The sequence below is a fragment of the Colossoma macropomum genome, unplaced genomic scaffold (genome assembly GCF_904425465.1).
Source record: "Colossoma macropomum unplaced genomic scaffold, Colossoma_macropomum, whole genome shotgun sequence".
Classification (NCBI taxonomy): domain Eukaryota; kingdom Metazoa; phylum Chordata; class Actinopteri; order Characiformes; family Serrasalmidae; genus Colossoma; species Colossoma macropomum.
The window spans coordinates 1,689,517-1,811,588 of record NW_023494802.1 but is presented as its reverse complement, the minus strand read 5'-3'; the positions used below and the strand labels follow the sequence as shown (position 1 = coordinate 1,811,588).

Genomic DNA, 122,072 nt, shown 5'->3' with positions numbered 1-122,072 from the left:
TATTGTTCATATATTATATGTTATATAATATTGTGTGTTGTAGTCACTTATCGCTGGAAATTTCAGTGAACTCAAAAAAGATGCATAATATTGCATACCATACTATAGTTCCTTATAGTATCTATATTTATAGGACATTTAACTATGTTTCTGCTATGGTATCTTATGATAAGTGTGGCTGTTATACTTTGAACATCCCATGACTTCACTGTCATACTATTCTTACACTCCTAATGACACTCCCATAGTTTGCTGAATTGAAAATGATTCAGCCTTTTTGTTTTATTGCTTTTCCTCTCACTTGGAGTTCTTCATTGAAGTAGTTAAGATCCTATCATACAATTGGTTTGTGTTGGAATCATTTATTATTGCTAATCTGATATACTTATATACTTATTTGTGTGTGTGTGTGTGTGTGTGTGGATATTCACCCATACGAAAATTCACTACAGTTTTACTATGCTAGTTCATTTTAACTATGGCTGTTTTATCATTAACAATGATTCTACCATGAACTACTTACAGTGCATAATGTTAGCTATGTTTACAGCACATTTATGATTCTGCTATGGCGTTACTGTGCTATTTTATGGTATCTGTGGTTGTTGTACTTTTAACCTACCATGATTTTACTATTGTGCTTTTATTATGTTGACTTCTTGGTACCAACCACTCTCATAGTTTACTAGCTGTGAGCCATAGGTGAACATCATCAGACTCCATACACTGAAAATGATTCAGCTTTTCCCTCCTTTGCTTTTCCCCTAACTTCATTATTCCGATCACGTCATAACACAAGTTTGTGTTGGAGTCAATTATTATTGGAATTTTGACAAACTCAAAAAAGGCAACAAACCATGTGCACAGTATTACATCTCACCTCATGTACTGATATCCTGCCTCTCTTACTTTGAGTATGAATATTCACCCATGTGAAAACTGACTGTGGTCAGATTTGACTGTAGTGGTTCATGGTAACTAAGGCTACTGTAGTCAACAATGATTCTACTATGAGCTACTATAGAGCGCATTTATCTGTGATTCTGCTATGGCTTTACTGTGATATGGGTAACAACTGTGGTTGTTATACTCTTAACCTACTATGATTTTACTGTCATACTTTTATTGTAGTAATATATCACTCTTATCAATGCCACTCCCATTGATTGTTAGCAGTGGACCCTAGGTGAACGTCATCAGACATGGTAGACTTTTTTGTGTATTATAACTAAAAGCCCATTTATATTCGCCAGCGTTGTTCAGATCAACTGTTTGAGTTGGAGTCACTCATTATTATCATTTCAGAGAAGTTAAAATATTAAGGCGAGTAAAAAGCTGGTTAAGTCACGCAATGTCAGCTAATCTCTTTTGTGAATGGATGTCAAAAGCACTAGGCCATAGGTCAATCTCATCAAACAGTGTGAAAATTATTTAAGTTAAAGTTCATTTAGAACCGCTAGTGAGATTCAGATGATATCATAAACTGTTTTTGCCTCTGATAGTGATAGCAAATGAACAATATGCCAGTTTATTTGCACAGTATAGTATACTATGCCATAGTACCTTATGGCACATATGTTTATAATATATTTAACAATGATTCTGCCATTGCTTTTTCTGTCTTATATAGTATCTATGGTTGTTAGACCCTTATACCATGATTTTACTGTTGTCCTTTTATTGTGGTAACTGTTAACAATGGCACTTCTATAGGTTGCCAGCAGTGGGTCATAGATGAACATCATCTGACCCTTTAAAATGATTTAGACTTTTTGTTTGAACTCGTCTGTTTAGATTCACCAGTGTTGGTAGATAACACCATAACTTGGTATTGTGTCCAATAGCAATAGCAAACAGGTTACCTCCAGGTTACTGCCAGTTCATTTGCACAGTATTACAGTTACTGCTCACTTCTTACACCGAGTCTGTCCTTTTATGCATGGACAATTCCATCACTTTTTCAAAATTTCTGCATAATTTAGTGGTTGAGATGTAGGCAAAGTAATTCAGAGTGGTTTGATGTGAAATGGTAAAATGTAGGGACTCAGATTTCTTTACAGTGGTGGTAATAGGAACCAGGGGTCACCATGAGTACAGCACAAATATATACATTTAATTGTTATCCAAAATGTCCAGTAAACATGGTTTTATGTGTAATGTTGATGATGGCAAAATAGTGATAAATCTAAAAATAGGTTTTCTTTGGGGACTATTTTTCCTTACAACAGCCTGCATGTACCTCTCTGCATTGAACAATTAAATAATCTGCAATCTTCTATCTTAAAACTATCATAAAACAAACTTTCAGGCATCAAGTGAAGCATGTATAACCATTTCTTTTAATAACTTTCTGTGAAGGAGCTTTTAGAGGTGGATGTCTGGTTCCTATCACCACCACTGTGAACAATTCTGACTCAGTAAGATTTTCTATAATAAACCTCTCTGAATGACTCTGTTTACATCCTAACCATTTAACTATGCCAAGAAAAACCCTTTAACAACACCAGGCCATAGGTGAACCTCACTGGACACTGCAAAAATTATTTAGATCATTTTTGTTTACATTTACAAGCGTTGTTTAGAAACTGTCATAATCTTGGGCTGTGTTGGAGTTACTTTCTGCTGGGTTTCTATTGGAATTTCAGTGATCTTAAAATGTTAAAATGAGTTATTTACTCATACATGAAAAAACAACAATTTGAAGGTTATTTTACACATTATTAAAGATCATTTCATATACTTGGTCTTTTCTTTTGTAAATGCTTGTTAACAGTGCTAGGCAATAGCTGAATATCATTAGACCATGTAAAAGATACAGTTGTATGCAAAAATTTAATTCTAAGTACAAAAACGTTCAGAGAACACATTTAACACATTGCTGAAACAAACGGAATGTAAAATGTGGCCTGTGCATAAGTTATGGCACACTGTGTATGTTTTCTTTTTTTCAATATGTTAGACTCAATATGTTAACATTTTCAAATTTGATACCTTTTGTATATGACTGTATATAGTATATACATTTTAAGTAATAACTTTTGTTAAATCCAGATTGTAACATAATCTATTCTAGACTTGTGTTACTTCATTTTTAAATGCTCCAGCTTATTGATTCAGGTTTATTGTAGTTGACCCCTGATAACTGAATTAAGTAATAAATCTACAGGCATTATTGTTCAGCATTTGGCTAAATCTAAAGCCCAAATAGATAAAGCACACTTTAAAAATCACAGCACTGGGCCATTGCTGAGTATTCGTGTATCATCTTTCTTTGTAAAGTTTGAATTTCTCTCCAAAGCAGGAGACAAAGGGGGAAGACGTGGAGAAGACGTGACATGCCGAGGCCATCAACACCTCTGACGGAGTTAGTGGACTGTGGATTGTGTTGCAAATGGGGATGAAACGTTAGGCCCAAATGCCTATCACTTTACAGAGAAAGCAGAGGAATGTCACACCTTAAAGCTTTCAGAGAGCTCTCCACACCCTGCAGATGACAAACATGAAGCTTTTTATAAAGTCTCTTAACCTTGGTAGAGTTATAATGTGACAACTGAGTTATATTATAGCTGTATTAGCTGTGATACACATGCAGATACTGAATTATTAAACCAAGCACTGAAAACAAAAGTATATACATGCTTCACTTTACTTAAAAAAGTAAAAAAAAACATTAGTGCTTAAGTACTTAAACATTCTTAACTTTTAATAGAAGTAAATGGAGAAATATTATTTTGGAAGTAATTTTGGACCATTTCTGTTGGTCCGTTCATCATGAAATTTTGACACAACATAAAAGGCAACTGCCTTTTTCAAATTAGGTCAAAAAGTAAAAAACAACAAAAATGGCGAATGCAGGTTTTGTCCTGACAGCAACGATATACTTCTAATCTTGTTGCTGATTTTAATATTTTTGAATGCTGTGTGGCTGAACTTGCTAATTAACAGAGAATAAATAGAAAATAATTACATTTTATATACAATTTCTGAGTTAATTGCCATTTCTGGGGTCTAACTCCGCCCAGTAAAGAAAATGTGGGATTTTTCCCCCTTTTTAAATCAACAGGACAGAAATTAAAGCTTTCAAAATTATGTAAATTGCAATGAAGACTCTTACTCCTTTTGTTATCCACTGGGAAGGACCACACCGTTGGTGGTGGAGGGGGGCTTCAGCAAATTGCTGCAAACTATGTGACAAAGTGCCACCCCACCGCAACACCCCGCCCCCCCTTTATTTTAACACTTTTAAGCCTGGCATAAAAATTCCACTGTAAAATTGCAAATAAGTAAGTCATTTTCTTTGTTTATTTTCTGTTGTTCTGCTGTGGTTGACCGCTCTCACTGGATTGAAGTGAAGCGCTGCGGTTAGACAGAAGATCTGTTTTGAATTCTTTTGTAAACTCGGTTCTTGCTGCATTGTGGTATACCTGATACGCTCACTAGAGTCAAACAAGCCTGAATTTGAGAAGGAGAGACACAAAGACAGAAGGAGAGAGAGAGACACAGAGACAGAGAGCGAGAGAGAGAGATATGTAGAATGCCTGTACAATTATTTTCTCAATGAACCCAGTGTTTGCTGAGTGTGTACTTTGCGGCTCTACACACACACACACACTCACCCTCAGTCACATGCCAGAAACATTCCGCACTTCAAAATTTAATATTGTACCAAATTAGTTCCACCAGCATGCACATACTTATGACAGAGGACTACAATGATACAAAAACAACAGCAGAGCCTCATGCATTATGGGAGAATCTTACCTCTACACAATATTTAATCATGTAAACAAACAAACAAATAAATAATAAATAAGCACATGAAAATACCAGCTTTATGAGTCCTCTTCATTGAGTGAACATAACTCGTAATATCCTAAATTGTTAAAAATTGATAAACAGCATTCGGAATGAAATTATTTTGAAGATACAAAATTTTGTTCCAGCAGTGCTGAAATATACAGTCGTATGCAAAAATGTACGTTAGATAACTTGTAATGAAAATTAATGGATTTCTTAAGTCATTTTGGAGCATTTCTTTTATTCTATTTTGTTTTGTTAATGCAGTTTAAACTGCAGCTGTTTTTTTAATTCCTCAAAAAAATAACGAAATAAAAAATGACAAATATGGAGATACAAGGTTTTGTTTTCAATCGTGATGGTGTAGAGTTACTTACATGTTTTTTTAAAGTAAAAAAAGTAAAAATAACACATTCTCCATGGAGATCACACTTTTTCAGTGCATAATGTCAATTTATTTGAGTTTAACATATTGAAAAAAAAATCAAACATAAAAAATATAATGTGCCATAACTTTTGCACAGGCCACATTATATGGTTTAATATGCAAAAATTCCGTAAATAAACAGTAATTGTGCATTACAGTGTACAGAAGTATGTTCTCTGCAACTTATAACTCACATTTTTTTCACTTTGTCTGACTAAATGTAAATGTCTGTATCTCTGAGTACCCCCCTGCCCCCCCCATCTATTCTGCTCACTGTTACACAAAGAGCGTTAAAAGCCCTCCGTCAATTGGTCTAAACACAGAGAAACATTCACAGAACACCCAAAAGCCATTAAAAACCTGTTTTTACCTCATAATAACAAGAAACATTGGCTTTATCTGTGCTGCAGGATTACTGTTTGAGCTGGTGGGAATCTACCTCGGCTTTGGGTGGTCTTTTAGCTTCTTTCGCCATGTGGATTCTCCTACCATCCCCCACTCGCCCTATATGGTTCTCCTATGCTCTCTCTCTGTCTCTCACCCTGCTCACACAGTCGAGCATGTATTCCTGTCTTTGTAGGGTCTTTTCATGGCCTTCTGTATGAGACAATGTAAATGCTGCTGTTCTCTGCCTGACCCAACCCTAACATTAAAGGGTACATGGCAGGAAGAACTTAATTCTCCTCACTTTTTTAAATAAACAAGTTTAATATAGTATGAAAAACATTGTTTCCAAATGTCCTAATGTCTCAAAATTGCCATATATGTAAACGAAACAGTGCGTTTTTAATTCTTTGTTTTTGTGATGTCACAAAAAGCACCAGGTAAAACTGTCTATTTGTCCTGCTGCAGTTTAGCCCCACCCTTACACGCTACAGTTATAAGGAGTATTTCGACAGCCAGTCAGAACAGAGTCCATTTACATATATCAGTCATAATTCACATCTAATTTACATGTATTAGTGACAAATATTTGATTCTATTTGATAACAAGAGGTGACGTAAACATAAATTATGACTGTTTTCTTGGTACAAACACAAAAACGTTATGAGTGGACCTGCATGAAATGCAAGAAAAACATACCATATAGGCTCTTTAACCTCAGCAACCTTCAGCCTCTTTTATATTGTTCTAATAAAAGCTGCAGGTTTTTTGGGGAGAAAAAAGCAGCATTTTTCCTTGTGGAGGGCAGACTAACGTCCCCAAAACCACTAAATGTTTGTGTCCTCGTCATCCAGAGGGATTCTGGTCCCCGCAAAAGAGATAAATACACACAAGCTCAAGGAACATACTTTATTTTCCAGCTTTCTTTCTCTGTCCTTTTTTTAAGTTGAGCAAAAACCACAGAACTGTTCTGCGGCCAAAGGCATTTTTTGGACGTAGAAAAACATTCACTACAGCTCCGTCACATCTGGGTTTCCCCCGCATGCTCCTGTTACTGAGTACAATCTCCTTGTCGCTACAACTGCAAGTGACTCACACACACAGGCTATATATATATGTGTGTGTGTGAGTGTGTGGGTGTGTGTGTGTGTAAGTACTATACCTATACATATACATACATATGTGTGTATATATATATATATATATATATATGTATGTATATATATATATAAATACATTTGTGTGCATGTGTGTGTATATAAGTACTTATGTGGAATAATATATGTATCATATGTATTATATAACTCCTTTTGTCCTGAAAATGTAGGAAAACAAACAGTCACACACACAGACACTATAAAGCAGAAGGCGGGCTGAGTGGGCTGAGCGGGGATGGGAGGAAGGGAGGATGGGCCCTGTGCCCGGTAGAGGAACTCTTGTTTCCTTTATGTGTGTAAATGGGGGCAGACGAGTGGGGGAGGGGAAAGAGGGGGACGAACCCCCACCACTCTGACTCATTCACTACCAATGACTTTACTCTGACTCAGAGGAAGCAGTCAGGAAAAGGTGGACACGGGAAAGCGTGCACGGCACTCACTTCACACACAGCCACACAGCCAGATATAAAGCTCCATAAATAAAAACAGCTCTCTGTCATTTCTGCCCGATGCATCACCGGCAGAGGCCTTTCTGAACCAACACATGCAGCGCCCTGCACAAGATGACTGATACTGAATGAACTGTGTGCTCTGCTATTGCTTAAAAATAGTCGTTTTTAAAGAGCTCATATCCTGTGTTTTTCTTCTATTTAATTTTCTTTCTATTTTCTATTTTCGCCTGAGGTGCACTAATAATGCCGGTGCGGTTTAAATACCAAAAAAACAACCACCATTTTTTTACATGATCGTATCCACCCTCTCTTTACCCCTAAGAATTATTGTGTTACTGTTTAAGAAATATTGTTTAAGGCTAATATATACAGTCGTATGCAAAATTTTGGTCAAATGATGTTTTATTGATTTTCTAAGTGTAAATAAGTTACACATTTCTTTTCAGACTCATTTTAATACACCTTTACTGTTTACTTGCTGAATTTAACATATTGGAGAAAATAAAATATAAAATGTTGCATCTGAACATTTCACGTTTTATATTTTATTGTTCATTTATTTTCACTTAGAAAATCAACAGAAACATGTAATTTGACTGGGGTGTCTAAACTTAACTTTTGCATTTAAGCTCTGTTCTGATTGGCTGGCCTGCCAATTATTATTCAAAATACATTCAGAGCTGAAACACTCCTTATAACTTTAGTGTGAGTGGGCAGGGCTAAACTGTTGTAAGCCTTAATACACAGATAGATATATGTAAATGTGCTAGGATTTGTGACCTCAATGAAAATGAATTCAACACAGAATATTTCTGCAGACAGACAGACAGACAGACAGACAGACAGATAGATAGATAGATAGATAGATAGATAGACAGACAGACAGACAGACAGACAGACAGATAGATAGATAGATAGATAGATAGATAGATAGATAGATAGATAGATAGATAGACAGACACACAGACAGGCAGACAGACGGATAGATGGATATGCAAACTGCACATTTTATGTATTTTTTAAACACATTCTATTATTTAATATAAAATTAAATGTATGGAAGTAGTTTTGTACCAAAAGTACTAAACTTAGTATTAAACATTACAAGTTACAAGTTCCACAATAAAAATATGAGTTGAATTGTATGCCTGCTAAAATCTTTCCTTTGTTTCTGAGTTTTCGGCACGTCTGTAGCTGGGAGGGTCTCATAAGCAGGGCTAGTGTCCATTGGTCAACTGAAACTTGGAGTGACGTGTCCTTTGACCTTTACTTTAGGCACCAAATTTTCTCCACATGAATGGAGCTCCGCTACTCACCATGCAGTAATTTATAGCACACGCATTTTTAAGATTATTACTTTTGTTAGCGCAAAACACAACCTAGTACATCAGTGATCATCTCAGTTTCAGTTCTTCATTACGACTGACTCATCTAGGAAACAGCACAACAGAGGAGTTTGGAAAGTACCCACTTTTACCAGCTCTGCTATGAAGAGCTCTCCAGTGTTTCCGCTGGTGGAGGGGATTTTTTTTCCTGAGGACATTCTGATTTGGGTTTGTTTACAAGAGCATTTCAGATCTGTGAAATGTACTTAAAGTTTAATAGCTGCATTTATTTTCACCTAAGAAGTCTATTCATTGATTGCAAGCATTAAACCGACAGCTTTGAAGTACAGAAGGTGCTTTAAATTCTTAAAACTTCATATCACCTATTTATTTCCAGGCCTGAACTGAAGTTTTGCTACTGACACTACAAAAGTGCACAAAGCAAATCTGAAAATGGGTGAACATGCTCACTATGTTCTCAGACATGCTAGAACATACTCCAAATTCTCTCAGAATGAATGTTCTCTTCATTGTCACTCACAATACCACGCTGTGGAAGCCACACACTCGGCTGAGCGCAATCAGGTTCAGTTTGTAAGCCACTTTAAAAGTTTCTGCTGCCACCTTCTGGAGCAGAACCCACCTGCAGTTTGAGAAGCATGAATATTGAAAGTGAGCTCCACTGGTATTTCAAAAATTCTGCATAATTAAATGGTCAAAATGTAAACAAAGTCATTGAGAGATTGTTTTGGTGTGAAATGCTCTGTTCTAGAGAAACTTATAGAGTCAGAATTGTTCACAGTGGTGGTGATAGGAACCAGACGTCCACCTCTAAAAGCTCCCTCGCAGAAAGTTATTACAGGAGATGTTTACAATGTCTAGACATTCTTATGGTAGTTTTGAAACAAGGTTTGAGCCTCAAAACTTTTTTTTAAACTCCAATAACGGTGGAGGTGTACATGCAGGGTGACCCAAAAGTAGTCAAAAAACAAACAAAAAATATAATTCCCCCAAAAATCTATTTTTCAGATTTACCACTATTCTACCATCATCAACATCACATATTAAAACTCATATGTAGACATGTGTAAGTTCTCTGGTGGTTTTGGATAGTAAATAAAACACCTATATTTATGTTGTAGTCATGGCAACCACCACCACTGTAAAGATGTCTTTAGAATAATCTCTACAATCAACTATTTCACACCAAACTACTCTGAATGACTGATTAAATGAAGCAGATTAAAAAAAAACTGATGGAAAAATTTGGTCTTTGAACAATGCTGCATACTTAAAAACGATGGTTCTTCAAAGTTTCTTTAGTAAAGAAAATGGTTCTATATAGAACCATGAACACTTAAAAAACCCTTTGCATGATTAAAGCGTTCTTTGCATCATTAAATGGTTCTTCAGATTGAAGGAGAATGTGCTGTGTATGGATCTATATAGAACCATTTCTCTGTACACTTCTGTTATGATGTCAAGTTTGTAACAGTAGAAGAACCTTTTTGTGCTGCACAGAACTCTTCTCAAAAAGATCCATCTTCATGCACATTTTCTATCAGTCTGAAAAACCATTTCATGATGCAAAGAACCCTTTTCACCCTTTTCATTTCTTTTTCATTTAGGACTCTAACTATTTTTATCTGGCTACTTGATAAATACATTTACATACATTTACTTTTGTTAATGTGTAATATTTCTTCATATATTTTAAAATAAATGCATTTTATAACACATTTGGTTAATATGTTCTGAAATAGATTTAAGTGTTTGAAATGTATGTCAGCATGGACTGCAATGTATATCTTTTTAATATAGAATGTTTCCCTGAAAAATATAATTCTTACAACAAGGAATAATAGTTTTTTGGCTTTTATGTCTCTGTGAGGCCTGTGACTTGTTCCTTGAGAAAGAGGAGACATGAGATAAGGACTTTGTTTATCTCCAATCTGTCCTACCAGACATGGCGGCTGGACCTGGGTATCTCCATCTTCGTAGAAAACTGGGTGAAAGGTGACCATTCGGGGACCTTCAAGGCTTTGATCTGACTGAGAGCGACTCTTGCTGTCATCATTAAGATGAATCTTTACTGAGTCTCACTGAGTTCAGGTTTGTTTCTGAACCAAACCAAGTCAACAGCTTTGATTTGTGATGATGAATCAGCAGTTGTATATGTAGATTACCTAATTTACATATAATATGCATAACGGTAGAACTGCCTTAACAAAGCCTGTACTAAATGGGGAAGACACCTGTGGGTGCTATCTCTGTCTCTCTCTTTGTCTCTGTCTCTGTCCCTCTCTGTCTCTCTCTCTTTCTCTGTTGAGATTATTTTTCTCTATTTTTATCAACACTTTTAACTGTTTCATTTTTATGCTCCTGTAATCCTGAAAAACATTATCAATATATTTTATAATTTTATAACTATTTTGAAATTCAATGTGTGCTTGTCTCTTTTCAGTTGTGAATCACAGAAACTAAGAATGAGTGTTATCTTAGTCATGCTATAGTGAATTACCAAACACCTGTTTTTGGGTAATTGTGTCCCAAACGATATTAGCATTTCCAAATATGTATGTAAAGTGAAGGTAAAGGATGTTATAAACATAAATATAGTGTTTCAGATAAATAGCTCAAAATATTCAGAAAGTCAATACAGCACTTAGAAAACAGCATTTTTAGTTATCCCAGTTCACTGTAACTGCACTTTACCTTGACATATGTAAAAAAATGAAAAATGTATTTTTTTGCAGCAAGGTGCTGTATCCATTTGTTGTATCTCCAGCTTTAACACTGTTTGCGTGAATCGTCCAGTATAGGCTATAAAAATGTACATTTTAGTCCCTGAGCAATTTCACCACATAAAACGTGCAACAGGAATGTGCGTCATCTGGGTTATTGGAAGATCCCAGGAAGAAGAATGTTCTCAGGGTTCAGTGTTCCCAGAGTTTTATGTTCCCATGGATCTATGTTCTCAGGGTTAGATGTTCCCAGGATTCTATGTCCTCAGGGTTCTGTGTTCCCAGTTTTCAATGTTTACAGGGTTCTATGTTCTCAGTATCATTGCCTGCATCCGCACGGATTCTCAAACATCGAGAACACAAGATGGCGCAAGTGCCTTGATGAAGTTCATTCCATATATTCAGACTTTCATTCCATATTCTCAAGGTTCATTCCATATGTTCAGGGTTTTCAGTCATTATATATATACCTACACATATAGACCTATATATATACCTACACACACACACACACACACATATATATATATATATATATACATCAGTCTATATGTGTAGGTATAGATTTTTTGCTTAGAAGTTCCTGTAAGATCGGTTATATAAATACAAACGATATTTTAAATTAAGTTCAACTTTTTTTTTTAGAGTTACAAGGCCTAAACGCAGCCCCAACCACGGGATCACCCTCTTATTCCCCTCCGGTCCAGCAGCGCTGCTGTTTGGCTCCATTTTAACCTCCTCCCACCAACACGGTGACACCGCGCGCCCATACCTCACGCCCACTCGTCTCTCTCTCTCGTGAGGGACAAAATGGAAGCTCACGCGGTTTCGAATCGTCGTTGTGTGTTTTAGTTCGGCGGCGCGTGTAAGTGCTTCCATAGCAACCACACTTATTTACTCATTCACAATACGGATTTTTTTACGAAATATCGCATTCAGAAATTGAACAGTAGCGTGGATCCCGCTTTAGCTGTGCGTTGATAAACCTCACTGCGGCTCGGTGCAACACAGACGAACCAGCATTTCTCTTAAAAAGACACATAAACTAGAGCGTGACAGCATCACAGGTCTAATTCGGATTCTTATTTGAATTAAATGTGCGCTGCGTTCAGTTAAAACTCGCCCATTTAATGTTTTCAGGCGTAACATGCAGAAGTAGATGTTTAGGTATTCGCCAGCTTCTTATTCGAATTTTCCCGTTCCACCTTAAATGGTGCTACAGTTACTATTGCAACGCTTCAGGCGCCAGAATGTACTTGCTGCGCCATTTAAGGTGGAACGGGAAAATCTGAAGAAGAACCTGGCGAATAGGAAGACATCGTTTTGTTGTGCTAGTTAGCTAAAGATGCTGTAACTTGACGTTAGCTTCTGGAAATGGCGTCCAATACCGAAATAGACATGGTTTCTTCTTTTTAAACCACTATTTGTGGGTACATTTCATGAAATATTAACTTCAGATAGCTACTGTTTGAATAAATGTAACGTTAGCTAGCGCTAGCTAGTTAGCCAAGTTAGTTAGCTAGCTCTCCCTTAACCCGCTCCCTCCAGTGAGACATATTTACATGTACTAAGAGTAGCTAGATTTGCTGACGTTAGCTACACTCTTTTACAAGATGGTTCTTCAAAGGTCCTTTAGTAAAAGTAATGGTTCTGTTTAGAACCATGAGTTCTATAAAGAACCATTTCATGCTTAAATGGCTCTTTGCATGGTCAAATCGTTCCTCAGATTAATGAACATGTTCTAAAAAGTTCTACATAGAACCTTTTTGAATATGATTCTATATAGCACCAAAAAGGGTTTTGCTATTGTGACAATGTCAAGGTTGTAACAGTAGGAGATGCCTTTTTGGTGTTATATAGAACCGTATACAGCACATTCTCCATCAATCTGAAGAATCATTTCACCATTTAAGTGTATATAGAACTCATGGGTCTAAATAGAACCATTCCTTTTACTAAAGAAACCTTGTGGACCCATCTGTTTTAAATGTAGTCTTGTTTTTGCAGCTGTAGTGGACAACTCACATCTTCTGATGGTGTTTTCGATCCTGTATTTTGAGATATCTAGTACCTTCACGTTTGTTGGAGTTGTCACTGTTGTAATTCTGGGTTAAAGGGGAAGTCCACCAGTTTTTTAAACTTGCTGCATAATTACATGGTTCAGATGTAAACGAAGTCATTCTGAGTGGTTTGATGTGTAATGCTCTGTCCTAGAGGAGCTTGTTCACAGTGATGGTGATAGAAACCAGACATCCACCTCTAAAAGCTCCCTCACAGAAAGTTATTACATGAAAATGGTTATTAATACGCTGCTTTATAGCTAAGACATTGTTTACGAATTAACCACTCTGAATGACGTTATAAATCAACCACTTTGAGTGACATTGTTTACATGGGAATGTCTCAATTATGTAGAAATTTTGAAAAATCAGTGGCATTATCATTTAAAACCCATGACCTAGTCTCTTGATCTGGTGAATTATTTTGTCTGAGAGTGTCCAGCTATAGCAAATTGTATGTGAAAGACATGCTGAAGTTACTGTAAGATTGTCAGTATTTAAAAATGCATACATTGTGTAACATAGTGAAAAGTTGTGTTGTTGTTAAATATAGTTCTCAATAATAGGTTTGATTTCCTATATTTGGCTCAAACCCAGTACAGGTCTTTAAATATACAGATTTTTTTTTTTTTAACAGAAACAGTTAAACAGTGGTGTCCAGTCTGGACTCTATGGAATCTACATATTGGATTTGCTCAGTGAGGAATGGGGGCAGTTTGCAGCAATAAACATCTTCATACTGGCCACTTAAAATTTGTGTACAAACCACAACACGTGACATTTTTGTGAGCTACACAACTCTGATACCTGAGTGAATTTTCTCATTTTTTTTTCTTCCACAGATGATTGTGGTTATGTTCGCAACCTGTTCGTTGACAGTTAGTACAAGCAGGTCAAACTTTGCCCACAAAAAGACATTTGTCTTATTCCACACTTAAATTGTGTAACATTTGTGTCAGTAATAAGTTTAGTAATGCATACACGTTCCCTCCTTACTTATCAGTATTTAAAAGTCTCTTCAAACTCCCGGGTAATTTGTCAGTATGTGCATTGTAATCCCCCCACTGTTTATGGTTGCCTGTATCAGCATGTGCATCTTATTAAGTGTGGTATATGTTTAGTCTTGGTTTTAATTAGGTTTAGGTTTAAGAGACGTTTTCATTTTCTGGAAGGTTTTATATATATATATATATATATATATACTATATTATATATATACTGCACTACGAACCTTCAGTCTCTGATTGTCTTGGTTGTTTTTATTCTAGATTTCTAAATGGAGAAGCATTGAATGGTAAATGCTCAAGGGGACACTCTATAAGGACTTGGCTACGTAGCCAACTCTGAGGTACATTTTTAAAGCCGTTTAAAGTAGTTGAAAGCTCCGTCATACCTGTGCCTCAACTGCACTGTCACTGCTTTTTAATGTGTGTATATATATATATATATCTGTATATGTAATGTTGGTAATGGGAAAATAACTGAACATCAGAAACATAAGCTTTATTTCTAGACTGTTCTGCCTTTCGGTGCCCTGCATGTACCTCTCTGCCATGAATGGATTTTATAAAACACATTTCAAAACTATTGGGAAAAACAATATCTCAGACATTAGGCAACATATTCGTAATCATTTCATGTAATAACTTTCTGTGAGGGGGCTTTTAGATTAGCATTACACTCTTCAGATGTCTGGTTCCTAACACCACTAATGTGAACAATTCTGAGTTGGTAGGTTTCTATTTAGTGGTGAATTTCATACATCTCTGAATGACTTTGTTTGCATCTCAGTGTTTACATTTTACAGATATTTTTATTCTATCAGCTTTTTTACCTACTATAAAGTTAACCATAGAAATAACCCTAACCCAGGTTCTGTTAATCTCATGCAATTTGGCATGTCTGTAAATAGTCTATATCCTGTGTAAAGGGAGTTTCTATTTTTGTTTTTAAGTTGTCTGTTTACTTGTATTTTAGTCAACAAACAAACAGTAAGCATATTTTACAGATTAAAATATTTAAAGTTGGTACACTCAGACAGATGTAACAAAAAATAAAACATGTACAGTACAAACACAGTATGCAGTATAAATATCAACCAAGGTACAAAGCAGTTTCAGATGGTGGTTATTGATATCATACATTAGGTATTGCCCAGTTTTAGTTGCTAAGAATTGAGAGGATATTTATTGCTAGCCTTTACATGAACAGTGAAGGGTTGCCAGGTCTAGGGAGTTTCTTCTTAAGAATGGAGGCACATTAAGGCCCGATCCCATTTCTTATTTTTACTCCTACCCCTTGTTTTCGAGTGTCACCTTGCCCCTTGAAACCCTCAAATAAAAAGAACATTACTTCATTAACAGGCTGCTAGTGGTGATCTGTAGGCGACCCTGCCAGTCTGCAGTGATGGCAGAAGAGGGTAAAGTTCAGCAACCTCAGTGCTGGGCTTTAGTTACATTTAGAGAATCTTATGCCTTTAAAGAGGGATGGGGATGTGCCAATTATTTAGTATCGCCCACCCCTAATTCTTCATATAAAGCTGGAGTCACCTACAATGTGCAAAACCTAGGGGTAGGGGCAAGGGGTGAAATTGGGCCTAAGTGATTATTTTTATTCTCTGTCTAAATAGTATGTGTCTCTAATGCAGATGCATTTTACCAAATGTGCAATCATGATTCAAACTCCCTTTGATAAAGTAATTCTAGACCTTTTTCAAGAGAAATGTTCATTACAGAGTTACAGCATTGTGTATCTTTTAAGTAGAATCAAGCCTGAGGAGGAAAGATCAAAGATCACATACTCATTTTATAGCGATGAAAGGCAGTAAAGGCAGTTTATACTGTGGATTTTTTGTGACAAAGTCATGTTTGTAATAGTACAGTATTGTTTAAATGGCATGCATCACTGTTTTAATTCCTTAAAATGGAGTCTTAACCTTTTACTTGATCAGGACTTTATAGACAAAGGATAAAGGTTAAAGGTTAGTGCTGTCGCTATAAACTATATTGGTATTCAAACAGTCTAAGCATTATTTTGACTGGTATTCAAGTAATTAGAGTTAAAAAAAGGCCAAACCGTTCATATCCTTAGAAAAATTCTGAAATGTGTTCAAAATAATAGAAGCATTGTGGCTAATCATTCCTTTAAATTGGTGTATCTATTAGGCTCTTTTTTAATGATCATCTTACAACTGCTAATTCATCAAGAATGCAGCCCTAAATAAAGACACCAGTTGAGAAACTTAAAGGAAATATTCCACTTTTTCTCTTTTGTTTTTTTTTTAAGCAGTGACCTTGATAGCAGTATGGAGGAGAATGGAGAGAGTCAGCAAATGCTGGTGGAGGATTCCTCCCCTAAAGAGGTAACTAAACGATGGGGCTTCCGGAGAAGCACAATAGCCAGGAGGGAGTTTATGGAAGAAATTGGGAACTTGGACATCAGCTCTATCACAGCTCCTCGTCGAGGAGCACGGCAGGCTAGAGGGAGAGGGAGAGGCCGAGGTAGAGGTAAGGATGCTGGTGAGATGCCCTCAACTTCTCCAGCCCCAAAACGAGGACGGGGAGGCAAGAGAAGTGCCCCAGCAAACCTCGCTACTGTACCTTCACCAAAACCAACAGATGGACATACCATCCTGGAGCTTGGTGCTGGTGATTGTGCTGATTTAAACAGCACACAGCAAACATTAGACAATTCAGCTGCTAAAGCTCAGTCTTCTATGGTACCGGAGGCTGTATCAGACGTAGAAGCCGTCAGTGAGGCGGCTGCGTCTGACCAAGCTGAGGATAGTGATGACCTCACCCTCCGAGAGCTTCAGGAACGGGCGAGGAACCGGCGAAAGCTTGAGGAGGCCAGTGCTTTATCTGTACCTGATCTAAACTTGAACACTAACACTGTAAATAAGGATGTAGAGGAGGTACAAAAACCATGTTTACAAAATGAAAAGAATGCTGTCCAAGAAGATACAACTCCTCGAAAGGCTAGTAGAACCTCGAAGAAAGACCAAAAGAGAGGTGTCAGAAAGGATGATGATGAAGAGGCAGAGCAGAATGAAGATGCTGATAAGTCTTCACATGACAGTGAGGAAAATGACCCCAATGCACTTTACTGTATTTGTCGGCAGAAGCACAATAATAGGTAAGTGGAATACAACAATGATGTACCTGCCTGATAAGGTTATTCTTATTGCTAGGAACCAAGTAGTTCCTCTCTCTGTCTGTTCTGAGCAAACCAGTTTTGGGTGTCTTGGGTCACATGCAGTGTTTTGCAGTTAACATGTTTCTTCGATCATGCAAAATTTGTGCAAGTGGCATCTCAAAAAGATAGTAACTTCATCAAAGTGATGTGAAGAAAGAGCGCAGATTTAGAAGCCTTTAATGCTGTAATGATATTCATGAAACCTTTGTATGCTGAGGAAATGAGTGCAGATTTGAGTGCAAATGATGAATCAGCCTCAGTGCATGAAATCAAGCGCTGACCTACCAGCACCTCACTTACATCACTTATGTGAAACATGCCATAATTCATGCAGGTGTTTCATTTGGGAGCGAATGGCTGTGCCAGTAGGTGGAGTTTGAGGTCAAGCAGTAAATGCATCCAAACTGATCAAATTTTTTTGTGTTAAATTTCTGTCGGCTGGAAAGAATAAAATGTGAAATAAACAGTGTCTTTTTTAAGATGCCAGGATAATGTGATTTAGTGTAAAAGAACATTTATACGCTATTTATTCTGCACAAGCCATGTTTTACATTGTTTATTTTGTGCTCAGAATCAGTAGTATAAAACAAAATCTTTAAATAGAACAAATTGTTTATTTGCAGCATTTGTTTATATCAATGTGCATGTGAAATAAGCACATTGTAGTATTGGTATTATAGATATATTCTTATTATTGGTATTATGGATCGTATCGATAATAGTTTTATTTAGTTAACTGCAAATCAAGCGTTTTTCAAGTTGTTACGCTAAAATTTACACACTCCTACCAAACAAGATTGATGAATAATAAAACTGGGTGATATTTGCCTGTGCTCATTTTGAAATCAGATTTGAGTGTGCAACAGTATTAACAAGCATATAGCAGTGGTCATATTTTGATTATTTAAGGACCTCATCATTCAGAGGATCCACTGACATTCAGGTTTGGTGAATGAAAGTTCGGCGAATGTTGGTGTAATGAAAGTTATTTGAAAGTTATTTTGAAAGTTACATGTGCTGTTTTTATCATTACTTCCTGTGTTCCCTATGTATGTATGTATGTATGTTTGATAATTTATTTTCAACCAGAAATATTGCCTGGATAAAATAGTTAATACTTAGTACATTTCCTTTATTTTGGTTGTTGGTGAGTGCTTGGAAATCTGCATATAAATGAAAAACTAAGTTCTGGCCATATAACCATTTTAAGTCTGAGTGTTGTGTTGTATGTGAAAGGTTTATGAAGGATAGACTAGAGTTCTGCCTTACTCGTTAATTTGTTCTTCATTATTCATTAATACATTCAAAATATAAAATTATTTATTGCCTGGTACAACGTCCACTGAAGCATTTCTTCACGTCTTTTATAATGACCCATTATAGCCACTGAAACAGAGAATCTGTTCCGTTATAAATACACCGTTATCACAAAATCAGGAGTGAATATCCATTGATGTCTGTGCACTGATACTTGATATTAATGAAAGGTTAGTTAGCACATATATTTAACACAAGTTTCCTGAATCAGGGCTGCACTCAGTGGACAAAAATAGTCATATTATGACAGATCACTGCTTATACATATCTCCTACATGTTGCTATTGTTATATATCTTGCATAAAGTTTAGTCTAGTATTTGCTTTATTTCTTGACCGCATAACATGATTCGTCAGAACACTCACCAAGAAACATTTGTGACCGGTCAGCTGATTGGTTAGAGAACTCATTTGCATATCACAGCCTTTTGTGATTTCAGTGTTCTATTGTGATGAGGAGTTACAGATTGGGTGTGTGTGTGTGTGTAACACACACACATATATGTATATGTAATATATATATATATATATATATATATATATATATATATGTATATATATATATATATATATGTGTGTGTGTGTGTGTATGTATGTATATATATATTATATATATATAATGTTGTTTTTTTTTCTCTCCAGGTTCATGATCTGTTGCGACCGTTGTCAGGAGTGGTTCCATGGCGACTGTGTCGGCATCTCTGAGGCTCGCGGACGTCTTCTGGAAGAGAATGGAGAGGACTACATCTGCCCCACCTGCTCTCCCTGTCAGAGTCCTGTGGATTTCATGAAGCAGCCTGCACTCTCCACAGCAGCTCTGAGTTCCTCTTCTGAGAGCCTTTTTTCGGCCTCAGCTGGAGAAGAAAGACCCAGCGAGGACGAGGGCATCAGAGGAAAAATCCGGAAGGCTGCCACTCGCAGCACTAAGAGAAAATTCAAGATTTTCCAGCCGGTAAAATCACTTTGTCTAGATTTAGTTGGCCGCCACCTGTTTTTATTTTTTATTTTTTTTATTTAAATTTACTCGAGTGTTTGAGAGTATTTCACAAAATAAGTTCAAATGAATCTGGTGTCAAAATAACATTGACAACATTTTATTGCTTGTTAAACAGATTTATAATTTGCCCTATAGATTAAAATTAGGGATGCACCGATAATGAATTTTTCATTTTTTTATTAATTAACTCAAGCTGTGTGGGCTAAATGACCACAGCATATTTCTAGCACCTTCTCTTAGCCAAAGTCACAGTATAAATAACTAAATTAATGGGCCAAACCTTTGTTTTAAATTTGTAAATGAAAAATCAGTTGTCTATTTAAATAAATAACATGAAATCAAATGAGAAAACAAGAGGCAACAACATTTTGGTATCAATCTAGCAGCAGTGTTCAAATACAGTGTGAGCGCACTTACCTGCCTCACTTCATGTACTTCCTAAAACTGCAACACTGATCTGCCAAAATCAAAATAATAAATTGCTGATTGCCTGTTTAGAGCAAAAATCTGCTAAAAATTAAAACAACTTCACAACTACACAATATTTGAATAAGACAGTAAGACAAAATCTGTCCAGTAGCCTGTTTGCGGTTAAAACATATTGCTATATTCTTAATGGGCAAATGCCAGTACTTTCTCAGATGTTTGTGATGATTCTCAAAGTCAGAAATAAGTAAATGGTCCACTGAATGTGGTTTGTTGTCCATTCTGTAATCATTCATTGGAGGACTGGCTAAACAGATGAAACCTTTACAGAATTATTTTCTGTTTGTTCACCAGAGATGATGCTGCTGTATTATTGACAGCAGTTTATTAAGATGAAAATTCATTTGGTTTTACAATCAGGATGCAATATCTAAACCAGGGGTGCTCAAACCTATTTGTGTTTGGGGGACAAAGTACAGTTTTTGTTGTGGGCCAAAAAGACAAAACAATATACTAGTAAAAAGGTAGGTTGGTCTCAGGTGACATTTTTACTTCATTTTCTAACGTTTACAAAATTACTTTAAAATAAAAGGTGTAAAGGTGTGTAATATAAGTCATTGGTTGAGATATAAATGAAATGTCATTCAAAGTGGTTTCATGTAAAATGGTTGATTGTAGAGACTTAAATTTCTTTACAGTGGTGGTGATAGGAACTAGGGGTTGCCATCACTACAACACAAATATAGACACTTTATTCCCCCCCCCCGAAACCTCAAGAGTTCAGAGGTATTAAACTCTTCGGACGCCTGGTTCCTATCACCACCACTGTGAACAGTTCTGACAGTAATTCTCTAGAATGAAGCAGTTCACATCATGACCTTGTTCACGTTTTAGTGATTAAATCATGCAGTTCCCCTTTCAGTAGCTCTGAGGTAGACCTTTAAAACAGTGGTGTGCTGAGGTTATATACACTACTCTAATGTAGAGTCAAGATTAGGGATTTGTAGGACTTACAAACTAAATGTAATCTTTGTTTGGTTTCCGATCAGTAGCTAATATTCCAAATCATTTATGTGGACCTAAACTATGTTGTGTTTCCTTTTGAAAGGTTTTTGTTCTCTAAACTTTTCTCTTTATGTTTAACATGTTTTGTGTTGCTGAGAGCTGAGCTTTGAGTTCTGTCTCAGGTGGAGGTTGTAGCAGCTGTGTTGGGGCTTGAGAATGAGGAGAAGGTGGAACAGGAAGTGGTTGAGGAAAAGGCAGATGTTCCTAAGTGTATCGGGCCAGGCTGCGTTAACGATGCCTTGCCAGAGTCTGTCTACTGTGGCCACCAGTGCATCATACGGCACGCTGCTGTAGCAGTGCAGTCCATCTCTGAGCCCAAAACAGAGCCACAGATACAGACGATACAGACCAAACCTGCACCTAAATCTGTTCCTAAGGTAAAGCAACACTGGACTAACTTTTTTTTTTTATTATTTAACATTAATTTTACCTTCAGTAAAAGTTTAAACTTTGTTTTAAGTCAGTAAGTCAGAGTACAGAGTAGTAATATTTGAAGGTAAGAGACCATTCCTGTGACGTGTAATAAGCCAATAGGTTTCTCACCATGCCCTATCAAAATATATAATTTTTTTTTTCATTTTTCCAGTGTGCCTCTGGTGTTTGTTGTCAGACAAAAATGTGCCACAAGTCTATTTCCTTGTAAATGCATGGGCCATTACAGATATTTAGATTGCACGGATTGGGAACACCACTTATAAACAAACAGGAGGAAGCTTTTATCTTTACCGTGATGAGATGGTTGATAAGGCGATCATTTGTTCTCCTGGAACACATTGAGACGCAATGTTATATGGTCATATGCATTATTCTGAGACGCATTGTACCACATTCACACATGTATTTAGCACTGTCCTTTTATGATTGAATCACCTAGCATGCATGTTTATGCATGTTAGGGCCAAACATGGTTCAACTATTCAAAATTTAGTACTAAAACTATACATGTTACCACCTGACATTGGAGATTGCAAATGATTAGCTGCTCACTGTGGCATGTGTTGATTTCAGATCCAGAAGAAGACTTTTCTCGAAAAGCTTTTCAAGAGGAAATTGGTGGAGAAGCCAGTTAAAGAAGAGGATGGTAGCGGTAAGAAGCCTGCGGTGAGCTTGGAGACGGAGGAGCCTGTCTCAGCTCCCCTGTCCAGCGACCCCAAGCCCAAAGCAGCAGGGGCGCAGGAGTCTTCGGCAATCGCTCCATCAGTGTTTTACAAATCCAGTATGTATCACTCAGGGTTCGTAGTATACACAGGTTCACCACACTGTTCCCACACTGTTTTATACTTTAAACTGATGCCTATATCCAACAACCATGGTTGCTCAGAATTTGTCTGAGGTGGGTTGCTCAACACTTGGACAATAGCCTAGTCACTTCCAAAAAAAAAAAGCCAACAAAAATAGTCAAACTTCATATAAATTTCACCTGCACTCTTAACAGGTAAGTACATGAATATAAATTCCCAGGTGAGTATTGAAGTCATATGCTTGTATACTTCTGTCAAAATAAAGAGCAGTGGCACCACATGGACAAGAATATGTGTTCTGAACAACCCGAAATGCTCAGATAGATGATAGCTGGTTTAATCCTTTAAACTCATAAGGTTCCTTTGTGGGCACACACTCACTCTCATAGTTGCATAACTTACATATTCATTAATAACTAAATAGCAAGTATGCAGTTTTAGGGGTTAAATAATAACACGTGTATTTCTCACAATTACATAGGTCATTGGTTGCTAGTCTCGGCAACCCAGCATTCTCCATATTGTCGCTGTTTAAAAAAATCTCTCCCTTATTTTCCAGTATTTTCCACAGCAGCTACATTTTACATTGTGTGAAAATTTCATAGATCAATAGACATGCTCCAAAATTACTTGAAATGCAGTATATTTACATTAACTTACATTAACAGCTAAGAACACCCCCCCACCCCGTAAAGTTACTGTTTTGGAGAGATGCTTTTATTTCTTTGGATGGCAGTGATATGTTTGCTTTTTTATTTAATGAAAGTTTGATGAGTCAGGTGCATTAGATTGAGATAAACACACAAGAAAACTATTACCATAAAGAATCCCAACAGCAAAACAGCAATGCCTTTCCATTACATTATCAGTTTTTGCTGTCAAAAATCAAATTTAAGCAGGAAAGAGGACTGAACACCCTGTTTCCATGTGTACAAACAACAAAATAACCACCTCTGTCACCACACACAGATGCTCGTTCTTTCACAGATGAATACACTCTCACTTCCTCAGCTAGGTTCACTTCAACGGTTTGCATTACAGGCCTCTGAATTGATATCAACGTTTTTAGCCTCAGCTGTGCTTCAGCCATTTACATGGGTTTGGTGAAGCACTGGGCTGCATCAGTTACACAAACCAAAGCATCATATGACCAGTATTTAATGACTTAAGCGTCTACTGTTTTGATAGAACTGGAGGATTTTGGTGGTCCATTTTCCTGCACTTACTTCATCCATAAAGATCTTGGAAAAAACAAACAACCAAAGCATGCAGGAGCCAGTGCATGCATTTTGCCAACTAGATTTTGTTGGCCAAAAACAGATTCTGTCTTGCCAAAGTTACCATCTCTGGCCTTTGTTCAGACTTGCAGTTTCGACAAATTTCTGGGATAAACCACTAAAAGATGGTGCTGATCCTTTCCTGATACAGGGCCAGGCTGGCCTTGGGCAAAAGTTGACATCACCTCACCTGAAAATGTGCAAATGCAAACACTTTCTTAGCCCTCCAAACTAAAATTAAGTAACGTGTTTAGATCTAATTAAATGAAGCTTCGATATACTGACATATAATTTTAGCTTTGACTTTTTCCTGACCTGTTCTTCTCTGCTATTCTTTTGACTGACCAAATAAGTTGACACAAGACATGCAGAGGTTTCCACCTCACAATGTTAGCAGACGCATACACCGAGTGTACAAAACGTAGTTGCTACCATATACATTTGAGGTGCAGCCATTTCAGCAAATGATCACATAGATGTATCCAGCATAGGTCCAGGAGGGCTTTATTAGTGATTTTAATGCCTGATTGAGTTAGTTAAAGAACAATCCCCAAACTCTGCAGAACTCTGTAATTGAAAACTCCTGACTGTGTTTCTGTTTGAAAGAGACCATGCAGACTGACAAGACTTGTACAGAGTGCAAGATTGTGACTTATCAACTAGCAAAATGAGCATCAACATAAGCTGTTTTCAAGCAGATGTGATTATAAGAAGTTCCATACATAGCCATATCTTTGCACTGCTGCTTTGACGTTTCAAGAGGAAAAATCTTCCAGTGGGATATTCTAGGCTTCGGGCTGTTGGTGTCTACATGGCTGGAAATATCTACACACTATTTGATTAGGCCTCTTCCACTTTGCAAGTGATATAAAACATTTAGTCACTACAAGTCAGCAAACCTTATGTTAATATAAAACCTCACCACATAGCATCAGTTTTCAAATATATAGTTCAGTTAAAATGTGTACTGAACTGTAATAGATGAATCCTATCACATCTGCAATTTTTAAGCTTTTCATACACAGCTACTTAAACACCAGTTTGTAAGCACTTCCTACACATTTTGCTCTACTTTTATTTTCTCCAGAAAACACCCTCTCCAATACATGGTTTAAGGTATCTGTATTCGCAATGGTACACGAGTCACTCCAACTCCACACAAAATATTACCAGTGAGCTTGTGTTCCACTACTGGAGGACAAATGTACTCCCAGACTTCATCACACTTAGCCCTTGGGGGAATCCCTGCCTCCATCTTGAAGGGTATTCCTGTTCTCAGAAGGGTCAAAGAAGTTTCTACAAGCATGAAATCTGTAAAACTATAGACATAAAGCAGAGCATTATGCCAGATTACATTTTAAAGGTTTGCCTCGTCCAGTCCGCATCCAGTTTTTGCAAGTGTATGAGAGAGTTTGTCCATTTCATCTTGAAGGCCATAACACACTTGAACAGTGGCCTCTTTTCCACTATAGGGCTGAATGATTCTGAGGACGGTGAATAAGTACTCCAATGGAATTTCCATTTGGAATGCTTATAAACTTCTCAGGATTTCCTCAGCACAATTAGCCAGCTGTGCTCTGTTCAGCAAAACTGTTTCAGTGGGATGGCACAAGGGTGTAGGTATTTGCTGATTGGCTCTGTATTTTTTTTTGATGCTCATTTGGCGTCGTTTGCGAACTGAAAACGCTCGTGGTGTGTCTTAAAGCTGAGAACGCAAGCGAGGAAGGCTGTGTTTTTTGGCTGTTTCGTCAGTGAAGACTGAGCTGTTTTATAGAATCCTTTGAATGCAGCCAAGAAATGCACCCTTCATTTGTGAGAAATTGAAGAACTCAGCTGGTTCTTCGAGACCTTCAGTCACCCAGTCCTTCATGTGCAGCGCAAAACCATTTGAAAAATGGCATAAACAGCTTCAAGTGGTGAGATGCTGTTACCAGACTTTGAAATGAAATGTTACATTTAATTTAATGTTTATAAATGTAAGGTTTAAACGAGTCTCGTTGCTTGAGTAAGAACTGAAGAGGAGCCTTCGTATACCTGTGCCAGCAAGGTCTCTCCTACCTTGACTGCACGCTTATAACTTTCTACATACGATGTCTTTATTACATACATACATGGGGTGCCATCGCTGACCAACTGTAGTTTCTGTAGTTTCTCTTTGGTCATTAGTCCTCATTTAGCAGCACAATGGATAGAAGAAGAAACCATGACCGGTTTCACGAGTCTGCACCAGTTACGCGAGGCGGCCATGGTAACCATTTGGCCCCACAGTGAAAAAGAAGCTAACATTTCCAAACGAACACTAACATTCCAGTTTTGCCAGATGGATGCGTGAATGGGTGAGAATATTCTAGACACTCCCAACACTTGCATAAAGGCATGATCCATCAACCCTTTGCTTTAGTTTTGTTGTTTGTTGAAGAACTTTGGGTTGGTATGCTCTGGAGTGCCTTTAGCAAATGAGCACTCGTATATGCCACTCATATATGTTACATATATGGCACAGATACAGAGTTAAAGATGGTGGAGGCAAAACTAACAACAAACAGAAATGAAACTGGGGGCTTGTGTAACTAAAAGCTCTGGGCATTCATGCACCTGTTCTTATTAACCTTTAACTCAACACCTTACCACAGACATCTCCTTCGTAACCAGTGCATAGACTGAGTCTCCTTTAGTTTGCACTGAAACCTTTTGTGCATTATTTTAATGAAGCATCTTCACATTTTGAGCAGTTAAAGGTCATGTCTATTGCATTAGCATACAAAGTACAGCTGCAGGTTCTTATAAAACTCTTCTTGTGCACTGTGACTTCTGTCAGGTAGTTCATTTTTAACACAAGAAGCTTGTATGAAATAGGTTGCATGACCAAAACTATTCAAAACAGTTTCTTGGGCACCTGTAACCTCCATATTGCGATTGATTGACTTTGGCAGTGGGTAATGCTAAAAACACAGAAAGATGGAGGAAGTAGGAGAACGCTGATGTTGACATGCACACCAGTATTTTCATCCCCATGTATTGTTCTGAGTAGAAAGACCTACCACAGCATTGACCAGTGAAATTAAACAAATCAACTAGTGATGGAAGGGATTAGCCAATTTCCTTTGTAAAATATATACATGGAATGGCCAGTGCTTCATCCATCTGGCCAATGAATGAGAATTGATCTGATGCTAAATACTGAAAAAACAGATTGACACACGCTCATGAGTAAGAAGGTCATCAATCTGACAGTTTTTGAAAACTCTGATTTTCCCACTTACAGAAAACCATAAATCAGTTTGCCTTCACAATGCATTGGTCACTCAACCTTAAATGAACTTCTGGGGTTAGCAGTTGTAATATTTTCAGAAGTGCAATCTTTTGAATCTTATCCTCACACATTTGAAAGGATCCCTCATTGCTGTGCATCCCACACAAACCCCTTGAAGCTGATGCCTTCAAGCATTTGTGCAGCCTTAGAAGTCTCTGAGCTTTTTGGTTGGATGTTGACCATCTTTTATGCGTTGTGTACAGCATAAATTGAATTTGGCTGTGTGACAACTTATAGTTACCTAAAATATTCTGAGAGTGGAGAAACCTAGCAATGGCAAAATTAGCATGCTGTATGGAGTTACGACTGAACTTGAAAAACCAAGCCCTTTCAGGCCACCTCCTTTTTTATATACCATGCCATATCAGGCCACCTCTTTACCCTTAACTTACTTCACCTTCCTGACCTTTACCTTTATCTCTCCATCCTTTGTGTTGTCAGGCCTTTTAGTTTAAGGCAAAAGTTGCTAAAACTCTAGTCCATTTTTTCCCTTACAGACTCAAAATCACTTATCATATTACACCCACATATTAAAGGCAAGGTCTGTACTTGAGGATCCAAGTTAAGTCTGCAGTAATTGCCCTGTCATTGTCATTGGTTTAAACTGAATTGTAAATCATACAGAAGTAGGTCATTGTACTGATTTCTAACACACACATTTAAAAATGAATATCATGGCATACATAAATCCCTGCAAGTAAAAGAGTAGTAATAGTGCATGAGAAAACTGTTTTGAACCATAAACGGGAAGTTATTTTACTATAGTAATTTATTCAGAATTATTCGTTGTTGTATGTATGCATATGTAGTACCTAAAAACAACAAAAAAGTGCAGTTGTACTGCATATCTGTGTCTCCATGACACAAGAAGCAAAACATGCAGAAAATGTTTATGAATGGATTTGCCCTGGGAATCAAAACTTCACGCAGCAGCATGCTTCACGGACGCTGGCCTGCCAGTATTTTTGGCACCTGGACGACTTGCACTTACACACAAACCCACTACGTGGGTTACTTGATGGCGCTGCAAGAAAGTGGAGCAGAAAAATTGTCCATTAACAGAGTCCCCTTTGACCTGAAGCTTTCTGACTGATGGAAGGAGAAGAACATCAGGGATCTTCGAAGACCGGCAAGCCTATTTCACACTGACATTGAAGTTTGAGCCTGAACCTACACAAATCTGAGTTTTTAAAAAAAAGCTTTCTCTCTGAAAGCTCACACTCCACAAGCATTCTGCCTCTTTTACACCTGCACCTTTGTAAATGTGACAAAGGTCCTACACAGAAGTGTGTTGTCTGGTGCATGTTTGTGCATGTTTATTTAGCTCCTTGTGGAGACTAAATGTCCTTAGTATGATAGCTCCCACTGAAAATGCATTTTTGCTAAAAGATTTCTTTTTTGTTTCTGATATTAAACTAATGATTCACTGTAAGATCTAACTTTTACAATTTTCCCCTTGGTCACCCAAAAAATGTTTGGTGTCTGAAGGTTGCTTCTACAGTTTTGTACTGGAGCTATAAGATGTTTGTTACTTGATAGCGCCAGTGTACAAATTTGAACACCAAACATGACTGTGTTTGGAGTAAGGGGGGTTTGTGTAAATTTTAATTTTTGGTAAGCCATTGGGTTGGCTTAGTCCAGGGATGTCCAGTCTTATCAACAAAGTGCCACTCTGGTTGCAGGTTTTCTTCAAACAAAGTAGATGATCACAGATTAATCAGTTGTTGAAGGCTGAGACAACTGATAAAACAAGTAGAACCAGGTGAACTCCTGCTTGTTTGGAATGAAAACCTGTAGCCACAGCGGCCATTTATGGATAAGACCAGACACCCCTAGTTTAAGCAGTGTTTGTTAATAGTTATAGAAAAAAAAAAATTCAAAAAAACAAATTTTTTTGCCTGTTTTAGGGATGTGTACTCAAAGTTCAGAATTGAATTATGTTCTTGTAGTTGATTTCAGAATTTGCAACCTTTCAAAAATATTTAATAATTATCTCTTATCTAGAGACAGACTGTGGCGTGTGCGGTTTAATCACCCTGTGCTAAGAGTTGTGTATTACATTTTTTAGGATGGAGCACTGCCACCCTCTAGTGGCATTCATATGCATTTCACCCATTTCACTCGGAAAGAAAATGAATTGCGGCCTGATCGTTTTAGCAAAAAGGGTTTCAGTGGTTGACTGTGCAGAATTACCATTTTGCATAGTTTGCTCTTCCACAGCATTAGAATGCTATTAGATATTCAGTGATAACTTGTATACTTTATGCCACAACAAGGCTGTGTGATTGTTCTCTTTGAAGTTAAAAGTTTAACTGGTTATTAATTATATTCTGTAATCATTTACATGATATCAGGCTCACCCAGTTTTTCAACTTGCCCCAATTGTAGTCAGTCAGCAAAGACCTATTTGGTGTCTGAAGTTTGCTTCTTCAGTTTTAGCACTGCAACTGCGAGGCTAATGTAGCTAACAAGAAATGGAAGCTAATAGCCCCCCTGTTAGCATTGTGCAAAGAAAGTGTATAATGATTTAGGCTTTTGCTGCAGGCCCTCATAGCTTTGAATAGTTTTCGTTTGGAAAGTGGACATTTTAAAAAAGTGCTATTTCAGTTTTGGAACAAAAGTTGAATTTTGTCCATAGGTGTGTTTAGTTGAGTGACTCAAGCTGACCTCAGGATAAGGCAGCAGTTTTGTTGCGTAAGCTAATGCAGATGCGTTTCTGGTTTAGTGGAATATTTGCTCGCACAGGTGTTTGGAAAATGTAGGCCACATTCAAAGACTGTTTTAAAGCCATTCAGTAGAGGAAGAAAAGAGAGAAACTAGCTTAGTCTTTGTGACTTTAATTTAACTGTCTTTAACCATTTATCTGTGCTGTTTAGACTGCTTACTTGCTTGTGTATGTAACTTGTTGCTTGACCATGTGATGCTAACTTTAGCCAGTGAGCTTATCTCGCTAGTTAGCTAGCCATTAGATACCTCTACTATGGAAAGTTTTCACTTTCTCAAAATAAAGTTTGTTTCACAAAATTCTGGTTTGCTATGCAGGGTCATCACAGTATCAGCCCAAACCGGATGCATCAACGCATTTGGATTACACCGCCCAGCTTTCCTGGCAATACAGCCACCTCACATTGAACGCTGGAGTGCTGATTTCACACACTGACGTTTAAAAAGCCGACCAAAACGGATGCATGCAAAATCGGCCAACATCTAGATGGTGTACATGTGCAATAGAAAATGCAGAGTTTGATATGTCGTGAAGTCATATCTAGTAACAGTGTGCATTTTGTAAGCGCTGACATGCATGCTCATACAACACAGTGCAGAAGTCAGGGTAAATTCACACTCTTGCACAGATTTCTGGTTGTTTGAGAGTATGAGTGTTGTCACTGATCAACATTGTATCATCTGACTGAGCAAATAAAAATCTGCCATTTTTAAACAGTAACAGTTATAACTAGAAAAAAGTTAAAATCGTATTTGTAAAGGGCAAAAGTGAGGAGCTCAGGGTTTTTTCTAAAATTAAAATATTTTAATATTCTTAATTTTTTCCTCTTATTATTATTTATATGCCACACTGAGATAACCATGGCTAGCTAGTAATAAAATGAAAGCCAGTGGCACAAGTTTCATCTGAAATGTGACACAATCATGGCAGTCAATATGCTACAAACTGCTAGCAAAGTAAGTTAAGATCAGCATTTCTCACTGCCCACCTGCTCGGATATGTCCTCATCTTTCTTAAGTAGATTCTTCCTTCTTGTCTTATCTGTGCCACTGTAATTTTTTGCAATTCTTGCCATTGCTGTCCATCTTCACATTATTCACAGATGAAAATTGCTATCAGTAATTGTCTCTATGCACTGGGCGAGACTCAGTTACAGTCAGTAAACTGGGCGTGGACTACTTGAGGTGGTGGGTCACTAGTGTAACTTTTTTATAGTATGTCTGAGTGTTCCTGTGCTTTCTTACATTAGTTTTTACATTAGCTCACAGTAACTGGCCCAAAACAGTATCGCCCACCTGATGTTCTCCCGACTGTCCGATCTACCCACTCTGGCATTGCTCTGGGACAGGTGTCGGCAACATGCGGCTCAGGAGCCACATGCGGCTCTTCTACTGCCCTGTTGCGACTCCACAGCAGAATTACATTTTTAGGTAAAAATAAAATAATCCTGCTTTGCAGTAAAATAAAGCTCTGCTTATCGTTCTACCACAGTTTTAGCAATACATGGTCTTAAATGCTGGAGTTAATGTATAAATGCTAATTCACTCTTTAACCCTGAATATTGACAGCAAGTCACCATAGCAACACAGATAACAATCTCGCCCAGCTAGTAAAAAGGGAAAGATAAAGATTTAGGGTCAACATCGATAATTTAGAGACAATTGAACTTATTCGCATTCATGATCACTCCAGCTCGTTTCCTGATATGTTTAATCTGCAACGATGCAAAGCTAAAGTTCGTTCGCCAGCTTCTTGTTCAAATTTTCTTGTTCCACCTAAAGTGGTGCAGCAATTACGTTCTGGCGCCTCAGGCACCATTTAAGGTAGAACGGGAAAATTCAAACAAGAAGCTGGAGAATGAGAAGCTGAATTTAGCCTTGTAAAAAATTTAACGTTGAAAGACATTTTACAAGAAATTATTCTACTTTTGAGGGAAAGTTTCGTGCCAGAGATGCGAGAAAAGCGGCTATAGCTGAGCTAAAGCTTAAAACAGCAAAGCAAGTCTGCGTTTTTGTTACTTGGTCTACACTAGTACATACTGCACATACTGAGACATATTTACAGACAAGATGGTAAAATGGACATAAAATGTTGTGGCTCCCAAGACGGTTAGATTTTTATTGAAAGGACAAAATGGCTCTTCTTAACATTTGGGTTGCCGACCTCTGCTCTAGGATGTAGCAAAAGCTGATCTATATATCTTCATTCCCACATAGTAAGGTTCAAAACAATGCAGGTTTTGTACCATCTGTGGATCTACACAGTGACACCAACTTCTTCATACATATTATATAACATGGAGCAGCGTCAACGTTTTGAGGTGTACCTACCTACATGCACTGGCCATTTTATCACACACACCTACAGGCATTAGCCAGTTCATCACATACCTTGTGGATCCAATATATACAGTGGTCCCAAAGCTATTTGGACAATTGTACTTAAAAAATTCAGTACGTTCATTGTGTTAGGAAACAAAATGTCAAACCAACTGGCTGGACCATTTCAAGACTGTCATTTTCTTTCTGGTAAAGTAGACTTTCAAAAGGCATCTGGTGAGTTTCAGATCATTACGTCTCATAAGTTTTTTTGTAGTTTTGCATCCAGAATATCTTTGTACACTTCTGAGTTCATGATCCCATCAGTGAACACAAGCTCAGAGACGGCACTGTAAGACAAACACCCCCAGACTTCGAAGTTTCCACTTCTGTGCTTTACAGACCCTTCAGTGCAGTCTGGTTGGAGGCTTTCTCCAAGCTTTTTCCACCCAAAGACTCCACCATCTGATGTTTTTCTCTAAAACAAATGTATTTTTTTAAACATTTAATGAAATAGCATAAACTTTTGTGGCCACTCCAGGTTTTACAGTTACAGTAGTATGCAATTAAACTCTATGCAGCTTATCAGCCCCCCTCCACCTCATTCATCATTGGTCAGTTTTTGACCACAGACTGCTGTTGACCAGATATTGTTTGGGTGGTGATCCATTCTTTGCCCTAAAATGTGTGCATGTTGTTCAATATCAAAACTGTAGAACCTTAAAAGGAATCTACTTTAAAAACCAATCAAGCAGAAAGAGGCTCATTTACTCATGCGCAAGTTAAATGCTAACAATGTTTGAGCGATATGGTCAGGAACTCTTTTCCACATGGCTTCTTTACAGAAGAACCATTAAACTGTTAGATTCACTATAAGATACACTTTGTGAAAATTATCACATTTTAAGTGATGGTTTGAGCAGAAATTAAACTTTTCAAATTGCATGTATTCTTAAATCATTAGGAAGTAAACAGTCATTCAGAGTAGTTTGATGTGAAATGCTCTGTTCTAGGGAAAGTTACCAAGTTAGAATTGTTCAGTGGTGGTGATAGGAACCAGACGTCCACCTCTAAAAGCTCTCTTACAGTAAGTTAGTACATGAAATGGTTATGAATACACTGCCTGGTGGCTGAAACTTTTTTTACTACAGAAATAAGGATTTGCCTTAGAACATTTTTTAAAACTACATTAATGGTGGAGGGGCGCATGTAGGGTGATATATGGCAAAATAGTCCCCAGTTAATATATGTTGTTTTTTTCCAGATTTACCACTATTCTATCATCATCAACATTCCATATAAAAACTCAGAAGACGTGTAGGTCACATAATTGCCACCGACAGCACTGTCACTGTACTGAAGGAAATATAGACCTAACATTTTGAATAAATGTAATGAACCTTAACTCATCTTTTTGGTAGTTCAGGGCAAGAAGAAGAAGTTGTTTGCTTAAACAGCATTTACTGTCAGATCTTTCATTGATCAGTACCAAAATCAGTGCAATTAAGTGTAATTTTTGAATCATTTTTGTCCATGGATGATTTGAGAGTAATGCAGGAAAGCTGGCGTTAAACATGTTATACCTTAGCCCTCCAGGACAAAAATATGGGCACCCTGCCCTATGAAATACTGATATCTATTTTAAAAATGGACAAAAGTACAGTTAAAATTCAGGCTTAAAGATACTGCTACTACTGTTTTTACATGTGCAGTATAGTTTTGTCTGGTTATCATAGTCTAACAGTCTGTTAGTTTGACCGTCAGTGAATTACCACCACATATGCATTCTTATTGTGTATTAACCTGGTCTTTTCTGTACAATATGGGCCATTTAACAGATACCCAACTAGCTGTTACTCATAGCCAAACTATTTGCTCTGTTTTAGCTGCGGTAAAAATGGAAAATGAGGATGTGGAAAGTAAAGCAGAGACAAAGCAAGATGCTCCTCAGCCTCCAAATCCACCAGCTTCATCAGATGGTCCTGAAAAAGATGAGAAAACTGAGAAAGTGGATGAAAAGGCAGCTTCTTCAGCTCCGCCGCTCAGGAAACCGGGCTCTAATCCCCTTCCCAGTCGAGCCAAAAAAACCATGCCTGGCTCTCCACGCCTGGCTGGCCTCAAACAGCTCCAGACGGAGCCTCCACAAGTCAACAAGGGCACGTTTACTGTGCCAGAGAAGCCATGTCAGTCTCGGAAAGCTACTGCTGCACCACAGGACCCAATGGGTTCATCTGGTCAAGCATCGGAGATCCGGATCCTGCCGGTCACTCCGGCCCCTGTTCCACCTCCCAGACCTCTTCAGGCTCATCCCAACATGCAGATGAGGCAGAACATCAGGCGCTCACTCACTGACACCTTAATGAAAAGGTTAGAGCAAACTGACGTATCTGGACTCCGCCCACAAATGTGCTCGTAGCTGCTGTTGTGAGGTTGGACACGACACTGTAAGAAATCCCATCAACCTAATGAGAAACTGTAAAACAGACTCAGTTTATATCACAGTTCCTGTTCCCCTTTCTTGCTCTACACACAAATGTTGTTTTGGCTATGAAAATCATTTGAAATGAATATGATCAGGGAAGTGAATAATACAATGAATAATAAGATTTTTAGTATTTTGACTTACAGTACAGTTTCTCATAGGTTTCTCATTAGGTTGAATGAATAACTGGCTCTAAATGTAGGTATTGTGATATAAACTGAATCTGTTCTACAGTTTCTCATTAGGTTGAATGAATAACTGGCTCTAAATGTAGGTATTGTGATACAAACTGAGTCTGTTCTACAGTTTCTTACTGGGTTAAATGGGATTTTTGCCAACGTTCTGTAATGCTTTTCTAATCTCATAAAACGTACCAATAAAAGAACACATTTTAATGTGGATAGGTCAGTCATGAAGCATTGATGAGGTCTAGTATGGTCTAATTATAAAGTGTAAATTTTGAATCATTAGTGTGACTGCTATGCTCACTAAGTCCATTTTCTTCATTATTAGGGTGACTGAAAGTGATGATTTGGAGATGTCTGAGAGTGACGTTGGAAAGCTAGCTGTAAACATTGAGCGAGAGATGTTCAACATGTACTACACTACAGACAGCAAGTACAAGAATAAGTACAGAACTCTCCTGTTGAGCTTGAAGGACCCCAAAAACAAGGTGTCTTTAATAGCATTGTGTTCACCACAGTACAGTATGTTTATATCTAGAACTTTGTTCTTATAAATAGAAAGTCAATAAAGTTAAAAATATTTGTTTCCAACATGTTGTTTAACCCTGTTTTGGAGTTATGGCCTATTATGTTGGTTATGAGGCACTTTGACTTTTAGTTCTTCTACACAACACTTAAAAATTTTGTACTCACTTTGTCTTAATATGTGTTTTTCAGGGCCTTTTCTACCAGGTTATTAAAGGCCAGATCACTCCATTTAAACTAACCCGACTGAGTCAGCAGGAGCTTCAGTGTGTTCAGGTATCCCAGGTCTGAGAATCTCATGCTTTATACATTTCTTTAATTGTACACAACTGATTTTTAGCTGATTAGTATCATTAGGGTGTTGATCACTGTGGTTCTACTTTTGTTATTGCTATCAACATCAAAAATTTGGTATTGTGACAAAAATAATGAAGGGCAGTGTTCTGGAGGGTTGGAATTAGATGCCTTTGGTGGTGGTTTGATGTGTAGATGTCAGATTTCTTTACAGTGGTGAGGATGGGATCCAGGGGTTGTCATGTGTACAACAAAAATATAGCCATTTTATTTACTATCCACAACCACCAGTGAGCCTGTATGTGTCTTGTTTTTACATATTGTAAGACACTCTTGCAGAATAGAGTAGCATCAACCAGGAAACATAGGCTCATCCATTTATTGATGTGAACTTAAATATAATCTGATACAAAGATGTGCTTGGAAAATATGGATTTTATCAATTCCATGCAGAACTAGCCACCGCTGCTGGATAGAATATGAGAGAAGAGGATCTAATGATGTTTCAGGAGGTGCATTGAAGTATTATCTCTAATAATTAGAAATTTGTCTCCGACAGGAAATTGCTGCCACCTTCTTGAAGGAAGAATCGGCTCCTGTTTGTTTAAACACGGAGGAGCTTCTTTCTGCATGTGAAGACAAAGTGGTCAAAACAGAGAGCACTGCCACTTCATCAGTAAGTCATCTACTGTTTTTCCAGACTCTCCATACAAGTACACAAAGTTAGATTATGAAGAAGTCATACCAGATGTTCATGTCCAAGTAGGGCTTCATGATATGGCTGGAGTACTACACTTTTAAAAAAGATGGTTCGTCAGGGGTTCCTTAGTAAAGACAATGGTTCTGTATAGCACCATACATAGCACCAAGAATGTATTTTTCTATTTTTACAAGCTTGACATCATAACAAGAGCAGAACCCTTTTTGGTGCTATATAGATCTCTTTTCAAAAAGGTTCTATATAGAACCATATACAACACATTCTCTATCAATCTGAAGAAGCATTTCGTCATGGAAGTGGTTCTTTGAGTGTTCATGGTTCTATATGGAATCATTATCTTTACTAAAGAACAATTAAAGAACCATCTTTTTAAAGAGTGGAATATTATCAGTGGCGTAAGTACTGAGGGGCCATGGGGTAGTGTCAAGTCAAGACCGAGGCCAGATTTATTTATTTATTGTATTTTATTGTATGTTTTGCATAATACATACACATTTATAAATATTATTATATTTTACAATACTTCTATGTGAAATATAACATTAAATAATATATAGCCTAAAAGCATAATGCATTTCTACTATATTACAGTCTTAGTCCAACTTTGCATTGTAACTTTTGTAGGTAAATGATGGTGAGGTTCTTTTTTGTCCATTCTTCTCTAAAACATATGCAGAATCACTGTCAAAAGCCAACTGAATATATACCAAACATCCATCCATTTTTATTATTAAATGAAAACATGGTAATAATAACATTCCGATCTGCCCCCAGGGGATATTTGAGCTTTGAAGCCAATGAAAATGAACAAACAAATAATACCTAGTTACGCCATCACGGAAAGTTTTATTCTGTTTGAAATTTCCATTGATATTAAATAATGATATAAAATGAGTTTTCAGTTACCTGAGATGAAGGCATCAAGATGGTCTCAAGAACAATATCTGAGTCCATCTTACCCTGAGACCAAGTCAAGGCTGAGTCCAAATGATCTCAAGACAGAGATAAGACAGAGACCGTTGATTTACGATCTTAAGACCAAGACCAGACTTGAGTACTACAACACTACCGGTGGGGCAATGGGTTGGTCAGCTCGAAAGTGCCAGTTATGTGCAACGTGCCATCAAAGGCCTCCATTGATATCAATATTACAAACAACACCTTGAGCAGCCCTACATTAAATGAGTTATAAGGTCTCTGTTCGGTATTTATTAAGACAGTAGCATAGTGGCAGGTGCTGTGGCTGTCTCTATAGAGGCTCAGAGTTAATTTCATTTTTTTTCCCGTTAAGGAAGAGAAAGCTTCTGCATCTCAAGTCAAGCCTGCACAGCCCAGGAAAGTTAGCACGGCTGTGTCGGACATCATCAGCAGCATGCTGAAGGACACAACATCAGAACACAGAGCCCATCTGTTTGATCTAAAATGCAGGATATGTACTGGTAAGTCACTTCCAACCTTTTCTTCTTTGATTATTGAATCGTTTAAGTAGGTGTAGACAATATAATGATATGTTATCACTATCACAGTAGATATCATGATAAGCTTTTATGAGCATAGGGAGGGGATGAAGGCAAAAAACGTAAATATGTACAATTATGGCGGTGACGTGACCACTGGCGGTCACTGCCATGGATGATTTTGCTGTTAAGTTCAAATCTTGTCAATGCTGAGAGTCCAAAATCACTGTAATGTATGGCCTCAAGTTGCCTAATAGTAGTGGGTTTTAGAAAATGACAATGTAAAACATTGTAAAAAAGTTTTTCACCAAATAATTTGTTATTATTAATAATAATCATGACAAACAATTCTTCCACCAAGAATTGTACTTTGTTCTCTGCAAAAAATGACATTTTTGCTAGTGAAATCTTCTTAATTCTAGTCTAGTTAAATTTTATAACTATATTGGCAGGTAAGTTGCTTTTTATGCTTGAAACAACCTAAATTATCTGCTGATGTAGTGTGATAATTTTACTTAATGAAAGTACTTTAAACAAGTAGATAAAATAAGATAATTTAACTTGACAAACTATCATTTTTTGTAGTGTTACACCCTATATAGAGCCTTACATAGGAATTGAAGTGGCTCCTGCTCTTAAACAGTGCATAATATGTCTAACAAAAAAGCCGTTTGGTTTTAAGCCATGTGTACAATTCCATGCTGGACAAATTTGAGTGTACAAGCTGGAATTTTATAACTTACATAGTGCACTGTTAAGGGAGTAGGGAGTCATTTGAGATTTGGCCTGGGCTTAATGGTACTTCAGGCAGACTAAAACACAGACATTCGATGCATGTAGGACATATTGTTTACTTGTTTACATTGCACGTTTACAGTGAATCATATAATAAGTATATTAATTTAAAGTTTAGGGCATTAATGTATTTGATTGGACAGTCTTTTACTCTGTTAGCTAGCTCATTAGCCTAGTTCTAGCTAAAAAAAATAAGTTGTCAGCCCCTCAGTTTAAACAGGGCTCTTACTTTATCTATCAGTACATTCGTTGGTTGCGCAGTCAAAGATTGCTGTATTCGAAGTCGTGTTTATTCCATTATTCTTACATTTTTAGTGATTGGATGCATTTACAAAGAGCTCAGTTGCAGATATAAGTGGGCATATATCAAGTATGTTTCTGTGGTTATTAACTCTGCTGAGCCAATCAGATTTTGGCACTGGTACTATGTTTTATAATACTCGTTATAAAAGGGATAGTTCCCTTGATAGCCACCCCTGATATCTCTGTATTCCCTAAGTAGTAAGCTACATAGGTTGAAATTCTAGCTCCTGCAGCCGACCAGTGCACTGTTTGTTGAGTGTGGATGTGGCTGAATGGCTAGTTTTTTTATGTTATGCACTGTTGGGGTGCAGGAGCCAGTATTTAAACTCCTACAGAGCGAACTGTGTAGGGAGCAGGGAGACATTTGAGATTCAGCCCCAGTGTAGGAAGATGGGTGCCTTTAGCTTGGTGCTAAATAAGACTGGAAATCACAATGAAAGTGCTTTTGGAAATTGTGTATAGAGCACCAAGTGTACTGATAGATGAAATAAGAATCCTGTTTAAACTGTGGAGCTGATAATGTATTTTCTTAATAAATGTGCTAAAAAAAATAACAGGCTAAATGATCACTGACAGGCTAAACTGCTCCTCTATTAATATTTAGGGCAAGGCCTTGAGGTGTAGTATTTACTGAATCGTTCACTTTAAAACTGCACAAAGAAAAAGTAAAAAATGTTCCTTTAATGTCTTACATGCTTTAAATGTCTGTTTTTGGTGGACACAATATAGGATATCATATGCAGGCACTACTGGACCTTAGCATTATTGTTGGGGTAATTTAGTGAGCATTTCCTCCTTCAGCAGTCCATAGTTGCTTGGCATTTCATTGTATATTGCTTGGCAACAGTAGTCTACCTACATTTTTTTGTGAAAGTATTGTTTATGATTATTGCTCATTATAACTTAATTATATATTGAAAATTACTTTGCATCGCATTTAGAACACCCCTCACTCTTAATAATATCACAGTAATGCATTGCTCACTGCTTTAGCTTACATAAATTTCATGTCCCACAGGTCAAATTTCTGCAGATGAAGATACTGATGTAAAGATGTTCAAAAAGGAAGAGCTGAAAGATGAAGAGGAAGAGAAAACAACACCATGGGTCATTCAGATATTTGACAAAAAACCTCCAGATCCTGCACCTGTAGAAACTGACCCTATCATGGAGTCGCCTGCCTCTCCAACTGCAGATGATTCTAGTGTTGAGACAACTTCGTCTGACTTTTCTCCACTGGTGATCCCTGAGGTTTCTGTTGTGTCCATCACAAGAAGGGATCCACGTACTGCTTCATATCGACCTGCACCTTCCCCTTCTGTTGCTCCAACTTCTGCTCCACCTCCACCCCAGTGTCCACCCCTGATGCCCACTGAAAAGGAGGCTGTGGAGGAAACAAAGGCAGTTGAACCTTTGCCACTTCCTCCACCACCACCTATGCCCAAGTCTATTCTAATGAAACCCTCTGCCCCATCAGTGCCTAGATTTTATAGTACATCTAGCTCAACTACAAGGTGCGTGAATTTTTTTGCATGATGTGCCAGCGTTCTTGATATATTGAATCAAATGTGTAACAGTACCCTTTGACATTATAATACACACTTTACAAGGTACTATTGTATAAAAAATAGCAAAAATGATTAACACAGCATGTGATTCCTAAATTTTGATCGCTAGTTTACAATTGCAGGCAAAAGTTTGGGTCCCCTGTTCAAATTACATGTTGATTTGAAAATAGGTTGACACTCTCTACATATGGAGTTGCACAACTTAGGTCCTGGAGGGCCAGTGAACAGCACAGTTTGGTTGTTGCCCTTCAAACACACCGCCTAAATCTGGCAATTAAAAGATGAATGTAATCAGGTGTGTTTGAGCTAGTAAATCACCAAATTGTGCTCAACACCAGCCCTGCAGAACTGGAATTGTGCACTCCTGCCCTCCAGAGAACACACTTAACTTATTTTAACTTAAAAAAATCAACAGAACATGTGGTTTTACAGTAAGTGTTCAAAGTTTTGCATACAACTGTTAGCTATCAGTATTTTCATTTTAATGAACGTTTACTTTGTGCATATCAGTAACATGCTGTAACAATTATTTATTTGTTTATTCATTTATTTGTTTGTTTATTCATGTATTTATATATTTATTTATACATACCTTTCTAAAAATGTTCAGTATTGCTGAATTCCAAAACTATATGACCCTTACCAGTCTTTATTTTGCTTTTTTTTATTTGTAGACTGACGAGTTCCCACACCCCGACTGAAAATGAGACAAGCCAGTTTCTGTCTAAACAGGATACGGTGTGGAAGGGCTTTCTCAACATGCAAACTGTGGCCAAATTTGTTACGAAGGGATATTTAATCTCAGGATCAGATTCTGCTGAGCTTCTAAAAAAGGTCAGAACTTGTATTCTTGACAGATACTCACACACAGGCATGCACATGAATGATGAACTCTGTAAGGTTTGTTTTGAAACCAAACATATATACCTCGTGAGTAATATATGTATCACCAAACAAAGGTTGGTTCTATTCTATATAATGCTTGAATGCTTCTTTATATTGATGGAGACTTATGTGTGTTCCTTTATAAAACCTTTATTAAAATGGTTCTGTGTAGCACCACAAAAAAAAGTTTTTATTGTTACATGCTTGATATTGTCACAATAGAAAGAACTTTGGTGCTATATAAAACCATTTTCAGCCATTTTTTATTGATTGAGTTGATTTTTATTTTGCCATTCAGCAATATATACCCTGAGGTATATATGTTTGGTTTCAAAACACAGTAAACAGCCCTTTCATGAAGTTTCTGTTTTTTTTGTGATAAACGTTCTTGGCCACGTACGAGAAATATTAATTATATTTGACGTTTTATCTGATACTTCTTAGGTTTATATTGAAACGCTGGGGTTTAAGAGGAGTTAAGGCCAACTGTATTTTGCAGTGCAATAAAAAAATCCTTATTTGGCTTACCCACCAGCCTTTATCAATTTGGTGAAAATAATCTCTATATATTAAATAGCAACTTGTTTCCTCTGTCAAGGATTTGCCAGATACCATCCACATTGGCGGTCGGATATTACCGCAGACAGTCTGGGAATATGTTGACAAAGTAAAGACATCTGTAACAAAGGTACACCCATCAACCCACTCATAAAATGTCTTGCTATGATAAGTTTCTTGATAGTATAAAAGTCTGATAAAGTCATAAATGTCTTCATGCTCTCTCATAAATTGGTTTATTTGTATTCTCACTTTTCTCCAGGAGATGTCCTTGATCCGCTTTCATCCAGCAACTGATGAAGAAGAGGTTGCCTATGTGTCCTTATTTTCATATTTCAACAGTCGCAGACGATTTGGGGTAGTTTCAAATATTTGCAACAGTATCAAAGACCTTTATCTCATTCCTCTCTGTGCAAAAGAGTCCATCCCCTCTGTACTGCTGCCACTGGAAGGCCCAGGTAACTAATTTAAAGATGTTACAGTGACACAAAATTATTTATTTATTTTTTAACTGACTTTGTGCTGATTTTGATCCTTCTTTCCCAATTCTTCTGTTAGGCCTTGAAGAGCAACACCCTAATGTTCTAATTGGGCTGGCAATTTGTCAGAAATTAAAGCGTCTTGGGACGCAGACACAAGAAATTGATGAAAAAAGACCAAGAATCCAGATGCCATTGGATTCGCAGGGGGTGACCCCTACTATCAAACCTGCAGTTCCTGAAGCTACAACAGATATGAGTGACCCTTATGATCCAGATATACCAATCAGCACTACTCCTCCTGGATCTCCACCAGATACTCGATCACCAGATTCAGCCACCTCCTTTTCAAGCTCTTTGTCTGGCCCATCTGTGCTTTCTAATATTCTTTCTGGGGTAAATCCTCCGACCTCTGTTAGTGCCTGCACTACCAAGACCACCTCTTCTGATCTTCCACCATCCTCTGAAGCAGGCACTTCTTCCAGCACTACACCTCTTCAAACCATTCTTAATACATTATTTGGCAAAAGGAAACAAGACACTGTGAATACCTGTGAGCCAAGTCCTTCAGAAGTCAAAGAACTTTCAGTGTCCTCTCCGACTTTTGACCCAATTGTTCAGCAGTACCAGCAGACTCCAAAGAATACAATAATAGAGAAGATGGAGTTAGATGATAATGATAGACCTTATGACCCTGAGGAAGAGTATGATCAAGGAATTGGATATCAAAGCATCACTACCTCAAGCCTCATAGAAATGTCAACACCTAATCCTATTACTGCTGTATGTGAGGTTGATGACAACGATAGACCCTATGACCCAGAGGAAGAATATAATTTAGGAAACAAGGTTGATGCTGTCACCTCAGTTGCTACAAAATCTTCTGAGACTTTACCATCAGTGAACACCTCTGCTGTAAATGATGACGTAGCCTATGATCCAGAAGATGAAACAGTTTTTGAAGAGATGCAGACCTACCTTGCAGATAATAAACCCTCCACCTCTCAATATGGATCAGCTTCAACCGTGTCATTGTCTGAGCAGCAGAAGATGCTGGAGGAGTTGAACAGACAGATAGAGGAACAGAAGCGTCAGCTAGAGGAGCAAGAGGAAGCATTGCGTCTACAGAGGGCAGCAGTTGGCGTTTCTATGGCCCATTTTTCTGTCTCTGATGCTCTCATGTCACCACCTCCACGTTTTGGCAGGGAACCAGAGGATGCCGCAGAAAAGACTTCAGTTGTTCCATTAATTAATCCAAGTAGAGATCCAAGGCAGTGCAAAAATGTAAGGCAGGATGCTATTAGTGACAATTTAACAACGGTTCATAATGACAAAGAAAGTTCTTTAAAGGAAATTTGTGTAAGAAAGCAAGCATTGACTCAAGCAACCTTTCTGGTACCTTCAAACAGTTCAGTGATGCCAGATTTGTCCAAGCCTGAGCAAGAGCTGATGTTAGACGTTGTAAAGAAAAAAATAGATATGCCATCATTAACATTAGCTGACAAAATGAACACAGATGAAGAAAGTTTCTACCAATGTTAATGCAAAAGATTTGCATTCTGCAGTGATTTTGCAAACCCATACACATTTAAGTGCATCTGAACTGGAAGAAGGTATGTATTCATCATCTGGTAATGAGAACCGTCAACACTCGCATTCACACTCTAAGGTTTCTGGCAAATCAAGACAAAGTCGTACATCGAAATGGGATAACGGATCACCTAAAAGACAATCGAGACATGACCGCAGGTCACGTCATGAGGAAAGATCTTCCCGTGTCTCTAGAGATGAGGCTGACAGATACCGTAGAAAAGATAGACATTCTCCGGAGCATTCTTCAAGACGAAGTCGCAGTCGTAGTAACAGAGAAGAGAGAGTGTCCTCAAGGCAGAGAGATCGGCACCATCATAGAAGTACATCAAGACATAGAAGTAGGAGAGATAGGCACTCAACAAGGTCACACTCATCTCGAAGTGGAAAATCTGTACAACCTAAAAATGACAAATCCTGTCAGAGAGACCAGTCACCGTCAAGGCAGAGAGCTGAATCAGTACAACAGACACAAAGTATAAACCAGACAGCATCTGGGCCACCTAAAAGTCAGGGTGATGCATCACAAAATGAGGCTTCTGAGGATGGAGAACAGAACCTGTCAGAAGTGCCAAAGGAAGGTTTTACAAAAACTGAAAATGCTCAGCCCTTAAGGTGGCAATCGTCTGACCCACCTGGTGCTACGTTTTCTCAAAATTACAAGTTTTCTCAAAGTAATGAAAATAAACCTGCATCAGGGTCTCTCTTAGCGCAAAGGGACCATCCAGATAAAGATTTTAAAGCAAGGTATCAAAACAGAGATAAGCTGGATGTACAGAAAGATAACTTTGATCAGAAGCATCCTTCAGAATTGCCTCCACAGATGGACAAAAGTACTTTCTTAACTTCTCAGGCAGAGTCACTGTCTTTTCAGAGTGGTGATGTGTCACAAGTTGAACCTGACCAGTGTAATGAAAATGAAGCTCCTCATCCCTTTGGGAAAAATCGATTGCGCAGAGATGATTTCCCAGAGGATGAGTCAGATCAGTTCCATTACAGAAACCAGCCTCGATCTGAGCACTCCTTAATGCTGCAAAGTAAGGATGAACAGGTCCACAACATCCAAGATCAGAGAAGTAACATTGTACATGATGAGACTGCTTTCGGTTGTCAGAGAGAAGAACAGTCATTTAGCTCACTACATTTGCAAAGGGACCATTCTTCTGGCCATGAGGCTGATCACAGAAGGCAACTGCCTCAAAAGACACTTCAAATACAAAGGGAAGAATCCTCAGATTATGATAAACCTTATTCCAGAAAATCATTGTCTGGACATCATAAAATGCAGAGCGGACATTTTTCAAATAGTGACCCTGATCAGTGTTTTAACAGAGATGAATCTGGAATGCATCCATCTCTTGGCCACAGAAATAACTTTCCACAGGATGAGACTCGCCAGATAGATCATAATAAAAATTTACCGTTAATGCAAAGGCATAATTTTGCACAAGATGCAGTCAACCAATTGAAAGAGAGGAACACCCCCCAGAGGCCACCTCAGATACAAAGAAGAGACTTTACACTAGATCAGGCTTGCCATAACTTCTCTGACGGTCAAAATTATGCAGATGAAACTGATGATTCAAATAGAGAGAGATATTCAGGTAATTTTCCTGTTGAGGAGATGGAGTCAGGCCACCAGCGAGGTCTACCACACAGGCTGCCTCGCGTACAAAAAAATGATTTCCATGGACCTGCAGTTGAACAGAGAGATTTCAAAAAGCCACCCAAGACGCCATCCCAGAATCAGCAAGGCAGTTTTTCAGTGGATGAGGACGAACAGTTGCACATTCATGAACCACAAGGGGCTCACTCAATGATGAGAGGTAATCTACCAAAGTGTGACCCTGACATACCCAGAAACTTCTATCCTAGAGATCAATTTCGACTACGAGTACCTGGTGATGCATGGAGAAGCCCACAGCAAAGGAATCCTGGTCCAAGAGGACCACCCTCACTGATGATGCCAAGATGTCCTACAGTAGTTGTGAGGCCTAGGATGCCCAGAGCTCCTCACCCTCAGGGGTTTGAGAACTGTGGACCTGGTCCAAACTTTGGTCCAAGGGGTATGTATCCAAGAGTAAGGACATTTGATGATGCTGGACCATCTCCAAACTATGGACCAAGGGGCCCATCTTCTGGACCAGGAATCACTGAGGGATCTGAGCCTCAAACCTTTAGACCAAGAGGCTCAAACCCAGAGGACAATTCACCTCAGAACTTTGGATTTAAGGGCCAATTCCCAGGACCTGGGAATGGACCTCGGAATTTTGGGCCGAGGGGCTCATTTTCTGGCCCTGGTCCAAGACCAGGGCTGTGTCGTTCTCAGCATGTTATGGATGGACCCAATGGTCCATTCCAGCCAAATCATGAAAAACCAAGAGGCCCATTTAACGTCAGAGGACCACCTCACCCTGACTCCAGACAGCATGGTGCACCTCAACAATTTGACAGAGAAACATGTGATTCTGAATCAGACTTTAGAGGGCATGCTCCACCGCAACAGTTTGACCACAGAGACTCACGGCCACCAGGTTTTCATGGTTCTAGAGATGGCACTTCAACCCATCCGTTTGATGAAGAAGAAATTGACAACAGAGGTTTTTTACAGCAACATACTAATGAGACAAGAAGGTCTGCTCCACCTCAGCATTCAGATGAATCAAACAGTCATTACCAGAATTCTGCCAATGAAAGTTTTTCAAATTCGCTAGAACCAAGATCTTGCATGCGAGGTCGGAGTCGAGCGCAACCTGGGAGCCTTCCAAACAACCAGTCTGAAGAACCTCAATTTCCAGAAATGGAATCAGGCATGAGAGCACCTCAGCAGTTCAGTGAGTCTGGAGAACAAGGAGTACACAAGGATTTGGGCAAACCACATTTTGCAAAGTCTAATATCTGTGAGAGTGTTGGAAACCCTGAAAGCGATGTTCAAATGAAAGGCCCACGCTTTCACTCACTTCAGAATTTCAGGGGTCAAAGGGCTCCGTCTCCACGTTTTCATGGCCAGCGAATGCCTGCACTCTGGAACAAAGAGTTGGAGGACAGGCCATATTCATCCCGTTTTCCAAGAAAGATTTCCCCAACCTTAACACATTTACAAAGACCACAAGGGCCAACAGCAGGTGAGATTCAAAGCCTGCCACCACAGGTTCGGTTTGATGGTCCGCCAAAAGAGCCAGATATTCGCCCTTTGCGGCTGTCGGGCCCTTTGCTCCCGACACCCCCTGGTGGCCCAATTAGGTTGCCCAACCCTAGGATGCAGAGGCCTTACCAAGAACACAACCGACCACAAGGTCCTCCTACCAGAGCGCATAGTGCAGGGCCAAAACCTGGCCACTGTGATGATAATTCCAGCCGTCTGCAAAGAGAAACTTCTAAGGGTCTCATTCAGGTGAGACAAAGAGAAGAGCTTGGAAACGAAGAGGAAGACAGCAGTAGTCAGGACAGTAGTCCTGTAAAAGCTGGAAAGTCATGGCGAAGGAGGACGAGAAAAAGAGAGGGCAGAAATAGAGCAGCAAGAAGGCAGAGAAATAGAGAACGCAGAGAGGGTGTTTGTGAAACAGTGAGGGACAAAAACACACAGAGGAACACAGATAACGATCAAAAAGCTTAATTGATGGAGGGGGGCCTAGATCACGGATCCCAATTTAAACTGAGACATGATCGCTTGAAACTGATTGTAGTTAAGGAGCCGAAATTCTGCTTATTTAAGACAGTAAAACTATGGAAGAAGGAAAACAATACAAATTAACTGAGGCTTCAAATGAAAGGTCAATATGTGCAAGCAAGACCATTTTCTCAATAAGTATATGAATGAAGTGTTGGCAATATGTCACTTTAATGGTTCCTGTATTTCACTTATTTTTTTAAGAAAATGTTTTCAGTGATAAAGGTTTGAAAAGCTTTGGAGGTTTTTTTTCTTATCAGTCTAAAAAATGTAGTTTGACAGCACTGCTTTGCCAGGTCAAATATGTATTAAGTGTTTTAACGTTTTCATAGTGAAGACATTTTTGTATGTGGCAACGTCAAACAATTACATTCTCTTTGGGGGGAAAAAACACTGGTTTGTTCTTGCTGAGTTATTTTTAGATGTATCTTTCACTTTGAAGCTGAATGATGTTCCCGAGAGTTGTAAATTCTGGTGTACATTTGAGTTCATACATGTTTTATAAGATGTTTTCTACAGATGCCTTACAAGCCATAGTGATAAGCTGTTAATCTCAGTTGAAGGGAACAAATCTAGTAGAGATTTCATCATTAAATAATGAAATGATAAAACTTGTCTTTGCTCTTTTCCTTTCACATATTAACCTTTGCTGAATTAAAATCTGGGTGCCATATCTTACATTTTCCTGTATTACATATATTTATCTCCTGAGGTCCACTTGTGGTGTCTGTGTGGGTTGATGCACATTTTTTGCATTTTTACATGACCATCTTTAGCCTTGGTATTAGTCGGCTTTTATTACGGTGCCTTTAAGGCAGATATATGTAAATGGACTCTGTACTGATTGGCTGCTCTGCCTTTTTAAAAAGCAGTCCAGCTGAAACACTCCTTATAACTTAAGCATGAATGGGCGGAACTAAATCACTGTGGGCTGAATTGGTGGGTGTATGTAATGCATCACAAAAGTGGTGCATTAAAAACACATTTGTACCTTTGACCTTAGTTTCCGTAAGTGTACTGTATGGATTTGGTTGTGGACTGAAATTGGATCAAGATCAAAACAGCCATAACTGGGTGTCTTTGTAAATGATTCCATGCCAGCATTACAGCTCAGAACAAACCATTATTGATGGACTCTATTGAGGCTTGCCATACCCCAAGGCTATTTTAAATAACCCTGGGCTGGAAAAAGTGGCCCTACGGATGATGGACATAACTTGGGATGTTTTATTTAGACAGTTTAAAAAAATGTGTATATATATAGTAACTGTACAGGAGGGGGCAAAAATGTACTTTTAGCTATTGTAAAGAGATTTTACTCCAAGCAATTTTGGATTTGTGAACTTGTGAAATTTTCATACTGTGGAACTGAAAAAAAAATTGAAATACATATTCTTTCTGTGGAAATATATGTAAATATGTAAACACACACCATTAAATTCACAGGGTGAATTTGGTAGACAGATCTGGCAACCCAGATCCAGTGAGAGGAGCGGCGATTTTCTCCATTGTCTGAGGAACGTTTTCTTCCAGATACGCTTTCTCAGGTAGTTATGTTCTTTTCTGAGAGCAATTTATGTCTGAGTTAACGTAAGGTGTCCTCTTAGTCTTAAATATTTTGCGATGTTAGCTAGCCGGTTAACCACGACTTTAGCCTCGAAGCTTATTCTACAGCTTTTTTGTTAGAATTTCCCCGTTCCACCTTAAATGGTACAGCAGTTCCGTTCTGGCGCCTGAGGCGGAATGGAACTCGTGCACCATTTAAGGTGGGACCGGACAATTCGAACCAGAAGCTGGCGAATAGGAAGCCGACTTTAACCTTGTAGGTAGTCAAAGTTGGTTTTAAAAAACATTCCAGATATTGTTGTAAAATGTACGAATTGGTGAGTAAATTTTAAATATCAGAGAAAAGTGACGAACCGACTAAGGTTATGTTATAAAGCGTTTCTGACTAAATTTCTGACGCTGACGGGATTCGTTAGCCGGTTAGCTAATCTTACGTTATATTTCGAGGACACAAAAAGCGGTTACATTAAGCTATAACAGTTTATAACGCTTATCTCAAAGCCGTACGCTTCTCTTCAAATTATAGAATCATGTTTTTGTCCGTAGACAGTATTTATGAGCAAAAATATGTAACACATTAAGCACTTTTTCACGTTAAGCACTTTAGAATGTCTTCAAAACGTAGAGCGGGAAAACTAGCTTAGTGATTGGGAGTCGGTTCCAAAAGAATCGATTCTGCAGCTCCAATACGTCTGGGAGTCGGAGTCGACTCTTGACCAATGACTCTAAGAGTCGAAATGCTAGGAGTCGACTCTTTGACTTTATCGGCTCCGTGTTTTTTCACTGTAATTGGTGTGATGATTTTGATGGGGCGAGTGTAACACATGGAAGATTATGAGTTTGAGTAATGTGAGTTTGTTTAATTACCAGCTTAAACAATGCCAGCCGCTGTAAGCACAAACTGTGCTCACGAAACATTCAATACGTCCTGCACCGGACCCCACTCAGGGTTGGGATGTAACAAAATACAAGTATTGGGAATATGTGTTCAGAACACAGGAATTTAGTCCAAGTTGCATTTTTGTAAAGGCAGAATACAGTTACTTCTTACATTTTAGGAGAATACTTTGAGTACTCACCCACTAAATAAAAATAAATCTTAAAAAAGAAATACCATAAATGATTGCTTATTAACTATTTTAAAATCAGTACATGCCATGTAGCAAACATGCTCATTAAGTGAACTCTAAAGAGGAGTTCAGAGTGGTTTGTTGAGAAATGGTGCACTATATAGAAACTTAGTCAACTCAAATAGTCAATTCTGATTTTCTTTGCAATGGTGATAACAGGAATCTGTGTCTTGGGATATGCCTCAATATGTCTCAGTGTTAGTGGGATATATGTCTTCACAGCCTTTGATTTAATATCCAGAACGATCAGTGAACCTGCAGGTGTCGTCTAAGTTTTTATATGTAATGTTGATGATGATAAAAAAGTGGTAAATCAGAAAAAAAATAATTTTGGGGGGGGCTGTTTTGTTTCACAATGCCCTCGCCACCATTTAATGTATTTTAAAAATACTTTTTAGGCCAAAACCTATTCAAAGAGATTGTAACACAATGTCTCAGACATCAGGCAGTGTATTCATAGCCTTTTCATGTAATTGCTTTCTGTGAGGGAGCTTTTAGAGCTGGACATCTGGTTCCTATCACCACCACTGTGAACAATTCTGGCTCTGTCATTTTCTCCAAAGTGGTGCATTTCACACTAATCTACCTTTTAAGACTTATATATGTAAATCTGTTTTGATTGACTGAAGCTCTCCTTATAACTTAAGCATGCGTGGGTGGAGGTAAACTGAGTTGGTTTCTGTGACATCACAAAAACAGTGACTTTGTTTATATTTATTGACTGTATGGACTGGGGAGTGTTTAAATACCACAAACTCTTTTACATCAAAAAGTGAGCAAAATGTTATTTCCTGAGTTATAAGCGCTTTAAGTAGTTCTAGTGTGAGAATCTTTTGCATTATTTAAAGGTTCTGTACCGATTAAAGATTTTTCCTTGAGTCCTCAAAGGTAGGAACTGTTTAGGGACCTTTCTTAGTTAATTATTTGAAGACAATTGTATTTGCAATTAGAGATACTTGACAATACTTGCTAACGGTGTTTTAGGCAGCTAGTTAGCTCTCAGTTTTCTGACTGTAGTGTTTTGCTACCAGTTTTCTCTGCTCTGTTTAAGAATGACCACTTCAGTTGCACACAAGACTCTACATGTAGCACCTGCTGTGGGCCAGTTCTTATCTGATCCGGTCAGCGTCGTTGTGAGTCAGAACGGGTGTGATCAAGGCCCAACTGTGAGCTCTGAGTTTAACCTGACGGAAATGACCGAGGTGGAGTACTCTCACCTTCAGCACATCCTTCATGCCCACATGGAGGCGCAGACTGTAGGGCAGGAGGAGCTGGTGGAAATCAGCCCATGCAGAAAAGTAATGTTTTGAAATTATATTGCAGTATATTCTGTGTATATTTTGGATTATACACTTGCCAGTTTATTACAAGGTGTGGTAACACTTTAGCTCTGCTACATAACATTGGCAAAACCATGGCATAAACATGTCATTGAAAATGTCATATGCTTTCATAAGTTATAATAGTGTCCTGTTGTCATGTTACCATTACCAGTAACTGTCACTGTCACAACCTCAAACGCTATGAGATCTGTACTGACAATTACCAGTAACATTACACTGTCATCTTACTAAGCAAAGTCTGACAACTACACTGCACTGGGGTGTTTGGATCTTTTTTAGCTAAGCTAAGTTAGCTAGGAGAGGGGACATGGGTAGCATTAACTTAGCTAGGGGGCTCGAGCTTTAGATACCAGAGAAAAGGTTTGCTTTCGGCTTTCTGTTCTTCTAATGTCAGCCACTTCACTTCACGTCCTCAAATTTGAGTCATTGTCTTCTAAATTTGTGTCAGTAAAGCTTTTGTGAAACACAGTTTGATATGGAACGCTTAAAACCAGGCTCAGCTCATTTTTTCGGCACTCTTAGCTAACCGTTAGCCAGAATCAAACCTGACCTTCAGCACTGCAGTGGAAAAGAGGCCTTTGAGTCAAATGAACAAATGACTGAAATTACAGTATTTCAATATCCACAAAACAAGTTGCATTTTCACCAGAGATTTTTTTGTACACATGCAGAGTAGTGCTGGTTTAACAAGCTCTCGCTATGCTGTCATTTTGTATTCTCATAAACTTTATTTGATGTTTGTGCAGCTGTTTTAGGGTATTATTGGTTTGAGCCAAAGTAACTAGCAACACGCTGTTGCTTGTAAAAATGACATTGAGAACACTACATGTATGCACTATGTACTATGTAGTTGTTCTTCTAAATACAGTATTGTAATATCTTGATAAACCATAATAAAAATTAAAATTATCACAATATTATGTCAAGAGTGTAGTTACAAAACAGTTGTGCTTAATAAATTGGCAACTCTGTGTACTGACATTATGTAACAATATAATTTATTTTCACAGGAGGCATTAAATCAGCCAAGTTACACTGAGTGCAGCCTTACTAGCCACCCCAAGAGTGAAAGTAACAGCACAGCCTGCTCACCCTCATCTACCCCAGCCGTGTGCCAGCCCGTCGCATCGTCCACATTATATACAGATGAGCCGTACACCTTTTCTAACTCTAACCATTTAGAAACAGAGGACGTTCAGGAAATTAAAATGATTCTGTGCAGCGATCAGGGTAGCATCGTCACTGAGGGGGAAAAGACACCAACGTGCTGTGTGGAGGTGCCAAACTCTGTGCTAGCAAAGGTGAAATATGCCAAGGATCGCAGTGTGGACTCTTCTGACCGCAGAGCAGTACCTCAACATCTCAGACCCAACCCACCTGCACGTGTGTGCCTGGAGAAGAGGTTCAATTGCAGCCCTGGCGACAAAAACAGACAGCAGGAATCACAGGCGGCAGTTCTGAATACGTATGTTCTCTCTGTATTTTTATACTGGTTAAAGTACATCTTTACTGCCAAAAAATATGTGGACACCTATATGAGCTCGTTGGACATCTCATTCTAAAATCCTGGTCATTAATATGGCGTTGGCTCTCTTTTACGGCTGTAACAGCCTCCACTCTTCTGGGAAGGCTTTCCACAAGATTTTGGAGTGTGTCTGTGGGAATTTGTTCCCATTCTGATCCGGCTGTTCGCATTGCCCCATATCGGATATGTATCGGATTTTAGTACCACATATGAAAGCGTCTCAAATCGGAATTGAAAATGTCAGATTCAGTGTGTTTTTTGCTGTTCACACTGACACACAGATAACATAGTCACATGAAGGAAAGCAGATTGGATTTGGGCCACTTTTACCTGCTGTAAGAACATAGCCAAAATTGTCTAAAATGTCTTAAATAATAATAGCAATATTTAATAATAATATTGCCCTTCACTGGAGCCAAGGGGCCTATCCCAGAACGTTAAAAACAGCCCCAGCTCATTATCCCTCCTCAGCCAAACTTTACTGTTGGCACTATGCAGTTCGGTAGGTCACGTTCTACTGGCATCTGTTAAACCCAGATTTGTCCATCAGACTGCTAGATAGTAAAGCGTGATTCATCACTCCAGAGCACGTTTCCACTGTTCCAGAGTCCAGTGGCAGTGCTTTACACCACTCCAGTCGATGCTTGGCATTGCGCATAGTGATGTTAGGCTTGTGTCCAGCTGTGAAGAGAACTTTTTTTTTTGATTTGTTGCTGTTTTACTATCATCAACATAACATACAAAAATTCAGAAGGCACATGTAGGTTTACTTGGTGTTTTGCATTTGTAAAGATGGTAGACTGAACCAGACACTTGGAGACAAGGCTTGAGTTAAGAACTTTAATGCCAAAGGGTTGATCCACAATCACAGTCAAAAAACAGAAGCAAAAAATAAAAAAAAAAAACAGCAATCTAAAACTGAGCAAAGGGGCAAGGCAAAAATCAAGGTCATAAACGAGATACAGGTCATACACAAACAGGAGATAACAGACATCGGAAGAACGCTCAGTGCGCTCAACAGGGAGATGATACTTCGCATTACAACCAAGCAGACTATATACAGAGAAAAACAGATGTGTGTGTGATTATAAGTCCGGTAATGCAGAGCGTTGATAGGTGGATCGGTTAGAGTCCTGAGTCATGTGATGAAGCGAGGGGTTCTGTGAACTGTAGTCTAAGGTGGCCACGTTGGCTGTAGTTTCAGCCGCGCCAGAGGGAGGCGTGACAGCATTGTAAATAAAATGGCCATATAACAAAGACAAACAAAAAAAGATCATATCACCCCTGTTTTGAAAGAACTGCACTGGCTACCTGTATCGCTCAGAATGGATTTTAAAATTCTGCTTCTAGTTTTTAAGGCTCTAAATGACATTAAAGCACCTCTGTAGCACCTCACAGAATGTCTGTGTGTTCCAGCATGTGATCTTAGATCTGCAGATACTGGCCTTCTGCAAACAGCTTCTGTAAAATACAGAAAACGTGAAGAGGCGTCTTTCAGTTATTATGCTTCTAAACTGTGGAACTCCATTCCACCTTCTATTAGAATTCTATTGGAGTTCACACATTTAAGAAACATTTTAAAACTTAAAACTAAGTTTATCTTGTAAACAGTGTTTAATTAAAACTCTGTGTCTCTTTGGTATTTCTTTTTAACTTCATCTGTCGTTGTCTTGTCTATTACTGTAAAACATTATCACCTGTCTGTAAAACACTTTGAGCTGCCACTGGTATGAAAAGTGCTTGGTAATTTAAATCTAATATTATTATTATTATTATTAGTAGTAGTAGTAGTAGTAGTGTAGTGCTAGTAGAAGTATTAATAGTGGTAGTAGTAGTATATTTGTGTTGTATACATGACTCTGTTTACATCTCAGCCAATACTATCGCTTTATAAACAAAACCCAGAGGAAAACTCTTTTATGGCTCAGACAGCTTATTGGTGATTCTCAAGAGAAATAGCATTAGATAGATGAGAGACCTCTGGCCCAGATAAAAACAGTTATTCATAGCTTGAAAACTGAGAAGGGGCTCTTAGTCTTAGATGAGAAATGGCTGAGATTCTGGTAACATTTCAGTTCAGGGCAGCATTCATAAGCATACATAAGCCTCTCATGACAACTGATAAATACTTACATAAATGTTTAGAGAGGCTTATTTTAACAAACTGTGGTTGTCATAACAAAATCTAGGGTGGAATAAGCTTTTATAAATAGTATGTTTATATCAGTATATGTCTGAGAAACTCAAGTGGAGACACATGGGATTATTGTGCTGTTTTTCTGAGGAGAAATGTCTGAGTAGCAGAAGAGACTTAAACAAAGTCTTCTTTGTCCTTCCATCTGATTGTGTTTTTTTTAATTGTCTTATGGGAAGATGTTTAGCATAATGAGAAAAGGTTCTGTCTTTAACGTGATTTGTGTCTGAGTCAACACATATTCTTCTTGCGTTTTTCAGATTTTTGTCGATGCTTCATCATTCTACGGATGCGCAAGGCATCGCACTGGTTTCCCAGTCGGAAAACTGGCCCAAGACAGATAAGATGGCTGCAGTAGAGTGTACCTTTCCTGGGACTTTCTTGAATACTCATGTTCAGGTATTCAAGAATGACTGAATTTATAACTGTATTTATGTAGGAGAGTAAAAAGGTATCGATTGCTCTCAAGTGTGGCAGCTGTCTAAGGGAACTTTCACACCTATGTTGTTCAGTGCAGACCAATTGAATGTTTTCTTTTGTTTGATCATACGATTTTGGGAGACCTAGCTAGTGGTAGGAACTCGGCACAACTAAATAGAGAATAAAGTGCTACTCCCCCTTTGGATTAATGTCTTTATGTGAGTGTAAATTCTTATAAAAGTGTAATTTCTGGAGAATTACAAAGAGCTGATATAAATGAATGGCTGTTCTAATGACAGTGTAAGAAATTTATAATAATATATTTATTTAATTAATATTATTTTTCAAATTGAATTGAGGTCGTTTTCAAGTGTAAATATCAAAAGCAAAATAAAACTGTCTACATTCAAGTACTGTGTAAAATAGTTCCCCCAGTCACATTTGTGTACTTGCTGTATTTTCAGAAGAAATTCTGAATTGTACCAAAATCATTTAATTAAATTGTGAAATTTGCAATGTGTTGATGCGTTGAATGTTTTTTATAAGAACTGTAATGGAATCAAATCATTTGGTTAGAGATTCTAGAGATAGAGATTTAAACCTTGAATGTGTAGATGTGTTTTTATCACTATTTCTGGCTTGTGATTAACTTTCATTACATCTCAGGGTCTTAGTCATCTGTTGGAGGGCAGCAAACATCCTGAGGTAATCCTTCCCAAGAACTTCACCTTCAGTTACAGACCAGACAAAACGACTGAAGTTTTGTTGAGGGCTCCATACATCATCCATGCCGACGAAGCTGAGGAACAAAGGGGCATCAAACTGGAACGTAGGTGTTATTTTTACAACCCCAGTTCCAAAAAAGTTGGAAAATGTAAATAATTGTGAATAAAAACAGAATGCAATGATGTGCAAATCTCATAGACACGTTTTATTCACTTTAGAACATAGAGCACATATCAGATGTTGAAAGTGAGACATTTTACCATTTCGTGAAAAGTATTAACTCATTTAGAACTCGATGGCAGCAACACATCTCAAAAAAGTTGGGAAAGTGTTGTTCTACCGCTATTTACTGTTCAGGATTGATAGTGCCTTTCCAGATGTGTAAGCAACCCACGCCATAGGCACTAATGCAACTCCATACCATCAGAGATGCAGGCTTTTGAACTGGTGGTTCCAGGTGGTTGTTAGGAGTCTCATTTATTCTGTAGCTTCTAATCGTTTTTTGAAAATTCCTGGTTTTTCCTTTTCTTTCCTTTCTCCTTCATTATGCAAGTGGATTATCTTATATTTAATCTCTAAAATATCTCTTTACATTTTTAAAACTTGTGTGTAATGGCTGAATAAAAATGAAATAAATTAAGGGTCTCTGAGCTTTGCACGGTACAGTATGTTGGAATTTCTCTTTTTCTCTTTTCTTGCTCACCTGTGTTGTCTTAAATTGTACATATACTGCTGTAGACAGTTCCCACCAGGGAGTAATGAAGTGGTATAAATTTTTTATCCCTCTGTTGTGAAAAAGGTGAAGCAGAGGAGAAATCTGATCCTCCAGCTAAGCGTTCCAGGAAGTGTGTACCCAGGGCTCTGCAGGTACAAGCCCCCAATATCATCCACGGTCCAGGAAACTGGAAGGAAGGCTGTGTGGTGCCAGGCTGTCAGCATAGTAAAAGAGCAGGACCTCCTCTAGAGATCAAACAACAAAGGGAGAGACACAACAGCAAGGAAAGAGACCGCAGGTAGTGTATTGGAGCGGGATTTGATTCAGATTGATCACCCACTGCTGTTTTATTCCAAATTTATTCCATGATCCAACCTCTAAAGATCCTGTTTATCTCTGAAAATAAATAGTCAGAAATTTCCAGATTCCAATGTAGCTGTTTTTTAGGTTTTCTTTGTTTGTTAGAAGAAAAGCAGCCAAAAAAGAAATACTGAAAATTGTCTCATTATGTGTTAGTGATAGTTTGACATTGCAAAAAATTCTCCTTGAATGCAGTCGATCAGCCAAGACACATTTGTTTGTTTTTTCTAATATCGATAAGTAATGGAAGCTTAGATTAGCATTATGCAGACTGTATGCTTACAACTTATATATAATGTTAATGATGGTGATGGTGAAACAGTGATAAATCTAAAGAAAAAAAAATCCTTCCGGGATTATTTTGCCCCGCAGCGCACTGCATGGACCCTTTCACCAGCAATACATTTTCAAAGCTATATTTTAGGCCACAGCCCTCTCAGAACTATCCTAAAACAGTGTCCCAGACACTGGGCAGCATATTCATAACCATGTGATGTAATAACTTTCTGTGAGGGAGCTTTTAGATGCATAAAATGTGGCACCTGGTTCCTATCACCACCACTGTTCTGACAGAGCATTTCTGTACATCATATCCACTAAATTTTGCAGAAATGTTTATAAGTTGGTAGAATTTTCACAGATTCCTCGAACAGAAAATTACCTCTCGACCTCTTGAACGAAATTGTTTATCTCTCCGGTATATTTACTCACCATTTGTATGTACTGTACTAAATATTGAACGTGCGTTGATCTGCAGGAGAAGAATCCGCCTGTGCTGTGATGAGCTGAATCTGTTGGTGCCCTTCTGCACTGCTGAAACCGACAAAGCCACGACCCTGCAGTGGACTACAGCCTTTCTCAAATATATCAGAGAGCTCCATGGAGACTCCCTCAAACAGGTGCAGAACTTACATGAGACAAATAATATCTGGTCTGTTGATCTCTGTTATTTTAGGTTGTTATCTAAAATTATTCGTTATCTTTGTTTCATTTCATACATTAAACTTGCCTTAGGATTGCACATTGTTATAGTATAGTAAACCACTGGCCACTTTATCAGAAACCGCTTTTTAGTAAGCTCCATCTTGCTGGATTACAGTTAGAGACTGCAGCTCGTTTGTTGATACTCTGTTTGTATTAGCCATCATCTAGCGTTGAGGTCGGCAACCCAATTGTTAAGAAGAGCCATTTTATCCTTTCCACAAAAACTAATCCACCTTGGGAGCTGCAACATTTTATGTCATCTTTTACCATCTTGACTGTAAATATGTCTCAGTATGTACTAGTACAGGCTAAAAATGTAATATAAACAAAAATGCAGACTTACTTTGCTCCTTTTTAAGCTTTAGCTCAGCTATAGCTGCTTTTTCTTGCATCTCTGGCAGAAATGTTTCCACAAAAGTAGAATAGTTGCTTGTAAAATGTCTCTCAATGTTTGTTCTTTTACAAGGCTGAAGGTAGCTTCTCATTCGCCAGCTTCTTGTTTAAATTGTCCCGTTCCACCTTAAATGGTGCCTGAGGTGCCAGAATGTAACTGCTGCACCTTCTGAGATGGAGCAGGAAAATTCAAATGAGCTGGTGAATGAGAAGCTGACTTCCCCTTGCGACATTTTAGTGTTTGAAACTGGGGTGATTATAAACACAAATGGTCTCCAAATTATCGATGTTCGTCTTAAATCTCTCTCTTTGTCGATTCATTAGCTGCTAGCTATGCGAGATTGTTGTCTGCGTTGCTGTGGTGACCAGCAGTCTGCGCGCCAATCTTCAGGGTTAAAGGGTGAATTAGCAGTTATAGATTAGGTCCAGCGTTTAAGACCATTTATTGTTTTAACTGTGTCAGAATGATCAGCAGAGCTTTATTTTACTGCAAAGAAGGATTATTTTATTTTTACCTACAAATCGAATTCTGCTGTGGAGCCACAACAGGGCAGTAAGAGAGCCTCATGTTGCCGACCCCTGATCAGTGGTGATTTTCTGACCACAGATCCACTATTAGCTGGATATTGTTGGTTAGCGGACTATTTTAAACCTACAACTCATATTGAGGAGGGTAAAAACTCCAGCAACACTGCTCCTGATGGACTTTGTGATGAAATGGTCAACTACCCAGATAATGTCTAGTCAGCGGTGGTCATATGGTGGTCCATTTTTATTGCTGAAGGGGGTGGATGGGGGCTGATGAATTGTTGGCTACAGTCTAGAATTGTACACCTACAAAGTGCACTTATATGGCAGATAACCAATTAGTGCAAGTACAGTGTAGATCATTGTACACTCTTTAAAATGACAGCTGTTCAAGGATAGCTGTTAAGTTCTTTATAGAACCATGAACACTTAAAGAACCCTTTGTCTGCTTAAAGGGTTAAAGGAGAGTGTGCTGTAGATGGTTCTGTATAGAACCTTTTTGAAAAGCATTCTATATAGTACCAAAAAGGGTTCTTCTATTGTTATGATGTCAAGCCTGTAAGAATAGAAGAACCCTCTTCAAGGTTCTATGTAGAACCATATAAAACATATTCTCCAAAATCTGAAGAGAACCCTTTCAAGATGCAAAGAACCATTTAATCATGCAAAGCGTTCTTTGAGTGTTCATGGTTCTATATAGATACTGTATTAAAATGCCTCTTCTACTTTAGGACTTTCAGAACACGTTCTGTGGTAAGACAGGAGTTCGGCTGAAGCCCAGCAGTGCTACAGCAGTGAGGGACGTCGCTGAGAGTAAGATTTAATCTCATCTCAGCTCAGTTCTGCATAGTAATGACTTTCGCTCAAATCAGTTGGTCAGATTTAAGATATTGTGTGGGGCTTTTTGCAACCACATAGTGACCCCTTATTTATTGACAATAGTCTGTTGGTTCCTAATTTATTTACAATATTAGTAATTTATTTTGTAAACAAGTAGGGAATGTCCATGAAAACATCACCTGAACCCTGTATTTTTGAGTACTAAGAACAAAAACTTTTGTCCCTGTTTCTATTTCTGTTTAAGAATGACCACTTTTCTATAACTCAGTAATATCTTATGTATAAAAAGTCATATCTATACTCCATGTTATCTGTAGTTTAGTGTAGTTTTACAAATTTCATGAACAAATTCCCCTCATAATACAGGGAGAATAGAATTGCTTCCATTGGGTTTTTTATAGTATTGTAACACTCCCGTGGTTCCAATTGATCAGGTTCCACAATAAATGAGCAGTCATTTATACAACCCTTTACACAATTGTGAACAAACTGTGCTACTGAACTGACCAAAACTGTTACGCAGAAATTAATCTACAGATGGCACTGTTTCTCCACATCTAAGAAACAGCAGAGTTTCAAGCATCGTCATATAGTTAGTCTTTTAAAATCGCATTTGCATTTTAATTTACGTATTGGAGCTTTACCTCATTTGTGTTTCATTATGGTTTTAACAAGTCTGCTTTATTTACATCTATTTAGGACAAACTTGTGTTGTGTGTGCTCATATTTATGAATATAAAGCAGGTTGATTGTGTATTTCTGTATGCATCATTTCTCCTATGTTTGCTGGTTTGAATAAATGTTTACGTTACATACATAAACCTTTTAGGTGAATGGCTAATGGACTTGACGTCTAAAAGAGGAATAACATTTCACTGAAAAGTGGCTTTATTCAATATTTCTTACAACACGGTGCTGTAGCGTCTCACTGTACATACAACAGTCACCCACAAATAATAAATAGTATTTAAAGTCATGTATATTTAATAGTTACAGCACCAGCACATAGTGGATGTGGTGGAAATTCCAGACAAAGAGTTATTGTACAGTAACAGTCCTTCAAGCATCTGAAAGGATGCTTTCAGTTTTCTTTTATTATTTTATTTTTTCAAGTTGGGATCTGTCATCAAACACATTCAAGAAAGTAAAAAATGACCGAATAAAAAGATGTTGACAATTTGCATAAAAAAACAACAACTTGGAAAATACTATTGGTGCAGTAATATACAAAATATTTCAACACATTTTCATACCTTATTATACTGAGTGATGCTCCCAGGTTGCTTTGTATGATTTTTGGCAGATTTTGAGGTACAAAATCCTCTCTTTCAGGCAGAAAGGACCATGATGCATGAGGCATCTCACTGCTGAGCCTCATTTTTCTTTTGTTATGCTGTCAAGACAATCACAGTTGTTGCTATACAGGAGTCCGAACAAAAGGACATTAAGCTAGAATGGACATTGAGGACAGTAAGAAGTAAGAAACCGTTTTTACACACGCATGTACAAAGTATATGGTTTTGACTGGCCAGTTTTCACCATTTCAGTAAGCAATTTTTAGTCTTTTTACTTTTTTACACATCTACACATAATGGTACTTGTTTGTACTTTTCGCACTGCCTTGCTCTTTTGATTTGTCTTTGATGAAGTCTTGGCTTGAAGTCTTTCAGCTCACTCGTTCCTGCTCATCCCAACAATTGCATAGTTCTTAAAACACTGTTGATGTTCCATCATCTTTTGATTTCTCACATCCACTGATATTTCTCATATGCTTTTTCTTACCCCCAAACATTTTAAAAGGGAATTCTGTGGTTCATCTTATTCCCCTTGATTTCTTGCTCTTTCTTCTCTCCTTGGGGTGCAACTGTGTTTTTAAAGAGGAAGCCATCTTTGTTTAATGATTCTTGGGATTGGAGGACTTCCCGTGGACCGCTGCGCCCTGGCAGGCTGTTGTATCGCAGATTCCTGGGGGTCCCTGGTGCCCTGTCCTGCCTGGCCTGCCAGGTTCTCCTGGCTCACCTGGATCTCCAGGTGCACCATCACGTCCATCTTTAACAATGCCGTGTACTCCTTGGAGACCTAGCAGATAAAGAGTGGGTGAATGAGACCCTTCTGAAGTACTCTGAATTACTTTAAAATTGGCAAATTAGACTTTTTAAAGGAAAATTATTACTTGTGTACTATATTCGCCTTTGGTTTAGAAGACGCAGCATAGATGTAACCTCACTTCCTGAAGTGCTGCCATACTGCATTTACTAAATGCATCTAAATATTTATTTTTGACTGGAAAAAGTCAACTATTCGGGAAGCCATAACATGAACGACCACATGCCAAAATCTTTCCATGGGGCAAAAGTACTACTGGAGCTTAATTCATTTTACCAGAGGAGGCTGTGTAAGGTCATGTGTGACTGGCTGACTGGTTCAGCTTAGTTTCCTGAACCAGATTCCCACAAGTAGCGTGTATTTAATGGTTATAGCCGGCATAATCACATCAGTGACAATAACAAGGTGCATGCACAAGTTTGTTAGCCGGTTTCGTTATTCCTTTAGCACAAGATAGACTGGAAAAGGACTACTATTACAGCTGGGGCTCCAGATTCAGCCAAGTACAGAAATGATTACTGTCAGACTGTAAAATCTACACACACTGCAGATTCATACTGGATTAAAAATACTCCACAATTATTACTGCCAGACTGTAAAAAACACACACTACAGGGTCATACTGGATTAAAATCACTCCAGAATTATTAATGTCAGACTGTAAAAACCATACACACTGCAGATTCATACTAGAATAAAATCACTCCACAATTATTACTATCAGACTGTATAGATTTCTGATTTATACTGGATTAAGAAAAAATACAGATTGATCATCACTTAGTAGAACCTCCCCAGGTAAAAGTAGTCCAGCTCCAGTACAGCGTAATAGTGTATTCAAACATACCTGGTTCTCCTTGGTCTCCAACTGGCCCCTCAATAGCCTTTCCAGTAGATCCCTTGTCACCTGGTTCGCCAAAATCACCTACAGAAATTTGTTCAGAGAAACTTGTAAACACTGTCTGATCACTGTAGCTTGGTACATTGGCAGACACCGCCAGTATCTCTTACCTCTGGGACCGGGATCACCCAGATCTCCAGGAAGGCCTCTGTAGCCGGGAGGACCACGGGCTCCGGGGTGGCCAATGGACCCAGGTTCTCCTGCCTTTCCAGGAGCCCCAGCCGGGCCTGGCCGTCCAACTGCTCCAGGAGCCAGAGGCCTTCTTAGATTGGCAGCCAGCTGTGCAATCTGGTCTGAGATGTGGTAGAATAGACAGCATTTCATCTTTTAAAACAGGACAGGCTGAAGCAGCACACACTGCTGCTGGTATTACACAGCATTTCATGAATAATTTAAATCTACAAGATTCTCACCATCAATCATTGGTCCACACAGTTCTCTTATATGCTGTTCACTTGCCAGTTTTCCCTAAGAGAGAGAGAGGGGGAGAGAGAGAGAGAGAGAAATAAAGACAATTCCAATACAAATCTACAAATGTGATATGTGGTTTAAATCTTCTTAATTCTTCCTAAATCTTATTATTTTCCATGCATTTAAGAAATAAAATCTTAAATGTACTGTTTTTTAGACCAAATTTAAAGTTAAGGACAAATTAAAGAACAGGTGCTATTCGTTCTTATGTTCTCATCAATCTGAAGAACCTATTCACGATGCAAAGAACCCTTTAATCATGCAACGAGTTCTTTGAGTGTTCATGGCTCTATATAGAACCATTTTCCTTACAAAAGAACCCTTAAAGAACCATTTATTTTTAAGTGTGTAAAAAAGGTTCTATATAGAACCATACAAAACACACTCTCCATCTGAAGAACACTTTCATGATACAAAGAGTCCTTTAATCATGCGTTCATGGTTCTATGTAGAACCATTGTCTTTACTAAAGAACCTTTGAAAAAAGACTCACCTCTTCAGGCAGTTCTTTGGTTTCCACATTATTACACTCATTCACACTTCATTTCTCAACTGCTGTGTAATTTCTCTTTAACCTCTGTGTTCAAGTGTTCACTAACTGTATTTTTGAAAAATGCACTTAATTCATTCTCCTCAGCATCTACATTTGCATTTATTTATTTAATTTGACCAAACAATGGTATGGCTCTTGTCTCTTGGTTACAGATTCTTGCAGTATCTCCAAGTACTTCAGCTACAACGGTTTGTACATTTTCTAAGTCTTACAAGCATCTGCTAAATGACTAAATAAAAATAAACAAAATTTAAATAGTCTAATTACTGAAGACTACTAAAAATGGATCTTAAGATGTCCACCATAGTCCATGATTGATAGGCCACATGACAGAGAGACTTTAGAAAGTTATCAAATAATAATCTCTCTTAAATCTTGAACATGTTTAATGTCAAATATTCTCTCTGAAGAGAAACATACTCAACGCAAATACGCAAACGCAAATGACAACACATTGCAAACACACAGCCCTTCTGCACAAACTCACCATGCATTCTTACATTACTGTGCTGGTTAAAACACTCAGTACTCAAGGGGGCAACAGAGGACGAATCAGAGCAGGATCTACTGTTCAACTGCTAAACATGGACAGTAGAGGAGCATCAGCTGCCTGTTCTATTGAAATGAAAAGGCAATAATGTATTGTATATGTTACGATATGTTTGCGTGAGACTCAACTGCACGTCGGCTATGGCAGTTGAGAGTTTGATCAGGCTTGGCTATTGCTATAGCACCCCTTGCTGTAATGCTCAGAATGCAGCTTGTGCTTGCGTTGCGTTTTGAATTGCGTTGTGACACATTTTTGAACGCAACAAAGTGCGAAACCCTGTCTGTGTAGCTCACAGCGGTCTACTTTGCATGAAGTATGTTTCTGGCCTTAGGCTTAAGATCATTCATAAAATTTTATCTTTGGAAAGGTTGGACTTTCCAAACTGTCCACTAGATACTCACAGGAACGCCAGTCTTTCCAGCAACGCCAGGAAGACCCGGTTCTCCTTGGAGTCCCATCAGACCTGGTTTTCCAGGTAGTCCTCTGGCTCCAATTTCTCCCTGAGGTCCAGTTACTCCTTTAGGCCCCAGCTCACCATGCTGCCCAGGCTGCAACGATAATAAAGTTAATACAGTGTATTATTTATCATTTTAGTTCTTGTTCTGAAAGAACGTATCAAACACAACATCGTCAAACACCTTTAGGTGGCTAGTTTATAAGATCAATTCACATTTTATAAGTTACTGAATAAAATAACAACACTTAAGAATATGACAAGTGAATCCAAACTTTTGAACGGCAGTGTATATGAACCCTTATTTTCAAGACCATCTAACAAAGCATTCATAATCATGCAACAAAAGTAGAATCACAGTTTCTGCTGCAAAAGGAGAGCATGTCCTTTTCTTCCCTGGCTAATTAAAAGGAACAATAACAGCGCGATGGAACCAGGCTAGTGAGCTCGCTTCTGGAACATCAGAGCGGCCTTGGTAATTACATTAATTGGGCTGTGAGAGTTTTGCAGCCTCTCTCTCTCACACTTGTGCCCTGGAGAAATCATATTACAAAAGCTTAAGAAGGCATCCATTAAGACAATTAATCCAGTTTAACCTGGAATGTGCTCTTAAATCTTTGAGAATCGGTTCATAAGGAGCAATTTGGTGCAGCTGCAGTACTTATGTGTGCAAGAAACGAGAGGGTTTTTAGACAGGAGGTCAGAGAGTGAGGTCAAGTGTAGTTCAAAAAGAAGATCAAGGACAGATTTGACACCAAAACTAGTTGTGGGTGAGATGGCCATATATATGTACATACACACACACAGTACCGCTCAAAATTCATTCAGTGGTTTTTCTTTAATTTTATTATTTTCTACATTGTAGACTAACTGTCATTTCTCTTTACTTAATTAAGTGGTTCTTGCCATAATGTGGATTAGAAAAATAGTCAAATAGGGCTATTCACTGTATAAAACTTTAAACCCTACCTCCACACAACACAACTGATGGTCTCAAACACATTAAGAAGGGAAGCAGTTCCACAGATTTACTCTCAATAAGGCACACTTGTTAATTAAAACCATTCCACCTGACTACCTTATGAAGCAGATTGAGAGAATGCCAAGAGTGTGCAAAGCTGTCATCAAAGCAAAACTAAAGTACGAAGAATCTAAAGTATAAAATATATTCTGGTTTGTTTAACACTTTTTTGTTTACTACATAATTCCATGTGTGTTCCTTCATAGTTTGATGTCTTCAATATTAATCTACAATGTAGACAGTAATAAAAATATAGAAAAAACACTGAATTTTGACTGGTACTGTATATAAATTCAAGTAAAACCATTTTAGATGCTGAAGTAAAACTTGTTCACTTAAAAATGATTATTGTAGTTTCCATTATAAGAAACATTTTTAACAACCAAAGTAAATATGAAATATGTTTGTTGTGCAACCAGTGAAAACAAAACTGAACAATATGTAGATAAACCCCTGTGTCAATACCGCTTTCTAACACTAGCCCCACAGGCCTGGCAAAAATGGTGCTAAATGTTTCCTACAAGAGTTCCTACAAGACTGAGGTCAGCTTCTTATTCGGCAGCTTTTCGTTATATATACCCATTCCAAACTTTCATTTCAATATCGCTGCTGTCGGAACAAAACACTATATCTCCATTTTTGTTGTTTTTCAGTTTTTGACATAGTTTGAAAATACCAGTTGTTCTTTACATTGTGTGTAAATTTCATGATGAATGGACCAAAAGAAATGACCCACAATTATTTGGAAAGAATTGTGGTTCTGTTTACTTACATTAAAAGTAAAGTATGTTTTTTGTTTCTACTGTAAAGTTACCATTTTGGAGATACGAGGTTTTGTTCTGACAACAGCAAGATATATATATATATATATATATATATATAAGATTTCATCAAAAAGATTTCAAAGCTCCATATTTTTACAACTGTGAGGCGTCTAGGAACCAATCACATACTAATTGAAAGAGGGGGTCATAGAGTTTCTGACTGTCACTGGAAGATGGCTCCCTTCAGTCTGCAAGGAGATGGCGACCCCTGAGCAGAATGTCTTTTGTGTTCTCCAGTTCAATAAGAGTGAATCTGTCATAACTGTGCAGCGTCATTTTTGTCGGCAGTGAACCTCCAACAGCTCAGAGCGTTCGGTATTGGTTCCACAACACTGGATGATCTCCGAAATCGCATTGAAAGAGCTGTGAGTACAGTGACACCCAATATGCTCAGTCAAGTACAGGATGAATTTGACTATGGCGTTGATGTTGTCTGTACAGCTGGAGGAGGTTCATACTGAGCACTTGTAAAATTACATAATAAACTTTATGCTCATTTAAACCATTTACAGTTTACTGCATTGTTCTGTAATGATTTACAAGTGAAATAAATCTAATGTAATTTTAATAATTTTGAAATCGGACGAATCTTTCTGAATCACCCTGTATATATGTACTGCCAATTTCGTCTGATTTCTCAAGTCATTGGTCTCATGCACACTGTTACTTCTGACTGCCAGGCACTGCTGGAATTTCTAAAACATTAAAAACATTACAGTCATTCATGCTTCAGTACCAACTGGTCCACTGGTTGTTTCGTGCACGAGGCCCTGAGACTGCAGCATAGTCTGATGCAGCTGACTGAGCCAGGCTCTTTTTACTTTTTTTTAAAAGACGGCAAGTTCTCTGGTGTCAACTTGAAAACACAACTCAATGTGCAGAATACAGTAAAACAGAAACAGAAAGGAGTCCCTGCAAACATGCCTATGCCATCTGTACACTCAGTTCATGAAGGAAATTCACAAACGACAACCAAAGTGCAAAGAATAACAAAAAAATAATGGAATTAATTACCTCAGATGACCAATCTCTTCTCTGTTCTCTGTTGTCGAGGACGCTAATTCATTTGATATTGTAGGCATTGTTTTATTGTCAGCTTTTTCTGGTTTTGGCCAAGAATTTCATTTTGGTGCATCATTAAATAAAATCATTTTGAAAATCTATGTGTCTGCAAACATCACTGATTATAAAGGCCAGTGCCAGAGGAGCTTTGGAAAGCAGCAAACTAAATGACAGTTTGTTTGTTGAGCAGCTGATAAATAGTGGACATTATTGATCAGCTCATGCTGAGCAGCCTCCATAATGGACCTTCGAACAGTGGTGTGTTTTAATTAGCTCACAGGGGTAACGAGTTAACCTTTCTGAGACTTACACCAAGTCATTTCCAACGCACCTTGTGTTTGGCACACTGAAAAAAGTGCTGCGTTGAATTTACTCCATTCAAATGTGTTCATAATTCCTACTTTTATAAAATTCTCTGTCACTTTACTTCTGGCAGTAACTGTGTTGATGTAATATATTTTATTCACGTGGAACCGGTGAAACCATTTGAATTAAGTAAAATTGATGCACTTTTATTGCACTGCAATGGCACATCACTAATCAGTGTCTGAATTCATACTCACCTCTCCTTTTTGGCCAGGAGGACCAAATGGACCCTAAAAGGAAGAGAAAAGGGTGATTTTGTCAAGCATCATCTTTGCTCTGAGATGAGTTGTGCGTGTATAAGAGTAGATAAGAAAAATGTAACGATATGTAATGTGTGTAATTCCTGAAAACAATTTTTCAATTCATTTTTGGTTCACAAAGTGCAAGACTACAAGTAATGAACTTAACTAAGATTAGAAAAGATTACAATATCTTTTTAAAAATCTAAACTATTTTAAATTTCATTTTAAATAAAAAAAAACACACAAATGATCTATTGTGATAACAGAAACTACACATTTTACTTTTTACACATTTTACATAATATCGCCTTTCATTACTCATAATTAAGAAACCCTGAAGTGTTAATAAATTTGATTTATTCTTAAAGATTTACAAGTAAAGTTCATTTACATACCGTTTCTCCATTTTCTCCTGGTAAGCCATCACTTCCAGCAATACCCTATAACAAGACAAAATGTCAGCTGCCCAGCAATCAACATTTGTCAAAATAATTAGGGCAAATTTGTAGCGCTGCTATAGAGAACCACTTTTAGTTCCCTAAAGAACCATTTTTGGAAATGAGTTTTGTCAAATGAGTTTTGAATGTGAATTTTATTTATTGATTGATTGGTTTAAACAACCTTCACATACTGTGGCACCAAAAAGTAGCTGGATACTTTAACAATTTAACCATTGGCCAACTTTAAAAATCACTTTCAGCACAACATCAGACTGATGGTGGAGTCTTTGTGTGGTGAAAGCTAGGAGAGCTCCAACCAGACTGTACTGAGGGTTCTGTAAAGCACAGTGGAAACCTCAGAGTCTGGGAGTGTTTTTCTTACAGTGCTGTCTCTGAGCTTGTGTTCACTGATGGGATCATGAACTCAGAAATGTGCAAAGGTATTTTGGATGCAAAGCTGCCAAAAAATTGTTCAAACAATAACAATCTGAAATTCACCAGCTGCCTTTTGAAAGACTACCAGAAAGAAAATGACAGTCTTCGAATGGCCTGTTTAAAGTTATTGGCATTTGGTTTGACATTTTGTTTCCCAACATTTGAAGCATGGCACTAATATCCAAATACTTTTTGGGGCCGCTGACGGTCTTAAAATATAATAGTTCTAGAAAAGGGTCCTTGTGCAAGGCCATAGAAGAACCACTTATGAAACCTTTCAATGGAAGGTCATTTCAAGAAATGAGATATGTGAAGTCCACATAATGAACCTTCACATCAAAATAAGGTTCCTTACATCTTAAAACTATTCTTCATACTCACAAATCTATTTTTCAGGTTCTTTAGGGAAGTAAGAGTGGTTCTTCTGTAGTGTCACTCAAAGAACCCTTTGTGGCACCATTTTTAAAGTATATAACAAAGACTTTTCCTAGAACTATACATGCAATCTAAGAGCCATTTATTTTTAAGAGAATTTTACAAGTAAATCTCACCATGTCTCCTTTAGATCCTGAAGCTCCTACTGGACCCTGTGAGAAAGTGATAGAGTCACAGAGAGAGAGAGAGAGAGATGAATTAATAGTGAATAGTGAATCAGTGGTTGGTGCAGTGGATAGGTAGACTGTGAGAGGTCGCAGTGCGGGTGCTAGCGGTATAAAGACAGGCTTTGTTCTGCTCCAGCTGCCTGAACAGTAGCAGGCTTTGTTTTTTTTTGTGAAAACTCTGCTCAGGTTGGCCCTGACGGGAGGAAAGGTGCCTTCGTCTGCTGGAGCATGTGTTCGCTCTTTTTGCACGTCTTCTTCACCCATTCTGCCATGCCGGATCCCTCTGCTCACTGCTGGTGGGCTTTTCTGGTGTTTTGTTTTGAAAATGAAGGAACCATACTGAACACGTTTGAGCCAGTTTCTTATTTATTCTTATCGCAAGAAGAATAAAAAAAAAGATGCATGCCTTTTACAGTTTAATTGTTTTTAGAATGCCTGTCATGAACTAGGCTTGAGTTGATTGATGTTGTTGCTGTCGCTAATAGTTTCCATCTATAGCGATTGACGATTCAGTTAGATGTTTTAAATGTAGTAGCCAGAGGCAGCAAGTTTTTATTTCCACTCTTGCTCATGCTTGATAAGCTGACAAAGCCACACACAGAACGCCTTTCCTCATAAAACATGATCGGGGACGTAAATCATTGTGACAGTGTGGTCACTACAAAAAAATACTATTATTAATAGCATAATAATAATAGGCTACGGTAACAGTACACACTTAAAAATGATCGTTCTTCAAGGGGTCTTTAGGAAAGAAAATGGTTCTATATAGAACCATGAACACTGAAAGAACCCTTTCCATGATCAAAGGGTTCTTTGCATCGTGAAAGCGTTCCTCAGATTGATGGAGAATGTGCTGTAGTTGAAAAAGGTTCTATATAGCACCAGAAGGGCTCTTCTATTGTAACAAGCCTGACATCATAATAATAGAAGAACCCTTTTGGGTGCTATATATAGAACCATTTTCTTCACTAAAGAACCATTGAAGAACCATCATCTTTAAGTGTGTAGCCTATGGGGTACTGCATCGTGAAAGTGTTCTTCAGATTGACAGAGAATGTGCTGTAGATGGTTCTGTACGGAACCGTAGCTATGTAGGGATCTATATAGCATCAAAAAGGGTTCTGCTATTGTTACGATATCAAGCTTGTTACAGTAGAAGAACCCTTTTTGGTGCTATATAGAACCATATACAACACATTCCCCATCAATCTGAAGAACCATTTCACCATGCAAAGAACCATTTACTTATGTAAAACTATTTTCTTTACTAAAGAACCCTTGAAGAACCATCTCCCTTAAAGAAACACAATCTTTCTCTGGTTTAATCAGGCTTCTCTGTGGTGTTGCAACATTACCTGCCCTGGTGAAGAAAGATTATTGGAGAATGGTACCATGGATGTTGATTACAAGGATCCTCAGTCTGTTGTTAGCGTTAGGAGCCTCACGGTCAGTATTTGTGGCTCTGTTTTTTCTGTTTGTGCTCAGATGATGTGGCAGTGGTGTGGAAAAGATTTTTTTTTGGTGGTGGAAAGTGATTCTCACTTGCCTGTGGTCTACACGATCAATCTCACTAGCAACTAGCTACTGTGACGAAGACCGGTCTACTCTTGTCTGATTGGCTAAATGCAATGCGGCAGTTGAAGTCTTTCAGTGCTTATCCCCTTGCAAATTTGCTTCGCCACACCGTGTTCATTTCAGTACATGATGGGTTGCAATGCAGCAAATAGACAAAGTTCAGCAAATTTCAACGTTATGCAAATCGCTGCTGTCAGAACAAAACCCTGTGTCTACAAAAAGGTAACTTTACAGGACAAGGAAAACATTCTTAACTTATAATGAAAGTAAGAAAAAAATTTCAAGTAATTTTAGACCATTTATGTTGGTCCATTTATCATGAATTTTTGACACAACATAAAAGGCAACTTTCAAATTATGTCAAAAAATAAAAGTTTTGTCCCGACAGCAAGAAAATGCATAACTGCAGCCAATCAGGGCAGTGGTGGACTGTTTATCATCATGTACAGGTAAGTTTCAGATCTCTTTCTCTTCTTTGAATCCTTGACAGTTTTACATAATAAGGAAAATAGCCTTTGAGAGTGAGCAAGCTAACTTTCTAGCTTGCGTGGACGATGCATTTCAGATGCATTCTGAAAGTTATAAAAGCACAAGTCTGTATTTTGGTTTCATTGCTTTGCAACATTATGCAGCATCAGATTGTTTGCTGCTCCACATGTGTTCAGTATGGTTCCTTCAACGCCCACCAGTATGAGCAGAGAGGTCAGGCACAGAGGAATGTGCTAAGAAAAAGTGGACACATAGCATGTGAAAATTTTATGATTGGGCCAATAGAAATGCTCCAAAATTCCTTTGAATAAAATCTCTTAATTTAATTTAATTTACAGTTAAGTAAGTTAAATTTAAGTTAAGAACGTTTTTGCTCTCTCCTGTAAAGTTACCATTTTGGAGATGCTTTTTTTTCTTCAGACAGCGACGATATACAACAACTAATCACCAGTGTGGTTTTGCATGCTGTTATTAATTTCCTTACACTAGCTTTACAAAGATGTTTACAAGAAGGTGGCTGTTTCGAGTAATTAGCCTCCTGTATCAGTCATTGCAGTCATAGTTCATGTCCCCAGTCATATTAAGCACTATTCATCAAATCATTCAAAAGACAGAAAGAAATTTTTGTTTTCCTGTAATATTCCATCAAAATAGAAGTTTTGCCTGCCTATAAAACGTCCAGATTTTTAATGATGTACCCATGTGCCAGCATGCAGAGCAAAATTATATTAACAATTAATATTTCGCCTCCCCCTCCCAGCTATAATTGAGAGGAAATGGTCGGCTAGCTCAGAGACTCTACAAACACATCACAGTACAGAAGGATATGATTTCTGATCCACGACAACTTTAAAGTGACTTAGTCCTTGAGCAGTTATTTCTCTGCAGCTATGACTTTGGCTAAAACTGTATAGTTCTAATCTGATTAAATGGCTTCATTGGAATAGCACAGAATAGATAAATATACTGATTTAGGGCTAAAACTCAGTGAACATCTTGGTACATATGGACACAGTAAGCAGTGATGTTTGAGTAAAGAAACTGTCTAACAGCTTAAATACATAAACCATAGAATATGATTCAATTTTACAATACACCTTCTCTCTATTTCTAAAGGGCTTGCATTGTAGAAGATCATCTCAGTGCAGAGCACATTGGCCCAAAGACAAACAGTCAAGAAAAAGAACTGATAAACCAAATGAACTCATGCGGAATGGGTGAGAACCTTCTAGAACAGTGTGAATGGGTGAGAACATTATAGAACAGCGTGATCAAAGGGAGATCATTCTAGAACAGTATGAATGGGTGAAAAATCTAGTGAGTATGGGTGAAAGCATTCTAGAACAGTGAATGGATGAGAACATTCTATAACACCAATCTAGAACAGTGTGGATGAGTGAAAACACTGCATGAGTGTGAATGGGTGAGAGTATTCTAGCACAGTATGAATGGGTGAATGCATTCTAGAACAGTGTAAATAAGTGAAAGCATTCTAGAACTGTGTGAATGGTTGAGAACATTCTAGAACAGTGTGATCAGGGGTGGAACATTCTAGAACAGTGTGGCGGTGGAAAACGTTCTAGAATCTCCCAACAATCAAATGCAGCTACAGCTCAACAGTCAGACTTTTGAGTTTGTTGGTGTTTGTTAGTGTTTATTTGGTGTTGGCCTGTGTCTGTTGGTGTTTGCTATGTGAGGTGCTGTTTGTTGGTGTTTATAATAATACACAGTAATGCCTTTTGTCTTAATAACACACACTGTCGCTTCTTATGTTCCTTAAGAATGAGCAGCCTTCCTCACTTACCCTCTCACCAAATGCACCCCTTAGTCCAGTTGGTCCTGGCAGGCCAGGGTCACCAATAGCACCTTTAATGCCCTGTTAATGACAGCACAGATTCTTCATCACCTTTAATCATTTAGAGTAATGGAGTAACTAAAATGGTTACAACTGATACATCTGAACCTCTCACTTATATTTAGTGATACAATAATTCTGAGGTCACGTGTGGTAAGATTAAAGCAAGTGACTGATAGATGTTATAAGGAATAGTGACAAAAACAGTGAAACAGTGACAAATACTGTAAAATACCACAAAGACTAAGTTATAGATGATAAAAAATGCTGACAGCTACAGCATGTACTATTTTAAAATTCAATCAGTTTATAAAAAAGGTTGAAAGGTTGGCTGTCATGGATTTGGATGCTAACCTGGAATCCTTTGACACCCTGAGGTCCAGGATTTCCAATCAGTCCGATAGCACCCTGAAAAAATGTTAGAAAATGAGGCTGTGAATCCGGCATTAGGAGCACTGCAAGAATTACTTCACCACATCATATCCATTCAATACTATTATCTGGTCCACTTTTATTAGAATAACGTAATTTTATTAGTTTAATTATTGTTATGCCCTTAAACTATGAGGGTCTGTATGTGGCCCATACTTTAGTTTCTCACTCTAACAAACCACAGAACTTACATGTTAGTTTCATAGTATTTATCAAATAATTAATAGTAGCTACCGGATAATTCATAGTAGATAATTATCAATTCATAGAATACACTGAATAATTCATGGTAGGCTGGTGAAAAATTAATCAAAGTTCATATGATTATCTAATATGATCTAATATAATCTAATACTATATTTTAAAGGAACAGTTAACAGAGCTATTAATCACCTTTGATTTTCATAATGCGAAATGGTGGCTAATAACTTTAATTCATTTTTAGCAACATTAGCATATTTGGCTGAATTGGTCCCTTAAGATTTAATAACTAAAAAATAATAAGCCTTTAGTTTACAGGGTTAAAGGGGAATTACACAAATTTTTCAAAACATTCCACATAATTAAATGGTTAAGATGTATACAGAGTCATTCAGAGTGGTTTGGTGTGAAACGCTCCGTTCTAACATGCCAAGTAGGATTTGTTCACAGTGGTGGTGATAGGAACCAGATGTCCACCTCTAAAAAGCTCTCTCACAAAAAGTTATTATATGAAATGTTGAGATATATGCTGCCTGTTGCCTGAGACATTGTTTTATGACAGTTTTGTGATAAAGTTTTGGCTTAAAATGTATTTGAACCCACTTATTTTAATCCATTCATGGCAGAGGGGTACATGCAGGGTGTTGTGAGGCAAAATAGTCCCTGAAGAAGACTTATTTTTTCAGATTATAACTATTTTACCATCATCAATATTCCATATAAAACTCAGAAGACTCAGTAGGTTCACTGGTGGTTTTAGATAGTAAATAGAATGGCTATATTTGTATTATAGTCATGGTGACCCCTGGTTCCTATCACCACCACTGTAAAAAAAATCTAAACCATTTTACACCAAACCACTCTGAATGACTCTGTTTACATCTCATGGACTGAATCAGTCTGAAATTTTGAAAAATTGGTGGGATTCCCCTTTAAGATAGCAATTCCATATTCTATACCAAATATTAAATAGCAATAAAGGTAATAAAGTAATAAAGGTTATTGGAGTTACATTTGATATAGTATTTGGTATTTTGTGCTATGCACTGCATGATAATACACACTGTATGTGCCTGTTTATGTCATGTTGACATATCATGCCTTTAACAAGATGACTCATGATTCTCCATTAATTAATTTTCACTTGCTGCTGCTGAAACTAATGAAAGATATTAAACGCACAGGATCCTGTCAGTAATTAGCCATAATCCTCAATGCTTAACCTGCTGTTTCACTCGAATCCTCTCTGAGACATCCCATTTCTTTTGCAGTGCACTCAAATATCTGTGAGATGGGATACTTGAACAGGAATTCTCGATGTTTCCTAGTGATACGGTTATATCCTTGTGTTGCTTAGCAACACCTGACCCTTGTAATCCTCATCTCATGAGCAATCACAATCTATTGTTTTATTTGACTAAATAAGCAGCGAGACATCCGCAGGAATAATTCTATTTTTCTCACTCGTTGTGATTCATCTAAGCTCTGAAGCTCAATCATAAACAATTCAGCGTGCTGAGTGAGATCAGGATTGATACTGAGGGCTGAAGGTATTTCAGAATTCTCAGAAGCTCAGGAACTGGCACTTTTTACACTTGCTGTCAGCGATAGATAGATAGATTGCGTTAAAAATAGATGACGGGATGATTTCTGTCTTTCAGGCAGGCTCTGAGTGAAAGACTGAAGCTGAGGTTCTCCACTGGTGAGCCGACTGTCCTTTAGGACCCCCATATGATCAGAAATAGCCCTGCATGAAAGTGACACTTTGGCTTTGCATGCATTTTCTGTCTATATGTGACATGATTTATTTATTTGCTTGCTTTATTTTGTTTGTTCAGATTTGTATGCAATGTATACACGTTTTGTTGAAAATAATAAAACAGGGAACAAACTGAAAGTGTGTCATTTTTCTTTTTTAGTGCACAATTTCAATTTTTTTTTATTTTTAGGTGAAGAAAATGGGGGGGGGGCAAACATAAAATATAAATTGTGCCATATTTTCTAATATGTTAGTATGTTTTATGACTTCGGCCACTCTAAGGTGCCCCATAACTGAAACAGCTTGTGTAATCTCCAAAAAGAAAAGCACTGACCAATAGAGTAAGATGCTCTGGAGTAGCTGCAGATGAGCCTAAGGTCACCGTGCCAAATGCCAAGCGTGACTAGAGGGGTATAAAGCCCCCCAGCATTGGGCTGTGGAGCAGTGGAACTGCATTTTCTGGAGTGATGGAGCTTCATCCAATATCTTTGGGATGAGTTGGAATGATCCAGAACTGACCATCCAACATCAGTACCTGACCTAACTAATGCTCAATCAAATCCTCACAACAATGTTCCAACATCTAGTGTAAAGCCCTCCCAGAAGAGGCTGTTACTGCTCTGTATTTGCATGTGTATAAGGTTGGCTTTGGTGTACTTACAGCCACGCCTCGTGGTCCAGATTCACCTCTCTCTCCTGGAATACCAATCTCACCCTGTTGGAGGAAACAGAACAAAGCTGAGTGAATTTTAGTTCTACAAATATCTCATAAACAGGTATGATTATTTCAATCACTAATAAATGAACTGCACAGTATTAATCAGTGGCCTCTTTCTGTAGGCCCTATAGTGGCCATTCCATGGGCAGAATGGAAATTGTCCTGATTTTCTAGTTAATATAATCAAATAAAACATTTTCCCTGTAACTCTGTAATCACATGAACTACAACTCCATTGTCTCTTTGTGTGAATGTTGTTGAGCTGCTGGTGAGCAATGAGGGGAGGAATGAGAACCCCCTCTGTGAAAAACAATCCACAGAGACAGCCGTGCCAAAATAAACTGCAGCTTTTTAAATATAAAACAGTCCTATTCAACTGACACAATAAAAAAGTAACAGCATTTAAACACGATAACAACAGTTCTACAAACATTGACTTGATTGCTCACCTATGAAGATGAAAATCCAGTTCACTTCCCGTTTGTAAATAATACACATTTTAATGTAAATATATTCCATCAATAGCCTGAAAACTGTGGGCACAGGTTGAGTGTAGTGTTTTTTTTTCCTATAATGAACTTTAGCCAGTTGGCAAATTTGTTGCCATTTCCAGCCAGCCTAATTTTTGACCATGCACACTTAAAAAAGATGGTTCTTTGGTGATTCTATAGTAAAGAAAATGGTTCTATATATCTTCTTACAGAATCATTTTGAAATGCCCAAAAAAACCCCAAAAGGGTGCTACTATGGTTATGATGTCAAGCTTCTAACAATAGAAGAACTCTTTTTGGTGCTATATAAAACCATCTGCTGCACATTCTCCATCAATCTGAGGAACACTTTCACAATGCAAAGAACCATTTAATCATGCAAAGGGTTCTTTAAGTGTTATTGGTTCTATATAAAACAATTTTCTTTACTAAAGAACCCTTGAAGAACCATCTTTTTTAACAGTGTAGAATAATATTCATTATTTTTATAATCTAAACAGCAAAGGTTATGTAGAACCTTTTTGGTTCTTTATAGCACCTAGAACCATTTCAAAAAGGTTCTATATAGAACAATGTACAATGCATTCACCATCAATCCCAAGAACTGTTTCACCATGCAATGAACCCTTTAAGCAATTCGAACCATTCCCTTTAATGAAGAACCCTTCAAGCACCATCTCTTTTTAAGAGTGTACACTTTATTTGTAGGGTCGCTATTTCTAATATGAGTTATTTGGGACAGTGTAACCCCATTCTTCTATGACGGTCAGCGATCTAACAGGCATTAACAGTAAACATAACCACATTTGCAGTGCATCAGGTCCTATCTAGCTTTGAGTTCGTCTGCAGAAGCCAATCAGATACATACAGGAATACCTGGCTCTCCGGACGGTCCTGCTTCTCCCATCTCTCCTGAATCACCCTGACAGAGAAAGGAGTAAAACATGCAATTACACATTCATTTATAACTAACAGAGCTTCTGATTATGGCCGTATAGTCATATCAGTCATTAATGGATATGTTTTCTGCTACAAATATAAATTAGCATATATTCCAGAACAGTTTGAGATACAGTTTAGATCGAGAACATTGGAGTAGTGTTTTATAATGTAGTATCTTAGTAATGCTTGGAAGTATAAATGAGAAAAATTGCATATTTTTCCCAAACCTGTCTGAATATTCACAGGTGGAACCAATCAGACACGCTCAGAGGTTGGGCTTAGATATTTGAATAAAAATACATACAACTAAAATCAGCACTTAGGGGAGTTTAATGTTGCACATATTACAGATACTTTCTATAATACATTGTTTTTTCTCTTAATGTTCTTATAAGAAGCAGGTCACACTGGAGTCTAACAGATTCTATACTTCTTTTTCTATGATATTTCTATTTTCCTGGGTGTATTCGTGATAATAAAATAGAATATAATAGAATCTGAAGCTGTGAAATATTTTATGCTCAAATGTGCAACATTTAACTTACATATTCTGTTACAGAGCGTACCGCAATATGCCTATTTTAGTTCCATCGAACGTCACTGCTGTTGATGTCGGCTAATATCAATCTATTTTAAGCATTTTGTAGATAAAAATGGTCACTTACAGCTGCTCCTTTGGCTCCTTTTGCACCAGCTTTCCCTTGCAAACCCTGAAAAACACGCACAGTAACTCAATGAGACAAAAAACATGAATGATCATCAAATTGAAAACAGTGTCAAAGCAGTGTCCGATTACAGCTGTCACAATCACTTAAACTGAACTACTCGGTTAAAAAAAAATTATAGGTTAACCCTTAGAACCGCATGGGGATGCCATCGCCCCCTGCTGTGCATGTTTTATTAAAAAGGCTGCCAGAAGTCACTCATTTGTCATAGTGTTGGATTCTTGAGACTTCAGGGGAAAATATGAAGGCTGAATGATTAGAATATAAAGGATGTAAGCTTTTGCATCTTATGATGAACTTTCAGTGGTTTAAACAAAACTAGGTTACATAGGCTCATTAAAATCACATACATTTTTATTGGTTTTCAGTTTGTTTAGCATTTACTTGCACAAGCTAATGAAATGTTGGTTTCACTTCATCAGTCTCATTGCTTTGTTTCCAGTAGCCAATGGGAATGACACAGCAGGATGTCCTCATTTTCAAACTGCCTAATCCTGCAGAATATCATAGCGCCCCCTTTAGGACCCAATTAAAAGCAACTATGAAGACCTTATCATTACCTTGAAAAGTCATGTGTAGGCTCCAGTTTTTTTTTTTTTTCTTCAGATCTGTTGGCACTTATACATGTTGTGTTTCAAGAGATCTGACTCTTTGATGGTCTTGTGACAACAGTTTGATATATGTATCTTCTAAACTCTGTAAAGCAATACTAACTTTTAAATATTCTCATTTATTTTGCTAAAAAATACATCATGTTACTGTGGTTGAAGTTTGGTGTTCCTCCACTAAGATGTCAAATCAACATGCAATCATAATGTGGAAACATTCAAAAGTATTTGGACCCATTTATAGTCTTATTTGGAGAATGTTAAATAATAGAAGTTTACTTTTTTGTTCAAGTTTTTAAATAAATGTATTTCTCTTTTTTATGTCTGTAGTGTTTTTATTTGTTTATATTATGTATTTTTACTCCTTATTTTTGTACATTTCTTCCTTTCCCTATATGTCTTATGTACATATTTACTCTTACCTAAAATACCTTACATATACAGTGGGGTCCAAACGTCTGAGACCACTAGTAAAAGTGCTTCCATTTTGCATTTCTGTCTAATTTAATCCAAAGTTTTTTTTCCATTACAAATGATATTATCAGCATAACAATGTGAGTGAAATAGTAGAATCTATGAAATTGCAACATGAAATTCAGAATTTCTTAGTATTTGGTGGTGTGTCCTCCTTTTTGCTTTAATGACAGTGTGTGTTCGAGCTGGACTCAACAAGGTTGTGCAAAAGCCCCTGATGAGCAGATCAGATCCACCTGAGAGTTGCCTGAACACGAGTTTCAGTAGAAGAAATCTTTCTGTACAAAGACCTCAGCACGGTCAGTGACACATATTTGCTGAAATTTGAATAGTAACACACACTTAAAACTATGGTTCGTCAAGGGTTCTTTGTAAAGAAAATTGTTCTAAATAGAACCTTGAACACTCAAAGACCCCTTTGCATGATTAAATGGCTCTTTGCATGGTGAAAGTGTTCTTCAGTTTGATGGAGAATGTGCTGTAGATGGTTCTATATAGAACCATTTTGAAAAGGGTTCTATATAGCACCAAAAACAGTTCTTCTATTGTAACAATAGTAGAGCCCTTTTTGATGCTATAGAACCCTTTTCAAAAAAACTATAACACATTCTCCATCAATCTGAAGAACACGTTCACGATGCAAAGAAGCCTTTAATCATGCAAAGGGGTCTTTGAGTGTTCATGGTTCTACATAGAACCATTTTCTTTACTCAAGAACCCTTAAAAAAGCATTATTGTGAGAAATCTTCAATATTTCTTCATTTTAATTGTCATGACTTTTCTTTGTTTTACACTTTTTCAACGTTCTAAAAATGTGTTTATTTCCAGACTTGAAAAGCTGTAAGCTTAAACATGTCCATAGCAAAATACGAACAGGAATGGCTTAAAAATGACCTTGTCAGTGAATCTGCAACTGACACTGTTCTGTCATTCAATCAGAAATAACCCATATAGTAGGCAGATTTCTTATTTATTAAAATCATCAAGCCCTACTTCCAGTACTTTATATTACATCATGGTGCACTAATTATAGTGGTGTCTTATATGGCTGGAAAGTGAGCTGAACACTCACCGGCAAACCATTAGGCCCTTTCTCTCCAGGCACACCAGGCGGTCCGGAGTCACCCTGGCAACAAGGAGAAAAAACATTCTCACTATGGTAGGCGTACTGCTTTTGTCAGTGTTTGGTTAAAATTAACTTCGACTGGTTTAGGAATAAAAAAATCACTTACTTTCTCTCCGTCCAGCCCGTGAGTGCCGTCCTTACCGTCTCTGCCCGGGATGCCCTGGAGGAGAGAAAAGTGAGGTAATGTCATTTTACTTACAAAAACATCAGAGTCAGTGATTGAATGATAATAATGATGAAACTAACTAATAAAGCAATGAGCAGTTACAGAGGTACACAAGCCTACTACACAAACCTTCTACTAAAGTTGCCATACTGTATACTTTGTTTTATGAAACAGCTATTACAGTGTTATACACATTTTTAAAAAGTCTGATTTGAAAGAATACAAATGTATGTTTGACAGATCTAGGAACAAATCAGTGTTTGAAAGATTCACTGCAGTCAGTATATTTAAAATCCCAGGCAAAATTCGGGCACAAATGGGTTAATACAATATGTGACTGCATATAAAAGTGACAAGCCATGAGAGGTCGTATGGTACAGTGTTTTCACAGATAAGGTGTGTTCTTAGGCACAATAGAGTTAAACCACTGTAATGCACAGCCTCAAGTTGCTTATTGCTTTTATAAAAAATATTATTTAATATTATAATTATAATAAGCACAATTAACAATCCTTCCACCAAGAAATGTACTTCTTTATAGTATGGTGTTGTTCCCAGGATTGCTGAATGAGCAAGAACTTTGTCACCCATCATTATATAAGGCAAATATCATAATGAAACACCCTTTGCCTTATAAGTAGTTTTAGCTTGCCAAATGTCCACTTTAATGATAATGCTGATTTCCACTAGTGTCTTAATGCGATTTCTTGGGTTGTGTTGCCATAAAGTTAACAGTGCCACACGTTTGTTTTCCCATTCTGGGTTTAATGCTGTTTAATGCAGATCTATCAAGAATATAGACATTCAAGTAACAAATTCTTTACTGTTATAAAGACTGTTATGAATTTTAATGAAGGAGTGTTTTTAGCCTGTTTAGCTTGCTATCTTTTAGTCTATACCTGCTCCTCAGTTTTAACAAAGACCAGGTGCATTAATACAGAATTCAGTTGTTGTGAGGCAGTCATACTAATTTAGTTATGAGTATGTTACAATGGTTTTGAACTTGCTCAATCAGATTTTGAAACTGGAGTTATTCATTTTATAAATAGTGATAATCACTTACAGGTTCGCCTTTGGGGCCTTGAGGTCCCGGCTGTCCCTTAGGGCCTATTTTCCCCTGTGGAAAAGAGATTATAGACAGCGTAAGTACATTAATCACTCAAAGCTGCCTGCTCATCCGCTGAAGTTACACTAAACACCAAAACCCAAAGGGAACAAAACAAAACTTCACACTCACAATCTCTCCTTTAGGTCCTCTGAAACCCTGTGGTCCTTTCTCTCCGGCATCGCCCTGGAATTATCAAATGATAGACACAGAGAGCTTTTATTGTTGAGACTCAGAAGTGAGGAGAAAGACTGTCCAGTCCCTGAGTTCATGTCAGTGCGCCAGATAATTAAGCAAAAAAACACTCGAAGTAACTTGTTATGGTGAATAGCAAGAATGAAAGTGCTGAGAAAGGAGGTAAGTTTTAAGATGAACTTTGAAGGAGGGCAGGGTTGTATGGGTGCAGGAGCTCAGGAGCTTTTTATAAAGGTTCTATATAGAATCATCTACAGCACATTCGTCATCAATCTGAAGAACATTTTACAATGCAAAGAACCCTTTAATCATGCAAATAAGCCTTTGAGTGTGCATGGTTCTATATAGAACCATTTTATTTACTTAAGAACCTTTGAAGAACCATCTTTCCTAAGAGAGATCTTTCCTAAGACGCAACTTTTTTGTAAAGCAAAGCAAAGCAAAAGCCCTAAATATTGTTTCAAATATGTGTTCTTAATATTGAGTTTCTTCCAGCAAAAAAAAGTAGTTCCACCACACAAAAAGTGGAAACAACAGCTTCTAAATTTGACCCACTACAGTGGTCAATCAGTGGTCAGCGAAAATGCAGCAGCATCTTAAAAAAAAGTACTGTTCTGAGACATGAGTAGAACACCTTTCAACCAGCCAGACAGCGTGGGTGGAACTAACTGTTACATAGTTAAGCAGTAGAACATGACAGGGAGTCCATTATCAAGACAAGTAAAACAAAAAGTAAACTAAAGATGTTCTGAACATTGTTTTACATATTCAGCCTTGTGTAAAAGTCTGTGCACCCCTGGTCAAATCACATTTTGTTGACTTGCTGAGTGAAAAAAGTGAACTTGGTTTCTGTTTATTTGCATGCACCCAAACTTTTGCACAGGCCAGTTTTTTAGTTTTATTTTTTTTTCCCTAGTGTATTACATTCAGCACATAAACAGTGATTGTGCATTAAAATGTTCAGACGTGTGTTATCTGTAGAGGATGTGTTCACTTTTTTCCAAGCAGAACATCAACATAAACATGTCATTTAACCAAACTTTTGAATAAAACTGTATGTTTTTAATTTCCTCAATTTGTTCTGGCAAAAAAGTAGTTCCAGCAGTTACCAGCGGAGTGATAATTGCTGATGCCAGTGATGAGCAGAATGATACAGACGGGGGGAAAAAACATGCTGTTATCAGAGATAACAGTATGGGTAGAACACTTTTCAACCAATCTGACTGTGTGGGTGGAGCTAACTAGTGCATAACTCAGTGGAGCATTTTAAAGCATAATTAACTGTATAGACGACAGCGCTGATGCGGGGAGGACTCAGATCCAGCATGCTGTAGTAAATGTGGCTGTGGAGATACTCACTGTTTTCCCGATCACACCAGCAGCTCCAGGCTTTCCTCTGAAACCCGGCAAACCCTGCAGAGACGGAGAGAGTTATGGACAGACGCACGGACAAACTTTGGCTGAATCACCATTACACTGATTTAGACTGTCATTCATTCTTTACAGGTTTACTGTCATATCAAACCTTCTAACTCCAAAAACCACACAAGCATAGTTCCTGACAGAGTATTTTTACATTGATATAAATTTGGTTAAAGTTTCCATTAAAAAAACTTTCCTGAAGAGATTTTAGTAAGTTCACATGATAAAAGAGAAAATTTAAAAGCAAAATTTACTTAAGATGTTTTATGCAAGTAACTACTTTCTTTGTAGTGCTTTGAAGGTCTAAATGAAAATGTAAGATTTCAAAGTATGTTTTTCTCTTGAAAATGTAACAAGTGTTCAATTTCAATCTTACTCAAGTAAAGCACAAATCATCCAAAATAATACTTAAATATAGTAACAAAGTAATTTCCTCCCTGCTCAAAGCTTCTTCATTAACTACACGGAAAAACAGCACAAAAAAATAAACTTTATATTAAACGTACATTAAATGTAACACTGTCCTCCTTAAAAATGACCATTTCAGAGATAGAAGGTTTTGTTACAGCAGCGACAATAATGTAGTTATAACCACATCCAGTCATTTATAAAGTCTGTATTGATATGATAGCGAGATGAATTTTTTTTTAAAATACTCACTCTGTCTCCAACTGGCCCCACTGGACCCTGAAGTCCTCTCAAACCTCGAGGGCCCTGAAAAACATTCAATCAGTCACTTCAGAGCTGTGTCTTATCTCCAAAATAATCCAGTTTAGACAGATCCTTAAATGAGCTCTAACTTTTTTTTTTATGTATGTACGTATATATATATGTATATACAGTGCCACTTTATGAACTGAATTGATATTAAATACATAACATACTGCCTGTGCTACCAGCTCTACAAATTCTCAGGGCAATTAACACAGCTCCATTTAAGCAGCTTATGTGGGAGTTCAGACACCCCCTCCAAAAAACATGTTTTGGACCCTCATTTCCTTGAGACAAGAGACAGCAAATGAAATTAGCATTACCTACAGAGCAGATCACTCACCTGTAGACCCACTGTTCCTGGGATACCAGGTGGGCCGGGGGGACCTTGATCACCCTGTAAGGAACATTCACGTAATAATTTAGAGATGACAAAAAAATAACTGCTGTACAATTTAAAGTAAGTTACTGGCACTAACATACTGTAAATACACAGAACTGCACTGTAAGACATTAGTAATTTTACTGTAATGCATTAAAATCACAGTAACTTTTTAAAACACATATCAAAGTTGTGTATAGTCAATCCTATTGTAAAGTGAGCCAACTGTAACTATTCTGTGCCATTTAAAGACATATTATACTGATACTATACTACTGTACTACTGATTCCGCCCACAAAATTAACATACAAAAAACAGCTAGTGCATCTCATACGCTGCAATAATAACACGTTTAATAATGTTATTTCACAATAAATCTTATCATTCTACCGTCTTAAAATGAAGGAGTTTTGTTTATTTCGTATTTTATTTTTTCCAGTGGTTGCAATTTTAACACTATAATTTTTGGTCGGTAGGGGGCGCGCGCAGTGCACTCGCTGCTCCACCTCAATCTCCACCTATGAGCACAGCCACTGGCTCACCAGCTGCTGAATGCTGTCATGTTATTTGCTCCTTACTGAAACATCTGCATGAATTAGGGCATGCTTCTTGTACATTATATGCAAGTGAGGTGCTGGTAGACCTGCGCTTGATTTCACGCACTGAAGCTGAGTGATCGTTTACACTCAAATCTCCACTTCTTTCCACAATGTACTAAAGTTTCATGAATCAAACACAAGTTTGTACGTCATTACAGGCAAGTCAAAGATGAGGAATGTCATTAAATCTGTGCTCTTTTTTACACAGTTTTGATGAATAAGGGTCTGTATATTCCTGCTAAATAGTAAACTGTTAAGAATGCACATTCTCCCAGAATTCATCACACAATACAACTACCTACTGTAATTTCAGAAAACAGGATGCTGTTGCATATTGTATAGCGATTTACTGCAAAATTACAGTAGTTTTTACAGTGCACATCAACATACAATGCCTCCATTAAATTAACAACTGGACAATTTGACATCAATAAAAAACATCACAATATGTTTCAGAGCATATCATTGGTGTTGATACTGACCAGCTGCTTGTTTTATTATAAACAGATTGAGAAGATGTTCCAGTTGGTGTAGCTGTATGATGTTTTGCTTTACTGTTGGGAAATTCAGGTATGAATCCAGAAGTTTTAAATGTGCAAATGTGTTTTAAATGTCTTTCAACTTGTTCAATCTTAGAGAAACTAAATATACAGGCATGTATGGTGTAAAAAGTTGGCTACATAGATTATTAAAAATTGATACGTTTACTGAAATACAAGTGACATGTAATGTTAAATTGTATTAATTCAGAAAGATTTCAATACAGTCTCTACACACAGTGGAAATGTGACAAAACAGATTTTGGACAACAAGAGGAGATAAACTCAAGAATACAAGAGACACAAAAATCACAGTATGATAATAATATTACTAATACTACTACTACTACTACTGATGATAATAATAATAAAAAAAGAATAATAATCCTTATTTATAATCGATATTATATATCAAAGGTAGCAGTTCATAGCACAAATTAAACAAATTAAACTAATTAAACTGGACAAACAGCTGACAGAAAAAAATTCAGTTTCATTTTATTCTATTATAGTTTAGTAACAGCAATATAAGCAGAAAAAAATCAAAGAATGTTAAGATTATTCATTTATATATTAATTTACAATTTTATGAAGTAACAACATAGACCAAATTAAAGAGAGAACTCCAAAAAGAGACGCAGAGTTTTATTTAAACACTGAGTTAAAAAGCTGCATTTTCAGATGTTTATTAAAAGTGAGCTCTGAGCTTGACTGTCTAATAAAAGCTGAACTGAGCTTCACAGTTTAGAAGCAGAATAACAGAAAGAGTCTCCCCATGTTTACTGTATTTTACAGAAGGTGTTTCAGAAGGTCAGTATCGGCAGATCTAAGATCATAAACAGACAGACATCCAGGAACTTTAAGGTCATTTAGAGCTTTAAAAACCAGCAGCAGAGCTTTAAACTCTCTCCTAACAGATCCAGGCAGTCAGTGCAGTGTGTAAACAGGGGTGATATGAGTTCTCTGTGTTGTTGTGAGGATCCGTACTGCTGTAAATATAACGTTAGGCCACATGTTAGAAAATAGAATGTCTTGTGGAAGAGACGAACATTCTAGTGATATTAAGTACTGTGCAGTAATATTAATGCAGTACTGAGGGAGTTATCAGACGGTAAACTCCAGATTACTGATGTCCCGCCACCCTGAGGGGGATAAAAATAGGGTACAGGACGATGCTCTGTATTGGGATGCTTTCGGGACGATGATGTTGAGCCCAGTTATTTAACTGCAACTGTTAAAAATAATTTAAAAATAATATTGAAACTAATTTGAACACAGTAAAGACCCATATCTGCCTGTTTTAGAGGGTTTGTGCTTGTATGTGTAAAAACCTGCAGTAGCTGCACTGCTTATGTCGCTTCTCTCGCCCTAATGGCCACTTTGGGGTGCGTCACTAAAACATATGCAGATAAGGTGCAAAGAGGGAACGTGTGTGCAGAGCTGTAGGCCATTTCTGAGCCCCAAAGCAGCCCACTGTTTTTAAACTTTAAAAAAACATAATGACGTCCCACACTTTGAATACATTCTCTTTTTTTAACCATTATATCTCCTGGGAGTGTCTTTGAGTGTGTGACCGGGACAGTGACACAATTGGTTACCACGCCACATATCAACAATCTGACTGTACGTCACTCAACTCATCTGCATAAAGTTAATTCAGAAGGAGAGAGTGTACATCAGTGATTTGATATCATTTATGTGAGCTTTATTGTCGTCTATCGCCACGATATGGCACTTAATGACATACCCACTTTTCACCATTGTCAAACAAAATTAAAAAGAAAAGGCAAATAATTCTGGATGACATCTATGTTTACGTCAGGTAGATACTAACACTTCAAATTTTAGCACCCCAGTGCAAAACACTGGTTGCACCCACTGGTTGCACCCACTGATGCTTAAATCTGTAAAATATCCTGTCGAAAAAAATCATAAATCTGCCAGTCGCTCTTGACAACCATTAACACAAAAGTGTTTAATGCACAGAACATTAGCCAGTGATGTATCAGCTGTCACCTAAACAGACACGCCCCACTCAGAATCATCTAAATGGTGACAGAAATGGGAAATGCATACATGGTTAGCATCTAGAATATAACGTTTTAAAATTTTATCAGCAGTTTGGATATTTTAGTAAACAATGAAAAGCTTTCTTCTTATCTCTATAAAAAATAATTCTTGCATGATTTAATTCTCACTGATACAGGAATGTAATCGTCATATTAGTTGATTAATCAGAAAAATTGGCGATAGATTGGAGGGTCTATATTTTTTACCACTTTTGACACTGGTGTGCTTTTATGTACCAAAAACAGTCATGACCATTTTTCAGTCTCACTTTATGCCTTAGAAAAAAGCACTCAGAAATGAAACTATCTAAACGGCTAAACTGCTATAGGCTGAATAGGTGGATATTTGCAATAAATTTAAAACAGGCAGCTTAGTTTCCATATACGGACTTTATGGAGAGGATAGTGAACCGTACCTTTTGAAATTTTTTGAAACAATATTTATATGTTACTTTTTCATTTCATAAAAGCTATTAAAATGAGTTTTTCTGACATATGGGCCCTTTAACTGGTTACAAAAGTAATGATTATTTGCCACCCCGGTATTGTGATGTTACATTGTTGTCATATTGCCCACACCTACTATACAGACTTAATGAGTATTTCCATTACAATATGATCTTACCTTCTCACCATCTTTCCCAAGTTCCCCTTTGTCTCCTTTGTGACCTGTGTGCCCCTAAAAGGACGGATAAGCAAACAGATTAAAAAGACACAAGGCAGAGCCGGAATTAGTTTACAAGGTTTCAGCTGAAGTGTATGTAACTGAAAGTTGGTGTCAGAAGTGGAGCCACTGAAGTACCTTAAAACCGGGCATTCCGGGTGGTCCTGGGGGACCTGGTGGACAGATGGCAGGGCACTGCAAAGAAAAAATAATCACAGTTAATCACCAGCATTAAAAAACATGCCGTCATTTTATATAAATTGTTTCTGACTCGTAGCTCACTGAAACAAGCAGAGACACTGTGTGGAAAGTGCAAATTCTAATAATTATAAAATGCCACTTAGACTGTATTTCAAATTGTTATAGGCTTCAAATGATTCAACAATAGATATTTATAGGTAGAGTTGGTGTTAATATTCAGGCATTGGATTCAGTTATTGTTAACTATGTTATTATATTTAGGTGCTACAGTAAAGTGACAGCAATTCATTTAGCTTTCAAAGGTAAATTGATTTAGTAGCTAGAATTACATTTGGTATTCTTGCTTTCCTCGTGAAGTATGGACTGATTAATCTGACTTATTGGTTCAGCAGACTTATCAGCAAATGTTAAAATCTAGCACAGAGACTGTTATAGATAATCATGGCCTTCAGATGCATTCAAACATTGCAGAGTGTAGTAGATTAGTTCTGGAACTGAACCCCAGATAAACAGCTGCAACTACAATAATAACAATAATAATAATAATAATAGTAATAATAATAATAATAATATAATAATAATAGTATTATTATTAGTACTATTAGCCCATATCCCTGCATTATTGTGTGTGAATGTGTAAACATTATAAAGGTTTTCTGTTTGTTTATTTTAATTTTTATTTTGAAGCCATTTATAATGAAAAATTTGTAGACTTCAACTTAGAAAATACAGCTAGCTTTATAGCCGCTAGTCAGAGGTGGAGAAAATAAATGAATAATCTACTGATAATCTACTAATAATAATCTACTAATCTTCTAATAATAATAAATGAATAATGACTGATCTACCACCCTGGAGAGCTCAGATCCAACACACCTGGCTCTAATGTTCAGACGTTCCTGAAGGCCTTCATTAACTGGATCAGGTGTGTTAGATTAGGGGTGGAGCTAAACTCTGCGGGGTGGCAGATCTTCAGGACACCTGGTCAATACTGAGATTACAATCATTTAACATGAATACTTATGAAACATAACTGATTTAGTGCACTATTAAAAAACTTAGGGGACTTCCCTGAATTTTGAATTTAATACAACTGAAAAAGAAATGTAAAAAATGTAATAAAGACAATTATATATATATATATATATATATATATATATTATATATATATATATATATATATATATATATATATATAAAATATATAAAAATAATACATAAGTATGGACTTTTAGGGAGGGGGTGAAAGTGCACCACTGTAAAGGAAAAGGGCAGACGCTGGATTTATAACACTAGACAAAACCAGAGGATCATTGCGAAGTGAAATGCGGCACAATAATCATTATATTGATTAATTGCCCAGGCCTTTCTTTGTTTGATGCCAGTTTCAGTAATCCCTGAGTAAAGTATAAATGTTCCACAATAATACTTAAGCATAGTAATGAGGTACGAGTATTTTGCATCCCTGCTGCTGGTTTTATAGCTGACTACCTTGTCAGCTGGAAGACCAGACACAGTTTGAGGCTTATTGAGAAGATCCAGGCTTTTCTAGCATTATGCAGTGATGGTCCTCATCTAATGGATTCCACTTTGGTGTTGTGGTTCATCATCATCCATTCAAACCACTATTTGGAATTGTTCACATGACATGTCTAGCTTAGCTGATGTGGCCTGCATACTTTTACAGTTTGGAAAACCATTAAATTATCAACAAGTGTCCAAAAACGTCTCTGAGAACTTACCAAAAGTTCTCCATTGCCCTCAGGAAGAGCCCCAGGAAGTCCCTAAATGCATAAACAAGACAAAATAAAGCAGCATTATACAAAATCCAACTGTTTCTCTTCTTGCTTTTTATCTGAACTCATCTGAAGGTGCAGCCCAAAGAGCCTATAGGTTCCTTCTCTATTCCTTGTTTTCGTCCACTGTGAGCTCTCTTGTTCATAAAGATTACATTACTCAGCAGTCATTCTGATCCTTCATCAGTACAAATCTATGATATTTTTGTGTCTCTAAATTAAAGTTGTTCAAACACAATCTGCTCTACTACAAGATCTGATCATTATGGGTCTGTCTTTGCAGTCAAGTCCAGTCAAAAGGTTTTGTTGGTTCTCTGAGGGAAAATAACACATCCTCTACATAGAACACACTTAAATATGGCATTTTTTGTGGACAATTTCTACTATGCTGAATTAAAAGCTACACTATGCAAGTTTTGGGGATCTAAAAACCACTATGGTGGAAATTTTGTAAGGTAAGGTGTGTCTTAGACCCTTTCCTGAGCCAATGAATCTGATGATTGCAACCCTATTGAAATTTAAAAAGACATAATCAATCTGGATGTGAGGATGTGAGTGAATTATCTACTACTGTCATCATATCTTCATCAGTATAATGTTGATTTTGCATTTGAGACCTAAACATCAAGCCAGACCTTCTTTTCCAGTCTGTGTGTAATATGTAAAGACGTATGACATGGTCCGAAAAACTCCCAACCCAACATCTCTGACTTTTAAAGGATTATTTCAGGCTTTACAGGACAACTCGCAGCAGCACATGCTCACCATATTTTAGCCTGTTTTTATTCTCTTGACTTTCGATTCAACAAAATAACATTTTGTAGTGCTGCTTCAACGTAGCATATTGGAAAAAAATGAAATGTAAGATATGAATTGTGGCATAAAATGTGGGTCTATGCAAAAGTTATGTTATATTATTTATATTCTGTAAATTCAGCAAGTAAACAGTAACCGTGTGTTAAAATGTGCAGAAGTGTGTCTCTGTAGAGGATGTGTTCACTTATTTACCCTTAGAAAATCAACAAAAGCATGGAATTTGACCAGGGGTGTCCAAAATTTTGTATATAACTATACAGCCAAATGCAAGATTTGGTTTGCTTTTTGAATAGCACTATACTGCTCAGGGTTACAATGCTCAGCTAGGGGCTGTGGGGTCAAACAGTCTAAGACCACATGGTTGTTTTTCATTTAAACCTGGAAATAAACAACAGAAAGTTTTAAAATTCTGAAAAAGGTAAAACAAAGAAAAGTTATGACAATTAAAATAAAGAATTTTTATGATTTGGCACTTTTTCTAGGTCACTACTCAAATTTAAGCAAATGTGTGACACTGACCATGTTAAGGCCTTTATACATAAGGTAAGTTATTTTTTTTGTCTTTTCCACTGGAGCTTTTGTCACTGTTCGTGATGCCAGCTTGAGTCCTGCTGTCGTTAAAGCAGAAGGGTGACAAACACTAAAAACTATTGCTCTAAAAACGTCTGTTATGCTGGTTATATCATTTGTAATGAAAAACTTTGTTTTAAATTAGAGAAGAATGCAAAACAGTGTTTTCACCAGAGCTCAGACTTTTGGACCCCAGTTTATAAAATTCTTTTCTTTTCATCAGTATGAATTTAACAGACATTGCTGTCCTTACTTGACATGTGCAGTACTTACAGGTGGCCCATCTGGACCTGAAAGACCAGGAAGTCCTGGAAGACCCTCAGGTCCCTGGAACGAAGCAGACAAAAACACTTTAGGCAGGTTTATCTGTATAACATTCATACACTGTGGCCATTCAAAGTGCTTCACTAATGAGAAAATACAAAGATAAATTACAATTACAAAGATAAACTGCTATGGGTGGCCTGTGAAGATGCCCCGCTATTCTACAAGCTCTGTCAATAAAATCAACTACTAAATAATACAGTTATTCCCATAATAAAACAACAATATTTATAAGCGGCCTGTTTTACACTGTAATTCACAGTGTAATATGAAAAGTTCATACTGGAAATCTTTATTTCTGAATTTCTATTAGTTGTATGGGATGCACAGTGATATCAGAATCATATCAGTATTAGCAGATAATTGCTTATAAGATAATCAGTGTTGGATGTTATTTAGATTTGAGTGATATTATAAACCGATATTTGGTGATGTGTTTATTGAACTCCGAAAGATCAGAATGTTTAAGTCACACAGGGTTACGTACTAATATATCTGCATTTTATTTATTTTAAGGCATAATTTTTACCTCTGCAGGGATTGAGCCTGAGGATAACATTATAGCAAAGCAAATAAATAAATAATGTGAGGAGAACTAATGAGAAATAAGACAAAATAGGACCTTGTTAAAGTTTGTAAACCTTTAACAGTTTAAATCTGTTCAAAGTCTTGGTGGGTTTAAAAACTCATCTAAACACACATTTTAATCTAATTCCAAATTCTCTTTATATTACTGAAATGTTTAAAAATGGTTCTAGATGTCAAGCTTGTAACAACAGCAGAACCCTTTTTGGTGCTATGTAGAACCATTTTCAAAAAGCTTCTATATACAACCTTATACAACACCTTCTTCATCAATCTGAAGAACCATTTCACCATGCAAAGAACCATTTAGACATGAAATGGTTCTATATAGAACTCTGGGTTCCTTATAGAACCATTCCCTTTATTAAAGACTCTAAACTGGGACGGTGATTCCAGCTATAAATCACGGCAACGCATGAAACCGCCATCTGATGTATTTCCAGACAAAATTACAGCTGGTTTCTGCTGTTTAAGCCCCTGCTGTGTGGCTCCGACTGAATAGGCTGAAATCAGGCCAACTTTTCCTGATCAGAAGAGCTTTCACATGGGATGTTCATCTCAATTACTGAGCTATTTAAGGTAGATCTGCTGCCTCATCGTTGTTACGTCAAAGGCAGCCTATATAAACAGACCACAAATATTCACAGCTTATTTGGAAAAAGAGATAAAGATAAAAAGAAAAGAAGGGCTGATAGTCTACTGTTTTGTATTGAAATCCCCATATAATATTTGTGTGGTTTTATGTACCAACAACATTCACTTTTCCATGAGCACTTTCCAACCTCTCTTCATTGGAAGTATATTGGCTATATAATATATTGGCTAATCTGTATTGGCTCGTTCCCTTATACTCCTTATAACTTCAGTGAGAGTGGCTAAGCTGCTGTAGGCTGAATAGCACATGTAAATGTGTCGGTTTTTGTGACATCACAAAATTGATTTGGCAGCTTAGTTTAGCTTAGCAGACTGTGTGAGATTTTACATTTTCAGTTTTCCATGATATGGACCCTTTAATAATTGAGTGTCAGTCTGAACACACTAAAAAATGAGTTTATATATGCTGGCACTATTTTTAATTGAATGGAAATGTGCGAAATAAATGTTCATAGAATGATTTATTTCTGCATCTGTGCATAATCATTAGCATATTTCCCAACTCATAAAGTGACATAAAGACATAAAGATCAAGCTTGAAAGCACTGCATAAGTACTTCATCTTCACCAAAAAGGGTTCTACAGCACATTCTCCATCAGTTTGAAGAACGCTGTAATGATGCAAAGAACCATTTAATCATGCAAAGGGTTCTTTGTGTTCATGGTTCTACACAGAACCATTTTCTTTACTAAAGAACTTTGAAGAACCTCTCTTTTAAGTGTGGACCTCACCAAATTCTCTTGCTATATTGGCAAATAATGTCTGTTTCAAGCATTATTTTTTTAAAACAAGGTAAATAATCTGCCAATATAGTGAGATAATTTCACCTATAAAATTACTGAAGAATAATAAAGTCTAAAAGCAAGTTAAACAATGTTGCAATATTATAATATATACCATCAAAATTATAAATATTTAATTTAAAACAATTTCACTTGCCAAGATGTCATTTTTTGCAATGTAGACTTTGTGTCACCCAGGAACACAAAACCTCAACTAATTTAAAAATGTGTATAGGGGGCACCGTTCCTGTCTAGAGCCCCAGAATTATTAAATCCACCCCTGGACGTTTGCTTGCTTCAGACTTGTCTAACACATCTACAGGTGGGTCACAAGGTCCATGTTATTAGTTTAAATGTTCCACTTAAGACAACATTGTTAATATTGTAGACTATAATAAAAACGCAGCTCCTGCTGTTTGAATGTTGCACTCTTTAAATTGTGATTTTGTATATAATTATATTTTGTGTATATAAACAATTAGTCTGTCAGCCATTCAGAGCAGAGCGTTTTCTGTCCTGATTTCTATTCAGTTGAATGAGCCCACTTTACTAGCCTAAAGCTATTGTACCGAAGGAATGTACTGCTATGTAATGTGTTTAGTGCTGTGTTATATTTAGTATTGATAAATACATTGAAGATCTTCATAGAATTATTCTGGACCCTGATCTGGAAGGACCTTTTGATAAGATCTTTAACTGGGTTGGTAACATATTTGAAGATGTTTTTTGGGGTCTTACAGCATTTGCTCACTTATGTATTCCCCTTTGTAGCACCAGTATACCAGAATAGTAACTATTGTCATTTATTTTGGCCTCAGATTACTCTGGTGCTTACACCTACAACAGCATAGACGTTCCTTATAAACATGGAAACACTTCATTTCCCAAATTGCCTGTATGCGGACTGAGGAAAGAGGCCTGTCTTAGGATGTGCAGAAAGAGGGAATACTACCGTATTTCACTGTACAAGCAAAGAATAGATTAAGCTTGCAAGAACATACACTTTACAGTATGTTCTAAGGGGAGAATGAAGGATTGTACTGCTGTGTAATGAAAGAACATTCTGTTCTGCCTATTTCTGGTCATGTCTGTCACACCTGTCACATCATATGTAGGCTGGGCCTAATCTTGGCATCAGTCTGGCCTACGTAATTGTGACCGTCCACTTGTTAATGGGCTGGCTAAAGGTCTGGTGCCTGCATGCAAACAGTAAAAATTCAATTCTGCAGACATAAGGCTGCTCCCTGTTTTTGGGCAGGCTTGGACTGTTCAGTATCTGGAATTAACTTATTTTTTAATGTTTTATTGTTTGTGTGTGTGGATCCATTTAATGCTAATACTAATGATGAAGTAGACATCCAGTCTATTTCGCTTTGATCCGGGCTATCTGAGGTACTTTGGGGAAGACACACAGAATTGTTATCCCGTACGAATCGGCCATTCAAATCTCTTACAAAATACATCACCGGACCTCCTCTGCTAAAACTAATCCAGCTCCAATAGGGCTTAAGCTGGTGATGGGTTTCTGTTTGACTTCCTTTCCTCTTTCGGTTAATGGCAACTAGTGCTGGCTGACTTTTGTCACTATTTGAAGATGAATAAAAATGCACATGAGAGTAAAACTCACCGGGGGTCCCTGAGGTCCCGGTCCTCCTGGCAGTCCATTTGCTCCGGGAAGCCCCTGATATAGTGAACACATACACACATACACTCACAGGCCTGTCCTGTATAACTACATCAACTATCTCTCAGTAATAAAGCATCATAATAATTGACAGGATAACTGATGATTAATTAATGAATCAATACATTGATCAATGATGATGATTAATAACAAGTACTCACAGCAGCTCCTGTTCTCCCTCTACCCTAAGAAACACATGCAGAGGCTTATTATGTTTCATATACAGAAATCATGAACATCAGACTGTAAAATAAAAACAAATATAAACTATATACACACAGCACTGTGCAAAAGTCAGAGACCCTTCATTTATTTACTTTCAAGTCAAGCAAAGTTCAGTTTTAGAAGTTGGTTGATCATTTTCTGAAGTAATCAAACACATTTAGTGATGCTGAGGTCTGGACTCTGGGGTGGTCAGTCCATTGTTCAGCTTCTTTGTTTGATGTGTCTGTCTCCTTTTCTCAGTGAGGCTTCTTGACAGCTATACATCCTTTCAGACGCATAGTGCTGAGTTATCTTCTCACAGTGGAAGGATGGACAGAAACACCTGTGGATGTTTTCAGATCTGAAGCAGCTTGATTTTCTCCTCTCTCTCAAAGAGGAAAGCTTTAAGTGCTGTTTATCTGATAGGGGCAGTTTTGGTGTCTACCAGGTCTTCTGGTTGGTTGTTAGGAGACTCATTTACTCTGTAGCTTTTAATTAGTTTTTGAACTCCAGTTTTGGAAACTTCTGTTTTTTTCTACTTATTTTACTTTGTCTTTCTACCTCCTTATACAAGTGGATCTTATAATCTAAAAATCTTATTCCTTATATCTCCTGAAAATCTTAACACCCATTTTGACTGTAAAGTGAATAAACAAAGGGTGGTCTCTGACTTTTGCACAGTACTGTGTTTGTTCTTGCAGGGTTGTGATAATAAGCTACTTACAGGAGGTCCAGGTGGTCCAGGAGGTCCTGCATCACCCTGCAAAAGTGCAAAAAATGTTAAAATTTCCAACAGATACAGAATCTTGTACATCTTAGACAGTCATTAGACATGAGAGCTGAAGTGAGATGAAGCAGAACTGTAACTTCCAAGAAAACACAGCTGTTTACTGCTCCCGCTGTTTGTTTCCTGTAGAGGATTCGAGTAATGTGGGAGATGTTCTGAAATGCTAATGTGTTGAACGCAGCGTAATAGGCTGGGAGAGTCAGATTTCACTCTTTCATCAGCTTCACGATGGGAAAATGTAAACAAAAATCAAAGTTTCATCAAAGTATTTGATGTATTCTCACTAATGCTGCGCTGACGGCCCTCAGCTGTGTTTGGACTGACTGTGTGGTGTCGAAAGAGAGAAATCGATTGCAATTTACATCTGAGTGTGACCATAGCCCCCTGCTGACTTTCAGCCTGTGTACACTACATGTTTTCTTAGTGGGGTGAGAGAGAGAGATTTCATGTCTTCTTTTTCTATGACTGCTGTAAAGAGAGCTACAGTGAATTTACTTGATTCAGATATGTACATTATTTACACTCATAAAATATATTCCATTAACAAACTTCTTTCTGTTTATTTACTTTTGACAACAGTAGTGTTGATGTGATATATTATATTTATGTGGAAATGATTTACACTTTAGAATCAACTAAATTCAGTGCAGTTCTTTTTTCAGTGTGGGTGGGCCAGGCGAAACTCCCATAGAGGGGAGTGAACCCAGCAGTAACCAAAACTATGAAATGTTTGTTAAGCATCGACCTCAGAACAAGAAAAAACACAACACTCTAAAACCTCTTTGAATAATAAAAAAAACAATAAAGTTCAACATAACTTTAATTAGCCCAATACAAGCCACGTTCAGAGTTGTCAAACAAGAATTTCAAACTTTCATCATGTTAATTTTTATCTGTGTTTTTTGGTTTATTTATCAATAAGATTTCAACATCTAAAGTTACATTTTGGGGTCTGGACTGTTTGTGCCCTATGATGCTGCCACTGGTCTGAATGATTCTGGGCCAGATTTACTGAGCATAGTGTAGTGATGTCTGATGAGAAGCCCAGCTGAGCTACAATGAGTAAATATTTACATCCTATCATATAATATTTTAGCGATTATCACTCTGCTATTATAATGAGGGCACAATATAGTCCAGAGAATATAAATTATATAAACTATATATAAATATATAAACTACTCAAACACTGTACTAACCTACAGTAAGTTAATAACATTGCACAGTGTGAGTGAGTGTTTCTTTAGGATAAATTCGCCACAGGACTGTATTGATTCATTTTGTTTGGATTTCCTATCCAGCATTTACCACTACACACTGAGAGTGAATATGCCAAACGCTAACAGCCGATTCTGTTACATCAGTACCTGTGCTGGCTAGCATTGTGCCAGAGACATTATAAAGGAGGAGCAGACTGTTCACTGGTTTGAAAATGAATCAGAAAGGTCTTAACCCTCAACGTCGTACAATTTACGTGCAAAATACCACCTTTCAATAAAACGATCTAATCATCTCGCTGGTAAAGCCACAAGCAGGAAAGGCCTGAGCATGCACAGTAGCCAGAACGTGCTTAGCCAGGACTTACAAACTATTAACCCACTGTGGTCTGAGGGCATTTTCTCGATTTGTGCATCTCTTCTTAAATTCTCTTCATATAACATGATACTCATATGTTTCATATTAAAATGCTCCGTTATCTTCATCACTACTTTCAAAACCACAGCAGCAACTTCAGCAGCTGTAAACTCTCTGTACTCCATTTCACATGTGTCTCCAATGTGGACTGATTGAAGAACGAAGGGTTTTCGGCGTGATGGTCAGTGCTTAGTGATTTCCTGAGTGTCCATTGGTCAGTTTCACACTGAATGTAGACGGACACACGAATCCACCAGTTCCACACGGTGAGAGGCAGATGACGGGTATATCAGCCCCTCATGTACGATCTCAAATCTCACATCAAATTTGACACACGGGCAAATAACTGTGGCATCACTGGCGATCAAACTTGCGATTCCCTGATAATAGGACCAACACCTAGACAGTTGCACCACTCATTAGCCTTAAGAAATGTATCTGCAAAGCCACTATTCACTGCAAGTAAACATGCTACCTTTCTGAAACAGGTGCTGCTTACAGCCTGGCTCACAGCTCACAGTATGAACTGTAAGAAAACGCTGCTCTAACCACTTCCTCCATTCATTCCATTATACAGCATCCTCAGAACAACGTCTAGCTGGATGCTAACTTACAGTATTGTCATTTAGTGATGGAGCTACCTAATGAGAGAATAAACCAAAAGCAGCCAGCCAGCCACCTGACACTAGGCTGGCTAAAGTTACATAGCAAATATGGCTAGCCTGTCTAGCTAACAGCATCAGAATGATGATGTAGCAACAAACAGGTGCATATCTATTGTCTATTAGTAAACTATTAGCAAAGTGAGTTGAGGGTGAGTAGAGATGGTGAAAATATAAAGGGGGTATTTAGTGCAGAAAAGAAAGTAAAGTAAAGAATGTAAAAACTGTTAACTGATAATTTGGCAGAGTGGGTGCTTGACAGCTACCTCATGTAATGTTTTAAACATAAGAACAACTATAATCACCATCACCACCATGCTGAAAAGTTCAGCTAAGACCGGCTTTTGCCAGTAGCTGGTGTCAAATAGTCGAAGCTGGTCTTAGATGGTCTATGTGGTTGTCAAGCTGGACGTCCAGCTGAACTTGGCAAAAACATACCCTTTGCTTGTCAGTCAGCTGGATAAGCTAGTAGATCAGTTTAGCTGGTTGACCAGCATAGGGTATGCTCATCTCCCAGCTGGACCAAATTGACCAAGTTGGTTGACCAGCATGAGAAGGCATGGCTCGAAATCAATGTTCTAGTGTATCGCAAAGGTGTTCTGCGCAGGCCACTGGAGTTTCTCCACAATAAAACTTGTCAAGCCATGTCTTCATGGAGCTTGCTTTGTGCACAGGGTCTCTGTCATACTGGAACAGAAAAGGGTCTTCCCCAAACTGCTGCCACAAAGTTGGAAGCATATAATAGTCTAAAATTGTCTATGCTGTAGCATTAACATCACCTGTCACTGGAACTAAGGGGCCCAAACCCTGAAAACCCCTCCTCCACCAAACTTTACTGTTGGCACTATGTATTCTGGTAGGTAACTTTCTCCTGGCATCTGTTAAAGCCAAATTCGTCCATCAGGCTGCCAGATAGTGAAGTGTGATTCATCACTCCAGAGAACATGTTTCCACTGCTCCCAAGTCCAGTGGCGGCGTGCTTTACACCACTCCAGCCGACGCTTGGCATTGCACAAAGTGATCTTAGGCTTGTGTGCAGCTGTTCTGCCATTGTAATCCAATTTATGAAGCTCCTGACACACAATTCTTGTTCAAATGTTGCTTCCAGAGGCAGTTTGGAACTGTGTATTGAGTGATGCAACAGAGGATAGGCAATTTTATGCGCTGTGCACTTCAGCACTTTGCGGCCCCACTCTGTTTGCGTGGCTGAGCTGTTGTAGCTCCTAGCCACTTCCATTTCACAATAATAGCACTTACAGTTGAGTGGGGCAGATCAAGCAGGGCAAATGTTTCACAAACTGATTTGTGGCAAAGTTGTCATCCTAGGACAGTGCTACATTTAGAGTCACACACCTGTTAACGGTGAATACACCTGAACTCAATAATTAGGATGGGTGTCCACATATATGGTTGGCCATATAGTGTATATATCAGTTAATGTTCATGTTGCTCCCCCCCACTCCCTTTCAGTCCATGCAGTTTGTTGGTCCCTCCTTGCAAGGAGGTTTTCGCAGGCATGTTTTATGACAATGTTCCTTTACTATATGACATGGCATGTTTATCCATTAGATTTACCATCAGCTTAGAGCACTGCACCTCACTTGGCACTTCCATATCAACAGCCCTGCATCCACCCTTGCAGGTTAACAAAATATTTTTGCTAAAGCCGATCTGGCTCCTTCCTAAGCACTCTGAGCGTGTGGTGGGAAGCTTTAACATTCTTTACCGGATTAGAAGTACAGGCACAGCCTCCATCCAGAGAAATTCGACTAAAGTCAGCTGATTGCTCGTTAAAAAAGCCTCCCACAAAGAGCCGTCAGCGGGATGAGTAAATCTGGGCCGACAGGCGCGGTTAAAGGCCCCAGCTTTAGCCCAATCCTCAGGACTAGCTTTTCTACCCACACGATTCACCTACCGTGACCTCCAGAGACACTTTAACGAAGAAACTAAAACAGAGTTAGCAGAGGCTAAACCATGCTGACACTTCTGAGAAAGGAGGGTGAGGAGGTGTTTTTTGTCTTCTGATAACTGAGGAAGTATTATACTTGCATTTCATTGCTGTCATAACAAAACCTGTAACAGAGTTTTGGACCATATCTGTGGGTCTATTCGTCAGGGAATGTTCACACAATAAAACCCCTGTGTGTTTTTATGTTGCTGGAATACATCCAAAATTTTGACAAAGCCGTGTGGATCTGTACATACAATCCTGTACTTAAAGCTATGTAAGTTTTGAGAATTTGGAGACCTCTCTGATGGAAATGTGTAGTTGCATGCAATGTGCGGAAGAACATTTTGTTACGTGGGTTGTGCTCTGGCCTCCTTCCCTGAATGGATGAATTTGATGATTTTATTCTCCTTACTCAGTAATACTTCTTTTAGTTTTAACAAAAAATTATATAGTGCAGCAATAACTGTCCATCATCTGCTTGTTATGTGTGTCAATCAGCTGCAGCTAAAGCAAATGGAAATACTCAATTACAAATACGCATGCAAGGTAGCAGAACATGACATACTGCCAGAAAACATGATCAAACATGACCATCCAATGGACCTTCCACCTTCCACAACCATAGTGTAAATCAAGAATATCCAAGGATACATTCCAGAAAAAGGTTACATTAGGAAGTAACTGGCAGGGTAATGTTTGCTTCCTAGTGTTCAGTTTATTAAATCTATTTTCAGATTTTGCCACTAAATTTCAGATCTCACGTTCCATGCAGATCTGATTGGAGGCGAGCTGGTTTGTGTCGAATGTAGCAGCGTAGTCATCTAGCATCTACTCACACTACACTTTTATCATAGAATTTCATTATTTTTTTTTCTGCAAACTGATGTATTAGTCTCAGCTAGTTTTAGTTTTATTGAATTCTGTGTTGAGCTCCTGGAAACGTTAAAAGAAAAGAAGTGAAGCTAAAGTATGATGGCATTTTATCAATGAATATACCCAGTGAGAGCTTCCTCTGCTGGATGTTTCCAGACATAAGCAGTCAACATCCTATAGCATTCACCACAAAGCCTTAGAATCGTACGTGAATCTATTAATACTACTAACAGTCCAAACTGCATTTGGTGTTGATACAAAAAAGACTGTACAACAAAAAGTCTATTTAGTTATTCCATTACATTTCTACAGAAATATATGCAAACTATTCTTTGACTCATTATGAACTGTAAAGCATTTAGTCACACATGAACTCTTGTCTACAAATGAAACGCCTATAAATGATTTCCTGACTTCCTACAATCACAATTAGACACAATGTGTAGAGAATGTATGATGCAGTGTATTTACACATATAATGTATTTTTAAAACAATTTTGTGTAGTAATACTACACTGCACTGAATCTAGGGGAGATATGGTAAATACACACACTGTCCACTGTAGATGCTTTGTAGATGTTCAGCTTAAACTTTTCTAAATATGTAACATCGCTTTTTTTCTGGCCTAATAGACTGCTCGTATTTTGAGCACATGTAACTACAGTTTCAGTCATGTGACCTTTTTTCCTGCAGCGTCTCAAAGAGAGGACAACAGTGGGGAATTAAAAGATCTCCACTTCATCCAAAAACATAATTCACCTCCAATATGCAAATGTGAAAACACAAAAAAATGGTGATCCAAATGTGTCAAATGGTTGCACACCAACAATCTTTGCCAAAGTAAGTAAACTTAAAGACAGCTTGTGTTGATTAAACATATTTTACTGATGTGCAACTGACTGACACAACTGAACCGAGTTAAGTTCAAAGCACCATTATTGTTTGTTTCAGTGTAAAAATGAATGGATAGTAGTGAACAACAGCAAATAGCTCGCAAAGCTTTACTGCTTACTATCATAAGTGTCTGCATGTTAGGGTCAGTGGAAGGCTGATCTGTTGTCTTAGAGAGCAGTAAAACTCAATGAGGCGTATACACAGGAGACTCATACAGACAGTCAGAGACAACTTACTCGCTGCCCTGGGGGTCCATCCTTCCCTGCTGGACCATCGGGACCCGGCAAACCCTAAAAAAGTATGAGATGCATCATTTTTTAGCTTGTTAACAGACCTATTAAGCAAAGACTCATGATATTCTAATGGTATGATGCTGTAGAACTGAGTGCTGCACTGCTTTATTTTCTTTTATAAAAGCTTGTAATGAGCAAAGCTTTGTTTTGTTTCCCAAAAGCTTTTTAATGGCTAATTCTTCTCAGCTAGTGAAATTCTTAAACTTAGCTGGCTCTGAGCATCAATCCTGAAATACAGAACTCATTGCACTTTCACTGTTAGTGGCACAAAACAAAATCTAGTGCAACAAAAGCAGCTCTGCTACAGAACAAGATGGTGAGCGTGGTAGAGCGACCATGCTAGTGGCAGCTAGCATTCTAGTGGCTAGTTAGCTTTCAGGATAAATTTACCAGCTAACGTTAGGGGATTATCAGTTTCATATACTGAAGCAACTCTCTACTAGGGATGTGGGAACTGGGGGTGCTAAGGGGGCTGCAGCACCCCCAGGTTTTAAGATTGCAACTGCTAAAAACGATAACAATAATAATAATAGAGAGATCCTAACTTTATAATCATTTGAGCATAGTAAAGACCAATTTGTGCTCGTTTTATCGTGGAATTCATGCTTTTCTGTTTTACTTATATATTTTCAAATTCTGCAGTAGCTGTACTGTTTAGGTTTATGCTGTAGGTTTATTACAGTGAGCCGAGTCACTTCCCTCACCAACTGCTGGGCGCTTTGTGGGCGCGTCAGTAAACCACACGCAGGTTGGTGAGAAAGTATATGCAGAGTTATGGGCCAGTTTTGAACCCAAAAACTACCTAAAATTGTTTTTTAAACCTTAAAAGTTAATAATGATTTGTATTTTGTGTATATTTGTGTAATTTGTATATAGTGTAGTATCTTGCCACATGAAACCACATTGACACATTCTGTTTAATGTAAATTATCAAAATAATGGAAATAATAATAATGCAAAAAAATGCAAATCATTTTGCATGATGTCATCATCTACATCACCCATATGCTTCTTAAAAGTTCAGCATCCCCAACTTAAAACACCTTCCCGCATCTCTGCTTTCTACACAAGTAACCTAAACTACATCAGCCAGCTGGCAGGACAGATGAGTTCACTGGGCTGTTAACACAGTTCCATCTTAATTAAAGACTGAGCTAGCTAATTCACAAGAAGCTTTTCTTAGATACGTACAATACTTAAGAAATGCTGTGGCCCAATGCAGCCCACATGGCAGATGAGACACACTTTACTGTTCACTATTAAAATTAGTTTTTTGCAGGTAATTTTTTATGAACCAGCCTCAACAATTTGTCTCTACTTCCTTTGGGGAGGTTACAGTTTTAATCTGAGGCATCATGAACAACGCCCCCCACCCCAATTTCCGAATTCATCACACCCTGGAAAAATTAAGAATTTGATCTTGACATTTCCCGGAAATACTAAATTTGTAGATTACATTATGCATTAATCTTAGTTAGTGAGATGGGTTCTGACTTACGTCCACTCCCGGAAGGCCAGGCAGGCCGGGAGCCCCAGCTGTCCCTGGGGTTCCAGCTTTTCCTTTAGGACCCTACAGCCAAAATAAAAAACACTTCATCAAAATTCATTAAATTCAATGTAGATAGTGAAATAAATTGATTTGAATAAGTTCAATCCCAAAAGGTTAAATCAGAACTGTTCACTGTTTATGAATTCTTTAATAGTACATGTTGGGGGTTTAAAGTAAAAATGGCAAAAGGGACATAGCGTGATATGATCTGTCAATCTTGTCGACCAATCACTTCATTAAAACAGCCGTCCCAAGCCACGTGCAGCTCTAGAACAGGCGGTTTCATTCTGAAAGCTTTAAATCCACAGGATCTGGTGAAATACTCACAGGCTTTCCAAGAAGTCCGGCAGGGCCTGGCTTTCCCTGTGGAGTAAACACAGTTGTGTTTATTTGTATACATTTTTGTAAAAAAAATTCTGCCACAGTTTTTTTTAACAATGTCTCTGATCTCTAACTTTGATGGCATGTTTAGTGAAAGTCTGACTAAAATTTAATCCGGCTGTTATAAAATCGAATTTGAATTTATGTTTGCATATCGTCACTGTCTGATCAAAGCTTCATATCTCCAACAGAGAACACAGGAAAGAAAAAAAGGAAAAAATGTATAAATGAACATTGAGTTGGCTTGACAAAGTCGTAGCTGTGGAATCCTAAGGTGTTGCTATGTTATCCCAGGTGGTTACTAAGGTGTTGCTAGGCCATTGCAATGGTATCCCAGGTGGTTGCTAAGGTGTTGCTATGTTATCCCAGGTGGTTACTAAGGTGTTGCTAGGCCATTGCAGTGGTATCCCAGGTGATTGCTAAGGTGTTACTGTGTTATCCCAGGTGATTACTAATGTGTTGCTAGGCCATTGCAGTGGTATCCTAGGTGGTTGCTGAGGTGTTGCTATGTTATCCCAGGTGGTTCCAAAGGTGTTGCTAGGCCATTGCAATGGCATCCCAGGTAGTTGCTTTTTTATCCCAGCCAGTTGCTAAGGTGTGGCTGTGCCACTGCAATGGTATTCTAGGCAGTTGCTAAGGCATTGCTATGTTATACCAGTTGGTTGCTAAGATGTTGATATGCCACAGCTGTGGAATCCCAGGTGGTTCCTAAGGTGTTGCTAGGCCATTGCTGCATTTTTGGAGTGTTTTTATTGGTCTGTTTGTCATTAAAGTTTGAAACAGTGTAAGATGGGACATGTTCAAATATATTAATTTTGCCGTTACTTTTATTAGGAGAAACTTGCAAAATGTACTAACACTAATAAACCACTTTTTAAGGTTAAATAGTTCAGAACAGTCCAACCCATTTGGAGAAAAACTTGATTTAGCATGCCTGATCCAGGCCACTGAGGGCTGGATACTCAGGGATTAGTGGAAACACTAATAGGTGCAGAGCATCTTAACAAAAAGACTTTCAAAGTTTTAGAAGCATAATAAAAATATCTGAAAAATAAAGAGCTTCAACCTTCTCCTCATCATCCATACTGGACTATAACACTGAGACTGGAGAATAGAGTAGAATAGAATAGAATAGAATAGAAGGTGATATAAAATAGCCCCACACTTAAGTTTCTCTCTCATTAGAACACAACTTAAATGTTTTGTAGTATTACTATTAAATAATTTACCGACATTACTCACTATTTATTCTGCATTATCGTATTTTAAGATTAAAAACAATAGTAGGTCTAGGATTCAAGGGTTTAACAGGCCTTTGCTGTTTTTGTCCACAAATCAGCTTTACTAAAAAGAGGTGGGAGATTTGGCAGAATTCAAAGTTGTCATGATAAATTACTGTACAGTGAGTATATCGTTAATATTATCACACTTTATTATTAACACATTATTAACACTTAAAAAACATCCAAAAACATTGTATTTTTACATAGTACTTTTTATATCTGCCACTCTTTTTAGTCTGTTCCAACTTATAAAACTTCAGAAAAACAAAACACTGTATTGCATAACAAGAAAATGTACTTAAGTAAAGTAATATTGTACCTCCCCACCCCACTGAAAAAGAATATACTAAAAATATAATTGTTTCTATTTGTATTTTGGAATATTTACATCCTATGATAATATTTCATTTTCACAGGGGCAGCCTAGACTATTCCTGGTGTAATATGTGTAATCTGGAAAAAGTGTTTTAAATAAATAATAAATAAATAAATAAATCTTGCATACTGTCGTATGCAAAAGTTTGAACACCCTTGGCCAAATTACGTTTCTCTATGTAAAATAAGTTAACATGTCTTATGAATTTTTTACTAAAATATGGCTGGGCTGCTGCTCTGGTGTCCCAGGTGGTTGCTAATATGTGTGTATATATGTGAGCTCGTATGTGTGTGAGTGTATGTAATGTCTATGAGGGGCAGTGTGTGTGTTGTCCTTTATGACATCATTTGTGGAAGTTACATTTGAATTTTCTCAATGTTGCGCCGTTCATTTCTTAAAGGATACAAATCGCATTTTAACAAACACTGTATGAAAAAAGGACAAGCACACTATTTCCGCATAGGCACTACAATCCTGCAAAGTTTTGTGTTTTTAGCTCAAAAACTGTGAATATGTAACCAAAAAAAGCACATTAGTTGGCACAATTTATACTGTATATTTTATTTTTCCAATATATTAAATTCAGCTGATAAATAGAAATTGTGCCCTAAAATTTGCAGGAAAATGTCACATCAACAACAACATGGAATTTGACCAGAGGTGTTCAAACATTTGCAGAACTTCAAGAAGGAGAAAAGTGAACAAGTCAGAAGTCAAAAGCTGAGAGGCCCAAAGTGATGGGGGCGCGGTGGAAGGCAGGTAGAGAAGGAGAAGGAGTATGGGATAAGTTAGAGACGTGTAGAGGGGGTTGGGTGGGGGTTGGGGGGGGTGGGTAACTGTAGAAGGCCGTGTTTGATTTTGGGGGCAGTATGAATAGCCCTCTGTGTGTCCAGCCTGCCAGGCTGCTCTGCTATGCTGCTCTACATTTACTGAGGAAACATTCACTATTTTCTTAGTAAACTAAACCGCATTTTCTCTTCAACATAACAAGTCCTGCAAGTGGGCATTAAAACATTACACATGCAAATGAACAACACATGCAGCAAAGCAGATAACACCGATACTGTATGCTAATTTCTATATTGTTACAGCTATCCAAAGAAAATGGCAACTTTACTTTTAATTTGAGACGATGTAAAGAGATTTTATTTCATCATTTCTCTCTTGGCCCATTCATGGAATTTTCTCACAATGTAAAGAACAACAGATTTTCTCAAATTCCGTCAAAAAATGACAAAATCTTTTGGACAGCGACGATATATTGAACAATGTTGTCTTATTTTGTACATTATTATTATCTTATTGTTTCTAATAAACTTTTTATTTTAGTTTCATTAATTCCTGTTTAAATTTTAAGTGAGGGTCAAACCTCAACGTGTTTTCAAATTCAAAGAAAGGTTTCAATTGAAGGAATGAAGGGAAAATATTTATGGTAATATCAAACAGCCCAACACCTCCAACCTCTCAAATTAAATAAAAACTCTAAAGAAGGCAAACATAAATCTGAAATACGTCACTGCCCAGCTACACCTATCAGCGGTGCTGAAATGAGCTCTACGCTTTTGAAGGAGGAGCCTTCAGTATAAATTACCAGCATAAAGTCAATAAAGTCATACAGTCTGACTGATAAACTCTTCACTGCTTCAAGACATTTACACTTAGTGTAGCGACTGAAGGATCATTTTTTCATTCGGATTAAAAAGAATGTACCGTAAAAGAGCCGTATGCAAAAGTCTTGGCACCCCTGGACAAACTACATATCATATGGATTTTCGTAGTGAAAATAAATACAATTTTAATGCAGAATAACTGCTTATTTGCTGAATTTAACATATTGGGGAAAAAAACAGAACATAGAATAAGTTCTTTGCAAAAGTTATGGCACATTTTGTATTTTGTTTTTTTTTTTTTCAATATGTTAGGCAAATAAATATAAACTGTGTAGTAAAATTTGCCATATTTAAGTGCGTTCTCTATAGAGAAACTTGCCATTTGAGTGTTCAAACTTTATGACTGTATATCATCACTGTCATATTAAAATCTTACCATTTGAAAACATCAGCTGTAATTCACACTGGGTAAATATTTCATGATGGATGGACCAATAGAAAGGGTCCAAAATTACTTGGAATAAAATCTTCTAATAAAGTTACCATCAGAGATAAAGCAGCAATGATATTTATCTTAAATCAAGATAAATCTACTGAGAGAAACACTAACATGACATATATGTCCGTGAGCACCACGTACACATTAAGATGCTTGAGTTCAAATGTATCACAGTGTCTCCTGATTCCCCCTGTGCTGCAGACTTTAGTGTCCTTCTGCTCTAATACATCTGATTCAGCTCCTCAGCTCATCAGCAAACCCTACACCAGGTTATAAATGCTTGTTTCTTATAGAACTTCTCAATCAACGGCTCAGCAATTAACATCAAAAATAAAGAATCATCATTCAAACTTAAGTGATTTCACAGTTCACTCACATCAATGCCATCCTTCCCTGGGGGTCCCGGTGGTCCTGGAGGTCCAGGTGCCCCACGAGGACCTGGTCTCTGCTGCACACAAAAGTGTTCATCGTTTTAAAATCTACTCAAACATCTAAAATACTTTTTAAACCCATCTAAACATTCAGACGTCTTGTGCATAAACATTTTAATTCTGTGTGGACTTTGACCTTATAATAAAAAACAAGCTCTAGCACGTTCAGTACGCTTCTCAGTAATTTTTCAAATAAAATGAATCGATTATATTCGATTTATGTGTAGAACTTTACAAAAACAAGTCCTGGTGCCCACAGACTTCTTTAATGCGCACCCTTGCGCCAAAAAGTTGCCAAATTACGCACGTGTTTAACTTTACATGCAATCACAAGCTGAAGATTTCTGTTAATAAAACGCTTCGTTTACACTGTATTTATTATAAACACACATATTTTATGCTCTAATGTGACTGCACGGGGCAGTTGGAGAGACCCCTGGAACAATGGTGCCATTGTGGAGAGGCCAGTGAGCTGCGCACTGCATTCCACAGCGCACCAACTTCACAAACTTCACAAGTGTGTGCAGAAAAGCCCTTTTAAGTGAAGCGAGCGTGTAAATATTAGCCTTCACACCCACAAACCACTCAGTTTCACTCAAATTCGCTGACCAGTTTGGCCAAGCAAAATGTATTTTATACCAACAGACGCACTAAAACCGTCTGTGCGTTCGGTTTACAGCATTCATCTGCATTAAAGCACCTTTTATAGTCATTAATATCATTCAACTGACCACAGCACGGGCTATCTGCATCTTTTACTGCAGGCCTGAAAGAGAACTGTTGGAGTAGTGCTGTTGGAGTAGCCTTACCTGGGCAAGTGATGATGCCAAAAGCTGGCAGAGGAAGAGTAGCCCCAGAGCTGAGAACATGGCCATAGTCCTGTCCAACTCTCAGCCGATTCTCTGTGCAAAAACGAAGTGGACTCGAGCCCCCCGGGTTCCCTGCGCTTTTCGCCTCGCCTCGCGCTCCCCCCGGGCTTTTTTGACCGCGATGGACCGCTCCTTCTCCTCACGGCGCGCGGCTCCTCAATGACTTCCGCGAGGATTCCAGATAAACCCGAGGCTCCAGCTGAAGGGGAGAGAGGGCTTTCTCTGCTGACCGGAGCCAGCTTCAAATGGGAGGGACAACTCCAAAATGGGTGGGCCTGTGGCTCCAAATGGACATGACACAGCTCCAAATGCGTGGGACCAGAGCTCTAAATGGGTGGGACGCAGATCCAAATGGGTGGAACTGCAGCTCCTACTTGTATCTGTTATGTTCATTTACCTATAATCCCACCCATTTGGAGTTATGTCTGTTAACTATAATTTGAGCTATGGTCCCACCCCTTTGGAGCTATGTTCTGTTCATAGGTGGGCACCAAATGCACAGGCCACACCTCCATGGCTCGAACCAAAGCACTCAAAAGTGTCAAATGGGCCCAAACATACATCCAAATATGTGGGACTGTAGCGTCAAAAACGCACAGCGTAGCTCTAAATGGGAAACACAAAGCTCCAAATGGATGAGACTAGAGCTCTAAATGGGCAAGACGAAGATCCAAATGGGTGGGACTGTAGCTAAATGAACAGAACATAGCTCCAAGGTAGGACCAAATTATAGCTAAATGGAAAAGACATAACTCCAAATGGGTGGGATTATAGCTAAATGAACAGAACAGATGGATGAGGCTAGAGCTCTAAATCAAGTAAAAGTTTATTTATATAGCGCTTTTTACAACAGGTATTGTCTTAAAGCAGCTTTTCATAAAAAAAAATCCAGGTCCAAGCCCCCAGTGAGCTTCGCCAGTGGCGACAGTGGCAAGAAAAATCTCCCTAAGAGCAAGAGGAAGAAACCTTGAGAGGAACCAAGACTCAAAAGGGGAACCCATCCTCCTCTGGTTGACAACAGGTAGCAAACAATAACAGCAGAAAATGAGACTTGACCATTAATATAAGAGGTGGAAAGAAAGGAAAGCAGGAGTAGTAATGTCAATGATTAAAAAAATGCAGCAGCATCATCAGGAGGGTCCGTTCATGCAGGGGAGAATGATGCACATACACCTAAATGGGTGGGATTGTAGCTAAACAGAACATGTCTCCATAGCCGTAGGACTTTAGATTAAACTGTAGATAAATGAACAGAACAGATTCCATCATAGATCCAAATAGGTGGGCACAAAATGTACAGGACATATCTCCAGATGGGTTGGACCATAGCTCTCAACAGACAGAATATTAGATAGATTTTAAATGCACAGGGCCTTTTATTTCAGACCATAAACTCAAATAGACAAATATTACAAACAACTGAGAGAGAAAAAAATGACTAGACATAATATAAAAGGATTTTATAGTAAATTGTTGCTGACACTGTTAGATTAAAATTATTTACTAAACTAATTTACAAAGGATAACTAAAGAAATGAAGGAAGGAAAAATAAGTAAATAGTAAGTGGAAAATGAGCGAGGAGTGGAATTTTGTCTATCACTCTGCTTAAACACTGGTGGGCCGCCCAGAAAATGCTGAGCAAAACACCAGCAGACCAGCAGCTTTGCCATCAGTGGGCCAAAAGTGGTCCACTATCCTCTTGCTATTAGGGCTCTTACAGCAGCACAAAGTACAGTATAGACTACACTATTATACAGATGCATAAATTGTATGTAAAGATATATAATAAAATATACTAAAACAGCCATAAAATATGATGTGCAGTATGAAAATAAGTAAGTTAAATTGTATAAATATTATGCAGGTGACAACACAGTGGTGCTATACGTCCAGTGAATGAACTGATTGACTAAACAATCATATATGTTAATAGTTGTATATGCATGGATGTATAAACAAAGTGGCAGTGCAACATGCAATATGAATGGATGTATAAAGTGGCAGTGCAATATGCAATACGAAGGGATGTATAAACAAAGTGGCAGTGCAATATGCAATGTGTATGGATGTATAAACAAAATAGCAGTGCATAGTAAAGAGTAGTTACATCAGAGACATACAACTACACTGTAAAAAATTCAACTCGCTTAATGTTAGGCAAATTTAAAAAAATACAGTTGGCCCAACTTTCTCATGTTGGTTTAACTCAACAACCATGACGTCTCATAACTGACACGCTGCATCAAACTGGCCATTTGAAGTTTATGTAATGTTTTATGAGTTTTAGTACCTGGGTGGTTCTGCTGTTGAGCAAACTGACCCAGTACCTTAGCATCTAACTGATTCTCTACAAACATGGAGCTACATAAAGGTGTATATCAAACCCTGAGTACAAAACTACTCATAGAACTATTTTTGTTGCAAAAGTTAACAAAAGCGTCTATTAGCAGACTTTGTTTGGTTTATATTGTACATTCTCTGTAGCTGGACTAAGTATATTTTCCTTAGCCTTAGCTCCACTAAATATTTCTTTTAGTGTTGACCAAAAATGTCAGTCAGTATAAATAATAATTTACAAAAGCTGAGCAAAGGAGAAAAAAATGGGGGAAATCCTGTTCCTGTTTTGAAGCAGATGCCAAGGCAATAAAGGCCAGGCCAGTCAGAGGGTCTCATAAGGAAGAATGCCAGCAGTGCCTGAAGACCATGATGGCCTAATAAAAGTATGTTTTTTATAGCTCATGAATGAAACTTAGACAATCAGGACATGGGTTATATTGAACACTGATATATAGTTATATCTAATACCTGATGAACAGATAATTAGAAGCGAGCTGTCACGGTTTTTAGGGAATGTTCTCCCATTCTGACACCTCTCCTGCTTACTGTTGATCATTTTCTGGCACTACGTTAAACTCTTCGGTGGCTTGAGTCAGTGGCTCAAACTGTTAAGGCTCAAGACACATTGCCTGATCAGAAACCCCTTCCCTCGTCGAAGATGGGGATGGTAGTGGAGAAAAATCGTCAACCTCGTAAGACCTCCAAGCTGCAAAAGAGCCGTTTGATTCTGTCACTCTCCAGATTTTCTGGTAGCTCTAAAAACACAGCAGCTCAGCCCACCCGGTTTCCCTCACAGCCCCACCTCCAAATCCGAACATCATTGCAATGCCCCTCCCCGCGTGCCCCTCCCATTTTTGGGCATTTTTCAAAGTTGATCCAGGAGTGGAGTTTGCTGAAAACAGTGTTAGAATTGTTACTCTCTAATCGTCTTGCAAACTTGTCAAGCTTTGTGTTCATACCCACACAGCATCTGCTCTAAATACCTGAATAACAGCTTTCCCTAAATATTGGCAGAAAGAACTACACATAGAAGAATCTCATTTACTCATCTTAGTTCCAAAAAATTTGGGACACTATGTGAAATGCAAATAAAAACAGAAAGCAGTGATTTATAAATCTAGTTTCACCTGTATTCAAACAAAAACACTACAAAGACACCAAGAAATGTTCAAAAAACATCTTAAACAGGTGTAAAGATACCATCAAAAGATTCAAGGACTCTTTGTATAAACAATGCTCACAGCAGAGTTACTGTAGACTTTCATATTCATTTTTTTATTTTGGTTTTTGATTTAAGTTCAGCATAAGGCTGCATAATAAGCTGCATGACGTTTAGTTTTCATTTAGCTTTAGTTTTTAGTGATAGTAGGTATTTGATAAGGGCAGGAAAAGATGTTCTAAATGCATTAGTTCTATTTAAACAACAAAGCTATGCACTGTTGATATACAACCCAATCGGGCAAAAACCGCAGGTGTTGGGCACATGCTGGACACGTGACAGCCAGCAGCTCCTGATTAATACTAATAATACACACACACACACACACACACACACACTCATCTGCTAAGCCTCTTATCCTCCTGGGTCGCCGGGATAATACTAACAATAGTAATAGTAATAATCATCTGTTGCTGTTGTTGCTGTTAACATTGTTTTTGTCCTTGTTTATTACTTTATTTGTTGCTTTGACAGGGACAATACAGATAAACACTGCTTGTAGTTGTGTTTTCTCATCGCAGTTCAAAATCTAGACACAGGGCCAAACGGACAGGATGTAGCTCCAAGTGGGAAAAACTGTTGGCATCAAATGTAGGACGTACCTCCTAATAGGCAGGGCATAGCGCCAAATAGGTGGAACTAATGCTCTAAGTCGACAGAAAATACATCCAAATATGTGGGACTATAGCATCAAATATGCACAACAGAGCCCTAAATTGGGAAAGACAACTCCAAATGTGTAGGAGTTGAGCTCTAAATCGTCAGGACAAAGACAGAAATGGTTGGGACTATGGCTAAATGAATGAACTGAAAAGATCATAAATCCAAATAAGTGGGCACCTAATGGGCAGGACATACCTCCAGATGGGTCGGCCCGTAGCTATCAATGGATTTACAATAGCAAATGGACAGGATAGCTCCAAACAGGCAGGGCATAGTGCCAAATGGGTAAGGCTACAGCTCTAAATCAGTTGTGCCTAGTCCTACTCCAGGTAACTTACGACTCTGCACAATTTAGGTCCAACACTAATCAAACACACCTGATCCAGGTAATGAAGGCCTTCAGGTTCATCTGAATATTACAGCCAGGTGTGCTGAATCTGAAATCTCCAAAGCCAGCATCGTGCAGTGCTGCGGTAAATGTACAAAACATACAACCAAACATGTTGGACGATGGCGTCAAATACGCACAACATAGCTGTAAATGGAAAAATTGCTCCAGATGTTTAGGACTAGAGCTCTAAATGGGCAGGACGAACATCCAAATGGGTGGGATTATAGTTCAGTCAGTAATACAAACACAGCTCCAAAGGTTTAGGACTATAGCTCCCCCACTGGCAGATATCAGAGCTTTCACATGCTTTTTTGTAGCTGGATAGGAGTCTTTCTGCTCTGGTTGTAGGAATTTTCACCCACTCTTCCTAACAGAACACTTGTAATTCTGTGATATTCTTAGTTGCACAGTATGTTTAAAATCAGAGATACTCCCAGATTTTTAATGGCATTAAAGTCAGGACCAATTCAAAAGCTTCAGCCAGGGTGTCTTGAAGTTGTAGTTCATAGTAGATTTTGAAGTATGCTTTGGATCGTTGAAGCCAGCCTCTTTTCAGCTTCAGTTGCTTGACTGACTGTGTGACATTCATTTCCAGAATTTGCTGATAATTATTGGAATCTTCTTCCATCGAACCATGCAACATTTCCTGTGCCACTGGCTGCCACACAAACCCCAAAACAGAACAGATCCACCCCCCATGCTTGGCAGCTGGCAAGGTGTTCTTTTTATCAAATGCTGCTCCTTTTTATTTCACCAAATATGCCTTTGGTGAGTCAGTCAAATAGTTCCATTTTCACTTCATCAGTCCACAGCACTCCAGAATGCTTATTCAGATGTTTTGCAGACTTCAGAAGTTGTCTTTTGCGATGAGATCGCAGGTAAGGTTTCCTTCTGATGACCCTCAGCTACACCTTCCTGCAGGTCCTTTGCTGTCATATGGGGGTTTTGCTTTGCCTTTCTGGCCAGGCTTTGCTTTGACTTCCACAGTTCCCCTTAACTGCCATTTCTTAATGACATTTCAGGCAGGGGAAATTGCATATTATCTGATTTGTAGGCATCAATTACCTTCATTTTCAGATCCTCAACAGCTGCTCAGAGGAGCTTATGGTTGTTGAGTGTTAGTACAAGGTTCAAAGGGTCAGAGAATTTATTACACTATTAATATTAATAAGATTAATGCTAATTAAAGATCAGAGATTGGATGTTCTGATGACACTATCACTATGAAAGGTGAACCATCCTGCTTCCATAGGTTTCAAACTGAATAAACAATAAAACTTGCTTAAAACACTTTGGTTTCAAATGACTGGAAAGATGCGTAGACATACTAGAAGAAATAAGAGTCACTCTAAAAAACAACAGAATAAATTATTACAAACAACCTTTTATGCATTTCTGAGTTCAAGTTCATTCATGGAATTATTGATTATTTATTTATTTTTGTGAATTTTATACAATTCAGGAGTGACTCAACAAAGCCAGGAGTGAAACCAGTCACATCTTCCTGAGTTTTCAAATTCAGAACAAAACAAAACAGAATGCAACAAAACAAAAAAAAATCAACAATAAAAATGCTCAACATAAAGTCCTTATTTATACTGTGGCCTTTTACACATATAACGTTTAGTCACCACAAGCATTTGCTTGCTGAAAAATAAAAACATAACCAGTAACATACTGAACAACGCAGCATGGCCATCCACAACTTGATCATAAGAACAATATTCATAGTGGCACATTTCATTTAAAGCAGTGCATTAGAGTTTAGAAGAACATGAATGCTCATACGCCTTCATATCACTCTATCAGTGCAGGTGCACAACCTTTTTTTGCTTTCAAAATTCCCTTCAAAATTAAATTGACGTAAACAGCGTCACTCAGAGTGGTTTGGTGTGAAATGCTTCATTCTAGAGAAACTTAATGAGTCAGAATTGTTCACAGTGGCGGTGACAGGAACCAGACGTCCACCTCTAAACGCTCCTTCACAGAAAGTTATTATATGAAGTGGTTATGAATACACTGCCTTATGTGTGAGATAATGTTTTATGATACATGCAGAACGTTAAGTGGCAAAAAAAAAGTTATTTTTTCAGATTCACCACTTTTTCACCATCATCAACATTCCATATAAGAGCTCAGAAGACGTTCACTGTTGGTTTTGGACAGTAAATAAAATGCCTATATTTCTGTTGTAGTCATGGCGACCTCTGGTTCCTATCACCACCACTGTAAAGAAATCTGAGTTTCTCTATAATTAACCATGCTGAATTACTTTGTTTACATCTCAACGACTGAAAAATTGATGGAATCCCTCTTTAATCCGGGTCGGGGGAACTGACCTTATGTGCTTGACTTGCATAACTGATTAAGTATTGCTAACTTCAAGTCTTGAGCTAAAGGTAACCAAGAGTACAGCATATTTACGGACTCTAAAACATCCATAATGAGGAAAAAAGCATTATTTCTAGACACTGTGCAGCCTGAACTAGACCTTTTCCTCACAAAAAATACCTTGTTCAGCAGTACTGCAGTTTGTAGTCTTACAAACACCACATGCATTTCAGTATGAGCTGGACATTATGGGCTGATGCTCTTTAACATAGTTACAGGGAATCATATGCAAAATTAAAAACACCTCTGGTCAAAGTATGTTGTGTTGATTTGCTAAATTAAAATAAGTTAACACATCCTCTACAGAGAACACATTTACATATGACATTTTCCTGCAAAGTTCAGTCTCTACTTACTTGCTAGGTTAGAAAAAAAAAAAACAAAAAAAACATAGAATATAAAATGTGTCATAACCTTTGTAAAGGCCACATTTTCTGTTTTATTTTTTGCCAATTTCTTAAATTCAGCAAACAAAGAGTAACTGTGCATTAAAATGTGCAGAAGTGTGTTCTCTGTAGAGGATGTGTTAACTTATTCACACTTAGAAGTTCAACACAGCATGCAATTTGACCAGGGGCGCCCAAACTTTTGCATATGACTAAGGGCTCTGACTTGTTTTTGGACAAGGTAAAATAGTCAACAGAGAAAAAACAGGTTAACAGGCCACATTCATAAGCTTGGGAATAATATCCTGATGCTTTTGCACTATAATCTGGATAAAGAAATATTCTGCACTACAACTGTGAATGATCACTAAACAATTGTTCAACCAATGCAACAGATCTTATAGACCTCCTATAGACGTGTGTCATTCCTGTCATGCCCATATAAGGAAATCCGGGCCTAAGCCATTTATCACTATGGGAAAAACGCATGCTGTTCATGAAAAATCGCCGCTGTTGTGTCCTGTGGTAAACATAAGTGTTTCAAACAGGTACATTTTGTCTTGTTTCTCAGGAGAAAATATGTAAAATACTGGATCCTCTGAACTGCAAGGCTGTTTAGCAGTCAAAAGCAAGCTAACACTGCTGAGCACTGAAATGACCTCGTGTAATAGTAAGTCTATTATTAAACTTGAGCATTCTTATATACCAACATGAAACCAGCTCAAAACACATCCAGAAATATTAAACATTAATATAATTTGGTAGATCAACTGGAGGTCTATATGAAACAGCAAAGCTTCTGGAGATCATTTTTCTATTTTATAGTTGTTTGGCATTTTTAAAACCCCTTCATTTGTTACTTTTAACTGTTAAATCTTTTTGCTTTTCATGTTTTTGCTTGTGTGTTTTGCAATTTTATGTTTTGTTTTGTTGCACAAGTAAAACAAAAAAAAGCTGTTCATATGTTGCGGTAATGAGAGAAAATCGCAAAATACACATGCAAAATATGTGTTTTAATAATTGGTTTTAATATTTTCAGCCTGACAACAGTGCAGCTTATGAAAATAAGAAAAAGTAAGATTATTTACAGAACATTGCTGTGTTGCAGTAATGATAATTTGGTAACTTCATATGCAAATGTTACTAAAATAATTTAAAAGCAATGAAATCATTAAGGTTTAATTTTAATTATTTAACCAAACATTGTTACTTGTATATACAAAACACAGAAAACAAAAAGTTTGTCTTTTTAATTGTTTCAAGTTCAGCATTTGCAGTGGTCGTGAGAATAACCCGACTACAGCCTAAAACTGCACTCCTAAAGACGGTTCTTCAAGGGTTCTTTACTGAAGAAAATGGTTCTATATAGAAATCATGAACACTCAAAGAACCGTTTGCACAACTAAAGGGTTCTTTGCACCATGAAAGTGTTCTTTAGATGTGCATGAATGTGCTGTAGATGATTCTATATGGAACCTTTTTGAAACGGGTTCTTCTATTGTTACAAGCTTGACACTGTAACAATCGAAGAACCCTTTTGGGTGCTATACAGAACCATTTTCAAAAATGTTCTATATAGAAACATGTACAGCACATTCTCCATCAGCCTGAAGAGTCCTTTCATGATGCACAGAACTTTTTAATTATGCAAAGGGTTCTTTGAGAGTTCATGGTTCTACACAGAACCATGTTCTTCACTAAAAACCTTTAAAGCACCATATTTTTAAGAGTGAGCCAAAGCATCTTAACTACCAAAGCAAGCTGGTTTGTGTGGGGCATTTAGGTGAGCTTAAGATGAGCTTACATGTACCAATATACATATTTGGGCTTCCTCAACCTCATCATTCGAGAAAAGAGAAGACCAGCTTAGACCTGGAGTTCCTAACATGGGCATGACACACACTACAGAATGACACACTTCAGAGCTCTGTTTAAATAGGTGTGTTTATTATTGGAGGACTAAAAATGAAGTGTGAAAATGAAGCTGAAAGCAAACATCTGCAAGTGATATGGAACAACTATATTGCATGAGGATATTATATATGTGAGTGCAGAATTATAGAGAAGGATGTGGTGGATGGCGATGGCTTTCAAGAGCTACTGTGCCAAAGCTTTTAGGGCATTTATGCTAGTAATGAAGAGTAAATATTACATGAGAATTTTAGTTTATAGAACTGTTAGTATTCCATCACTAAATATTTCAGTCATTTTGTCAACTTTTTAGCTTTTGGTCACATAATCATGAACATTTTGCTGCTGTCGGAAGAAAACCTCATATCTCCATCTTTGTCGTTTTTAAGTTTTTGACATCATTTGAAAATGCCTGTTGCTCTTTACATTGTGGGTAAATTTCATCATGAATGGACTAAAAGAAACAAAGAAGCCCAAAATTACCTGGGAAAAGGTCTGGTTTCATTGACTTACATTAAAAGTAAAGTATGTTTTTTCCTTCTGTGAAATGACCATTTTGTAGATACAAGGTTTTCTTCAGACAACGGCAATATTATGGTTTAAACAGAGCTGGGTTCTTGCGTACACTCTTAAAAATGATTGCTCTTCAAGGGTTCTTTAGTAAAGAAAATGGTTCAATATAGAACCATAAACACTCAAATAACACTTTGCATGATTAAATGGTTCTTCAGAATGATAAAGAATGTAGATGGTTCTACCTTTTTGGTGCTATATAGAACCACAAAAAACACACTTCATCAATTTTGAAGAACCCTTTAAGTGAGTGTTTGTGGTTCTATATGGAACCATTTTCTATGTTCAACATGGTTCTGTGCTGTTTACTTCATATCCACGCTGATGCCTGGTTCCACCTATACTAAGTTCCATGCTCCATACAAGAACACTTTTAAACATCTCAGTGCATTAATACAGAATTTAGTTGAGTGCTCATAACTACGTGTATGAAGTGTTTTACAACATGGCTTCACCAAGCAGTTTAGATCTGGATGTTTTTGTTTTATAACGAATATTTTGATGGAGCTGAAACTTGTCATTTAACGATTAATTGCTGTCGTGACTGTAGGTTAAAAGAACTTGCCATAATTTGCACCCTCATTTTGCGCAAACAAGGAGCAAAGCTGCTGTCTGTGCACTGTTTGGAGCCCTACTGATCTTTTTCACGGAAACTTGCGCTTCAAATTGCTTTAGTCGCTTCAAAGGTTTCAAATTAATGCTGCTGTTCTTAAAGGGGAATTCCACCTTTTTTTCAAAATTTCTGCACAATTCAGT

The 122,072-nt window shown here is 37.7% G+C and overlaps 3 protein-coding genes across 7 annotated transcripts; 2 read left to right on the top strand and 1 right to left on the bottom strand.

Annotated features, from left to right (window-relative positions):
• The first annotated feature begins 12,059 nt into the window (after positions 1-12,059).
• Positions 12,060-44,204, top strand: si:ch73-181d5.4 (death-inducer obliterator 1). 5 transcript variants are annotated; one of them, XM_036591790.1, is made up of 16 exons: positions 12,060-12,152; positions 14,616-14,695; positions 16,636-17,481; positions 19,500-19,809; positions 21,468-21,722; positions 22,354-22,561; positions 34,106-34,586; positions 35,215-35,374; positions 35,604-35,696; positions 36,265-36,381; positions 37,718-37,865; positions 40,000-40,495; positions 41,224-41,383; positions 42,033-42,122; positions 42,255-42,450; positions 42,551-44,204. In XM_036591790.1, the coding sequence occupies exons 3-16, from the start codon at positions 16,652-16,654 to the stop codon at positions 44,011-44,013; spliced, it is 5,007 nt and encodes a 1,668-aa protein (XP_036447683.1). In that variant the 5' UTR covers positions 12,060-12,152; positions 14,616-14,695; positions 16,636-16,651; the 3' UTR covers positions 44,014-44,204. The 5 variants fall into 5 exon arrangements, with proteins under 5 accessions (XP_036447683.1, XP_036447686.1, XP_036447682.1 ...); XM_036591793.1 differs by having other exon boundaries at positions 16,633-17,481; positions 35,604-35,687; XM_036591789.1 differs by having other exon boundaries at positions 16,633-17,481.
• Positions 44,205-51,479: 7,275 nt separating this feature from the next.
• LOC118822620 (transcription factor-like 5 protein) lies at positions 51,480-60,439 on the top strand. The gene is made up of 7 exons (XM_036591795.1): positions 51,480-51,730; positions 52,801-53,235; positions 55,750-55,888; positions 56,576-56,744; positions 57,441-57,648; positions 58,468-58,609; positions 60,347-60,439. Exons 1-7 carry the CDS (start codon positions 51,480-51,482, stop codon positions 60,437-60,439), a joined length of 1,437 nt encoding a protein of 478 aa, XP_036447688.1.
• A 1,134-nt stretch (positions 60,440-61,573) lies between these two features.
• col9a3 (collagen, type IX, alpha 3) lies at positions 61,574-111,575 on the bottom strand. Its single transcript, XM_036591247.1, has 32 exons — positions 111,385-111,575; positions 110,521-110,592; positions 106,323-106,358; positions 105,945-106,016; positions 104,390-104,443; positions 98,075-98,110; positions 97,308-97,331; positions 97,090-97,143; positions 93,390-93,443; positions 91,677-91,718; positions 89,872-89,928; positions 89,695-89,748; positions 85,823-85,876; positions 85,429-85,482; positions 84,706-84,759; positions 83,284-83,337; positions 83,110-83,163; positions 81,987-82,040; positions 81,827-81,880; positions 79,613-79,657; positions 78,874-78,927; positions 77,458-77,511; positions 74,759-74,812; positions 74,354-74,425; positions 70,432-70,467; positions 69,401-69,445; positions 68,961-68,993; positions 65,438-65,584; positions 63,876-63,930; positions 63,573-63,755; positions 63,409-63,486; positions 61,574-62,534 (listed from the first exon to the last, which is right to left on the bottom strand). The coding sequence occupies exons 1-32, from the start codon at positions 111,448-111,450 to the stop codon at positions 62,350-62,352; spliced, it is 2,040 nt and encodes a 679-aa protein (XP_036447140.1). The 5' UTR covers positions 111,451-111,575; the 3' UTR covers positions 61,574-62,349.
• Positions 111,576-122,072: the final 10,497 nt, after the last annotated feature.

Excerpts from the sequence above, each read along its gene's own strand:
- col9a3 (XM_036591247.1), bottom strand. The coding sequence starts at position 111,450 with ATGGCCATGTTCTCAGCTCTGGGGCTACTCTTCCTCTGCCAGCTTTTG. Across the intron at positions 74,813-77,457 it reads CTGGACCACGAGGCGTGGCT|GGTGCTATCGGACTGATTGG; the intron begins GTAAGTACACCA and ends ACATTTTTTCAG. Across the intron at positions 63,487-63,572 it reads GGGTGATCCCGGTCCCAGAG|GTGATTTTGGCGAACCAGGT; the intron begins GTAAGAGATACT and ends AAATTTCTGTAG.
- si:ch73-181d5.4 (XM_036591790.1), top strand. The coding sequence starts at position 16,652 with ATGGAGGAGAATGGAGAGAGTCAGCAAATGCTGGTGGAGGATTCCTCC. Across the intron at positions 35,375-35,603 it reads TGAAGGACCCCAAAAACAAG|GGCCTTTTCTACCAGGTTAT; the intron begins GTGTCTTTAATA and ends TGTGTTTTTCAG. Across the intron at positions 42,451-42,550 it reads GCTGCCACTGGAAGGCCCAG|GCCTTGAAGAGCAACACCCT; the intron begins GTAACTAATTTA and ends TTCTTCTGTTAG.
- LOC118822620 (XM_036591795.1), top strand. The coding sequence starts at position 51,480 with ATGACCACTTCAGTTGCACACAAGACTCTACATGTAGCACCTGCTGTG. Across the intron at positions 53,236-55,749 it reads CAGGCGGCAGTTCTGAATAC|ATTTTTGTCGATGCTTCATC; the intron begins GTATGTTCTCTC and ends TGCGTTTTTCAG. Across the intron at positions 55,889-56,575 it reads TCTTGAATACTCATGTTCAG|GGTCTTAGTCATCTGTTGGA; the intron begins GTATTCAAGAAT and ends ATTACATCTCAG.